Below are 144,179 nucleotides of genomic sequence, written 5' to 3'. Positions count from 1 at the left end.
GTGTGTGTCATGATGCGTCAGATCCCTGGTTCCCAGTGAGCCGGTGTAAACGCTGCCCCAGGGCTGACACACCTCCATCACCCAGCTCTGAATTACTGCCAGGCCTTGCGACAGCACAGCCCTGCACAGCTGTGTTCATTAGGCAGGGCCAGGACAAACACACACGCTATCACACACACACACACACACACACAAAATCAGACACACACAATGTACACACACACACACACACACACATGCACACACAGAGTTATGATAAGCCAAGGCCTCCATAGTGTTACCTCTGACCCTGAGGTTGTGTACAGTAAAATAAGAAGAATCCAATTAGAACTCTGAACTGGGCAGCCTAGAGAGAAGGGACTAAAGAACAGAGCGAAGGATTTCAATCTAACTGTCATGTCACATTTTGGGGATTAGAGGGAAGGATATAAAGGTGTAGAAAGTGTATGATATGGGTCTTTCCATGTAATTTCAGCAAGCCATGACTTCCACCTTCTCAGATTGTTCTGACCTCGTTTCTGTAGTTAGAAACAGATAAGATAAGCATTCCTGCCATTGAAATGCATTGATTCATATACAATTCAATAATTATAATACATAACATCAGATGTATACCAAACCTTTTTCTAACAATGAGTAAGATGAGGAATCCAAAGAAGTGGTCAAAAGCCATCCAAGGACCCTACACACCCCACGACAATCCCCTCCCAACAATGAGTATATAGTATCACTTCTCTATGTTTGACAAGTAGTAAAGAGATGCGGCTCGTATTATTGTTTCTTCATCCTATGTAATGTATTCTCAGTGAATTTGGTGATGTTTTTCCCCCCTGTTCAGATAAATTAGTCATCTAAGTTGTTGGGTTTGTGTCCCATCCTACATCCTGATCATAGTCTATGGACCAGGTATGACAGCAACCCATGATTTGGTTTTGTTAAGCTGGTCACTGTTTCAAATGCTAACTTCACATCCAACTCATCTATAAGTAACCTCATTGAGTTACACATAACTTTTTTAGATACATTAGGGTGATTTGGACATGAAGCGTGAAAATGCTAATATAGGTACCGTTGACTTAAACAAAACCAAAGAAGGTGCTACTGTCAAACCTGGTCCATAGACTGAAGAAAGAAAACCCATGTAATTTTGTAATTTGGGTGAACTATCCCTCTAACAATGGGGGGGGGGGGTCTTTAAAACAAGTATTACCTAATAGCAGGAACAGCACCATCTAGTGGTCAGAACCTGGTAATATCAGGATGTAGTGTGGGACGTGAAGCTGCTTACCCTGGATGGAAATATGTTGATGATACAAATGTTTTTGAAAGCAGGAAACTGCAGCAACTCCAATGACATGCTCCTCAATGAGAAGAAATGTGCAGTGATGCATGTCACCTTCTATAAAACCCACCCCCTGCTCCACCCCTATTCATCAACAGTGTCCCCCTGTCAGAGACATAAAAGGCTAGGGTGCTGGGTCTCACTGTCCAGCAAGACCTGCGTTGGAGCAACCAGGTTGACACCATGACCACACGCACCAGCAGGAGCCTGTTCCTCATCAAGCGCTTCTCTGTAATTAATTAAGTGTTTATTTTTACTCTTATTTTAACAGGTAAATTGACTGAGAACACATTCTCTAGTACACCTACGACCAGGGGAATAGTTACAGGGGAGAGGAGGGGGGATGAATGAGCCATTTGGAAGCTGGGGAGGATTAGGTGGCCATGAAGGTATAAGGGCCAGATTGGGAATTTAGCCAAGACACCGGGGCTAACAACCAACTCTTACGATATGTGCCATGGGATCTTTAGTGACCACCGTTTAACGTCCCATCCGAAAGACGGCACCCTACACAGGGCAATGTCCCCGATTACTGCCCTGGGGCATTGGGATATTTTTTTAGACCAGGGGTAAGAGTGCCTTCTACTGGCCCTCCAACACCACTTCCAGCAGCAGCTGGTTTTCCATCCAAGGACAGACCAGGACCAACCCTGCTTAGCTTCAGAGGCAAGCCAGCTAAAACCATTCCTCTGAGTTCCTGGGTGTTTTTAAAATGAACCCACGATGAACACCGGAACCAAATATTTGAGTACTCCCAGTTTGCAGACTGGCTCCCCCCCCCAACCAGATTGCATATTACTGGACGGGCAACCCACAACAGCCACACACTGAGCACTCCCATTACATGCACTGACCACTAATCAGAACTCTCCCATTCATCACTAAACTAATTAATGCACCCAACATATAGACCAGGGGCCTTAGAAATGCCTACCTAAGAACTCTAAAGATTAATTTTCTAAAGCTGCCACCCCAAACTTTGTCTTTGTAGTATTGCTGATACTACAAAGTATATATAGTATATATATTGAATATTTTAACCATGTATTATATTAAATGGGTTTTGCTAGTTTAGGATTTTGACTGCGAGAAACTAATAAGACCTACTACTACTAACCACTGGTCATATATGGACCAAGGTCTCTCAACGCAATATTTGCCAGTCTAGTATCTCGAACAACCAATAAACATTGAAGTGGGAGTGACCTGGCACAAATGCATATAAATCTGACATGGTTATTCATATTGTATAGAAACTTGCTATAGGCCTACATGTTTAAAACACTGTCAGGACTCAATTTATGCAAGCACATTCAGATTGACCACATAGTGGCGCAACAATGGGCACATAATCATCTCTCTTGATCTGTTTGATCTATAGTACTGGCCATTGAAAACAGTGGTAAGTTGAATTTTTTTTGGGGGGGGGGGGGGATTGTTTGTCCTCTGGGTTTTGCCTGCCATATCAGTTCTGTTATACTCACAGACATAATGTTAACAGTTTTAGAAACTTCAAAGTGTTTTCTATCCAAATCTACCAATTATATGCATATCCTAGCTTCTGGGCCTGAGAAACAGGCAGTTTACTTTGGGCACGCTTTTCATCCGGACGTGAACACACTGCCCCCTATACCAACGAAGTTTTAACCTTGCTCTGAACACCTTCAAAACAAATGTCATGTAGTTCGGTAAAGATAATTACCCCCCTCTATCTCTACAGACTCAATCATGGACACTCTTCCAGACACCTATGGCTGCTTCACGTGATGTATTGTTGTCTCTACCTTTTTGCCCTTCGTGATGTTGCCTGTGCCTAACAGTGTTTACATTGTTTGTGCTGCTGCCATGTTGTATTCCTACCGTGTTGTGTTGCTACCATGCTGTGTTGTTGTCTTATGTCTCTCTTTATGTAGTGTGGTGTCTCTTGTCGTGATGTGTGTTTTTATTTTTAATCCCAGCCCCCGTCCCGCAGGAGGCCCTTTGCCTCTTGGTAGGCCGTCATTGTAAATAAGAATTTGTTCTTAATTGACTTGCCTAAATAGGGACATCTATGATGGGACTCCAGCTCCTAATCACTCCACAGGTCCCTAAAGACTGTGACCGTTATGGGGCAGTTAGCCTGTATGTTCATTGACCAACGCATATTGTGAAGGACATTGACCAAATCAGTAAATATCTCATTGTTTACTGGCAGGCTGTATAAACAGCCTGATGAGTCATATGGCCAGATGACTTGGCATGGCTTCATAAACATAGATTGTTTTAATGAGTCAGTAAGTCATGTACAGTATAGTATCATAGCTTTAGCATACCTGTCTTTTTACAGCATGGCATAAACCTAATTGCTGCGAGAACAGCCATTCCATTCTAGTCATATTCTTAGAACAAAGCTATGTACTCCATAATGCAGTATTACTAGCAAACATAGGCCTACTATAACATTACAGACATACAAAATATATCTACTGTACTGGGTATACAGTGTTTTTCACAAAGCTGCTTTAATTTTCTCCTGTCTCAGCTCAACCCCCGAATCTAAATGCAGAGTGTGATTCTGTGTTCGATGGGAGTGTTAGCCATCCAAGCTAGAATCCATAGATCCTCATTCTGGACACAGTCACCACATAAACGGATCAATATATTAAATCAGACAATCAATCATAGCGATTACAGATTCAGTGGTCTGAAGAGCTGAAGAGACAGAGACTCACCCTCTCTTTTTCTCTCTCGCTCTCCCTCTCCCAGTCTCTCACGGGTGAGAGAGACAGACAGGTGTTCCCAAGCCAAGCAGAGGAACATAGTTGGCTAACCTTGTGCTAAGATGTCCTTCTGTTCTAGTCATGTTTTACATGTTTGTCCACTGTGCTTTTGTGGCACGCCTCCTAACGGTCACGCCTTCTCACTGCTATGAAGACGACACATAGCTGTACGTTTCGATGAAACATGGTAAAGCCCTATAAGGAAGTGGAACGCAGAAAATGTTTTACTTTTAAACTCACACAAAACAAAGATGCTAGGTCGATTTCCCAAAAATCTAAGAAATCTGCTGGATCTCGATGGTTGTACAGTCGTCTCAAATAAAACTTAGAAGGACCTTGGCGCTACTCTGGACCCTGATCTCTCTTTTGACAAACATATCAAGAATATTTCAAGAGCAGCCTTATTCCATCTTCGTAACATTGCAAAAATCCGAAACTTTTTGTAAAAACAATGATGCAGAAAAACTAATCCATGCTTTTGTCATTTCAAGATTAGACAACTGCAATGCTGCACTCTCCGGCTGCCCGGATAAGGCACTAAATAAACGTGACTAAATAGGGCTGCTAGAATCTTAACTAGAATCCCCCAAAATTATCATATTACTCCAATGCTAGCCCCTCTACACTGGCTTCCTGTTAAGGCTAGGGCTGATTTCAAGGTTTTACTGCTAATTTACAAAGCATTACATGGACTTGCTCCTACCTATCTCGCATATTTGGTCCTGCCGTACATACCTATAAGTACGCTACGGTCACAAGACGCAGGCCTCCTGGAGGCAGGGCTTTCTGCTATAGAGCTACATTTTTATGGAATGGTCTGCTGATCCATGTGACAGACGCAGACTCTGTCTCAACCTTAAAGTCTTTACTGAAGAGTCATTTCTTCAGTAGGTCTTATGAGTGAGTGTAGTCTGGCCCAGTGGTGTGAAGGGCAACGGCAAGGCACTGGAGTGATGAACCACCCTTGCCTCTGACGCTATTTTGGGGGCTGAGCAACTGGCTTGCTCACGCTCTCCCATGCAGTCCATGGGTGGGTTGCATCATGTTCGGCCAGGCTTTTTTTGCTATACTTAACATAAGTTGGTTGAGTCACTGACATGATCTTCCTTCCTGTCCTCGGGCGGTGGGGGAGATCTTCGTTGGCTATACTCAGCCTTGTCTCAGGGTAGTAAGTCAGTGGTCTGTTGATATCCCTTTGGTGGTGTCAAGGCTGTGCTTTTTTGCCAAAGTGGTGGGGTTATATCCTGTCTGGTTGGCCCTGTCCGGAGGTAACTTTGGACAGGGCTACAGTGTCCCCCGCCCCTCTGTCTCAGTCACCAGTATTTATGCTGCAATGTGCCAGGGATAGGGTCAGTCTGTATGGTGTAATTCTCTTGTCTTATTAGGTGTCCTGTGTGATCTTAGGTATGCCCCCTTTTAATTCTCCCACCTCTCCCCTCCCGGACCTGAGCCCTAGGATCATGCCTCAGGACTACCTGGCCTGACAACTCCTGGCTGTCCCAGTCTCCAGTCCACCTGGTCGTGCTGCTGATCCAGTTTCTGCTGTTCTGCCTGCGGCTATGGAATCCTAACCTGTTCACCGGACGTGTTACCTTGTTGTGCTGCTAATCCAGTTTCTGCTGTGTTGTCTGAGGCTATGGAATCCTAACCGGTTCACCGATCGTGCTACCTTGTCGTGCTGCGGATTCCGTTTCTGCTGTTCTGTCTGAGGCTATGGAATCCTAACCTGTTCACCGGTCGGGCTACCTTGTCGTTCTGCTGATCCAGTTTCTGCTGCTCTGTCTGAGGCTGTGTGCGGCCTCACACAGTTCCAGTGGTGGAAAAAGTACCCAATTGTCATACTTTAGTAAAAGTAAAGATACCTTAAAAGAAAATGACTCAAGTAAAAGTGAAATTCACCCAGTAAAATACTACTTGAGTAAAAGTCTAAAAGTATTTGGTTTTAAATGTACTTAAGTATCAAAAGTAAATGTAATAGCAAAACTATACTTAAGTATCATAATTAAAAGTATAAATCCTTTCAAATTCCTTATATTAAGCAACCCAGACTGCACGGTCTTCTTTTTTTTTAGGGGCACACTTCAATAGTCAGACATCATTTACAAACAATGGACTTGTGTTTAGTGAGTCTGCCAGATAAGTGCGTGAATTAGACAATGTTCCTCTCCTGCTAAGCATTCAAAATGTAACTAGTACTTTTGGGTGTCAGGGAAAATGTAAGGAGTAAAAAGTACATTGTTTTCTTTAGGAATGTAGTGAAGTAAAAGTAAAAGTAGTCAAAAATATAAATAGTAAAGTATTGATAGCCCAAAAAACTACTTAAGTAGTATTTGAAAGTATTTTTACTTAAGTACTTTACACCACTGTACAGTTCCAACTCCATCATCATGTTCACTGATGACACAACAGTAGTAGGCCTGATTACAAACGAAGACGACACCGCCTACTGGAAGGAGGTAGGCACTGACGGCGTGGTGGCCGACAGACTTTCTGGTGGAGTTCATTCAATAGGGGTTTCAGCACATTTATCTAAAGCTATCCCTTTAAATTTGGTGTACCTTTAATTCGAATTTTGATGAATTAAGATGGAGAGAAAAGCTCTGAATATTAGGGATCAATGAAAGAAAGCCATGTAAATATATACATATTTGTCTCCTTTTCAGCACCAATTGGTAGATAAAAAAACACTCTGATCTTATATATTATTTAGGGTTAGGAAAGTATTTATGTATAATAATTTTAAAAAGGTTGAGAACCTTTATACATGAAATATATTGGTGAATCAAATATACAGTGGTTTGATTCATCCTGAAAGTTGCCATATTCAATTGTTCAATCCATTAAATATTGAAAGGTGAAAAAAGTGTACAGTAGTCCTATAAAATCTACTATAATAATACTCACTAATCATGGAACTGTGATGGCAATTGTCCAGTCATCATGAACCGTGGCCTGGCTCCAGGTTTAAACTGCTACATTAGGTCTATGTTCCTTAATGATTCAAATAGACTACATGTTCCAAATTATGTAATATGTTAGCCTAATATTATCCACTATTGCTAGCGATCCTCAGGAACAACTGAGGCTCCCAAGTGGCGCAGCGGTCTAAGGCACCGCATCTCAGTGCTAGAGGCGTCACTACAGACCCTGGTTTGATTTGGGATTCCAGGCTGTATTACAACCGGCCGTGATTGGGAGTCCCATAGGGCAGTGTAAAATTGGACCAGTGTTGTCCGGGTTTGACCGTGGTAGGCCGTCATTGTAAATAAGAATTTGTTCTTAACTGACTTTTCTAGTTAAACAAAGGTTAAATTTAAAAAATTGCCTTGATGACAGCTTTGCACACTTTTGCCATTCTCTTAACCAGCTTCATGAGGTAGTCATTGTAGAATGATGGGTGCCACTGAGAGAGAGGAGAGAGAACATCGGGGGGGGGGGGGGGGGGGAGACCGTGCAGGGAGAGAAGATAAAGAGGGAGAGCGAGTTGAGGGGGTAGACACAGAAAGAGAGGTAGGTTTCACATGGCCTATGAATGCCTCTCCTCCCTTCTAGCTTTGTTGCCCTATCACACAGCAGGATCAATAAGTTCACTGTAAACAAGGCCTTGGTCAACAACAACCAGCCACCCTAAACTACCCCCAACACACACACACACTCTCCCTCACAGCCTACATCCCAGGCACACCACTCATCTCTCTCCAGTTAAACTACATGCACTACAAACCACACTGACACCACTCTGCTGCAAAAGCAATCCATAAATAGATAACAATCACTGTTCCGCAAAACAAGCGATATCTATATCAACCCCTGCACCAAGCTATTTTTCATCATTAGTCTCACTGGCAGGCCAAGAGAAGGCTGTGCCAATGCAGTGGGTCTGCTACAGTGTAGGATGGAAGGATAGAAAAAGGGATAGCGGTGTGTTTGCTACACTATCGCGATACTGAGGGAGCGAGGGATGCACTGAGGAAAAGAAGGAGGAGGGGGCTGTATTCCCTAAACACAAATGGCTGGCACAGACACACGAGGGAGGGCCCTGCATAAAAAAAAATGTGGCAAAGTGCCTCCCAGCCAACAGAGCAGAGAAGATTATTGATGGCTTTGACTGGGATCAGCTTTTCACTGAGGACTGATTTACTGGAGTCATCGTGGGAGCAGCAGGGCCTACTGTACAACTGCCACTGGGCTGCTGGTTGACAGAAAACATAATCCTACAGTAGGACATGTTTGTAGGGGGTTGACCAACCTTAGCTTGGCGATACGGTCTTTGTCCTCCCATCGTGGAAACAGAAGTATCATAAAATGTCCTTGTCCAGTTGCATGTCCATTTGAATGTATACGCCGCCATCTTGTCCATTTCAAGTCTTCGCTTATTGATCAAGACAGTTGTCTGTCATCATGACACACGGCACTTTGGGTTGGACCCAGCTGTCTCAATGAAAGAAGACTTGAAATAGACAAAATGGCGGTGTACACATTGTTTGATTAATTAATGGAGCAAGAAAATTATTTATTTTAATAATGGCTATTAATAATAATAATAGCATTTTCTAAATTCGAACGGACCCACTGCAACTGGATTACTCTTTATGTGACTTCTTTTTCCACAAATCCAGGACGAAGACAGTATCGCCATGATAAGGTTTGCTGAAAATTCTCTGTGCTACACCAAACAGTACCTAACCTGTAAGTCCCAGTATAATAGATACCAATTTTTTGGGGTTAAAACACATTATCTGGTGTTACAATCTGTAACTATTTTTAAGGGTAGGCCTAAGTTTATTTAGCCTACCTTGTAGGATGTTTTCTTCCTCTTTTCTATATATCCTACCAGCTAGTGGCGTAGGCAGGAATCCGTTGATGGCCGGGCCAGAAAAAATGTAGGTGGGCCAAAACTTAGGCACTCAAATCATTAAATGTTTATAAAACCTTACTGTGATCGATTACATACAATAAACCATCTAACATGCGATTTTGCCAATTACAGACTAAATAGTCTTGTAAGCCTACATAAAATCCATGACTAACATTTAACATGTGACTCATAGACCTAGATGTAGGATCTTAATTTGATTTGAAACCAAATGGAAAACTTGTAGTGTATTTGAGATTTTTTTAAAGGCTTCTGATGTCTAATTTCTACTTTGAATGTTCAGACTTAATTTTGCCTTCCAATTTTTTTATCAACCCCTACAAAAATGTCCATTAATTTAATTAATCCACATTTCCTGTTGCTGCAGGATTATTTCCTGCTGAAGAAAGCTGTCAATTAAGATCCTAAATCTGTTGACATGTCTGGAACTAACAGGTGTGCGCAGACGGCCTACTGTAGTTTTTTTCGTGGCGTTAACTGCAGTCCAACTTTATATTGCTAGAAGGCCTATTGCGAAACATCTTTCAAAACGTTTCACATTGATGACATTTCAACACCTCTGAACCATGGGCCTTGGTTTCATACCGTCTTGTTTACAGTTCCGTATCCATTCCAGGCGTGGATTTGTTGACCTGTCTGCTGTGATGAAGGCGCGCTTGGCGGTAGTTACGCCTGCTTGTCTGTCCAGTTCTGTGGGTTGTTGTATAAAGACTGGGGGTGATATCGGAGTCTTTCAGACACTGAAAGAGGAAACATAAGTGGCATGTTGCAGACAAAAGGTGTTCAACCCAGAGTCACATGGTTCCCATGGAAACCTCCTTCCCTCATTTTCTAGCAGCTATTTATGGGGCTATGATGTCTGTGACATGTTGGTTGTTGCAGCAGGAGGATAAATTAACATAGTAAGGACCGTCACCGCCATCAGTAAATCTAGAAAGCACCGTCTGTTAATGCAATTGTACACTGAATTAATAAACACAACATGTAAAGTGTTATTCCCGTTTCATGACCTAAAATAAAAGATCCTAGTAATTTTCCATACACACAGAAATCTTATTTCTCTCAAATTGTGCACAAATTTGTTTACATCCCTGTTAGTGAGCATTTCTCCTTTGCCAAGATAATCCATCCACCTGACAGGTGTGGCATAAGAAGCTGATTAAACAACATGATTATTACACAGGTGCACCTTATGCTGGGGGAAATAAAATGTCACACTAAAATGTGCAGTTTTGTCCCACAACACAATGCTACAGATGTCCCAATTTTGAGAGATCAAGCAATTGGCATGCTGACTGCAGGAATGTCCACCAGAGCTATTGACAGAAAATGTAATGTTAATTTCTGTACTATAAGCCACCTCAAACGTCATTTTAGAGAATTTGGCAGTCCGTCCAACCGGCCACACAACCGCAGACCACGTGTAACCACGGCATCCAGGACCTCCACATCCGGCTTCTTCATCTGCGGGATAGTCTGACCAGCCATGCAGACAGCTGACAAAACTCTGGGTTTGCACAACCAAAGAATTTCAGCACAAACTGTCAGAAACCGTCTCGGGGAGCTCATCTGCATGCTTGTCGTCCTCACCAGGGTCTTGACCTGACTGCAGTTCGGGTTCATAACATACTTCAGTGGGCAAATGCTCACCTTCGATGGCTACTGGCATGTTGGAGAAGTGTGCTCTTCATGGATGAATCCTGGTTTCAACTGTGGAAGAGCGGCCCCATGTCGCAACACAATTTCTGGAAGCTGAAAATGTCCCAGTTCTTCCATGGCCTGCATACTCACCAGACATGTCACCCATTGAGCATATTTGGGATGCTCTGAATCGACGTGACTGGTTTTCTGATCCATACCGCTACCCTTTTTTAAGGTATAGATTAGGGCCTAATGAATTTTTCAATTGATTGATTTCCTTGTATGAACCGTAACTCAGTAAAATCGTTGAAATTGTTGCATGTTGCTTTTATATTTTTGTTCAGTGTAAATAAGAAACATGATTGGTTTGCATGCACACACATCAAATGTTACAAGCTTACCTAAAGATATCGACGGACCCAATCTAATGCTATTTAAAGATCCAATGCAGCCATTTGTATCTCAATATTAAATCCTTTCTGGTTAACAATTAAGTACCTTACTGTGATTGTTTTCAATCAAAATGCAAAAAAAAAAAGATTTAAATTGATTCTTAGCAAAGAGCAATTTCTCAAGCAAGTATTTTGCTTGGACTCTGGGAATGGTCTGTGTGGGGAGGGGAAAACTGAAAACGAGCCGTTATTGGAAGAGGGGTTTGGAACTCTTTCTTAACTAATTACCACCAGGTGATGTCACCAAGCAGGACAAAACTCCATCACACCAAAATTTTACACTAAAATGGCATTATTATTTTCCCAATTTCATAGTATTATTCCAACCTCAGTGTGGAAAAATGTTTAAAACATAGGACAATTACGTTTTTGACTGCACTGGGCATTTAAAGATCAAAATATTTTGTACTTTTTGTAATTGTAATTGTAATTGTAATTGTAATCTTATGGCTATAAACTACAGTGCCTTGCAAAAGTCCCCCTTGGCGTTTTTTGAATTTGAATTTCATGTAATGGACATACACAAGATAATCCAAATTGGTGAAGTGAAATGAAAAAAATGAACTTGTTGAAAAAAATAAAAATACGGAAAATTGGTGCGTACATATGTATTCACCCCCTTTGCTATGACGCCACTAAATAAGATCTGGTGCAACCAATTACCTTCAGAAGTCACATCATTAGTTAAATAAAGTCCACCTGTGCGCAATCTAAGTGTCACATAATCTGTCACATGATCTCAGTATATATACACCTGTCCTGAAAGGCCCCAGAGTCTGCAACACCACCAAGCAAGCGGCACCACCAAAAAAGCGGCACCGTGAAGACCAAAGAGCTCTCCAAACAGGTCAGGGAGAAAGTTGTGGAGAAGTATAGATCAGGGTTGGGTTGTAAAAAAAATATCAGAAACTTTGAACATCCCACGGAGCACCATTAAATCCATTATTAAAAAAGAATATGGCATCACAACAATCCTGCCAAGAGAGGGCCGCACACCAAAACTCACGGACCAGGCAAGGAGGGCATTAATCAGAGAGGCAACAAAGAGACCAAAGATAATCCTGAAGGAGCTGCAAAGCTCCACAGCGGAGATTGGAGTATCTGTCCATAGGACCACTTTAAGCCGTACACTCTACAGAGCTGGGCGTTACGGAAGAGTGGCCAGAAGAAAAGCCATTGCTTAAAGTAAGAAATAAGCAAACACATTTGATGTTTGCCAAAAGGCATGTGGGAGACCTCCCAAACATACGGAAGAAGGTACTCTGGTCAGATGAGACTAAAATTGAGCTTTTTGTTATGTCTTGTGCAAACCCAACATCTCTCATCACCCCGAGAACACAGTGAAGCATGGTGGTGGCAGCATCACGCTGTGGGGATGTTTTTCATTGGCAGGGATTGGGAAACTGGTCAGAATTGAAGGAATGATGGATGGTGCTAAATACAGGGAAATTCTTGAGGGAAACCTGTTTCAGTCATCCAGAGATTTGAGACTGGGACGGAGGTTCACATTCCAGCAGGACAATGACCCTAAGCATATTGCTAAAGCAACACCCGAGTGGTTTAAGGGGAAACATTTAAATGTCTTGGAATGGCCTAGTCAAAGCCCAGACCTCAATCCAATTGAGAATCTGTGGTATGACTTAAAGATTCCTGTACACCAGCAGAACTCATCCAACTTGAAGGAGCTGGAGCAGTTTTGCCTTGAATGGGCAAAAATCCCAGTGGCTAGATGTGCCAAACGTATAGAGACATACCCCAAGAGACTTGCAGCTGTAATTGCTGCAGAAGGTGGCTCTACAAAGTATTGACTTTGTGGGGGTGAATTATTATGCATGTTTTTTGTCTTATTTCTTCTTTGTTTCACAATAAATAATATTTTGCATCTTCAGAGTGGTAGGCATGTTGTGTAAATCAAATGATACAAGCCCCCCAAAAATCTATTTTAATTCTAGGTTGTAAGGCAAAAAAATAGTAATAATGCCAAGGGGGGTGAAGACTTTTGCAAGCCACTGTACCTGACGTACAGGAACTGCAAACATGAGTCATGACCTAGTTTCTGTCTGTGTGTTTGTGGGAATTATGGGAAGACAGAGGTCTGTAGTGTAGCTTGTGACTGAAGCTCATCCAGAGACATTAATTCGATAGCAGTATAATAACCACAATACAACCATGTGTCTACATCAATGAAATTGACTCAACGTGTGCGCCCCCAATGGCACCATATTCCCAATACAGTGCACTACTCTTGACCAGAACCCTATGGGTCTATGGTTTTCTAGGAAGAGTTGCAAAGAAAAAGACAAATCTCAGACTGGCCAATAAAAAGAAAAGATTAAGATGGGCAAAAGAACACAGACACTGGACAGAGGCACTCTGCCTAGAAGGCCAGCTTGCCAGAGTCGCCTCTTTCCTGTTGACGTTGAGACTGGTGTTTTGTGGGTTCTATTTAAGGAAGCTGCCAGTTCAGGACTTGTGAGGCATCTCTTTCTCAAACTGGACATTATTTTGTACCTGTCCTATTGCTGGGTTGTGCACCTCCCACTCTTTTTTTCTATTCTGGTTAGAGCCAGTTTGCGCTTTTCTGTGAAAGGAGTAGTACACAACGTTGTACGAGATCTTCAGTTTATTGACAATTTCTCGCATGGAATAGCCTTAATTTCTCAAAACAAGAATAGACTGACGAGTTTCAGAAGAAAGTTCTTTGTTTCTGGCCATTTTGAGCATGTAATCGAACCCACAAATGCTGATGCTCCAGATACTCAACTAGTCTAAAGGACAGTTTTATTACTTCTTTAATCAGGACAACAGTTTACAGTTGTGCTAACATAATTGCAAAAGCCTTTTCCAATGATCAATTTGTCTTTTAAAATGTTAAACTTGGATTAGCTAACACAACGTGCTATTGGAACACAGGAGTGATGGTTGCTGATAATGGGCCTCTGTACATCTATGTAGCTATTCCATAAAAAATCTGCTGTTTCCAGCTACAATAGTCATTTACAACATTAACAATGTCTACACTGTATTTCTGATCAATTTGATGTTATTTTAATGGACAAAAAATGTCATTTTCTTTCAAAAACAAGGACATTTCTAAGTGACCCCAAACTTTTGAACAGTAGTGTACTTGCAAACAAGGATAAACACATTTCTACCCAGTCAAACAAAAAACACCTACAGAATAGAATTTGACAGTGAATGCAGAATTCAGATTCTGGGGGGAATTTGACTCTCCAAACAATGGAAAATGGAAACTGGCAGTAATAATAATATCCTGGCTCAATATAATACATTGACTCAGCTCCCTATAGATGTATTTCATCTAGTGGTGCGGGGGCTGTGCTTTGGCAAAGTGGGTGGGGTTATATCCTTCCTGTTTGGCCCTGTCCGGGGGTTTCTTCGGATGGGGCCACAGTGTCTCCTGACCGCTCCTGTCTCAGCCTCCAGTATTTATGCTGCAGTAGTTTATGTGTCGGGGGGCTAGGGTCAGTTGGTTATACCTGGAGTACTTCTCCTGTCTTATCCAGTGTCCTGTGTGAATTTAAGTATGCTCTCTCTAATTCTCTCGTTCTCTCTTTCTCTCTGAGAACCTGAGCCCTAGGACCATACGTCAGGACTACCGGGCATGCTGACACCTTGCTGTCCCCAGTCCGCCTGGCCTTGCTGCTATTCCAGTTTCAACTGTTCTGCCTGCGGTTACGAAACCCCTACCTGTTCCAGACCTGCTGTTTTCAACTCTTAATGATCGGCTATGAAAAGCCAACTGAGATTTATTCCTGATTATTATTTGACAATGCTTGTCATTTATGAACATTTTGAAAATCTTGGCTCTCTCTAATTTTCTCCTTCTCTCTTTCTTTCTCTCGGAGGACCTGAGCCCTAGGACCATACGTCGGGACTACCGGCCGTGGTGACTCCTTGCTGTCCCCAGTCCGCCTGGCCTTGCTGCTATTCCAGTTTCAACTGTTCTGCCTGCGGTTATGGAACCCCTACCTGTCCCAGACCTGCTGTTTTCAACTCTTAATGATCGGCTATGAAAAGCCAACTGAGATTTATTCCTGATTATTATTTGACCATGCTTGTCATGTATGAACATTTTGAAAATCTTGGCTCTCTCTAATTTTCTCCTTCTCTCTTTCTTTCTCTCGGAGGACCTGGGCCCTAGGACCATGCGTCGGGACTGCCGCCCGTGGTGACTCCTTGCTGTCCCCAGTCCGCCTGGCCTTGCTGCTATTCCAGTTTCAGCTGTTCTGCCTGCGGTTATGGAACCGCCACCTGTCCCAGACCTGTTGTTTTTCAACTCTTAATGATCAGCTATGAAAAGCCAACTGAAAATTATTCATGATTATTATTTGACCATGCTTGTCACTTATGAACATTTTTGAACATCTTGGCATAGTTCTGTTATAATCTCCACCCGGCACAGCCAGAAGAGGACTGGCCACCCCTCATAGCCTGGTTCCTCTCTAGGTTTCTTCCTAGGTTTTGGCCTTTCTAGGGAGTTTTTCCTAGCCACCGTGCTTCTACACCTCCATTACTAGCTGTTTGGGGTTTTAGGCTGGGTTTCTGTACAGCACTTCGAGATATTAGCTGATGTACGAAGGGCTATATAAAATAAAATTGATTGATTGAACTGTTGTTCTGACAGTATCTGTCCCACTAGAATAATGTTCAGTTCTAAATACATTTCTAACCGCCGACGGACAGTGCAGAGCAGACCCGTTGGCCCATCAGGACTGCATTTTTCCAGCGAATGAGAACAGAGCAGATCACCACCACTGATACAGAATTACAGTATTATAGTCGCACCAGTCAGTGCGATTGAATCTCAATGTTAAATGAAAGTCTCCACACCATCCTATCTAAGCCAATATGACACCAATGAAGATTAAACTTCTCTCGTCATGAGCCGTCCGGCTGTTACCGAGAACCACATTCCAGATTTTTAACAAGGTTGTTAGCATTAGGAAAAAATACTATTTCTTGCCCCGACCTAGCTCAATATCTAGGCATTGGATAAGAACGAGACTACAGCGTCCATAAGGTGACCATTAGACTTGCCATCTTTCAGACTGAATTAGTTTGTAGAGGCAACAGTTTTGATTACATTTATAATTTAATTGCTCTCACGTGCCAAAAGAGAACCAATGTTGTGCTAACCTTTTGTAGCATTTCTGATAATGCTAATATCTTTTTAGCCTAATCTCAGAGTTCTATAACCAGGACCAGCCACTTGGTACGTTGCACAACAGCAGGAGCTCGCTAGTAGCAGGCTAGCACCAGTAGCAAGTTTTCATATGGCTGAAGTCACTTGTGGAAACTAAATCAGAGCACAAACAAATAAGCTAGTGAACATCCTTGGATGCTATTATAGCCAGTTAGCTAGCCAACTACCCAGTAGCTACAAGCTAAAGAGACTGTAATATAGCTGTATAGATTGCAGACCACAATTCAATGTTGACAATATATCCTAGTCAGCTACAAATCAAATCAAATGTATTTATATAGCCCTTCTTACATCAGCTGATATCTCAAAGTGCTGTACAGAAACTCAGCCTAAAACCCCAAATAGCAAGCAATGCAGGTGTAGAAGCACGGTTGCTAGGAAAAACTCCCAAGAAAGGCCAAAACCTAGGATGAAACCTAGAGAGGAACCAGGCTATGAGGGGTGGCCAGTCCTCTTCTGGCTGTGCCAGGTGGAGATTATAACAGAAGCTACATTCTTCCATGAACCATAGCTAGCTAGCTAAGTTCATAGTCAGCACAATACTTGGGGAACTTTGGGAAACTGTCACACTGCTAAGTTATAGTACAAGCAATGGGCATTGCTCCTCTATCTATTCTGGCATGATACAGTCAAACTGGATAGCTAGCTAGGTGTGAAGCCAAATGCCAGTTTCAGGACAAACAACTGTTAGTTAGCCAACATTTCCTCAACTAAGACCAGCGTCTCACAACACAAACTGTAGCTGATGTTTCTTTTTCCCTATGTTGAATCCAAAACCAGGCCAATGCACTTCAACACACAAGACAGTCACGTTGCTGTTCAAGCATCCAGAACAAATTCCAGCCCTTAACTTATGATGCATTAGTTCAGTACCTTCCCTCCTGTCAATGCAACTTTCTTCATGTCATTTTAATCAAAATTAGCGTTGAAAATACGTATTTTCCAGACGTTGAAATCAGGTTCATTTTCGGTTCTGAATGAATGTTGAAAATACTTCCTGCACTCTGCTGTGCTCTAGTACAGTGGTTCGCTCTCTGCTCGGGGACCCCAGATGTTTCACTATTTGTACATTTTAGTCATTTAGCAGACTTCTAATCCAGAGCGAGTTACAGTTTGTGCATTCATTTTAAGATACTGTAGCTAGGTGAGATTCAAGAGCTTGAGAATGAGTTGACAAGTTGAATCAGGTGGGTTAGAACTGGAATAGATCAATTACATGGAACGGGGACCGGACCAAATCTAAACCAAACACTGACATCCATGTTTGGGCCAAATCAAGTATCAAATCTGAACCAAACAGACGTCTATGATTGGTTCAGATTTGGTTAGGACCGGACCAAAAATCAATATCCGTGGAGGAGATTCCCTAAAAACACACCACCTCAATACAGCTACACATTTTCCGTAGCAGGTTAGGATAATTAATGAAGCAGGTTAGCAGAATTAGGTTAAGGTTATGAAAAGGGTTAGCAAAAATGCTCTCCTAACCTGCTACGAAAAGTCACTTGTATTGAAGTGGCGTGTTTTTAGGGAGTCCAGTACGTGGAAGCTGAAATCAAGGCCGGTTTGTACCGCACAAAAAAAAGTCAGCCACGCGGTACCAAAAAAAGGTCCCCTTAGTGGGAAGAAGCCATCAGCAAGTACAAAACTGATCGGGGGTCTGGGGAAACTTCCCAAATGTTCACTCAGCCAACTTATTCAGTACTTTGAGAGTCACTTACAGGAACTGTAATGTGCTTAATGTAAAGCAGCTGTTGATATTCACCCCCATCCTCTCGTTAAAGGGAGAAACCAATGCTTTGTCTGAATGCAAATAGCCATGTTTATGAAATAATAGCCAGGGCCCGGTTGCCAGATTTGATGGAACTTAAGCTTACAAATGTTTTAATGATGTTTTAATGTGTTTTAATGATGCATTGTTTCTATAATGTTTCCCAAAACACCACGTAGGGAGAATTTTCGATAAGTGCATCTTTAGAGCATGTGTTGATACTGACACGATCGAAAGAAAGGCAGCGCTGCTCTCTGATTCGGCATTCTCCATTCAAATCTTACCTTAACTTTAAATACTGACGACAGATAAGCTCTTAGAGAGAAATGATCACCTATGGCTGCAAATATTGAGGCGGCTTATTCTAATGCTTAGGCTACACACTAAATCAAATATTTGGCACATCATTCCGCACATGTTCTTTGGTCTAAACATCATAAAATTGAAGCAAAACATTTGATAGTAGAATACAATTAGTGAAGAAAATTGGACAATAAACTACAGCATGTAAGACAAAACTGCTGTTTTTAAACATCATTTGAAGTGCAAATAACATTTTGCATGTGGAAATGTATAATTACTTTCCGGTGTAAGAACCATAGAAATTAAAAACAAAAAAACTGCATTAAGTGAGAAGTAGGGATTGATCTGAAGCCGAAAAAGAAAGGGAATTCACATGAGCACCACAATTCCTTCTCAAATCAAATCAAATTTCAAATCAAATTTTATTGGTCACATATACACGGTTAGCAGATGTTAATGCGAGTGTAGCGAAATGCTTGTGCTTCTAGTTCCGACCATGCAGTAATATCTAACAACCTTAATCCTTGATGATCTTTTTGGCCTGCCTGTGACATCGGGTGGTGTAGGTGTCCTGGAGGGCAGGTAGTTTGCCCCCGGTGATGCGTTGTGCAGATCTCACTACCCTCTGGAGATCCTTACGGTAGTGGGCGGAGCAGTTGCCGTACCAGGCCGTACAGCCCGACAGGATGCTCTCGATTGTGCATCTGTAAAAGTTTGTGAGTTTTTTTGGTGACAAGCCAAAATTCTTCAGCCTCCTGAGGTTGAAGAGGCGCTGTTGCGCCTTCTTCACCACGCTGTCTGTGTGGGTGGACCATTTCAGTTTGTCCGTGATGTGTACGCTGAGGAACTTAAAAGTTAAAACCATGCTCTACCAAAGTTTTCCAGCTCACAACTTTGACCTACTACAGTTGTACATCAAACAACGGGTAAGCAGGTTGCTTAAGATTCAAAACTTTCAAACAGCCATATTCATACTCTTCATAGGAATAATGGGCTTTGCAGTGTCCTGCGAATTAAAATAATATATATTCACACACACACACACATACGTAATCATTAGGATGTATGTATTTTTAGATTTAGGCCTTTTGTGAATGTGTATTATCGTAGCTTCACCATCTTCATTGCAAGAATAAATACAAATACACACAACTTTAGACTGCATATTCATTTGACAAAGGTAATGAACTGCCCATTGATCAGCACAGCAATTGATAAACCAGGACCATGTTTGCAAAACATGTGTTTCTGAGCTTATGTCAATATTGCACAGGTAAGCTAATGGTTACAGAAATCAGGAAAGTAGACAAGCTCTATTGACCTCTAGTGCATTCAGAAAGTATTCAGACATTCCCCTTTCCACATTTTGTTACGTTATAGCCTCTTTGGGCTAGGGAGCAGTATTTTCACTTCCGGATGAAAAGCATGCCCAAAGAAAACTGCCTGTTACTCAGGCCCAGAAGCTAGGATATTCATATGCATGGTAGTATTGGATAGAAAACACTCTAAAGTTTCTAAAACTGTTAAAATAATGTCTGAGTATAACAGAACTGATTTGGTAAGTGAAACCCCGAGCACAATCCATCCAGGGAAAATCTTTTTGGGTCATTGTGTTTTCCAATGCATTTATATGGGAAACCTGATTTATTAGGGCCCAGATCTCAGTTCCTATGGCTTCCACTAGATGTCAACGGTCTTTAGAGATTGTTCGATATTTTTCTTTTGAAAAATGAAGAAGTAGTCCTTTTCTTTCTAAGTGTCACTCAGGTGGACTCTAGTCTTTTGGTGCACGTGAACAGGAGCGCGATCCTCGTTGTTTTTCTCCAGTATTGGAAACAGTTTATTCCATCTTAAATTTGATCGATTATTTACATTTTAGGGTACCTGAGATTGGATTAGAAACATTGTTTGAAATGTTTGGACCAAGTTTACAGGTAACTTATTAGATACTTTGTTGTCATGTCGGACAAGTTGGAACCGGTGTACTTCTGAATCAAACGCGCCAAATAAATTGACATTTTGGGGATATAAAGAAGGAACAAAACGACCATTCATTGTGTCACTGAGACATTTGGGATTGCAAAAAGATGAAGATCTTCAAAAGTAAGGGATTTATTTTATTGCTATTTCTGACTTTCGTTATATATCTGTTTGGTTGGAAAACGGTTTTCATGTTTTTGTATGCGGGGCGCTGTCCTCAGATAATTGCATGGTGTGCTTTCGCCGTAAAGCCTTTTTGAAATCTGACACAGCGGATGGATTAACAAGAAGTTAAGCTTTATTTTGATGTATATCACTTGTATTTTCATGAAAGTGAAATATTTCAAATAATGTAATTTGAATTTCGCGCTCTGCAATTTCATTGGATGTTGTCAAATCTATCCCGTTAACAGGATTTGATCCCTAAAAACTGATTAAATGTAAGAAAAATCCTCAGCAATCTACACACTATACCCCATAATGACAAAGCAAAAACTGTTTTTTTGAAATGTTTGTAAATGTATTCGAATTTATAACCAGAAATACTTTATTTACATAAGTATTCAGACTCTTTGCTATGAGATTCACAGTTGATCTCAGGTGCATCCTGTTTCCATTGATCATCCTTGAGATATTTCCACAACTTGATTGGAGTCCACCTGTGGTAAATTAAATTGATTGGACATGATTTGGAAAGGCACACACACCTGTCTATATAAGGTCCCACAGTTGACAGTGTACAGTACCAGTCAAAAGTTTTTCCCCCTACTCATTAAAAGAAAGAAAACATATTTTTACTATTTTCTACAATGTAGAACAATAGTGAAGACATCAACACTATGAAATAACACATATGGAATCATGTAGTAACCAAAAAAGTGTTAAACAAATCAAAATATATTTTAGATTTTAGATTCTTCAAGGTAGCCACCCTTTGCCTTGATGACAGCTTTGCACACTCAGGTACAGGTTGATGTTGTAGATGATTGAGAACTCTCTAGAGAGGAGCTGGTGAAGACCCATACCACCTGTCCAGTCACAGCGCTTGGGCTCACTGGGGGGCAGAGAGAGAGAGAGAGATTAGGCTAGGATTGAGGACGCTTAGCTACTGTCAAACATTCATTGGCACATAAATGTATGTATTAAAATGTAGATAAATGTATGTAATGTCTCTGTCCGGAGCGGCTTTATAAATAAATTCAATCAAACAATGCAGCACACAGCAGAAAGACCTGTTTTTTCCAATTTAGCCCACACTTGGATGACACAGTAGCATTAATCCTATTTCTAAGGGTGTCACACAGGTGGACTGCATACCATATACCATAATGGAGCATGAAGTATTCCAGAATGGGCTGTTGAGGATTCCATAGTGATAGGTCAGGAATATTTTATTTTCATAATATGAGCCCCTGGCCTTCAATGTCATCCTCTTTCAAGTACAAGTTTAAGAGCATTGTGATGACACGATATCCTATTCAAAGATCACAACCATTTCCAGAGTAGGGCCAAGAACAGAATGTGTGGACAGTGTGTACTCACTGAGCATTGAGATGAAATATTCCCTAAGCCTGCTACATTAGCATTATGTGTCCCCATGCTACTAGCTACTGGGTGTCAGTAGTCTATATTTTATCCTAGACGTAGCCAAAATACTGTGTGTGTGTTGTTTATGGTCTCATATGTTTCTCTGGGCAGTTGAAAAGAGGGTCAACTGCCAAGTCAGGGACATCGGCCAATCAGTTAAGAGCCCTGAAGACAGGCACTGTCCAGCCAGTGATTTAAAAACATACAAGCTTTATTAATCACCTCCTTACAGACAACACAGAGAGAAAGAGGGAGGCAGAGGGAGAGGGGGGGGGGGGGGAGTAAGAGAGGGACAGAGAGACTGCTCTGGGGAGGGAAGGAAAGAGGGGGGAGAGGGGAGACGTTAAAGTTGAAACACTGATCTAGGTCTCCCTGGAGCATTTATCCCAGAGGAAATCTAACAGTGCCAACAAACACACCCACAGGTCGACGTATGCATACGTGCGCACACGCACAGCTGTCAGTGTGTGACATTAATCTAGCCGGTGGAGGTGATGGTGGAGGAGATAGGGTGTGAGTGTAAACGGTCTGTCAGCAGTAACGCACGCACGCACGCACGCGCGCACGCACACACACACACACACACACACACACACACACACACACACACACACACACACACACACACACACACACACACACACACACACACACACACACACACACACACACACACACACACACACACACACACACACACAGTTTAACCATAATCCAGATAGACAACTCTAGCACTGAAGGATGGGAGGGGATTACTAAGCAACACTGCTTCCAGACTATCCATCGCACAAAATTTAGGTACCGATAAGTGGTCGACTAGTGTGTCAATTCGTCCTTAGGCAAATGGAAGATGGTCCTACCCTCCTAGATAGCCTCCTTTTGGCGAGGAGGCACAAGTGTATCCTACCACGAAAGAGTTTTGATATCTGCCACACACCCTTTGAATCAGCTTTTGTATTGTAGGGGGAGAAAACCATGCACACATTTAAAAACAATAGGCTACTTATCGTTTTATCTATAAAATGTCTTCCACAACTAACTGAATTTGTTTTATAACTTTACACATTTATTTTGTGAGCCACCCCTGTAAACGTAATTTGCCTGATGACGCGTGAGTGGAGCAGGACCGTCTCATTTCAAACAAGAACATTTCTGTCCACGTTCCTTCTGCTCGCAGTCTCTCCCTGATTACCTTTCACCTTTTTTAAAGGGAGATGAGACGACGAAGGACAGCGGATGCAGGAGCAAATCCAATTGAGAAAAGGCCACAGAAACTTCATTGGAAGGATGTTCAAAATGCTTTTAACATTTGTATCAAAAACATTTTTGCAAAGATTATTATGAAAGTAGCCTATTTAGACATTTCTCAGTGGTTTCCGTGAGACTTAATTTGGCTTCAATACGCTATTGAGTCTAAACATAAGATTGAATGGTGTGACGTTGAGTCCGATGTACTCCTCGATGCGGAAAAAGCAGGCGGAATCGCGGATGTTGGTAATACATTTTTTATCAACTGTAAAACGTGGAATATTGCAGAATTTTCCATAATTTGGCTGAAATCGATAAAAAAATATATATAGTAGGCCTAATTATTGTAGTAACCTAAATGATTTCATGATTGTAAAATTACAGACGAGTAGGCCTAGAGAAAAATATTTCAGTTTTCGATTACGGTGTTTTGAGAGGGGGGGGGGGGCAGTAGTGTGTGCGTGGGACCCTTACGCCACCTCACAACTTGGCTGTCACTTTGAGAAACATGTTGAAGAGGCTGTCTGAGAAGGCCAAGTCATCAAAAAACGTATATTCGACCCTAACCCCTATATTCAAAGCAGAGCAATACCCAAAGGACTATTATGAGTCAGGTGATAAGCTGTTTTGCAAATTCTGTCAACATACTATTGATGGACCCGGAAAAATGTGTGATTACCACTTACAGTCTAAAGCCCATGTGATGAACAAGGAAAAGCACAGTGTTAGCCAGAGCATGCCTCTTCAAACGACCATTACTAGTGCAAGCGCATCAGCAGATTCATGACGAGAATTTATTCAAGACTTTGTGGCTGTGTACGCCGAGTCTGACATCCCCTTAGAAAAGCTAAGAAAGCTACGCCCGTTTCTAGTGAAGCATTGCAAACAGGGAGGAGCGTTGCCTGAAAATGAGAGCGGCCTCCGTCAAACGCACCTGCCCCGTGTGTTCGACCAACATATGACTGCCGTTCTACAGAAGATCCATGGGAAGAAGTTTGCGGTGGTTGTTGACAAGACAACAGCTGCAAGGGATTGCAGCGTTCTAAACATCGTCATTGGTGAGTTAACAGCCTATTAACCTGTCTAGGATGAGTGTGCCGCTAGCGGCACTCCCCCCCCACCCCCACTGAAAAACCAGTGCCGCGAAATTCAAAAAAAATATTTTTTTAAAATATTTAACTTTCACACATTAAAGTCCAATACAGCTAATGAAAGACACAAATCTTGTGAATCCAGTCAACATGTCCGATTTTTAAAATGTTTTACAGGGAAGACACAATATGTAAAGATGTACATCTATTACCTAAAAACACATTAGCATAATCCACCATCTTTTATTTGTCCACCAACACCAGTAGCTATCACCAATTCGGCTAAACTAAGATATTTATAGCCCCTAACCAAGAAAAAAACTCATTAGATGACAGTCTGATAACATATTTATGGTATGGGATAGGTTTTGTTAGAAAAAAGTGCATATTTCAGGTAGATGGCATAGGTTACAATTGCACCCACCGTCACAAATGGAATAGAAAAACTACTTAGAGCAACGTGTTTACCTACTTACTAATCATCAAACATTTCGTAAAAATACACAGCATACACAAATCGAAAGACACAGATCCTGTGAATACAGACAATATTTCAGATTTTCTAAGTGTCTTACAGCGAAAACACAATAAATCGTTATATTAGCATAGCACATAGCACATAGCAGCCCAGCATTGATTCTAGCCAAAGTGAGCGATAAAAGTCAACATCGCCAAAATATATTAATTTTTTCACTAACCTTCTCAGAATTCTTCAGATGACACTCCTGTAACATCATATTACACAATCCATATAGAGTTTGATCGAAAATGTTTATATTTAGCCACCAAAATCATGGTTAGACAATGTGAAATGTAGCTCAGCTGGTCAGAAAATGTCCTTGCGCCACTTAGACAGTGATCTACTCTTATATATAAATACTCATAAACGTGACTAAAAAATATAGGGTGGACAGGGATTGATAGACAATTTAATTCTTAATACAATTGCGGAATTACATTTTTTAATTTATCCTTACTTTTCAATACAGTTTGCGCCAAGCGAAGCTACGTCAAAAAACATGGCGTCCTAAGCCACTAAAATTTTTCGACAGAAACACGATTTATCATAATAAAAATGTCCTACTTTGAGCTGTTCTTCCATCAGTATCTTGGGCAAAGGATCCTTTCTTGGGAGTAATCGTCTTTTGGTGGAAAGCTGTCCTCTTGCCATGTGGAAATGCCAACTGCGTTCGGGATGAACTGAAAGGGTGCCCAGCTATTCACAGCGTTAAAGAAATAAATGTCCCAAAATCGCACTAAACGGATATAAATTGCTATAAAACGCTTTAAATTAACTACCTTATGATGTTTTTAACTCCTATAACGAGTAAAAACATGACCGGAAAAATATAACAGGCTAAACTAACGCTTGGAAAAATAGCAGGTCGATGTCCTCCACGCGCATTACGCAGCTGCAAAGGAGCTCCTACCTACAGGGTTTTTTTATTTATAGGGCCTGTGAACGCGCAATCGACCCCATTGAAATCGTCATCACGTAAAGGCATCCAGGGGAAGACGTAAGCAGTGTCCGTATAGTCATAGCAATAACAGTGCCCTTTTAACTGACTCCAGAACAGTGGCCAAAATTTCTGAAATCTGACTCCATGTCAGGGAAATTGCTGTAGAATGGGCTCTGTTCCACTTAGAGACAAAATTTCAACTCCTATAGAAACTATAGACTGTTTTCTATCCAATAATAATAATAATATGCATATTGTACGATCAAGGATTTTGTGGGAAGCCGTTTCAAAAATTACACGATTAGCATAAATAGTCTCAACAGCGCCCCCATCCTCAACAGGTTTTAATATACCGTTGCAATGGCCTTCATTTACATTCTGCAATGTAAAATGTACGTATGCAAATTGTGATATTCCAAACGACGAGTTATCATGGTGAAATATAGCGATGCATAATGTCAGCAGCTGTCTGCCTCTCCATCTAGCTAACTATCGCTGTATCTATGTGTTTACACTTGACATTTAAATAACTTTAATTTTGTCACAATATTATTTTAGGTTAAAACATAATTAAAGTTTTTCCTTATCTTTCATTGCAGGTGTTGAAAACCAGTACTTTCTGGTGGATGACATTTTCATGGACAGATGCAACTACTCAACGTTTTCCCAAGTAATACTAGCCTCCCTCCACAGCAACGATCTGAACCTGAATGATGCCTGGGCAGTGGTCACAGATAATGCCTCCAACTGCCTGAAGGTATACAAGGAGGTTCTAAAAGGAGTGATGCCCAACAGTGTCCATCTAACCTGTCTCTGCCATGTCATCAATCTGGTGGGTGAGACTTCTCTGAAGTTGCATCACTTGTGACATGGATGAGATGAGATAAGATGGGTGAGCTTCCTCATTATGACGGCGTTTGTGCAGGCCAAGGCTCCTCCTGAAGCAGTGAGCTCCAGATGGAATAGCTGGTTTGAGGCAGTGAAGTACCATGTTCATCTGTACAGAGAGTTTTTGTTTTTTTGCAGAAAGGTCATCATCCCAGGCAGTCACAAACATTCTCAGCCAGCTGGAAACAGAGAAGGTTGCTGCATTGTTGCCTAGATTCTTGCATTACTTTTTTTTCACTAATAATGAAACACTTAGTAGAACTCCGTATTGAGCACTTGCCTCGTTGTGTTGCATCATTACAAATGTAATGTTATCTTATTAAATTGTTGACTTTTTATTCATTCAGATTATTAGACACACTTTCTGATGATAAAATGAGCGGAAATCGTAAAACAGAATTCAGAAAAAATTCAAAAATGAATTTGGGAAAAAATGTAAAGGATTTGACAGGGCCCTAGTGATGGCTTTGTCCATTCATATACACAGTCATTGCCACCAGCAAAGCCTCTGCTTCCCAAATAAAACAACAGCAAAAACAAAGCAGAATCCTAATGGCCATAGCCTTCTCCCTGAGGTGGTCAGTCAGTAGCCCATTTGAAGCTCTCACAACATTTCTCATCTTGGTCACCTCTCTTGAATAATAAATCCCGCCAGGTATGGGTAAAAAAAAGCATGAGGGTCCAGAGTGTATATTTACATTTAACAAAAATATAAAATGCAACATGTAAAGTGTGGTCCCATGTTTCATGAGCGGAAATATAAGCTCCTAGAAATGTTCCATATGCACAAAAAGCTTATTTCTCATGCACAAATTATGCACAAATGTATGCACAAATTTGTTTACATCCCTATTAGTGAGCATTTCTCCTTTGCCAAGATAATCCATCCAACTGACATGTGTGGCATATCAAGAAGCTGATTAAACAGCATTACACAGGTGCATCTTGTGCTGGGGTGAATAAAAGGCCAATAAGATGTGCAGTTTTGTTACACAACACAATGCCACAACTGTCATGCTGACTGTAGGCATGTCCACCAGAGCTGTTGCCAGAGAATTTAATGTTAATTTCTTCCCCATTAGCCGCCTCCAATGTTGTTTTAAAGAATTTGGCAGTACGTCCAACCGGCTTCACAACCACAGATCACGTGTATGGCGTTGTGTGGCGAGCGGTTTGCTGATATCGACGTTGTGAATAGAGTGCCCCATGGTGGCGATGGGGTTATGGTATTGGCAGGCATAAACTACGGACAACAAACACAATTGAATTTTATTGATGGCAAATTGAATGCACGGAGATACCGTGACGAGATCCTGAGGCCCATAGTCATGCCATTCATCCGCCCTCTTCAAATCAAATGTTATTTGTCACATGCGCCGAATACAGGTTGTAGACCTTACAGTGAAATGCTTACTTACAAGACCTTAACCAACAATGCAGTTCTAAGAAAAGTGTTAAATAAAACATTTTAATAAAAAAAAAAATTAAAGAGCAGCATTAAAATAACAGTAGCGAGGCTGTATACAGGGGGTACCAGTACAGAGTCAACGTGCCAGGGCACCGGTTAGTCAAGGTAATTGAGGTAATATGTACATGTAGGTAGAGTTGAAGTGACTATGCATAGATAATAAACAGAGTATCAGCAACGTAAAAGAGGGGAAGGGGGCAATGCAAATGGTCTGGGTAGCCATTTGATTAGCTGTTCTGGATGCTCTGAATCAACATTTACGACAGCGTGTTCCAGTTCCCGCCAATATCCAGCCATTGAAGAGGAGTGGGACAACATTCCACAGGCTAATCAACAACCTGATAAACTCTATGCAAAGGAGATGTGTCGCATTGCATGAGGCAAATGGTGGTCACACTAGGCACTGACTGGTTCTGATCCACTTCCCTACCTATTTTGTAAGGTATGTGTGACCAACAGATGCATATATGTATTCCCAGTAATGTGAAATCCATAGATTAGGGCCTAATTTATTCATTTCAATTGACTGTTTGCCGTATACGAACTGTAACTCAGTAAAAAAATTGAAATTATTGCACATTTTTGTTCAGTATAGTATTTTAGGATCCCCATGAACTGCTAACACAGCAACTCCCTGGGTTCCACAATATAATATAATGTGTAGGTTTCAGTTGGTCTGGCAGGCAGGCAGCTCCTCCACACACACACACACATACATACACACACACACACACACACAGGTTTTAGATGGTCTGGTAGCTCCTCTACACGACCCACAGTAAATTTCTAATTGCATCTGCTGAACTAGGCCAGAAATCAATACTGCAATGGGGCTGAAAGGACAACACCACCATCACACACTAAAACAGATATTCTTTTCTTAGTCTTCCCGGTTTGTTGCATCTTGGCAGGGAAACAACTGTTGATGTTTTCTAAAACACATTTTCAAGAGTGTGCAAAACTGTCATCAAGGCATAGGGGGGCTACTTTCAAGAATCTAAAATACATTTAGATTTGTTTCACACTTTTTTTTGTTACTACATGTGTTTTTATTATTCTACAATGTAGAAAATAGTAAAAATAAAGAAAAAACCCTTGAATGAGTAGGTGTGTCCAAACTTTTGACTGATACTGTATGTATAGATAATGGACCTGTATGTATGTTTGTATGTATATTATACATACATGCATGCATACATGCATACATACATACATACACATACTTCCATGATCTATTCTATATACTTTATATCTGGTTTTAGTTGTATATATATATATATATTGTATTTGAGTATTTATTTTATTTAACGACTAAAACAAGATATAAAGTATGTAGATTAGATTAGATAATGGTTTAAATAAGATTATCTTTGAGAACTCACCCCCCATAAAACTAGACAGCAGGGGAGAATCTAAAATTCTAAAAATGTCATGGCATGGGGCCTCCATTGATTTTGTTATGATTGAGTCACAAACATGGCATAAACCACAGCAAAAGCTGTAGAATTGCTGAAAAATTGCTTTTAAACTATATATTTTCTCTCAGGTCCATGGCAAAATGTCTTGAATTTAAGGTTGTCCCAGACAAAAAAAAATCTTCGAACTGAAAGTCTGCTTTTTCAATCAAATTTTAAAATATATATTTTTCCATATAGACACACCCTATGTTTGAATAAAATGAACTATATGTAGGCTACTAAGCTTGTCTGATGCTTTTAAAAATTAAGAAACAAAAGGAGAGCCATTTGAACGTAACGTGTTTTTTAATTTTTAATTTTTGGGGGGCAGAGATGCCTTCTCAAACATGTGAACTTTCATGTGCATTAATAACATACTTGTATGCCATCTGTAAATACGAATACAATTGTTAAATTACGAGCCTAGTTGGTTAAGCCACAGCAAGTCAGCAACCTTCACGCTACCCATGATTGGCTGAGATAATGAGTGGGCTGGACATGCCGAGAGATGAGTTTGGATTGGTCTGCCATATAGCACGCTTCTGTCTATTTGAGCTGGTCAGGTTGTGTAGGTAATCAATCAATCAATCAATCAATTTTATATAGCCCTTCATACATCAGCTAATATCTCGAAGTGCTGTACAGAAACCCAGCCTAAAACCCCAAACAGCTAGTAATGCAGGTGTAGAAGCACGGTGGCTAGGAAAAACTCCCTAGAAAGGCCAAAACCTAGGAAGAAACCTAGAGAGGAACCAGGCTATGAGGGGTGGCCAGTCCTCTTCTGGCTGTGCCGGGTGGAGATTATAACAGAACTATGCCAAGATGTTCAAAAATGTTCATAAGTGACAAGCATGGTCAAATAATAATCATGAATAATTTTCAGTTGGCTTTTCATAGCTGATCATTAAGAGTTGAAAAACAACAGGTCTGGGACAGGTAGGGGTTCCATAACCGCAGGCAGAACAGTTGAAACTGGAATAGCAGCAAGGCCAGGCGGACTGGGGACAGCAAGGAGTCACCACGGCCGGTAGTCCCGACGCATGGCCCTAGGGCTCAGGTCCTCCGAGAGAAAGAAAGAGAGAAGGAGAAAATTAGAGAGAGCCAAGATTTTCAAAATGTTCATAAATGACAAGCATGGTCAAATAATAATCAGGCATAAATCTCAGTTGGCTTTTCATAGCCGATCATTAAGAGTTGAAAACAGCAGGTCTGGGACAGGTAGGGGTTTCGTAACCGCAGGCAGAACAGTTGAAACTGGAATAGCAGCAAGGCCAGGCGGACTGGGGACAGCAAGGTGTCAGCATGCCCGGTAGTCCTGACGTATGATCCTAGGGCTCAGGTTCTCAGAGAGAAAGAGAGAACGAGAGAATTAGAGAGAGCATACTTAAATTCACACAGGACACTGGATAAGACAGGAGAAGTACTCCAGGTATAACCAACTGACCCTAGCCCCCCGACACATAAACTACTGCAGCATAAATACTGGAGGCTGAGACAGGAGCGGTCAGTAATCCTGTTAGACAGTAATCCTGTCATGTGTTAGACAGTAATCCTGTCTAACATATTTTTTTTTAAATGTATCGCATAGTAAAACTTAACAAAAGACTTGACTATGTAAGTATCAAATCAAATTTTATTAGTCACATGCGTTGAATACAACAGGTGACCTTATGAAATGAAGTGAAATGCTTGCTTATGAGCCCCTAACCAACAATGCAATTAAAAAAAAAATACAGATAAGATACATACAGGGGGCTACCGGTACAGGGTCAATGTGCAGGGGCACCGTTTAGTTCAGATAATATGTACATGAAGGTAGAGTATTTAAAGTGAGGGGAGGGGCCATGTAAATTGTCTGGGTAGCCATTTGATTAGGTGTTCAGTGTTCAGGAGTCGTATGGCTTGGGGGTAGAAGCTGTTTGGAAGCCTCTTGGACCAAGACTTGGCACTCCGGTACCGCTTGCCGTGCGGTAGCAGAGAGAAAAGTCTATGACTAGGGTGGCTGGAGTCTTTAACAATTTTTAGGGCCTTCCTCTGACACCGCCTGGTATAGAGATCTTGGATGGCAGGAAGCTTGATGTACCGGCCCAGTGATGTACTGGGCCGTTCTCGCTACCCTCTGTAGTGCCTTGTGTCCGAGCAGTTTCCATACCAAGCAGTGACGCAACCAGTCAGGATGCTCTCGATGGTGCAGCTGTAGAACGTTCTGAGGACCCATGCCAAATCTTTTCAGTCTCCTGAGGCGGGATAGGTTTTGTCGTGCCCTCTTCACAGCGGTCTTGGTGTGCTTGGACCATGTTAGTTTGTTGGTGATGTGGACACCAAGGAACTTGAAGCTCTCAACCTGCTCCACTGCAGCCCTGTCGAAGAGAATGGGGGCGTGCTCGGTCGTCTTTTTCTTGTAGTCCACAATCATCTCCTTTGTCTTGATCACGTTGAGGGAGAGGTTGTTGTCCTGGCACCACATGGCCAGGTCTCCAACCTCCTACTTATAAGCGGGCTTGTCATTGTCGATGATGACCACTGTTGTTTCATCGGCAAACTTAATGATGGTGTTGGAGTCATGCCTGGCCGTGCAGTCATGGGTGAACAGGGAGTACTGGAGAGGACTGAGCACGCACCCCTGAGTGGCCCCTGTGTTGAAGATCAGCGTGGCAGATGTGTTGTTACCTACCCTTACCACCTGAGGGCGGTGCGTCAGGAAGTCCAGGATCCAGCTGCAGAGGGAGGGCACTATGGTGTTGAACAATGAGCTGTAGTCAACGAATAGCATTCTCACATAGGTGTTCCTTTTGTCCAGGTGGGAAAGGGCAGTGTGGAGTGGAATAGAGATTGCATCATCTGTGGATCTGTTGGGGCGGTATGCAAATTCGAGTGGGTCTAGGGTTTCTGGGACAATGGTGTTGATGTGAGACTTGATCAGCCTTTCAAAACACTTCATGGCTACAGACGTACAAGGGTCAGTAGTCATTTAGGCAGGTTACCTTCGTGTTCTTGGGCACAGGCACTATGGTGGTCTGCTTAAAACATGTTGGTATTACAGACTTGGACAGGGAGAGGTTAAAAATGTCAGTGAAGACACTTGCCAGTTGGTCAGCGCATGCTCGCAGTACATATCCTGGTTATCTGTCTGGCCCGCGGCCTTGTGAATGTTGACCTGTTTACAAGTCTTACCCACATCGGCTGCGGAGAGCATGATCACACAGTCTTCCGGAAGAGCTGATACTCTCATGTATGTTTCAGTGTTATTTGCATCGAAGCGAGCATAGAAGTAGTTTAGCTCGTCTGGTAGGCTTGTGTCACTGGGCAGCTCTCTGCTGTGCTTCCCTTTGTAGTCTGTAATGGTTTGCAAGCCTGGCACATCCGACGAGCATCAGAGCCGGTGTAGTACAATTCGATCTTAGTTCTGTATTGATGCTTGCCTGTTGGATGGTTCATTGGAGGACATAGCAGGATTTCTTATAAGCTTCCGAGGTAGTCTCGCTCCTTGAAAGAGGTAGCTCTAGCCTTTAGCTCAGTACGGATGTTGCCTGTAATCCATGGCTTCTGGTTGGGGTATGTACGTACGGGCACTGTCGGGATGACGTCATCAATGCACTCATTGATGAAGCCAATGACTGATGTGGCATACTCCTCAATGCCATCGGAGGAATCCCTGAACATATTCCAGTCTGTGCTAGTAAAACAGTCTTAGTCACTGGTGATTCCTGCTTTAGTTTTTGCTTGTAAGCAGGAATCAGGAGGATAGCATTATGGTCAGATTTGCCTAATGGAGGGCGAGGGAGAGCTTTGTATGAGTCTCTGTGTGTGGAGTAAAGGTGGTCCAGAGTTTTTTCCCCTCTCGTTGCACATTCAACATGCTGATAGAAATTTGGTAAAACGGATTTTAAGTTTCCCTGGATTAAAGTCCCCGGCCACTAGGATTGCCACCTCTAGGTGAGCGTTTTCTTGTTTGCTTATGGCGGAAAACAGCTCATTCAATGCTGTCTTAGTGCCAGCCTCTGACTGTGGTGGTATGTAAACAGCTACGAAAAATACAGATATAAACTCTATGTAGAAAGTGTGGTCTACAGCTACCTCAGGCGAGAAATAGCTCGAGACTTCCTTAGATATCGTGCACCAGCTGTTATTTACAAAAATACATAGTCCGCCACCCTTTGTCTTACCAGACGCCGCTGTTCTATCCTGCCGGTACAGCGTTTAACCAGCCAGCTGTAGGTTGATAGTGTCATCGTTCAGCCACGACTCCATGTAGCATAAGATATTACAGTTTTGAATGTCCAGTTGGTAGTTTAATCTTGCATGTAGGTCATCGATTTCATTCTCCAAAGATTGCACGTTTGCTAGCAGAATGGAATAGAACGTCACTGCAACAACTGTTTCAGAGCACTCTCGTCTGAGTGTGCGAGAACGCAGAATAACTGATGAATTTACCAACGCTCAACAACAGTTGAATATGGCTGTGTCAGTAAACGTTGTCAAAAAAACGTAATTCAATTGTTGCCAGGACCACAGTTACAGTCACTAATACTCTGGATAACATGATAACAACCTAACCAGCTCTGCTAGGGTGAGTAAAATGGTTAGAGATTGGGTGGGGTTTCAAGCTCAAGATGATTCTTATGGCATTGCACATGGTCAGTGTGAACCAAAGTGACTTGGTTAACTTTAGCTAGCTATGACAATCGGTTTGTATTGCTAGTACTCTATGGATTAGAATTATGGTTCATTTTTTAGCTAGCATGTCTAAACAAAAGACACCACTTCGCCAGATGATTACATTACCCATCAAGTTAGCCAGGTGTATCTGACGGTGATTACGGCTATCTATTGTATAATAATGCCAAAATATTTGTATCTGGAATTTGTCTTTAAGCATCAGTAGAACAAGCCTGACTCTCCTCCATCAGTTATACAAAGAGAATGGTCTAATGCCTCCCATCAAAAAGAGAGCTGGCCCAAGCAAGCACAGGTCACACCTGAAGCATGAGGACTTGCAGCGAGTTGTGAACTTCATCAACAACTACGCAGAGGATAATGCAATAGTATTACCAGGACGCCACCCAAGACACAAACACTTTGGTGGAAAGCTGCTTCCATCCCATGTGACAAAAGCAGCAGTGTGGCGTCTCTACAAGGAATCAATGACAACACTTGGTATGTAAAGCATAAACAACACATTTTAATTATTTAATTGACCTCCAACATGATTGGCACTACTTTTATTGATCTCACACTATTTCTATTTCTCACAGTATTTTCCAGAGGTACGTGTAGTCGGGCTGTGTGTTATCATTTTAACTTCCAGTTTCCAAGATGATGTTTCTGTATGCTGCTACACTGCACATTTGTAAGTAAGTGAAACTTACCTGATAATGATCCATTAAAAAATTATATTACGTTACATTTTCTTTTCATGAACTTATCTTAATGTTCTTTTGTTTTTTGCAGGTGCACTATCCTTCTGACCCAATGCAGCCAGGTCCCACCTACTTTTTAACTCCTCGCAAGTGTGGCTTGTTTGGTGTCTGCTGTGAAGGAATACCACAAGTCAACTACTTGATCGATGAAGGCATGTCATCTAGAAAAGGCAGCAGCGCAATCATCAACTACATGCATAATTTCTTTACCAACTACGGAGTTTGGGAAACACGTGTAGACTTGAATTGTGATGACTGCAGTGGACAAAACAAGAAACATTTTGTGCTCTGGTATTGTGCCTGGCGGACCATGCACAAGCTCCACCACAGTCTGGACCTTCCCTTCCTGATCACAGGCCAAACCAAGTTTGCCCCTCACTGGTGCTTAGGCCTCATCAAGCAGCACTTCAGAAATACCAGATTGAACACTTTTTCTGAGATTGCTGGTGTTGTGAAGGACAGCACAGTGACTGGGGGCAACATACAGCTGGTTTGACTGGAGGATGTTCCCGTGCTGGTGGAAAGTTACGGCTGGCAACAACACCCGACTCCGTACTTCAGGCCGCTGCCACAGTTCAAGCAATACCAGCACTTCAGGTGAATATCATTTTCATTGCATTGTATGAGGTCATTCTTCTTATCTAAACTTGGGAGGTGAATTGATGTTGTGAAAGGTTGTAATGTCTTCAATTTTTTTTTGTTATTCCCTGTTTTACAGCTTCGATGCTCTGAGCCTGGTGTTGTTGTCGCCAAGGAGCGTTCGGACTTAGCTGCTCAGGTTTCAGCTGCTGCGCGACGCTGACATCCTTCCTCCCATAGATGGTCTGTCTGTATAAGCACCACCTGGACTGGACACAGCTAGACAAACGTATATTTTTTTGAATGTCAGGGACTTTTGCGACGAAGAGGCTATGGACATCACATGCCCTGCACCAAAGTCAAGGGCAGGACAGAAACAGGTTCTCCAAATATAGATTCCCTTGATCATGCGTGGTTCGGACGGACCAGTCATCAGCCCTATCTGCAGTGCCTCAATTCAAACGACTCATAACACACACGCCATACGTTGCTGCTACTACTGCTGATCAGTCACCCTACCCCTGATTGTATGCATATCACTACCTCATCTATCACTGACATTTTTATTGATATTGTTCTTGTACATACTGTATATTTTATTTATATTGACACAATCTATTTCTGATATTGCTACTATGCAAGTAACCATTTGGCTGTACCATTTACACTTACTGTAGAGACCCATCCACTTAGCAAGTTGTATCAACTGTTAACTTGGTCCAGCCCAAAACGCATGCTAGCAAACTTGCAACATTGCATACAATATTCTGGGCCCTCAGAGTTTCCGGCACCTGCACCTGTGAGTTCCAGACAGACAGACACAGCTGTAGACTATTTCCGCAAGGGATAAGAAGTAATCAGGTAGGCCTATTTCATGACGTTTCCCCACCGGATCAGAGCATGACGTTTTTTCCCTCTTTCATGCTGATTGGTTATCGAAAGGGAGAAAGCTAGAAAGCTAGAATGATTTTTCAAATAGGCTATATTAAGGAACTACTGGATGTATAAACAGACTTAATTTACTTGGTGTTTGAGGCAAAGAAAAAAATACTTTGGTGAGAAGCTCCACAGTGATGGTGAGACAATCAGAACCCCAAATGGATACATTTATGGGCCTACATTTGCATGCAGGCCAGGAAGCATAGGCCTACTTCTATGCATAATCAGGTTTGTGTCCTTACTCAAGATTGACAGGAGGCTCCAAACAAAAGACAATTCATAAATTGACAACTCGTGAATGGAATGAAATAAACCAAAACTTTGTTTCTCACAAGGGTGTAGCCTAGGTTGTGCGCTCCGCAAACAACATGTCCACTCCTACAATGACAACGGTAAGACTGTAATAATAATAATATTGAATGCATTAACAGAAATGACCATAACCAAACAAACATTGTAGATTACAAATTATGAGAAGTAATTAATTGCCAGCAGCATATCACCCTGCATCCCACTGCTGGCTTGCTTCTAAAGCTAAGCAGGGTTGGTCCTGGTCAGTCCCTGGATGGGAGACCAGATGCTGCTGGAAGTGGTGCTATAGGTGGCACCCTTTCCTCTGTTCTAATATAAATATCTGAATTCCCTGGGGTAGTGTTTGGGGACATTGCCCTGTGTAGGGTGCTGTCTTTTGGATTGGATGTTAAACGGTGTCCTGACTCTCTGTGGTCACTAAAGATCCCATGGCACTTATTGTAAGAGTAGGGGTGTTAATCTTTGTGTCCTGGCAAAATTCCCATGCTGGCCTTCATACCATCATGAGCACCTAATCATCCCCAGCTTACAATTGGCTCATTCATCCCCTCTCCCCTGTAACTATTCCCCAGGTTGTTGCTGAGAAGGTGTTCTCAGTCAACTTACCTGGTTAAATAAAAATGGTAGGATAAATGTGACACTGGTGTGCCATCCCTGTGGCCTCCGCAATGGCTTAGTCCAGACAGACATGTGCCATAACAATATTTTATATAGCGTATTTGTCACAGCTGGATTAAAACAATCTCAATTGACTAAATGGGGTCAGACCTACTAGAATTGCAGAAAAGTGGCTTTAAAACAAACAGCAATAATCTGTCGGAGACCACGCCCACCACCTAAGCCCCATTTGATCCAGAAAAAAAACAGAGGGGTATACTACAAAGCAAGATCAATGACTTAGCCAGCTAATTTACCTGAATATTCTGAAATAACAATGTCTTTTTTAAGAAGATAAACGTGAAATGGGAAGGGTCTAATTGACTCAATAACCAAAAACACATATCTAAGTTCAGCTTTGTTAATGAACCAGAAAATCAATCGTTATTTCTGGTTGTTTATCAAGGCTAACGTGTTGATCCTGCTTTGTTTTATACCCCTCTGGAGTGTCAAATTACGTCTATTTGTAGAATTCTATGCATTCATAGTCATTTGGAGTTTTCCAATGAGGTTAATGCAGATGGGCAACCCGATGCTTCAGCCTATTAATTTAAAGCCGCTATGCTGCATCAGTTGGGCTCAAGGTACTAATACTTTTAAAGGGAAAATTATATTTCAGATTATTTTTTAATTCATTTTGGAGTAGAATGTCCTTTTAAAAAGTCCCCAGCAGTGACCTTCTGACAGTTGTTCCACAAAAAATATCTCACAGGGGTGCATTCACACACACACACACACACACACACACACACACACACACACACACACACACACACACACACACACACACACACACACACACACACACACACACACACACACACACACACACCATCATCAGCACAAGCAGTAGTAGGCTGGTAAGTCAGTCAGTTCTCTGGGCATCAATAGATCCTCTGGCTGTTCAATACAGCACAGACCCAGGTCAAGAGGTCAGATCATTATTACCATGAAACACTTTTTAGCGTCATGTTAGACCAATTTAATCCCATGGATACACACACAGAGTGCCATCAGTGTATTGACGTGGTGTTTAGTGCCCTGTGTATCAGTGATTAGAAGACACTACAATCATTATTTCCTCCTGTGACCTTTGCACTCTGGAAGTAATTGGCCCTGCACATTACAGCAATAGCACAATCCTACAGCTCTAATGACTCAAGGATCCCTAATAGGCACATAGGCTACCACTCAACATTCACAAGTAGTCTGCTCTGATGAAGAACTGCCCTAATGAAGGGTGACAAGAAGGGGTTAAAAAATAACAAAAAAGAGGACTATATTTGCAACATCGTTACTTCTCACCAATATAATAAAATGGCAAGAATATTTTTTACATTTGTGCTCTGGGAAACTAGCATAAAGAAAGTGTTTTGACACAAATAAGGAATGACAAACTTCCAATGGAATGATATGTAATTCAACAGCTACCCCTAGTGGACAAAATAAGGATAGATAAGATAAGAATATCCCAAAAGGAGAGCAATTGGTTGAGAGGGGTGTATCTTGGCTAAAAAAGATCTTTGTACTTTTCTGTTGTCACTTTCAATGGTTCATTAGAGATGGCGCATCATTGAAAGTCAAATACTATTGCAAAGCTCTTATTATTATTAAAGATGTAGTTTAAGTATAACTCTGACTGGTGTGTGAAGTTTGTAACTCTCCTCATTTGGTAATGCAGAAATATGCCACCACACGTGTACATTTTAGTTGTTCGATTGACCTGCTATAGTGCTATAATGAGTCCCACAGCAGGATTAAAAGCAAGTGTATGCTTGATCTGACAATGGGGACCGGAGGCTCTATACAAATGATGTGACACAATTGCAGAGCCTCCAGAGGTTTGTGGAGGCCGAATCGAGCTCTGTACTAGGGGTGTGCCGACATGGCCATACTCGTATTGACAGTTGATAGTCGGAACGGATTGGATGATACTCGTGATTGGAAAAAACAATTGTTTTAATATTCCTAAGTATATGTTGGCAAAATAACTCCCTGCATATACATTCACACTGCAGAAAAAGCTGCAGAGCAGGAGCAGCAGGTCGGAGGGGTGTGTGTCAGAATGCTCATCAGCAGTTCATATTTCTTCACTACCTTTGCCCCACTTGTTAGATATTATGCACATTGATAGCATGATAGCAAAGGTCCTCGCCATGCGATTTATCATAGTAGCAGGCAGCAGCAATCTAAATCATCAGACCAAACACATGCAAGGAAAACTGAACAAGTGAAATTATGAAGCGAGTGGACAGAGAATTACAGCTTCACGCTATCCAATCAGAGCAGTAGGATCAACGTACAGCCCGCCCTTCTTTTTACAGACAGCCAGTTGAGTTATTTAGACCACATAGAAACTCACATGTGACTGACTGGCATGAGAAAGATGTGTGCTGACACCCGAAAATTACTTTTTTTCTGATTGAATAATTTAAAAAAATAACCGTATCCAGAAAATTGCCCATATTCGTTACCATATTAATTTTGTCCAATTACTCGGCCCACCCCTACTCTGTACTGCATCGCTGTGCGCCTCCCAATTGTTGTAACAATGAGGAGGGCTCTGTATCGCTCCGCATTGACATGATTGGTAGGTGGGAGCGGTACATCTTGTATAAACCTAAGCTCACTTACTTGACAACAAACATTTTGATGCAGAGTCTTTGCCATACAAGATCAAGTTAGTTATCCCGTGAGAGCTTTTGTTCCAAAAATATGACAGTGTTTTAGGTGCCAAGCTTATAGTCTAGGAGATGCCTAGATGTGAGAAGTGTGCAGGAGGGCATGAGATGAAGGAATGTGTAGTATCGGTGGAGAAAGTTGTGTTTTGAAGCTGTGGGGGTGTCCATGGTGCTGGAGATCGGAGGTGTCAGGTGAGAGAAAGGCAGGTTAAGGTTGCCAGGGTCAGAGTAGTACAGGAAGTGTCATATGCTGAAGCAGTGAAGAGAGTGGTAGAGGAAGATGGGTACAGGTTGGGGGATCCTGAGAGGATTCCTGTGAGTAGGCAGAGATCAATAGGTTGGTTGTCAACTGTACTGCAAAAATGGAATGTTAGTCACAGAAAATAGAGGTTGTGGTGGCAGCTGCATAGAAGTACTTGGGATTGCAAGGCTTTACTGCAGAATATTTGCAGAGGGTGTTGTGTGTTGGGGTTCTGTCCTCCCAGACCGTTGGCCTAAATAGTGGAATGGGGTGGTGTTTTTTTATGAGGGCTAATAGTTTCCTTTTCCCCAATTTTGTAAGTGAATATAGGTAGGCCGTGACTGGCCTCACACTCCAGTACAGTACTGACAGCTAAAAAATTGGATGCCATCCTCCAACCAAATCCCAAAGAAGAAGAATAACTTTGACGAAAGGTTATAAGAAAAGTTCACAAATAAAAAACATTCGTATGATACCTCCAGTGGCGACCCATCATTCAGGGCAGGTTGGGCAGAGCCCCACTTTTTCTTTTGGGGTGCTTGCCTATTTTGCATGTGGCGTTAATACTTGTCACATATCAGTTAGCAAACTATGTAAAAAAATATATACACACTACCTTTCAAAAGTTTGGGGTCACTTGAAATGTCCTTGTTTTTGGAAGAAAAGCAGATTTTTTGTCCATTAAAATGACATCAACTTGATCACAAATACAGTGTAGACAATGTTAATGTCGTAAATGACTATTGTAGCTTGAAACAGCTGATTTTCAATGGAATATCTACATAGGCGTACAGAGGCCCATTATCAGCAACCATCACTCCAATGTTCCAATAGCACGTTGTGTTAGCTAATGCAAGTTTATAATTTTAAAACGATAATTGATCACTAGAAAACCCTTTTGCGATTATGTTAGCACAGCTGAAAACTGTTGTTATGATTAAAGAAGCCACGAAACTGGCTTTCTTTAGACTAGTTTACAACTACCTTATACACAGAAGTGTAAAGGAATGATTAAGAATATGTACATATAAATATATGGATGAGCGATGGCTGAACATCGCTCATCCATATATTTATATGTACATATTCTTGTGTGTATGAGGTAGTTGTTGTGAAATTGTTAGATTCCTTGTTAGATATTACTGCACGGTCGGAACTAGAAACACAAGCATTTCGCTACACTCGCATTCACATCAGCTAACCATGTGTATGTGACCAATAAAATTGGATTAGATTTCATATATTTTTAGTTAGGTATCTGGAGCATCAGCATTTGTGGGTTTGATTACAGGCTCAAAATGGCCAGAAACAAAGACTTTCTTCTGAAACTCATCAGTCTATTCTTGTTCTGAGAAATGAAGGCTATTCCATGTGAGAAATTGCCAAGAAACTGAAGATCTGGTACAACGCTGTGTACTACTCCCTTCACAAAACAGTCTAGAAGGCCAGCATCCCGGAGTTGCCTCTTCACTGTTGACGTCGAGACTGGTGTTTTGCGGGTGCTATTTAATGAAGCTGCCAGTTGAGGACTTGTGAGGCGTCTGTTTCTCAAACTAGATACTCTAATGTACTTGTCCTCTTGCTCAGTTGTGCACCGAGGCCTCCCACTGGAGAAATGGAAGTGGTCTGAATACTCTTTACCTACTGTATTTATTTATTAATTTATTTTGCTCCTTTGCACCCCATTATTTCTGTCTCTACTTTGCACTTTCTTCCAATGCAAACCAACCATTCCAGTGTTTTTTTTAGTTTTTATTTTACTTGCTGTGTTGTACTCACTTCGCCTCCATGGCCTTTTTATATTTTTATTTATTTATACATATATCTGTTTGCCTTCACCTCCCTTATCTCACCTCACTTGCTCACATTGTATATAGACTTATTTTTTTATTTTTTTCACTGTATTATTGACTATATGTTTGTTTTTACTCCATGTGTAACTATGTGTTGTTGTATGTGTCGAACTGCTTTGCTTTATCTTGGCCAGGTCGCAATTGTAAATGAGAACGTGTTCTCAATTTGCCTACCTGGTTAAATAAAGGTTAAATAAAATAAAAAAATAAAAAGAATGCACTGTCTCTCATCTCTTTCCTTTGGTGCTCAGGTTGTGGTCTGGTGTGCTCAGCAGAGTGGAAGAGCGACTTTTTGTTGTTGCAGTTACTTGTGACTATGGTGTCTAATGTAGATGAGTTCATTCGCATTCCATCAGAGGAACTGTTAGAATGATACACTAATGAACAACTGTTGAAGATCGCTGAACACTACCAAATTGAAATTAGTGATAAACGTAAAAAAATACTGATTTTGAAGGCCAATCTAATAGAGAGTGGTATACTCGTAGTTAACACTGGGGCAGTCTCTGCCGAAGACTTGCCACCCCCCAGCCATCTCCCCGTTTCTCTACAATGGCCACCACGTCTGTTAGCCCTAGTAGTCTTCCTTTTGAACAGCAGAAATAACTACTTCTATTATAGCTAGAGTATGATCATGTTAAGTATGAAAAGGAATTGGAATTTAAACAGGATTTGGAGCGCGCTAAAATCAAGTTGTATCCAGAGCGATTAGAATTGGTTCGGAATAGAAAGCTCTTGGGGGAAAGTTTGCTTTGGGAAGATGACCCTGATTCACCTAGGGGTTGCTCCTCTCTCGTTTGTGCCCCGGACACATGTGATATTGTTGGAAACTTACTGCTGTTGCAAAAATTTAATGATAAGGCTCCTGAGACGTTATTTTCGTTGTTTGAGCACGTTGCTGATACTAGGCCTGATTTAGATCACATTTTAATGTTGCAGTGTGTTTTGACTGGTAAAGTGCAGGCAGCATATTCAGCTCTTTGTGTAGCCAAAAGTGTCGGCTATGCTAAGGTTAAAATGGCTGTGTTACAGATTTACAAATTGGTTCCTGAGGCTTACCGCCAACGATTTAGAGCTTTAAGGGTTCTAAGACAGGGCTGATAAGGGCTGATAAGACAGTTTGCAGAATGGTGCAGAGCTGATCAGTCGCGTCTTTTTTAGCTCCGCTACAAATTTGAAATAAATTCCAAAATAAGTTCACCCTTAAGCTTAATGTACCAGGAAAGTCAGTAATAGTTTATTAGCTTCCGAAACCCACAATGCCGACAAAGAAAAGTCACACCGGAAAGCCAGACTTAACGAGTGAAAGTTTAGAGTCTAAGGACAAAGGCGCCATGCTAGTTTCATGTGCTAGTGGTGGAAGGAGGACTGAGGCGATAAACACGTGCAGTGGCGTTAGTTCCAAAGATATCCTCAAGGCCATCAAAGATATGAATGCAGAATTCTCTATCAGGAGAATGTATCACACTGTATCACAATTCAAAGAATGTGCTGGGCAAATCTCTCAGGCTGAGGTACGCATCTCTGGAACCGAAGACAACATTATAGCCCTGCAGGCAACGACCACCGCTCTTGAGGAAAGGTTGAATCGCTTACCTCTAAACTAGTTGATTTGGAGGGACGCAGCAGGAGATTGAAAGCTCATCATATTTCTGGTCCACGATCCGACCCCAACGCACCCCCGAGGGCTCTGATAATGACGTTCTGAAACTATAAAGATAACATGCGCTTGGTGAATGCAGCCAGGGCAAAAGGGAGAGTACTCTACAAGAATCGACAAGTTATGTTCCTCCCAGATCTCTCCATGGAAGTCCACAAGCAGCAGAAACGCTTTGACGGTGTCAAGCAGCGGCTACGGGCTAAGGCTATCCGGTATGGAATCATCTTTCCAGCACGCCTGAGGGTCTCCCACGGCGATCGTTCCTATATTTTTGAAACACCAGCAGAGGTAGAGCAGTTTCTTGAGAAGCTAGGCAGAGGTGTGGAAGCGGAGCAACGCTGAAGAGGCAAAAGCCACGTAAAGTTAAACTTTTTGGGAAATGTTTTAAACTGTTGCTTTAGGTTTTGTCTAAATAGGTATTTAAAGTTTGAGCCAGTTCACTGTGTTATAATGTATCCAGTAACGTAGTAGCACTGTCTATTGATGTAACGGCTTTCTTCGGTGGAAGAAGGAGAGGACCAAAGTGCAGCGTGGTTAGTGTTCATCTTATTTTACTAAATCCAAAACTGAACACTACAAATACAAAAACAACAAACGTGAAAACCGAAACAGTTCTATCTGGTGCAGACACACAAAGACTGAAGACAACCACCCACAACACACAATAGAACACAGGCTACCTAAATATGGTTCCCAATCAGAGACAATGACTAACACCTGCCTCTGATTGAGAACCATATCAGGCCAAACGAGAAACCCCACATAGAAACAGAAAACATAGATCATACCCACCCAACACACGCCCTGACCACACTAAAACAAAGAAAATACAAAAAAACTATGGTCAGAACATGACAGTACCCCCTCCCCCAAGGTGCGAACTCCGGCCGCAAAACCTGAACCTATAGGGGAGGGTGGGCATATGTGGGTGGGCATATGTCCGCGGTGGCGGCTCTGGCACTGGACGCGGACCCCAACCCACCATAGTTTTAGTCCGCTTCTGTGACCTCCTAGGAACGGCGACCCTCGCCGCCGACCCCGGCCTGGGAACCCTAACAAATGGGCCCACAGGACTGAAGAACGCCTCCGGACTGAGGGGCAGCTCTGGACTGAGGGGCAGCTCAGGACTGAGGGGTAGCTCAGGACGGAGGGGTAGCTCAGGACGGAGGGGTAGCTAATGACGGAGGGGTAGCTCATGACTGAGGGGCAGCTCCGGACTGAGGGGTAGCTCATGACTGAGGGGCAGCTCATGACTGAGGGGCAGCTAATGACTGAGGGGCAGCTCATGACTGAGGGGCAGCTCATGACTGAGGGGCAGCTCCGGACTGAGGGGCAGCTAATGACGGAGGGGTAGCCCATGACTGAGGGGCAGCTCATGACTGAGGGGCAGCTCATGACTGAGGGGCAGCTCCGGACTGAGGGGCAGCTCCGGACTGAAGGGCAACCCCGGACTGAAGGGCAGCTCCAGACTGGTGGGCGGCTCTGGCGGCTCCTGACTGGCGGCTCAGGACTGGCGGGCGGCTCAGGCTGCGCTGGACAGACGGGCGGCTTAGGCTGCGCTGGACAGACGGGCGGCTCAGGCTGCGCTGGACAGACGGGCGGCTCAGGCTGCGCTGGACAGACGGGCGGCTCAGGCTGCTCTGGACAGACGGGCGGCTCAGGCTGCGCTGGACAGACGGGCGGCTCAGGCTGCGCTGGACAGACGGGCGGCTCAGGCTGCGCTGGACAGACGGGCGACTCAGGCTGCGCTGGACAGACGGGCGACTCAGGCTGCGCTGGACAGACGGGCGGCTCAGGCTGCGCTGGACAGACGGGCGGCTCAGGCTGCGCTGGACAGACGGGCGGCTCAGGCTGCGCTGGACAGACGGGCGGCTCAGGCTGCGCTGGACAGACGGGCGGCTCAGGCTGCGCTGGACAGACGGGCGGCTCAGGCTGCGCTGGACAGACGGCGGCTCAGGCTGCGCTGGACAGACGGGCGGCTCAGGCTGCGCTGGACAGACGGGCGGCTCAGGCTGCGCTGGACAGACGGGCGGCTCAGGCTGCGCTGGACAGACGGGCGGCTCAGGCTGCGCTGGACAGACGGGCGGCTCAGGCTGCGCTGGACAGACGGGCGGCTCAGGCTGCGCTGGACAGACGGGCGGCTCAGGCTGCGCTGGACAGACGGGCGGCTCAGGCTGCGCTGGACAGACGGGCGGCTCAGGCTGCGCTGGACAGACGGGCGGCTCAGGCGGCGCTGGACAGACGGGCAGTCTCATAATGTCTCATAATCTCCCCTCCATTCACTCTCCTCCAATCTGTCCAATAACTACTCAACATTCTCAGACTCACACCACAACTTCGCCGACTGCTCCATCTCCCAGTATTCACGCTCTCCACGGTAAGCACGGGGAGTTGGCTCAGGTCTCCTACCTGGCTTAACACCACTCCCTGTGTGGCCCCCCCAAGAAATTGTTAGGGCTGCCTCTCGGGCTTCCAGCCGCTCTGCCGTGCTAGCTCCTCATCATGCCGCCTCTCTGCTTTTGCTGCCTCCAGCTCTGCTTTTGGGCGGCGATATTCCCCTGGCTCTGCCCAGGGTCCTTTGCCGTCCAACTCGTCCTCCCATGTCCATTCCTCCTTCTTGCGCTGCTCCTGCTGCCGCTGCCTGTTACCACGCTGCTTGGTCCTTTTTTGGTGGGTGGTTCTGTAACGGCTTTCTTCGGTGGATGAAGGAGTGGACCAAAGTGCAGCGTGGTTAGTGTTCATCTTATTTTAATAAATCCAAAACTGAACACTACAAATACAAAAACAACAAACGTGAATACCGAAACAGTTCTATCTGGTGCAGACACACAAAGACTGAAGACAACCACCCACAACACACAATAGAACACAGGTTACCTAAATATGGTTCCCAATCAGAGACAATGACTAACACCTGCCTCTGATTGAGAACCATATCAGGCCAAACGAGAAATCCCACATAGAAACAGAAAACATAGATCATACCCACCCAACTCATGCCCTGACCACACTAAAACAAAGAAAATACAAAAAACTATGGTCAGAACGTGACAATTGAACTATAATAACATGGCCAGTTTATAAGTAGGCTTAGCCTTATTATAATTTTATGTACCATGAAACTTTGCTTTTATGCATCGGAACATCCTGGTGCGGGTTTGTTTTATTTAGGCCTATTTGAGGGACGATCACAGGGGTCATATATTCTGGCTCACTCCTGGTATTCTGTTTGGTTATTTGTTAAATGGTGAACACAGTATAGTGTAATGACAAGTGGCTGGGCATAAGGTGTACAGATGGGGGAAAAATGCAGAGGCGACACACGTCTGTTCGAGACTTTGGGGTAAGAGGGTTAATCACACGTTCCTGGTTGATTGTTAGGCATGTGTTTTTGTACAATGATGTGCTTTAAAGCATCCTTTCTGTTTTTGTTTATGGTGGTAACAAAGGTCTATTGGTATATTAGGCTGATCCTCTGATGGGGCAATGTTTTAGTTCAAGTGTCCCTGGTAAATTCGATGACTCATAGTCTTAAGGTTAAATTTACATCCTGGAACTGTAGGGGATTAAATAAAATCGGCAAAATAAAACAGGTACATTTACATTTACATTTAAGTCATTTAGCAGACGCTCTTATCCAGAGCGACTTACAAATTGGTGCATTCACCTTATGATATCCAGTGGAACAACCACTTTATAATAGTGCATCTAAATCTTTTAAGGGGGGGGGGGGGGTTAGAAGGATTACTTTATCCTATCCTAGGTATTCCTTAAAGAGGTGGGGTTTCAGGTGTCTCCGGAAGGTGGTGATTGACTCCGCTGACCTGGCGTCGTGAGGGAGTTTGTTCCACCATTGGGGTGCCAGAGCAGCAAACAGTTTTGACTGGGCTGAGTGGGAACTGTACTTCCTCAGAGGTAGGGAGGCGAGCAGGCCAGAGGTGGATGAACGCAGTGCCCTTGTTTGGGTGTAGGGCCTGATCAGAGCTTGAAGGTACGGAGGTGCCGTTCCCCTCACAGCTCCGTAGGCAAGCACCATGGTCTTGTAGCGGATGCGAGCTTCAACTGGAAGCCAGTGGAGAGAGCGGAGGAGCGGGGTGACGTGAGAGAACTTGGGAAGGTTGAACACAAGACGGGCTGCGGCGTTCTGGATGAGTTGTAGGGGTTTAATGGCACAGGCAGGGAGCCCAGCCAACAGCGAGTTGCAGTAATCCAGACGGGAGATGACAAGTGCCTGGATTAGGACCTGCGCCGCTTCCTGTGTGAGGCAGGGTCGTACTCTGCGAATGTTGTAGAGCATGAACCTACAGGAACGGGTCACCGCCTTGATGTTAGTTGAGAACGACAGGGTGTTGTCCAGGATCACGCCAAGGTTCTTAGCACTCTGGGAGGAGGACACAATGGAGTTGTCAACCGTGATGGCGAGATCATGGAACGGGCAGTCCTTCCCCGGGAGTAAGAGCAGCTCCGTCTTGCCGAGGTTCAGCTTGAGATGGTGATCCGTCATCCACACTGATATGTCTGCCAGACATGCAGAGATGCGATTCGCCACCTGGTTATCAGAAGGGGAAAGGAGAAGATTAATTGTGTGTCGTCTGCATAGCAATGATAGGAGAGACCATGTGAGGATATGACAGAGCCAAGTGACTTGGTGTATAGCGAGAATAGGAGAGGGCCTAGAACAGAGCCCTGGGGGACACCAGTGGTGAGAGCACGTGGTGCGGAGACAGATTCTCGCCACGCCACCTGGTAGGAGCGACCTGACAGGTAGTACGCAATCCAAGCGTGGGCCGCGCCGGAGATGCCCAACTCGGAGAGGGTGGAGAGAAGGATCTGATGGTTCACAGTATCAAAGGCAGTCGATAGGTCTAGAAGGATGAGAGTAGGTAGTAAGTAGATTAGGTAGGTAGTAAGTAGATTAAAACAACTTCAGGCGAAGATCATATTTTTGCAAGAATCAAATCTATTATCTGGCGACATTCCTAAGATACGCAAGTGGTGGCCTGGGCAGGTAATTGCAGCCTCATTTAGTTCCCACGCAAAGGAGGTTATTATTCTTATCCATAAATCCATTCCATATCAGATATTGAAAACAATTTGTGAACCCGCCAGCAGATATATTATTATACGGGATACATTGCTGTCCGAGCAGTTCAATTTAATTAATGTGTATGGTCCCAACGAAGATGACTAACTTCTTTAACCGTTTGTTTTTAAACCTTTCCACACTTCCAGGTAATTATATTGTTGCAGGAGACTTTAATTGCACTTTAGATCCTGTTAAAGATCGCACCTCGGGTTCGAACTACTCCCACACCCAATCTAGGAAAACCATACAGCATTTTATGAAGGATTTAAACTTAGTAGAGATTTGGAGAGAAATGAAACCAGATGATGTGGAATACTCCTGTTACTCTAGCACTCACCAGACCTATTCCCGAATCGACTATTTTTTTTTATCTCAGCAGCATTACTCTCTAAAATTGAAGATTGCTTTTATGACAGTATTGTCATCTCTGACCATGCTCCAGCATTTCGTATATATTCCGATACTAATTTAGTAGGTGACCCACCTAAATGGCGCTTCCAACCTAAATGGCTGCAAGATACAAGTTTTACAGAATACATTGGACAGCAAATTGACATATACTTTTCAATTAATACAACACAGACTTCAGCTTATACTAGATGGGAAGCATTTAAAGCTTTCATAAGGGGTCAAATTATACATTTCACCAGCTCCAAGTAAAAGAATACTCATAAAAAAAAGGAAATTACTTGAAACCAAAATTAAAACTCTGGAGAGAGAAATTTTCCTCATTAATTCCACAGGTAAACACAAGGAGTTGCTCTTGCTCAGGGCTCAATATAACAGAATTTCTGCGGGTAGAGCTGCAGCAAGCTTATTGAAATTAAACCAATCATATTATGACCAGGGTGAGAAAGCTGTTGGCCTGGTGAATCAAACTGCAGCAAGCAGAGAGAGCAATCAATTCAATTCCGGATGCAGGGGGAGCTGTGACGGTAGACCCCCGGGAGATAAACAATACCTTTAAATTATTTTATAAAAAATCATATGCATTAGAGTATCCTCCTGAAACTGACACCCAGGCTAGCTTTTTAGATAGATTGGAGTTTCCCAATATCTCAGGATATTCTTCACGCTGAGCTGACTGTGGAGGAAATGTCCAATGCAATTGATATTATGAGGGCGGGTAGGTCATCTGGCCCAGATGGGCTGCCCACTGACATTTACTTCTTAGGGATAGGCGTCCCGCAAGTGTTGACCTGTTGACAAATTCCAGTGAAATTGAATGGCGCACAATTCAAATAAATACATCATAAAAATTATGGATATTAAACATCTATGTACATACAAGTGTCTTATATCGGTTAAAAACTTTAACTTCTTTTGGCTGCAGGGGCAGTATTGAGTAGCGTGGATGAAAGGTGCCCAGAGTAAACGGCCTGCTCCTCAGTCCCAGTTACTAATATATGCATATTATTATTAGTATTGGATAGAAAACACTCTAAAGTTTCTAAACCTGTTTGAATTATGTCTGTGAGATTAACAGAACTCATATGGCAGGCAAAAACCTGAGAAGTTCCACTTCCTGTTTGGATTTTTCTGGGGGTGCTATATTTTCAACCAAGCTCTCATTGAAAATACAGAGAGATATGGATGAGTTTTCACTTCCTACAGCTTCTACTAGATGTCAACAGTCAATAGAACTAAGTCTGATGACTCTAATGTGAATGGGGGGTCGACGCATGAGGTGCCGACGCATTGAACTGGCGCGTTCACGTGAGAGTGAGCTCCGTTACATTTCTCAATTGAAGTCGATGTAATTCTCCGGTTGGAACGTTATTCAAGATGTATGTTAACAACATTCTAAAGATTGATTCAGTACATCGTTTGACATGTTTCTACTGACTGTAACGGAACGTTTGGACATTTCGTCACGTTATAGTGGTCGCGCTTTGAGACTTTGGTTAGGGTGTTTGGTAAACAATTCGAAAGTAGCTAATTTGACATAAATAACGGACATTACCGAACAAATCAAGCATTTATTGTGGACCTGGGATTCCTAGGACTGCATTCTGATGAATTCATCAAAGATAAGGAAACATTTATCATGTATTTTCTGGTTTCTGTTGAGTCCAACATGGCGGCTAATTTGGCTATTTATCTGAGCTCCGTCTCAGATTATTGCATGGTTTATTTTTCCGTAAAGTTTTTTTGAAATCTGACACAGCGGTTGCATTAAGTAGAGGTATATCTATAATTCCATCTGTATAATATGCATATAATTTACAGATTAGGATAGAAAACACTCCAAAGTTTCCAAAACTGTCAAAATATTGTCTGTGAGTATAACAGTTTTATAACCAGGGTCTGTAGTGACGCCTCTAGCTCTGAGATGCAGTGCCTTAGCCTGTTTAGGATGAGGGTGCCGCTAGCGGCACTCCCCCCCCACCCCCACTGAAAAACCAGTGCCGCGAAATTCAAAAAAAATATTTTTTAAAAATATTTTACTTTCACACATTAAAGTCCAATACAGCTAATGAAAGACACAGATCTTGTGAATCCAGCCAACATGTCCGATTTTTAAAATGTTTTACAGGGAAGACACAATATGTAAAGATGTACATCTATTACCTAAAAACACATTAGCATAATCCACCATCTTTTATTTGTCCACCAACACCAGTAGCTATCACCAATTCGGCTAAACTAAGATATTTATAGCCCCTAACCAAGAAAAAAACTCATCAGATGACAGTCTGATAACATATTTATGGTATGGGATAGGTTTTGTTAGAAAAAAGTGCATATTTCAGGTAGATGGCATAGGTTACAATTGCACCCACCGTCACAAATGGACTAGAAAAACTACATTGAGCAACGTGTTTACCTACTTACTAATCATCAAACATTTCGTAAAAATACACAGCATACACTAATCGAAAGACACAGATCCTGTGAATACAGACAATATTTCAGATTTTCTAAGTGTCTTACAGCGAAAACACAATAAATCGTTATATTAGCATAGCACATAGCACATAGCAGCCCAGCATTGATTCTAGCCAAAGTGAGCGATAAAAGTCAACATCGCCAAAATATATTAATTTTTTCACTAACCTTCTCAGAATTCTTCAGATGACACTCCTGTAACATCATATTACACAATCCATATAGAGTTTGATCGAAAATGTTTATATTTAGCCACCAAAATCATGGTTAGACAATGTGAAATGTAGCCAAGCTGGTGAGAAAATGTCCGTGCGCCACTTAGACAGTGATCTACTCTTATACATAAATACTCATAAACGTGACTAAAAAACATAGGATGGACAGGGATTGATAGACAATTTAATTCTTAATACAATCGCGGAATTACATTTTTTAAATTATCCTTACTTTTCAATACAGTTTGCGCCTAGCGAAGCTACGTCAAAAAACATGGCGTCCTAAGCCACTAACATTTTTCGACAGAAACACGATTTATCATAATAAAAATGTCCTACTTTGAGCTGTTCTTCCATCAGTATCTTGGGCAAAGGATCCTTTCTTGGGTCCAATCGTCTTTTGGTGGAAAGCTGTCCTCTTGCCATGTGGAAATGCCAACTGCGTTCGGGATGAACTGGAAGCGTGCCCAGCAATTCAGAGCGTTTCAGAAATAAATGTCCCAAAATCGCACTAAACGGATATAAATTGCTATAAAACGCTTTAAATTAACTACCTTATGATGTTTTTAACTCCCATAACGAGTAGAAACATGACCCGAGTAATATTACTCCCTCCACTAATGCTTGGAACAGGCGCGGGTCGGTGTCCTCTAGGCGCATGACGCAGCTCCAAAAGAGTGACTAGCCTCAGGGTTTTTTCATTTGTAGTGCCTGTGAACGCGCAATCGACCCCATTCAAATCGTCATCACGTAAAGGCATCCAGGGGAAGACGTAAGCAGTTGTCCGTATACTCATAGCAATAACAGTGCCCTTTTAACTGACTCCAGATCAGGGGCCAAAATTTCTGAAATCTGACTCCATGTCAGGGAAATTGCTGTAGAATGGGCTCTGTTCCACTTAGAGACAAAATTTCAACTCCTATAGAAACTATAGACTGTTTTCTATCCAATAATAATAATAATATGCATATTGTACGATCAAGGATTTTGTGGGAAGCCGTTTCAAAAATTACACGATTAGCATAAATAGTCACAACAGCGCCCCCATCCTCAACAGGTTAGACCGCTGCACACTAGGGAGGTGTTCTTAATGTTCTGTATACTCAGTGTATATCCCATACAAGATTTAAGAATGGGACAAGAAGACAAAACAGACCCTGGTTATATAACTGTTATACTCACAGACAATATTTTGACAGTTTTGGAAACTTGAGTGTTTTCTATCCTAATCTGTAAATTATATGCATATTCTACGATCTGGACCTGAGAAATAGTCCGCTAACCTTGGGAACGTTATTTAAAAAACGCTAGGGGTCAGATTTTTTGTCTTTAAAATAACGTTCCCAACGTAAACGGACTATTTCTCAGGTCCATTTGAAAATCTGTGCTTCATTTCCAGTCTTTCTTCCATTTAAAGGGGTATCAACCAGAATCCTTTTCCAATGGCTTCCTCAGGCTGTAACCAGGCTTTAGGTATAGTCTCGCTCATTTTTATTTTGAAAAATGAGCGAGATTTTTCAAAACTAGTCAGGTGTCCTTTGATTAGTTCCTGCACGCGAGAGGGGTAGCTCTCCATTTTCTTTCTCTCTTTTATTGAATAGGTTACGGTCCGGTTGAAATATTATCGATTATATATGTTAAAAACAACCTGAGGATTGATTACAAAAAACATTTGACATGTTTCTACGAACATTACGGATACTTTTTGTAATTTTCGTCGAACGGAACGAGGCTGTAGTTTTCTGAACATAACGCGCAACCCAAATGGCGTTTTTTTGTTATTAAAGTAATATTTATCGAACAAAAATAAAATGTATTGTGTAACTGGGAGTCTCGTGAGTGCAAACATCCGAAGATTATCAAAGGTAAGCGATTCATTTTATTGCTTTTCTGACTTTCGTGACCATGCTAATTTGGGACTAGCTGTTCTAGCATTGATTAATACACTCACAAAAGCTTGGATTGCTTTCGCTGTAAAGCATATTTTCAAAATCTGACACGATAGGTGGATTACGAACAAATTCTAATTTTCAATGATAGCCTAGTAGGTTAACTGCCTTGTTCAGGGGTAGAACAACAGATTTGTACCTTGCCAGCTCAGGAATTCAAACTTGCAACCTTTCGGTTACTAGCCCAACGCTCTAACCACTAGGCTACCCTGCCGCCCCAGATAACGGGGTGGAGACTGGTTAAAGAAGGATTTTTAAGCCATGAGAAAATTGAGACGTGGATTGTGTATTGGTGCCATTCAGAGGATGAATGGGCAAGACAAAAGTGCCTTTGAATGAGGTATGGTAGTATGTGCCAGGCTCACTGGTTGGAAGAACTGTAACGCTGCTGGGTTTTTCACACTCAGCATTGAAGTACACATGGGCCAGCATCCCTGTGGAACGCTTTCGACCCCTTGTAGAGTCCATGACCAAATTAATTGTGTCTCTTCTGAGGGCAAAAGGGGGGGGGGGGGGGTGCAACTCAATATTAGGAAGGTGTTCCTAATGTTTGGTATACTCAGTGTATATTTTAGATGACACACCAGTATGATGCGTGATGTACATGATTAAAAATGTATTCACCCTGGACATGAAACTTGCATTTACTAAGTGTCTAAGTGTTGTCTTGATGTTTAAGTTACCGCAGAAGTTAGTAAAAGTTAGTGTGAAGACCAACATGCTATGAAAAAGTTATTGTTTTGTAATCTTAACAATACATTTTTTTGTTGTTTATACAAAACTTTGTTGCATTTGGTCATTCCCAAAATGTGGCCTTAGAAAGCCTTGATTTTTACATCCTTACGCAGGGAACTGTCTGCAGATAGCTGACAACAGGGTGGCAGATTTTTTTAATGTGCTACTCTAGAGTTCCGCAGCCCAGCAGACTCATCAGGTGATGGAGGGATGGACACATGTTAGTTTTGATGAAAGTCTGGGAGACTTTTACAGGGAGGAGAGAGCATGAGTTTTGGAGTGAGTACAATAAATCCAATCCCACCAGTGCCCCTGGATAATATGCTATGTTGTCACACAGGCAGACTGCCATAGTGAAGGAGGTTTAAATGATGCTTCAAGTATACTATTATGAGTGTAGCTTACTTCTCTGTGCTCTGGAGACATCGCAGGTATTTAGTCAGAAGGCTCTGGAGGTCCTTGGACAATTCTGTCTCTGTAGCACCTGGTGAGAGACGGATAGAGGTAGTGAGTGTGAAAGAGAGCGAGCCCTTACCCCTGACCTCCCACTGGTTCAGGCCTACTGCCTAGTATCATGCAATGTAAAGATTAAAGACAAATGGTGCCTGTATTTAGGATTCATGTATCAGTTTGTCTACATCACATTCATGTCTGTAAATGACAACAATAGAGTTGATTAAAAGTATGGCTACGACAAATTCCATGGTATCCATATACATTTATAGCTAGCTAAACTGTTATTTATATTATGGCCCCACATCTCATCTCACTAACAATTGCTAAGGCGAATAGCAAATTCCACTATTGTGGCTAAAAAAATTTTTTTGGTCTAGCTTAGTTCCTTCAGAAAAGAATCACACCCCCTTCACTTTTTCCACATGTTGTTGTATTGCAATGTGAGATTCAAATTGATTTAATTGTCATTTGTTTTGTCAATGATGTACACAAAATACTCTAATGTCATTTGTAAAATATTCATGAAAATTAAAACACTAATATATTTTGATTTGATAAGTATTCAACCCCCTGAGTCGATACATGTTAGAATCACCATTGACCATTGAGTATTTTGGAAATGTTTCTAAGAGCTTTCCACACCACCAAATACAAAGAAGGACAGACATTTTTCACAGCACAGGTAGGTTAAGGTAAGAGTTAAGTTTAGGGATAGGCTTAAAAAATATATATCAAAGACGACTTTCCATCACTGGATTCTAAATTACTTTTGGAATCAGAGGCAGATGCTTACGGTTTGGGATAGGCTTCCTTTTTTTCATCTCAAAAACAACTTTCTATCGCTGGATTTGAATTTACAGCCTTTGGAATCAGAGGCAGTCGCTTACGCCATCCGCCATCCCTGTTCACGACGCTTGAGCAAAACCGAAACCTACTTGAAGGTAACAGCGCTCATTTACCCCTAGTGGACGTTTTCCACATCACGTCCTGACGTCAGAAATGGATGGATGTTAAATACTGACTCCGGGCTGGTTAGGGTTTGTGTTCCCACACGGCCATATCTCCATGTTACATCACTTCTTTACGGAAAACAGAAGGAATAAAAGAGGTAACCACCTGTGCTAGCTATGGCAAGAGACAATAGTAACATTAGGTCATATATTCCACTGGCTGCACTACCAAGCAGTAACTGCTAATTTTGTCGAAAATGAACGAATGTCATTTTTGCTAAATGAAATACATGCTTAATCATGTGTACGAATATCTTGCCTCTATTGTATTGTGTTTTGGAGAAAACCGGGGTCATGTTAGCAATAACTGCATAAAGTTACTGTGAAACCAAGGTAAATAAAAGCCATTTTTCTCAGTTCCACATCATGAGCAGTTACTGTCTTTTTGCTTGGTATGGCAGTGGGGCTCTCGCAGTGTTAAAAATACATAACATGCAATAAACTACACTTTGTTACACTTTTGAGGCATTAGTACAATACAATGTCCATAATTCACATCAAACAACGTAACATGTAATACTTACTTCACTGTAATATGCAGTAGTAGTTTAGCCACCATGGCTAGCAGGAGAGCAGCTAGGGCGTAGATGGTCCACACTGTCAACACAGAAACACAATTGAAATCAGGCAGTTTAGAAGAAAAAATACCAGTTAAGAAGCCCCCTATGCACTTGAGTAGACTCTCAGACAGGCGTGGAGAAACCTGACCAGAAAGAGATAAAAGGGATCTATAAACTAAAAACAGTCTGGCACATCTACACCATATTTGTACAGTACTATACACTGAGTGTACAAAACTTAGGAACACCTTCCTAAAATTCAGTTGCACCCCCTTTTGACCTCAGAACAGCCTCAATTCGTGGGGGCATGGACTCTACAAGGTGTCAAGTCAACATGCTGGCCCATGTTGACTCTAATGCTTCCCACAGTTGTGTCAAGTTGGCTGGATGTCCTTTGAGTGGTTGACCATTCTTGATACACACGGGAAACTGTTGAGCGTGAAAAAAACAGCGGCATTGCAGTTCTTGACTCACTCAAACCGGTGCGCCTGGCACCTACTACCTTACCCCATTCAAAGGCACTTAAATCTTTTGTCTTTCCCATTCACCCTCTGAATGGCACACATACACAATCCATGTCTCAATTGTCTTAAAAATCCTTCTTTAACCTGTCTCATCCCCTTCATCTACAATAATTGAAGTGGATTTAACAAGTGGCATCAATAACGAATCATAGCTTTCACCTGGTCAGTCCATAACTAGATTTCCTTCCAATTGGCGACAAATTTTCATGCAAATATTCTAAAATCTGCATGAAGAAAAAATGCATTTTCCCACCAGTGGTGTTTCCACCAAACTGACTTGTTGTAGATAAAAATCCATGTGTGGTGACATAGTGCACACAAAATGTACTTTTTAATGCGTTTCCATTGAATTTTGAACTTAATGCGTGAAATAGTAAGTGTGCCTAGTCTAGTCTTGGCACATGCGCTTTAGCCAACAGCTCGCAGATACAGTGTGGGCTCTGCGGGCAGGTTAGTCTACGTGATGAGATTATTATGGATAACAGCTAGGAATATTTTTATTTGTCAAACGTCAGTCAAGCATCGATCATCATGTCACCAGAATAAGACCCTCAACATTTATTGGAAAGGATCATCAAGCTCATACCATGCACTTTCACCACCCTGTGACATCCATCATAATTTATTTCATATTTAGCATAAACTGCATGGTTTCCCAAGTCATACTGGGAGGAACACACACCACGTCATCACGTGACTGTCACGTTCATTATAATGAGTGGACCAAGATGCAGCGTGGTATGTTTCCATCCTCTTTATTTGGAAGAGAAACTCAAAGAAAAACAGTAAAGCGTAAAACGAAACGTGAAGCTCAAATGTAGTGCTCGCATGCAACTATACCTGGACAAGATCCCACAAAGCACAATGAGGAAATGGCTGCCTTAATATGATGCGTAATCAGAGACAACGATAAACAGCTGCCTCTGATTGGGAACCATACCAGGCCAACATAGATAATTAATCACCTAGATAACCCACTCTAGTCACTGTCACGCCCTAACCAAAACAGAGAATACACAGCTCTCTATGGTCAGGGCGTGACAGTGACTCCAAGTTTACTTAGATATGATGGTTATTTTATCAACATTTGGCATTTCTAAAATTGTACCGAAACTTCCGGTTTCCGTTACAGCTGTCGTGATTTTTTAAATATACGGTATGACTTTATTCACATAAAAACTGTGGATGTCCCCCACACATTCTGAAATAGCATCCCCCCCCCCCCCCCCCCCCCCAAGTTCTATCATTGAAATGTGATACAAAACGAGGCAACAATGTGCTTTAGGATCTTACTTTTTAACTCTGCATTGTTGGGAAAGGGCTCGTTAGTAAGTATTTCAAGTCTACACCTGTTGTATTCGGCACGTCACAACCAGAAAAATGTAATTTCAACCAGAAAAATCTATGTGAAGACGTTGTAACAACATCAACATTTTCAAAGTCATCAACATGAGGGCATTTCGTAATTTTTATTCTAAATCCAATGACATGGTGACTTTTGTTGTTGATTTCACGTTGAGTTCACATTAGTTCACAACTCAACCAAATGTAAATCAAAAGCTAGGCTTTGAACGGAAAGTCTATGACCGGTGGGTGGTTTGTCAAGACAGAATTCATCCCTTACAGGTGGGTAAGATATCCTAATATTTACAGACTATAAATTAATTAAGCAAATGTTTGGTCACGGAAAGTTTTAAAAACCTGTTTGTTTTCCAATACAGTGAACATACATACATATAGTATGGTCATCACCTGCACATATTTATCTGCTGTAACAACTCAAGGCTTACACTGTCTGTATTTTTTCTTTTGGTATTGGTGTGAATGTTCAAAATAAAAGAAACTAGTCCATTCAGAATAAAATAGCACTCCTATGGAGAAATTACATACAACTGACAATACCGGAATGGACCACATCTCTGGCCAAGAGAACCTGTGGTGTCTTTCTGTGGTTTGTACACACGGGGGCGAACTAACACTGAGACATGAGCCACAATACTTCACACACAGGATGGAAATAGGGGAGTTGTAAAAGGTTAAAATTGAGTAGAACCCACTCTAATTATTTTCCTCTAACGCATACAGGGACCAGGATCTCTTCTAGCATCTATTTTGTCCTGACTCTTGCATTATGGCAGCTGGCTGAAGACTCCATGAAAGCTAATTTCCAAGAAATCCCATTTGTGTAGTGTTGGCCACCAAAGCAGGTCATGATCTAGGTAACAGTGGCAGATGCCAGAAGCACCAGGCATATACTAGGCCATACCATGCCCTGCTGCCAGTCCCTCATAACAAGATGGGTATCTGCATTGACAATGTAGTACAGGTACTAGCTGTCCTATCAATATGAGCCCTCACATGTCGGTAAAAACAAGCCTATTTTCAAATGTTTGAAACTATATTGCAGGTTAGGGCGCACTCAGTTTGAAATACATTTTATACCACAATACTGAAATTCTCTCATCGCTGTCCAATCAGAGAGGGGTCTTTTTGTAACGGTGTACTGTACTGTTTACCAACCAGGTGGGGGTACCGTGGGCTGTATAGGAGCATGTGCAGACTAAAAGTATACAGTGTGTGATAATAAAACAAACAAACAATGCCACATTTTTTTTTGATACGCTGTAGTCCATTTAAAAATATTTAAAAATCATTGCATCCCACCATGAAGGGGCTGTCTGCCCCTCTGGGCACAGACGTCTATTCCACGTTGGTTAAATTTCCAATTGGTAATTTCATTGAAATGATGTGGAAACAACATTGATTCAACCAGTGCGTGTCCAGTGCTGCATTCATTTTTAGACTTATAAATGAATGATATGTACCCAATGACTCTTGAAGAATATAACTTATTAATGCCTTATGAGCTTAGTTCAACTGTTGTACCCCATCAGAACCCCAAATATAAGCTTGTTTTACTCAAATGTTTGCAAACAAAGTAAATGTAAACTAACAAACTATATAGCCTCAAAACATGGTTTAAGCTATAATTTTGATATCATGAATGGTCAGTCCTTGCATCCATATCTCTGTCTATGAATTTGAAAGTGGGTATACTTCTACAGCCCCATCTTTCAGCTTTTTACTGAAACAGGGGCGGGGAAAACTCTTTGTTAGTTTCAACTGCTGATTAAAAAAAAAAAAAACAAGAGCAGAGGGGCTCGCTCATATTCATTATGTGATGTCTCTGATGCGGATTGGATACACAGTAGCATTATGTTAATGATGGGCGGGCTGTGCAGAATGAGTAGGTGATGTCAGCTCCCAGTTAGCACAAAGGGAAATAAACATGGCGACAGACTGGAGTGTCTGGCAGGGATATACACCAACTTTAATAGTTTGCCTATGGTGGACGGCAGGCACAGGAGCCGACATGGGGGTCCCGGGTAGTCCCACCCGGATCTTCGGCATGCGGCTCGAGAGGAGTGACAAGCCGGCCACGACCACCAATGACGGGGTGATTCAGGTAACAGAAGAGAGCAACATCTTCCTGAGGTTCTACGGGCTACAGATTCTTCCTGACACCTCATCACAGATCAGATTCACCGACCATGAACATGAGGAAGGTGATGTTACCAGCAACAATGCTCCTTTTAACAGGACTTGTGCAGACTATAGCAAAGATATCGTTATCAGGGGTGGCATGAACGTGAGCCACCTCCGAACCTGGGGGGTTCTGAGTTTGAAAATCAAGCCTCTCCGGAAGAGCGAGCCCCAGAAGGAGTATGGGCTGTGCGTCCAGGAAAGCCAGGATGGCAAGTGGTACCTGTTGGGTGAGGATGACGGGAGGCTGCGGGTGGTGGAGGAGAAGAAGTCCATGCTTCCTATGTGGTTCCAGTGCATCCTCATCTGCTGCCTGCTGGTACTGTCAGGTATGTTCAGCGGGCTTAACCTGGGACTCATGGCCCTGGATCCTATGGAGCTCCGGATAGTCCAGAGCTGCGGTACCGAGAAGGAGAAGAGGTACGCCAGCAAGATCGATCCCATTCGGAGGAAAGGGAACTATCTGCTATGCTCGTTGCTTCTGGGTAATGTGCTTGTCAACACAACGCTCACTATACTTCTGGATGACTTGATAGGGTCAGGCCTGGGTGCTGTGGTCGCCTCCACTATTAGTATTGTCATATTCGGGGAGATTGTGCCCCAGGCTCTGTGCTCTCGCCACGGTTTGGCTGTAGGAGCCAACACAATCATGGTGACCAAGTTCTTCATGTTGGTCACCTTCCCCCTGTCATGGCCCATCAGTAAACTCCTGGACTGTGTCCTGGGCCAGGAGATTGGTACTGTGTACAACCGGGAGAAGCTAGTGGAGATGTTGAGAGTGACGGAACCATACAATGACCTGGTCAAAGAGGAGCTAAACATGATCCAAGGTGCGCTCGAGCTCAGGACCAAAACCGTTCAAGATGTCATGACACCGATCATTAACTCCTTCATGATCCACAGCGACGCTGTGCTAGACTTCAACACCATGTCAGAGATCATGGAGAGCGGGTACACGCGCATACCAGTGTTCGAGCACGAGCGGTCAAACATTGTGGATATCATGTTTGTCAAGGACCTGGCTTTCGTTGACCCGGATGACTGTACGACGCTAAAGACTATCACCAAGTTCTACAACCACACGGTCCACTTCGTGTTCCATGACACCAAGCTGGATTCCATGTTGGAGGAGTTCAAGAAAGGTTTGTTTGGATACGGGTCTGAATCCCAAATGGCACCCTATTCCCTATGCACTACTTTTGACCAGGGCCCATAGGGCTCATTTGGGACACAGTCAGGGTCACAGGGAGGGAAAGTAGTGAGGGTGATGTGATGAAGGTGGTTTTGTTCACATTGATTTGTTTGTTTACCTTGTCAGTAAACAAGTTATTTACAACATGCTGATGGGGGCTCTTACCATGGAAGTGTATGTGTGAGGTGAGGTGATAGGATTCAACTCCTCTCTGTGTGTGTGTGTGTGTGTGTGTGTGTGTGTGTGTGTGTGTGTGTGTGTGTGTGTGTGTGTGTGTGTGTGTGTGTGTGTGTGTGTGTGTGTGTGTGTGTGTGTGTGTGTGTGTGTGTGTGTGTGTGAGAGAGAGAGAGAGAGAGAGCAAGAGAGAGAGAGACATGTCACTGTGGCACACCTCACCCTCACCTGACAAATGATGATCTGACAAATGATCACTTGACAAATGACAGAGACACTTGTGCACAAATACAAACATGTTTTCTCTCACTCAGTTTCAGCCACGTTTAAGTGGTTGTTGGAGAGCAGCTGTAGTTATTGATTCTTTCTGTGGGCTTGTTTTATGTTTTCAGTATCTCTTGTCGGGAGTATGCTTCCTGCTATGTTCCTGGTTTACCCCATCCGATCTCTCACACTGTCCAAACGTATCATATACATTATCTATGTTTATGTTTCCATTCATTTAGAATTAGAACCCCAGCAGCCTTGTAATGCTCATTCTACTCTCATCATCTCACTCAACCTTGAACAACATAGTTCAACCTTGAACAACAAGGGCTGGCAGATTCAAATCAAATCAAATGTTATGTCACATGCGCCGAATACAACAGGTAACCTTACAGTGAAATGCTTACTTACAAGCCCTTAACCAACAATGCTTTAAAATTTTTTAATAAAAAAAAAAAAAAAAAAGTAAAAAAAAAAAAAAAAAAGTAACAAATAATTAAACAGCAGCAGTAAAATAACAACAGCGAGGCTATATACAGGGGGTACCGGTACAGAGTCAATGTGCGGGGGCACTGGTTAGTAAAGGTAACTCAGGTAATATGTACAGTTATGTACAGTGGAGTTAAAGTGACTATGCATAGATAATAAACAGAGCGTAGCAGCAGCTTAAAAGAGGGGTCTGGGTAGCCTTTTGATAAGTTGTTCAGGAGTCTTATGGCTGGGGGTAGAAGCTGTTAAGAAGCCTTTTGGACATAGACTTGGCGCTCCGGTAGTGCTTGCCATGCAGTAGCAGAGAGAACAGTCCATGACTAGGGTGGCTGGAGACTGACCATTTTTAGGGCCTTCCTCTGACACCGCCTGGTAAGGAGGTCCTGGATGACAGGAAGCTTGGCCCCAGTGATGTACTGGGCTATATGCACTACCCTCTGTTGTGCCTTGCGGTTGGAGGCCGAGCAGTTGCCATACCAGGCAGTGATGCAACCAGTCAGGATGCTCTCGGTGGTGCAGCTGTATAACCTTTTGAGGATCTGAGGACCCATGCCAAATATTTTCAGTCTCCTGAGGGGGAATAGGCTTTGCCGTGCAGTCTTCATGACTATCTTAGTTTGTTTGGACAATGATAGTTTGTTGGTGATGTGGACAGCAAGGAACTTGAAGCTCTCAACCTGCTCCACTGCAGCCCCGTCTAAGAGAATGGGGGTGTGCTCGGTCCTCTTTTCCTGTAGTTCACAATCATCTCCTTTGTCTTGATCACGTTGAAGGAGAGGTTGTTGTCTTGGCACCACACGGCCAGGTCTCTGACCTCCTCCCTAGAGGCTGTCTCATCATTGATGGTGATCATACCTACGACTATTGTGTCATCGGCAAACTTAATGATGGTGTTGGAGTTGTGCATGGCCATGCAGTCATGAGTGAACAGGGTGTACAGGAGTGCTCTGAGCACGTACCCCTGAGGGGCCCCCATGTTGAGGATCAGCGTGGCGGACGTGTTGTTACCTACCCTTACCACCTGGGGGCGGCCGGTCAGGAAGTCCAGGATCCAGTTGTAGAGGGAGGTGTTTCGTCCCAGGGTCCTTAGCTTAATGATGAACTTTGAGGACACTGTGGCGTTGTCACGATCGTCTAATGAAATAACGGAACAAGGCGCAGCGTACGTAGAGTTCCACATGATTAATCACATGAAACTCACAAAAACAACAAAGAAGAACAAACGATACGTGAAGCTCAAGCAGTGCTCACAGGCAACTACACAGAAACAAGATCCTACAAAAACCAGTGGGGAAATGGCTGCCTAAATATGATCCCCAATCAGAGACAACGATAAACAGCTGCCTCTGATTGGGAACCATACCAAGCCAACATAGAAATAATAAACCTAGATAGGAACACCCTCCCTAGTCACACCCCGACCTAACCAAAATAGAGAATAACAAGGCTCTCTATGGTCAGGGGTATGTGCGCCAACAACATATACGTTGTTGGCTAGAGCTCAAGTATAGCATACATTAAGAGATTATTATGGACAAAAATACAAAATTATTTTTATTTGTCAAACAGCAGCCAAGCGTCGATGATCATTTCACAAAAATAAGACTCTAGACATTTATTGGAAAGGAGCCTCATCATCTTGCAATTTCACCACCCTGTGAAGTTCATAACTTATATCATCTGTAGCCTAATAAACTGCACGCCTTCCCAAGGAGTTTTAGTGGGAGGACCACACAGCATGTCATCGCGTGACTCCAAGTTTACTTCGATATGATTGTTATTATAGACACGTGTGTATATAAGCCTTTCCACGGACATTTCTCACATATTTCATTTTACTGACACAAAATAATCCCACCTGGTCTAGTGTATTTTGTTTTGTAGACATTTGGAAAGTTTACCGGAAACATTTTCTGTTTCCATCAGGCCTGTCGTGACATTTTTTTATCCGACCTCCACTTTACTCGCATTAAAGGGTTGGATGGAAACCTGTTTAGTGATGAAGTTCTTACAAAATGATTGCCTGATGATCTTCTGAACTTCCCAATACCTTCCTGATGCATTTCAGTCACTTCAAACCATACTTCCTTCAGATTTAAGTAGTCAGACTGATTTGTAATAGATTGTCATAGCCCCAATTAAAAAAGTGTACATTGGCCGTTGATTACATCCGGTTTTTACATGGTGGCGTCGCAAAAAAAAAAAGATTTCAAAATGGGGTCGAGGACCAAAAAAGTTTGGGAACCCATGATGTACAGTAAATGGTTCTGGGTAAAATACTTACTTAGAAAAAAAAGGTGCTATCTAGAACTATTTTTTCTAAGAGTGTAGGCCTACATGAATCACTGAAAATGTCTTGTCAGTGGTCAATGTCCAGGTTATAGACTAGCTTCCTGTTGTAATGGCATGAATAAACAACATGTTTATCCTTTGTGCTCTGTAATGCAGTACAACATTACTCACCGATTTCTCATGAAGTGTGTGTATTCCTCATCCTAAAGGATACTCCATGGTGTGTATGCATCATCATCATTTCCTCGTCATAGAGGGATAATAACACAAACCTTTTATTTATCCAGGCTGCATCACATGATTGTGATTGGGAGTCCTATAGGGCGGCGCCTAGTGTCGTCCGGGTTTAGCCGGCGTAGACTGTCATTGTAAATAAGAATTTGTTCTTATCTGACTTGCCTAGTTAAATAAAGTAAAAAATAATAATACATATATGGCTAAAGTCTCTATTATTCCTCAATGTATCAGTCACTGATTAATATACATTTATATTTAGTAATTTAACAGGCACTCTTATCCAGAACAATTTACAAGAGTAAATAAGGTTAAGTGCCTTGCTCAAAGGCACATCAACAGATCTTTCACCTAGTCAGTTCAGGGATTAGAACCAGTGATCTTTCAGATACTGGCCAAACATTCTTAACCATTAGGCTACCTGTAGCTTCATTACATCATTAAATATATCCCTTGTCTCTTCCCACAGCTGCTGTGTCTCCACGCCAGTTGTCAACTGTCTATAGATTGTCATTGTGATCCTGGGCCTTGTCTATCTGTGCTGGCAGATATATGCCCACCCTACCCTGTGCTTGGGCAGTTGTTAGAGACCGTGTATATGCGTGCATGCGTGACAGTTCAATGACATTGCTTCATGATAACTCAGCCCAATGTTTTTCATTGTCTATGAAGTTTAGCCTTACGCTTTAGACATTATGTCTGGTCCTTGAGTCGATGTCCATGCCTGTGCAAACATCTAATTAGCATAATACAAAATGCCCGTTAAAATCCTTCTGTTTAAAGGTCCAATGCAGCTGTAACGTTCGTCTGGTGGTGTAATAATGGACCAAGGCGCAGCGGGTGATGAATACATACTGACTTTGTTACAAACAGACGAAACACTGACAAAACACTAGAACAAACTACAAAACAATAAACGAAGGCAACAGACCTGAAACAAACGAACTTACATATAGACGAAGGACGCAAGAACAGGAACAGACTACCTTAAACGAACGGACAAACGAAACAGTCCCATGTGGAATACACTGACACAGGAACAATCACCCACAAACAAACAGTGAGAACAACCTACCTTAATATGACTCTCAATCAGAGGAAATGAAAACCACCTGCCTCTAATTGAGATCCATACCCAACATATAAAACACATAACATAGACTACCCACCCAAACTCACGCCCTGACCAATTAAACACATACCAAACAGAAAACAGGTCAGGAATGTGACAGCAGCTGTTTTTTTTATCTCAATATCAAAATAATTTCAGGGTAACAAGTAAGTACCTTACTGTGATTGTTTCCAATTAAAATAGTCAAAAAGAAACTAAAATAACTTCTTAGAAAATAGCTTTTCTTAAGCAATCATTTTGCCCGGACTGTCTAGGAGTGGTCTGAGTGGGGAGTGGAAAACTGAAAACTATTTGTTAGAAAAAAAGGTGCTATCCAGAACCCTTTTTTCTAAAGAGTGTAGGCCTACATGAATCACTGAAAAAGTCTGGTCAGTGGTCAATATCCAGGTTATAGACTAGCTTCCTGTCCTGCTCTGTTGTAATTGCATGGAAAACAGCATGTTTATCATTTATGCTATTTCTTTTTGGTCTATTAACTAATGTACCACCTGGTGATGTCACATCGTTGGAAAGCTGTGGAGGTTGTTGTGAAGAAATCTGTTGACTGTTAAGCCTATGGTTTAAGGAAGTTGTTGCGCGGGTGTGACTCATCTGCTTTCTCAGAGCCTCTCTTTATTTCCTTCCTTTTCACTATTTCTCTTTCTTCCATTCTCTCTTTTATCTTACCCCTCACTCTATCTCTATCCTTCTCTCTTTCTCCTCTCTCTCTCATTCTCTTCCCTTCCCTCTCTCTTCCTCGTCTCTTATCTTAAACAGTTGGCTCATTGTTTCATATTTCTTCATAGTCAATCATCGCCCTCTGAACCTTGTACCCAGCAACATTCTCCACCTGTACAAGGCACTCCCTCCGACACATAGGGCTGAGTTCGGGACACACCGCTCTGGGGTGGAAGACTGTAAATTGACCTTTGGCACATATATCTAGGAACAGGAGTATGACCTTAGATCAGTATCTAAGCAACTTCATACTACTTCAGGTGAACAAGAGATGCACACACACCACACATACGTACACACACATAAACACACACACACACACCTTTATGACTACTGTCAGATGTTGCCTAATCCTCGTGCTGACAAGACCCGTCACGAGACAGTCAGACATGAGTGATTCTCTGTCTACTCCTCCTTTGTGTTTTAGACAACGCCAGGTGAGGGTGTTTCCCTTTCTGTTTCTCTCTCTATCGCTCTCACTCTCTTCCCCTCGATTAAACAGCTGGGAAGAGGACAGGCCTAGGTGTTGCTTCCTCTCCTCGCTCCTCACTGTAGCTACTGGCTGCTACTGAGGTTTTCATTGGTCGGTGTGAAGCACGTGTGAGGCCAGTGTGATGTGTTCTATTTTAACAAGACTGACCCCCAAGTGTTCTGCTGCCGAGTCACTGAGGGAGTCTTTGAATATCTCGTGCACACACACACATACACACACAGAACAGGTCAAGCCTAAGAATTTACCAACACTTTACCAATACATTGAGGCACTGTGGTCATAGGATTTAATTAGGTCAGAGATGGAGAAACACAACCTGAGAAATGTGATATGAACGTAGCCTTCCTGAAGTACAAATTCATTGCAGCTTTCACACAAAATCTATCCAGGCCTATTGAACTGTCAGTTAAATCAATTTTACCTCAAGATCTGATTTTGCTAAAAGCATAGACAGGGCAACAAAGTGTCCAATACTCCTTATGGCATCATGAAAGTGACAAATTAGGATTTAGTGGCCATCTTAATATCCCTCATTCTCTCTCTCAGCCTCAGAACATCTTTTGTTTTAGGTACAACAGCAAAGTCTTTGTCTTGAAATACCACACAGGGATTTCACCAGCATAGGCATTAGGCATCCGTTTACTCCAAGCGGAAAAAGTTTTGCAACAAAAACAAGAGTTTCTATTGGACAAATTCAGGTAGGCCCCTCCCCTTTTGTTTCAGTTTGGTTTCTATCATAAAAGGTAAACGGTAACCGTTGCAAAATGTTTTGCAACAGGCCGAACATTCTGCAAAGGAATTTGACTAATGACTACACCCCAGAAGTCTTGACCCTAAACCTAGACCACTTCCTCAACCACACCGTTTGCTCATGTTGGGTGAGAAGGGGTGAATTGTGTAAGGTTGTCTGTTACAACCACAACCACAACCAACCAACCACACACACACACACACACACACACACACACACACACACACACACACACACACACACACACACACACACACACACACACACACACACACACACACACACACACACACACACACACACACACACACACACACACACACACACACACACACACACACACACACCTCACTGACCATGCCTGCGGGACTGTCATTCCTCTTTGCTATGGTTTGAGAACAGAAATACTGGGGTGGTTGTTGTTACTGCATATCATTGGATATCCTGCAATAATTGGCTGTTGAGACTTCTGCAGGGTTTTTTTATTCATGGAAATTCACTAAAAAGCTATTCAGAAAATATTCACATTTTCCACATTTTTTTATTCACATTTTCCACATTTTGTTGTGTTACATCCTGAATTTAAAATAGATTAAATTGATATTTTGTGTCACTGATCTAAACACAATACCCCATAATGTCAAAGTGGATTTTTTGTTGTTGAATGTTTTAGAACTGTATTAAAAAGGAAAAGCTGAATTGTCTCTAGTCAAATGTGCTTATCAAGTCACATAATACGTTTCTTGGACTCACCCTGTGCGCAATAACAGTAGTAATAATACCCCATGATTTTTGAATGACTACTGCATCTCTGTACTCCACACATGCAATTATCTGTATGGTCCCTCAGTCGAGAAGTTGATTTCAAGCACAGATTCAACCACAAAGACCAGGAAGATTTTCCAATGCCTCATAAAGAAAGACACCTTTTGGTAGATGGGTGAAAATAAAAACAGCAGACACGGAATATCCCTTTGAGCATGGTATCAATTACGCTTTGGATGGTATATCAACACACCCATACACTACAAAGATGCAGGTTTCCTTCCTAACTCAGTTGCCGGAGAGGAAGGAAACTGCTCAGGGATTTCACCATGAGGCAAATGGTGATCTAAAACTGTAACAGAATTTAACGGCTGTGATAGGAGAAAACTGAGGATGGATTAACAACATTGCAGTAAAGCCACCATACTGACCTAAAGAACAGAGTGATAAGAAAGAAGCCTGTACAGAATACACATTTTCCAAAACATGCATTCTGTTTGCACTAAAGTAATATTGCAAAACATGTGGCAAAGAAATTAACGTTTTGTCCTGAATCCAACAAGACATCACTGAGTACCACTCTTCATATTTTCAAGCATGGTGGTGGCTGCATCATGTTATGGATATGCTTGTTATCGGCAAGGACTAGGGAGTTTTTTTTAGGATAAAAATAAACTAAATAGAGCTAAGCACAGGTAAAATACTAGAGGAAAACCTGGTTCAGTCTGCTTTCAAACAGACACTGGGAGATGAATTTACCTTTCAGCAGGACAATAACCTGAAACACAAGGCCAAGGCCTTGTATACGACATTGAATGTTCCTGAGTGGCCTAGTTATAGTTTTGACTTAAAACGTCTTGAAAATAATAATGTATTAAAGAATAATGGGCAAATATTGTACAATCCAGGTATGCAAAGCTCTTCGAGACTTACCCCAAAATCACTCACAGCTGTAATTGATGCCAAAGGTGATTCTAATATGTGTCGACTCAAGTGGATGAAGTAAAGATATATTAGTGTTCTATTTTTCATAAAAAATATATAAATTGTATAATTTAAATCAATTTTAATCCCACCTTGTAACATAACACATGTGTAAAAAGTCAAGGGGTGTGAATACTTTCTGAATGCCCTGTACATATTGTATACACTTTTATTTCTGGGAATTAAATAGGCTGATAGAGAAATAGAGAAGCCTGTCATTCTGTCCTAATTCTTGATCATACTAATAGTACACTGTATATATTTTCTTCTGCTTTTCATTGCAGAAAGAGTCATTAAAAAGACACTAACAGGTTAAAGTGGCTATACAACTAGAAAAGTTGCATATAGCCTAGTTTGAATTCAATGGAGAAATTAAGAAAAAAAGAGCTTGTCCTTAAATGCTCCTCTGTCTCTTGTAACTGCACATATCAACAGCCACTTTAGGATAATTAACACAGGGCCTCTCCTCTACTGTTTTCAAATCAAATACATTTTTGTTGGTCGCATACACATATTTCGTAGATGTTATTGCGGGTGTAGCGAAATTCTTATGTTCCTAGCTCCAACAGCGCAGTAATATCTAACAATACACAGCAATACACACAAATCTAAAAGTACGAGAATAGAATTAAGAAATATAGAACTATTAGGACGAGCAACGTCAGAGTCCAGAGTATGTATGTGTGTGTGTGTTTCTATATATCCAGTGCCTTTGGAAAATATTCAGACCCCTTGACTGTTTCCACAATTTGTCACAGCCTTTTTTTAAAGTGGATAAAATAAAATAAAATCCTCAGCAATCTACACACAATACCCCATAATAACAAAACGAAAACAGGTTTCTAGAAATGTATGCAAATTTGGCAGCGTTTACAGCACCACATCACTTTTACATAATGAAGCACCTTTGACAGCGATTTCATCCTCAATTCTTCTTGGGTATGATGCCACAAGCTTGGCACACCTGTATTTGGAGAGTTTCTCCCATTCTTCTCTGCAGATCCTCTCAAGCTGTCACGTTCCTGACCTTGTTTTCCTTTTGTATAGTTGTGTTTAGTGGGTCAGGACGTGAGCTGGGTGGGCAGTCTGTGTTGTTTGTTCTATGTTAAGTGTCAGTGTTAATTGACCTTGTATGGCTCTCAATCAGAGGCAGGTGGTTTACGTTTTCCTCTGATTGAGAACCATATATAGGTAGGTTGTTTCACATTGTTTGTTGTGGGTGGTTGTCTTCCGTGTCTGTATGTCTACCACACAGGACTGTTTCGTTTGTCGTTTCGTATATGTAGTCTGTTCCTGTTCGTGCATTCTTCGTAGTTTGTAAGTTCTCACGTCAGGTCTGTCTACATCGTTTATTTGTTTTGTAGTCTGTTAAAGTGTTTCGTGTTTCGTTTTACTTTAATAAACTTCAGTATGTCATACAACAACGCTGCGCTTTGGTCCAATCCCTACTCCTCCTCTTCGGACGAAGAGGAGGAGAACAACCGTTACACAAGCTTTGTCAGGTTAGAGGGGAACGTTGCTGTATAGCTATATTCAGGTCTCTCCAGACCTGGTCGATCGGGTTCAAGTCTGGGCTCTGGCTGGGCCAATCAAGGACATTCAGAGACTTGTCCCAAAGCCACTCCTGCGTTGTCTTGGCTGTGTGCTTAGGGTCGTTGTCCTGTTGGAAGGTGAACCTTCGCCCCAGTCTAAGGTTCTGAGTGCTCTGGAGCAGGTTTTCATCAAGGATCTCTCTGTACTTTGCTCTGTTCATCTTCGCCTCCATCCTGACTAGTCTTTCAGTCCCTGCTGCTGAAAACTTCCCCACAGCATGATGCTGCCACCCCCATGATTCACTGTAGGGATAGTGCTAGGTTCAGTCCAGACATGACGCTTGGCATTCAGGCCAAAGAGTTAAATCTTGGTTTCATCAGACCAGAGAATCTTGTTTCTCATGGTCTGAGAGTCTTTAGGTGCCTTTTGGAAAACTCCTAGTGGGCTGTCATGTGCCTTTTACTGAGGAGTGGCTTCCGTCTGGCCACTCTACCATAAAGGCCTGATTGGTGAAGTGCTGCAGAGGTGGTTGTCCTTCTGGAAGGTTCTCCCATCTCCACAGAGGAACTCTAGAGCTCTATCAGAGTGACTATGGTGTTCTTGGTCACCTCCTTGACCAAAGCCCTTCTCACCCGATTGCTCAGTTTGGCCGGGCGGCCAGGTCTAAGAAGAGTCTTGGTTGATCCAAACTTCTTCCAATTAAGAAGGATGGAGGCCAATATGTTCATGGGGACCTTCAATGCTGCAAAAATGTTTTGGTACCGTTCCCTATATCTGGGCCGCGACACAATCCTGTCTCGGAACTCTACGGACAATTCCTTTGACCTCATGGCCTGTTTTTGCTCTGACATGCACGATCAACTGTCGGACCATATAGACAGGTGTGTGCCTTTCCAAATCATGTCCAATCAATTGAATTTTTTCACAGGTGGACTCTAATCAAGTTGTAGAATCATTTCAAGGATAATCCATGGAAACAGGATGTACCTGAGCTCAATTTTGAGTATAATAGCAAAGGGTTTGAATACTTGAGTAAATAAGGTATTTCAGTTTTTCTTTTATACATTTGTAAAAATGTCTAATAACCTGTCTTCACTTTGTCATTTTGGAGTATTGTGTGTAGATTGCTGAGGATTTTTTTATTTTTATTTAATCCATTTTAGAATAAGTCTGTACCAGTCTAAAAGTTTGGACACACTTACTCTATGACTCAATAACTCAAGATTTAACCCAGATGCAGACATGGGAGGCGGATGGTACAGTTCTTAGATAATTTATTCGAAACACGGGACAGGCAAAGGGCAGGTCGAGGGCTGGCAGAGGTTCATGATCAGGTCAGAGTCACGCAGGTACAGGACGGCAGGCAGTCTCGTGGTCAGGGCAGGCAGAATGGTCACAACCGGGAAAACAGGAACTAGAAAAAGACAGGATCAAGGGGAAAAACGTTGGTAGACTTGACGAACTAAACGAACTGGCAACAGACAAACAGAGAACACAGGTATAAATAGACTGGGGATAACGTGGACGATGGGCGACACCTGGAGGGGTGAAACCGATCAGGGTGTGTCAATATATGTGTGTGTGTGGGGATGGGATGTAGACATTATGGACTGTATGTGGATAGAATATGTAGTATATCTGAGAGAGAGAGAGAGAGAGAGAGAGATTGATTGATTGATTGATATTACAGGCCAAAGTTAATGTCCATGGAATGTTAGAGCCATACATGACATTGTCACTGCCTCCAGGACAGACTTTTAGTCACCAATATCATTGTTAGCCTACGTTAATGCTAAGTTAATGCTAAAGGGCCAGGATGACTGCATTAAAACAACTACCCACCCAAGCCCAATTTTACCATTCACTCCTCTGCTTGCCCTGCTTTGATCGCTGACAAGATGTTGATGTGTATCCGTATCTGTCATTAAGACTGTCTGTAGCTTGACTTTGGCCACGGTCACTCTGTTACAGTACAGCAAACACATCCTAACACAGTGGTATTCAAAGTCGGGGTCCCGACAGCTAGTGGGGTCGCAGGGGAACTGCAGTAGGGTCACCAAAATGTTTTAGGAACAAAAAATGTACAGTACAGATTATTGTATGGGTAAAAGAACCTGATATTTTGGAGAAAGATCATTTGAAAGATAGTTTCATTGAGTAAATGTATTTATTGGTATCTTTTCATTTTGATATTTCATTTTCATTTCCATTAAAATGGGCAAAACGTTTTTTTTTTTTTGCAAAAAAACCTACTTCTCAAGCAATAATTTTGTTAGGACTGTCTGGGAATGGTCTGAGTTCGGAGGGGAAAACTGAAACTGAGCTGTTATTGGCAGAGAGGTTCGTCACTCTCTTTGTTATTGGTCTATTAGCAAATTTACCACATGGTGATATCACCATGGAAAACAGAAAAACTCCAGCCCATGCAAACCTGCTAATTAGAAGGTCCTGTGTAGATTGTATTTTCAACCAGCAACTACACTACATGACCAAAAGTATGTGGACACTTGCTCGTCGAACATCTCATTCCAAAATCAATGGCATTAATATGGTGTTGGTCCCCCTTTTGTTGCTATAATAGCCTTTACTCTTCTGGGAAGGCTTTCCATGAGATGTTGGAACATTGCAGAGACTTCCTTCCATTCAACCACAAGAGCATTAGTGAGGTCGGGCACTGATGTTGGGCGATTAGGCCTGGCTCGCAGTCGGAGTTTCAATTCATCCCAAAGGTGTTCGATGGGGTTGAGGTCAAGGCTCTGTGCAGGCCAGTCAAGTTCTTCCACACTGATCTCGAAAAAAATAATTCTGTATGGACCTCACTTTGTGCACAGGGACATTGTCATGCTACAACAGGAAAGCCCTTCCCCAAACTATTGCCACAAAGTTGGAAGCACAGAGTCATCTAGAATGTCATTGTATGCTGTAGCGTTAAGATTTCCCTTCACTGGAACTAAGGGGCCTAGCCTGAACCATGAAAAACAGCCCCAGACCATTATTCCTCCTCCATCAAACGTTACAGTTGGCACTATGCAACTATGCAATGGTAGCGTTCTCCTGGTTTCCGCCAAACCCAGATTTGTCCGTCGGACTGCCAGATGGTGAAGCGTGGTTCAACATGCCAGGGAACGCGTTTCCACTGCTCCAGAGTCCAATGGCGACGAGCTTTACACCACTCCAGCCAACGCTTGGCATTGTGCATGGTGATCTTAGGCTTGTTTGCAGGTGCTAGGCTATGGAAACCCATTTAATGAAGCTCCCAACAAACAGTTCTTGTGCTGACGTTGCTTCCAGAGGCAGTTTGGAACATGGAAGTGAGTGTTGCAACCGAGGACAGACGATTTTTACGCGCTACGGGCTTCAGCACTCGGCGGTCCCGTTCTGTGAGCATGTGTGGCCTACCACTTTGCGGCTGAGCCATTGTTGCTCCTAGACATTTCCACTTCACAATAACAGCCCTTACAGTTTACCGGGGCAGCTCTAGCAGGACAGACATTTGACAAACTGACTTGTTGGAAAGGTGGCATCCTATGACAGTGCCAAGTCCACATACTTTTGTCACTCTTCAGTAAGGACATTCTACTGCCAATGTTTGTCTATGCATGGTTGTGTGCTCGATTTTATACATCTGCCAGCCACACGTGTGGCTGAAATTGCCAAATCCACTCATTTCAAGGGGTGTCCACATACTTTTGTATATATAGTGTTTCAGGAAATAAATCAGCTGGTGTACAATATGATTAAAAACACACAGGAAAAACATAATTCTGACTGCACTTGGCCTTTAACTCATCAATATGATTCTTAAAAGACAGCTTATCGTCTATCCAAAGGCCCAGATATTTGTAAGCAGGGACATGATTATTTGGCCACACAAAAGACAGACATAAGTCTCTCTATCTCTCTCTTTCTCTCTCTCTCTCTCTAGGTAAGTCCCACCTGGCCATTGTTCAGAAGGTGAATGACGAGGGCGAGGGGGATCCGTTCTACGAGGTGCTGGGATTGGTCACCCTGGAAGACGTCATCGAGGAGATCATCAAATCAGAGATCTTGGATGAGTCTGACCTCTACAGTGAGTCTATAAAATGTAACACACTCATAACACGTTTGTTACATCTTCGCTTTTATGTCATGTGAGCCTGTAACACATGTATTACTTGCACTGAAATAATAGATACAAGCTATACCATTTTCACACTACTGAGCCAAACAAAGCTGAGCTGTACTTTGCTCACCTGCTTATGCATCCACCATGCTGGAATGGACAATGTGAATTGTCACCACAGTATGGTTCAGTAAGGTTCGGGATGGATAGTGTGAAAAGGGTATTAGAAAAGGCTGTTATTGGTTTTAAATAAGACATAAGGATGTATCTCTGATTCTGACCTGTCCTTTATGTTGTCTCTCTCCCTCCCAGCTGACAACAGCAGAAACAGGAAAAAGGTGGCACCCAATAAGAACAAGAGGAACTTCTCTGCCTTCAAACAGAGTGAGAGCGAATCCAAAGTCAAGATATCCCCTCAACTGCTATTGGCCGCTCACCGCTTCCTGACTACAGGTTAGAACATGTGACCCTGCCCACCAACCAAAATAATGACATGTTGGGACAATCAACCTCCCAACCACACCATACAAAGCAAAACACTCACATGCACTATAGAATCACCATATAGTATGTGTTTCTCAGTTGGTAAGATACGGTTACAACTTAAGGTCATAGTTTCAATTCCTGCAGGTATTAAACGTTCATTGTAAAAATTAAACATTCTCAAACCTGTTTGAACGTAATTACATAAATGATTCACTTGTAGTAATCTATGTAACACAAAGTGTTACCAGCACCACTAGTCATGTGGTCTGTTGTAGCATGCTGTCAGCTAGAGCGAGAATGCCGTTGCAGTTACCTCTTTCTCTAAAATAACAGACAGAGCAGTGTTACAGCATGCCTGTCTGTGTCTGCATCTACAAGTCTCGTTGTCTTTTCTTTTTGTCACTACTGGGATTGTTTCAGTGTCTATATCAGTCTATCTCACCACTTTCTGATGCTGTCATCCTCCTGTCTCCTCTCTTTCTGTCGCTTCTCTCTCTCTCTGTCTTTATGTCTCTGTGATGTTGCTGACATCATGTCATCACCACTAAAGACACGCAGCATATTGTTGGACTACTTTATCATTGGATCATTTCAATTCAATATATAGCTGTGATAAACCACAGCCTTATATATGTCTGTGTCTCTAATATATGTCTAATATACTGCATGTCTCTCTCCCATCCAGAGGTTAATTAGCCCATTCCAGATCTCATACATGCATATACGTATCTTACATGTTGTATGTACAATATATTTATCTCCCTGACTCATCCAGAGGTGACGTTGTTCAGCCCGTCCCAGATCTCAGACAAGGTTCTGTTGAGGATTCTAAGACACCCAGACGTGATCCAGGAGATCAAGTTTAATGACAGTGACAAACGCTGTCCTCAACACTATGTCTACCAGAGAGGGAAGGCAGTTGACTTCTTCATACTCATATTGCAGGTAAGGCCTCTCAATGGTCGATTGTTCTTTCTGTCTCTCTTTTTCTCCCTCAACTCTTTTATAACCTCTACAAACGAGTATAACAAACAACTAACAGGTTAATTCTGTTCCAAAATGGTTTCTGTGCACCAACCAAATCACATGCTACATCAAATTCCCACATGAAAGGTTCCTCCTTTGTTAGTTCACTAGTCATTGCTTACTCTATTCATACTGGACTATATAGGCCAGAGCAACACGCTCTAACATCCCTGCTACATGTCACAAATGGCAGCTCCCCGTCCTGTCTTGACTAGGGTCACAAAAGGGTCCACAAAGCATTTTTAATCCCAATCATTATTCTACAATGAACTGTGTTGATTGTGGCAAGCTTTTTGTGTAACAACACTAACCCAGAGTTGGAGCCTATACATTTTGGGGCGGCAGGTAGCCTAGTGGTTAGAGCGTTGGGCCAGTAACCGAACAGTTGCTCGATGAGATCCCTGAGCTGACAAGGTAAAAATCTGTCATTCTGCCACCTGAACATTGCAGTTAACCTATTGTTCCTAGGCTGTCATTTTAAATAAGAATTTGCCTAGTTAAATAAAAGGTTAAAAATAATCAATCAACCACACAGCCAGATTAACCATCCTATTTAAGGACTGTTGAGAATGCCGGCTTTGGATTCACACCTACACTCTCTTCGACATATTGCGCTCCCAAGCCTGTATATTCATCTCCGTGCAGATAAAGCAGAGGAGAAGAGACGAGGAGGCCACTTTAGACTATTGAGATGCTGGGCAGGGTAGAGGGTATAGTCAGGGGGTAGCGTTAGTGCAGCTGGTACTGCAGCAGGAGGTTAGAGGCTGCAAGGGATGGAGCGGAAGGTACTGGGGGCTCCTGGAGAGGGCATGGTGTGTGGTGAACAGTGGGCGAGAGAGGGGAGGGTGGAGCGAGAGAGTGGAAGTGCAGAGGAAGGAAGGGATGGGGGGAGAAAGAGACAGACATATTTGGGTCCAGAGGGGCCTGGCCTTCAGTAATTGATCCCTCTTATGTAAGGGAGAAAGAGAGATGGAAATGGGGGGGAGGAGAAGATAACTGCTATCAGTTATCTGTGTATCAAAACACCATTTTTTATTTTTTTTATTTATGTTTTAACTTGATTTAATCAGGGAGTCATACTGAGACCAAGGTCTCTTTTACGGATGAGCCCTGAATGACATAAATTGCAGAAAATACACACGTAATATATATAAACATATATATAGGTTGGACACACCTACTCATTCAAGGGTTTTTCTATATTTTGACTATTTTCTACATTGTAGAATAATAGCGAAGACATCAACACTATGAAATAACACATATGGAATCATGCAGTAACCAAAAAAGTTTTAGCCACCCTTTGCCTTGATGACAGCCCTGCACACTCTTGGTATTCTCTCAACCAGCTTCATGAGGTAGTCACCTGGAATGCATTTCAATTAACAGGTGTGCCTTGTTAAAAGTTCATTTGTGGAATTTCTTTCCTTCATAATGCACTAGAGCCAATCAGTTGTGTTGTGACAAGGTATGTGTCATGGATCCCTCTGGAACTTTCATTGCGCACACCTGGCCCCTATTCCCACTGATTGTATTTGTATGTACGTGCCCTTTGTTCACCATGGTGCTGTCGATTATTGTTGCAATGTCCGTTAGTGCGTGTGTGTTTTGGCTTTCGTGCCATTGTGGATTGCGCAGATGATTGCGGGTCTCGTTCCGTTTACCACATTGTGCGCGTGTATTGTTTATTCGAGGTACTCCTCGCTCTTTTGTTTTGGGTTTCTACCCTGTGTTTTGTTGCGTTCTTGTTTGGTCTTCATCCCCGTACCTTTACACGGCACGCCATAATTTGGGCTTAATAAAAACAACTATTACGCATTCCTGCGCCTGTCTCCCAAATCTCTTCATACCAACGTCACAGTAGGGGTGGTATACAGAAGATAGCCCTGTTTTGTAAAATACCAAGTCCATACTATAGAAAGAACAGCTCAAATAAACAAAAAGAAACAACAGTCCATCATTACTTTAAGACATGAAGGTCAGTTGTGAGAGAAAAATTGCAAGATTATGGGTTAAAGGTTCTTATAACTCTATTGTGTCTGTGTGAACTGAAAGGGGGAGATTTAACACTGACCGGAGATTTACGATGTCTTTGGGTGATACCGCATTCCAGAGCATGAGTTAATGTTTCTGTACAGGGTACCACAGGGAGATGGCTCCAGTATGGAGTTGTGAGGCCAGACGCTGGTCTCTACACAATAAGGACAGTTTTTACAGCAGATACTATCTGATGTGAATTATAAGTATATTTCATAGACATTTTAACCTTGTGACCCATTCCATACATCTGTTGTTTGTCATGTAGATTGAAGGAGGATGGACTTTGCTATAAAATGCTGTGGCTCAAACCAGCTCGTTGAGTTCTCATTGATCACCTCCAGGGGTGATTACCGACAAGCTCCATTACTGCAGTAGTTAAATAATAACGTTTGATTGTTTTCAAGAAATCTAAAAGTCTTTCCTTTTGATTACAATAATTCCACCACACAGTCAATCCAGAACATTTCAAAACTTTTAAAGTTTCTTCAAGTGCAGTCGCAAAAACCATCAAGCGCTATGATGAAACTGGCTCCCATAAGGACCGCCACAAGAAAGGACGATCCTGAGTTTCCTCTGCTGAAGAGGCCAAATAAAAGCTTCACAGAGTTCAGGTAACAGACACATCTCAAAATCAACTGTTCAAAGCAGACTGCGTGAATCAGACCTTCATGATTGAATTGCTGCAAATAAACCACTACTAAAGGACACCAATAATAAGAAGAGACTTGCTTAGGCCAAAAAACACGAGCGATGGACATTAGAACAGCGGAAATCTGTCCTTTGTTTTGATGAGTCCAAATGTGAGATTTTTGGTTCCAACCACTGTGTCTTTGTGAGACACAGAGTAGGTGAATGGATTATCTCTGCATGTGTAGTTCCCACCATGAAGCATGGAGGAGGAGGTGTGATGGTGTGGGGGTGCTTTGCTGGTGACACTGTCAGTGATTTATTTAGAATTCAAGGCACACTTAACCAGCAGGGCTACCACAGCATTCTGCAGCGATACGCCATCCCATCTGGTTTGAGCTTAGTGGGACTATCATTTGTTTTTCAGCAGGACTTTGTCCATTTAAGAATGTGTTCATGGGGACCTTCAATGCTACAATTTTTTTTGTTGACCTTTCCCCAGATCTGTACCTCGACACAATCCTGTCTCAGAGCTCTGTGGACAATTCCTTCGACTTCATGGCTTGGTTTTGCTCTGACATGCACCGTCAACTGAGGGACCTTAAATTGGCAGGGGGGTGCCTTTCCAAATCATGTCCATTCAAATGAATTTACCACAGGTGGACTCCAATCAAGTTGTAGAAACATCTCAAGGATGATCAATGGAAACAGGATGCACCTCAAATTCGAGTCTCATAAGCAAAGAGTCTGAATACTTGTAAATGTAAATAAGGTATTTCTGTTTTGCATTTTTTACAAATTAGCAAAAAATATCAAACCTGTTATCACTTTGTCATTATGGGGTATTGTGTGTTTCTTGAGAATATTTTTCAAATCCATTTCATAATAAGGCTGTAACGTAACAAAATGTGGAAAAGGGAAGGTGTATGAATTCTTTCCGAATACAGTGTAAGTAAGTAGGATAATATAACACAATAGATCTGGTAAAAGATAATACAAAGAAAAAAACATTTATAAAATTTTTGAAATGCCCTAATGTAGTATTCCAGCCCAGGTGCAAATTAGATTTTGGCCACTAGATGGCAACAGTGTATGTGCAATATTTTAGACTGATCCAATGAACCATTGTATTTCTGTTCAAATTTTTGTATCAAGACTGCCCAAATGTGCCTCATTTGTTTATTAATAACTATTCATGTTCAAAACTGTGCACTCTCCTCAAACAATAACATGGTATTCTTTCACTGTAATAGCTACTGTAAATTGGACAGTGCAGTTAGATTAACACGAATATAAGCTTTCTGACAATATCAGATATGTCTATGTCCTCGGAAATTTTCTTCTTACTTACAACCTCATGTTAAACCTGTTAAGGCTAGGGGGTGCTGTTGTCACTATTTATGGAAATCGTGTAATTTTTGAAACGGCTTCCTACAAAATTCTTGATCGTACAATATGCATATTATTATTATTATTGGATAGAAAACAGTCTATAGTTTCTATAGGCGTTGAAATGTTGTCTCTAAGTGGAACAGAACTCATTCTACAGCAATTTCCCTGACATGGAGTCAGATTTCACACATTTTGGCCCCTGTTCTGGAGTCAGTTTTAAGGCCACTGTTATTCCTATGAGTATACGGACACTGCTTACGTCTTCCCCTGGATGCCTTTACGTGATGACGCTTTGAATGGTATCGATTGCCCAATCACAGCCACTATAAATGAAAAAATCCTGTAGGTAGGAACTCTTTTCTTGGTGCGTCATGCGCGCGGAGGATACCGACCTACTGTTTTTCCAAGCATTAGTGTAGCCAGTTATATTTCTCCGGTCATATTTTTACTCGTTATAGGAGTTAAAAACATCATAAGGTACTTAATTTAAAGCGTTTTCTAGCAATTTATATCCGTTTAGTGCGATTTTGGGACATTTATTTCTGAGCCACTGTGAATCTCTGGGCACCGTTCCAGTTCATGCCGAACGCAATGTGCATTTCTGCATGGCAAGAGGACAGCTTTCGACCAAAAGACGATTAGACCCAAGAAAGGATTCTTTGACCAAGATTCTGATGGAAGAACAGCTCAAAGTAGGAACAATTTATTATGATAAATCGTGTTTCTGTCGAAAAATGTTAGTGGCTTAGGACGCCATTTTTTTTGACTTAGCTTCGCTTGGCGCAAACTGTATTGAAAAGTAAGGATAATTTAAAAAATGTAATTCCGCGATTGTATTAAGAATTAAATTGTCTATCAATCGCTGTCCACCCTATATTTTTTAGTCACGTTTATGAGTATTTATGTATACGACTAGATCACTGTCTAATATGGCGCACGACATTTTCTGACCAGCTGGGCTACTTTTCTCATTGTCTAACCATGATTTTGGTGGCTAAATATGCACATTTTCGAACAAACTGTATATGTATGTTGTAATGTGATGTTACAGGAGTGTCATCTGAAGAATTCTGAGAAGGTTAGTGAAAGAATTTATATATTTTGGCGATGTTTACGTTATCGCTCTCTTTGGCTAGAATCAATGCTGGGGTAATGTTTGCACATGTGCTATGCTAATATAACGATTTATTGTGTTTTCGCTGTAAGACACTTAGAAAATCTGAAACATTGTCTGTATTCACAGGATATGTGTCTTTCGATTCGTGTATGCTGTGTATTTTTACGAAATGTTTGATGATTAGTAGTTCGGTAAACACATTGCTCATTGTAATTATTCTAGTCCATTTGTGACGGTGGGTGCAATTGTAAACTATGACATCTACCTGAAATATGCACATTTTTCTAACAAAACCTATCCTATACCATAAATATGTTATCAGACTGTCATCTGAGGAGGTTTTTTCTTGGTTGGTGGCTATCAATATCTTAGTTTAGCCGAATTGGTGATAGCTACTGGTGTTGTTGGAGAAAGAAAAAATTGTGGATTATGCTAATGTGTTTAGCTAATAGATTTACATCTTTACATATTGTGTCTTCCCTGTAAAACATTTTAAAAATCGGACATGTTGGCTGGATTCACAAGATCTGTGTCTTTCATTAGCTGTATTGGACTTTAATGTGTGAAAGTTAAATATTAAAAAAAAAAAGAATAATTGAATTTCGCGGCTCTGCCTTTTCAGTGGGGGTGGGGAGGGTGTGCCGCTAGCGGCACCCCGGGGCTAGACAGGTTAATCGCATAACCTACATTAGCTCAACCGTCCCGTTTCCACCGATCCCGAAGAAGTTTTAACGGTTCAGCAGTCTTATGGCCTATGATAGGTCCTTAGTGATGTGGACACCAAGGAATTTGAAGAAGCTGTTAAGCTGTTGAGGTTTTTTTCCCAGACTTGGCGCTCCAGTACCGTTTGCCATGCGGTAGCAGAAAGAACCATCTTGGACTTGGGTGGCCGGAGTCTTTGACAATTTTTAGGGCCTTCCTCTGTCCTGGATGGCAGATAGCTTGGCCCCAGTGATGTACTGGGCCATACACACTACCCTCTGTAGCACATTGAGGATGGATGCCGAGCAGTTGCCATACCAAACTGTGATGCAACCAGTCAGGATGCTTTTGATAATGCAGCTTTAGAACTTTTTGAGGCTCTGAGGTCCCATGCCAAATCTTTTCAGCCTCCTGAAAAGGCGTTGTCGTGCCCTCTTCATGACTGCTTTGGTGTGTTTGGACAATGATAGGTCCTTAGTGATGTGGACACCAATTTGAAGCTCTTAACCAGCTTCATTACAGCCCCTCTTTTTTCTGTAGTCCACGATCTGCTCCTTTGTCTTGCTCACGTTGAGGGAAAGGTTGTTGTCTTGGCACCACACTGCCAGGTTTCTGACCACCTCCCTACATGCTGTCCCATCATCCTCGGTGATCGGGCCTACCACCGTCTGTCATTGGCAAACTTAATGGTGGTGTTGGAGTCGTGCTTGGCCACATAGTCGTGGGTGAACAGGGAGTACAGGAGGGGACTAAGCACCCACCAATGAGGGACCCCTGTGTTGAGGGTCAGCGTGTGGAATGTGTTGTTGCCTATCCCCACCACTTGGGCCTGTCCTGGGGATGAGAGTAAGGAAGTTAACCAAAACTAGCCTGGGGGGGGGGAATGAGGAGGAGGGTGGTGTGGACGGCAGTGTGGCTGCAGACGCTCCAAACTCTCAGCATATGAGGGCTGATGATGTGAATGATACATGGTGTGGGCTGCATCATGTGGTGCACTACCCTCGACAGTGTTTTGATAGACCCTAGGGTAGTGGTCAGTGCTGTGTAGAGCTGGGTTGAGTTGAGGTGGGCCTGATCTGGTAGAACTGTGCTGTAATGTGTCGGGTCTGGTTGAGCTGTGCTGTGATGGGCCGGGTCTGGTTTAGCTGTGCTGTGATGGACCGGGGTCTAGTTAAGCTGTGCTGTGATGGGCCGGGTCTTGTAGAGCTGTGCTAAGGCGAAAAATACCAACCCCCTCTAACCCCCCAGCCAGCCTCTGCCCCACTTTGTGTACACACACTAGAAACACACACCCAACCCCCCACCCCATAGTTTTTCACATAAGTCATTTAGGGTCCCCAAATAGTCATTATCCAGGGCCAGTAATCCAGTTATCGTTAAGCAACTTGTTCGCCTCCCCACCCCTCACTTATGATGATGGTATACACCCAGTGGGGGACATAGTAGACCCCACAGGTGGAATAATCCATAGAGCTATGTTTAAGGGTGGGAGAGCAACACTGTCAACATGCAAAGCCATGTTGCCAACAATAGAATGTTAGGAGATGGAATGGGAATTTCCACTCATTGTTTATTGTTGCTCTTGCAAATAATGTTATACTCCTACAGGGGGATTGGACTGCCTGTAAAAGAAAGAGGGGAACAGAGAGGAGATGGAAAGAGGAGATATTTGGTTAATTTTGTGTAATCATATGTTTGTACACATCATGGGGTGCCTATAGTAACTGTGTTTGTAGTATTAGGACCTGTGTGGTCACGAATTAATGAATTGGTTGTTCTCGGAAATGTACTGTGTGTGTGTGTGTGTGTGTGTGTGTGTGTGTGTGTGTGTGTGTGTGTGTGTGTGTGTGTGTGTGTGTGTGTGTGTGTGTGTGTGTGTGTGTGTGTGTGTGTGTGTGTGTGTGTGTGTGTGTGTGTGTGTGTGTGTGTGTGTGTGTGTGGGCTGCTAGTCTCAACAGCCAATTATTGCAGGATATCCAATGATATGCAGTAACAACAACCACCAGTATTTCTGTTCTCAAACCATAGCAAAGAGGAACGACAGTCCTGCAGGCATGGTCAGTGAGTCAGTGCTGTGTGTGGGTGTGGGTGGGTGGGTGGGTGGGCGGGCGTGTGTGTGTGCATCTATCCTGGTACTAACCATTACGTATGTCTATAAACATTTCTGGTTGTTTGTTTTTCAGTTTGTGTGTGTGTAGCCTATGTTAACTAGTCTCACACAAGCTTACTGAAGCTTACTCAAGCTTACTCACAATGGTACATTTTGGATCCAAATGAAGTAATAAAGCATGTGTGTGCTTTCGTCTGTGCCTCCCTGCCTCCCTGCCTGCCTGCGATTGTGTGTGTGTGTTGTTATTGATGCTCTCTCTGCATGGTTTCTCAGCAGTGTGTGTGTGTGTGTGTGTGTCAGACCGTTCCGCAGGCTGCGGTCACACACACACTCAGGACCCCCCAGAGGTGAATCTGACATTGATGTTGACTCAAAATGGCTACTTAATGTTTCCCAGGAAATGTATTTTTGCTAGGTCTGAGGTGCCTGTGTGGCAATTGAAAACTGATTGGAGAGGGGAGAGCAAAACACACACGCACATGCATGCTCCTGACCCCCCAGTGAAGGGGTCATAACTGGCTGACGGAGAGCTCTGACCCCTACAAGGGCTTAGCACACACACACCTCGGAAACTCTCTCCAATCAGGGGGGGCAGTCAGACTAGCAGGTTACAGCGTTTGGCCAGTAACAAAAAGGTTGCTAATTTGAATCACTGAGCCGACAATATGAAAAAGCTGAGCACTATCTCACAAATAATAAAGGAATCATGGTCTCAAGATCTCAATCTCCTGGTTTCTGTTCACATTGCTTGAAAACAGGAAGCATCAAATGCAAGAGACATAGGGGTCAGTTAGCGCCTCTTCAACCTCAGGAGGCTGAAGAAATTCGGCTTGTCACCAAAAGCACTCACAAACTTCTACAGATGCACAATCGAGAGCATCCTCATCTCCGAATGTGTGGTTCCCACAATTAAGCATGGGGGAGGAGGTGTGCTGGTGTGTGGGGTGCTTTGCTGGTGACACTGTCTGTGATTTATTTAGAATTCAAGGCACACTTAACCAGCATGGCTACCACAGCATTCTGCAGCGATACGCCATCCCATCTGGTTTGAGCTTAGTGGGACTATCATTTGTTTTTCAACAGGACAATGATCCAAAACACACCTCCAGGCTGTGTAAGAGCCATTTGACCAAGAAGGAGAGTGATGGAGTGCTGCATTAGATGACCTGACCTCCACAATCATACGACCAATTGAGAAAGCAGCCAATAAGTGCTCAGCATATGTGGGAACTCCTTCCAGACTGATGGAAAAGCATTCCAGGTGAAGCTGGTTGAGAGAATACCAAGAGTGTGCAAAGCTGTTATCAAGGCAAAGGGTGGATACTTTGAAGAATCTAAAATCTAAAATATATTTTGATTTGTTTAACACTTCTTTGGTTACTACATGATTCCATATGTTTTATTTCATAGTTTTGATGTCTTCACTATTATTATACAATGTAGAAAATAGTAAAAATAAAGGAAAACCCTTGAATGAGTATATGTGTCCAAAAGTTTGACTGGTACTGTATATATAATATATATATATATTTTTCAATATATTTTACTTCATTATTTTCCTATAACCCTACCACTGTTCCCATAATTGGAGTAAACTAATGAACAACAACACTTAGGGTTCCACTTCCAGTTTATACACACTAAACTCAGCAAAAAAAGAAATGTCCCTTTTTCAGGACCCTGTCTTTCAAAGATAATTCGTAAAAATCCAAATAACTTCACAGATCTTCATTGTAAAGCGTTTAAACACTGTTTCCCATGCTTGTTCAATGAACCATAAACAATTAATGAACACGCACCTGTGGTACGGTCGTTAAGACACTAACAGCTTACAGACGGTAGGCAATTGTCCAAGATGGCATAGCAGTCAGACGTCTTTTTGTCCTCGTCTTTTCGTGTCCTGTATATATATATATTTACACCTTTCTTCGCATATCTTTTATATATTTTATTTTCCAAAAACTCAACTTCAAAACACTTTCCTGCAACCCGCCTCACCAATTAAAAAAAAAGAAGTATTATTTACCTCAAATCTGAAATCCACAATAGAAGCTAGCCAGAAGCTAACCAGAAGCTAGCCAGAAGCTAGCCAGAAGCTAGCCAGAAGCTAACCAGAAGCTACCCAGAAGCTAGCCAGAAGCTAGCCAGTTTACTGGCTAACGTTAGTATTTCAGCTAACCACGGTTTGTGGTCAACAGCTATTCCGTTAGCTCGAAAATCTATCGCCACTTTTGTACAACGCGACTCAGACCAGAACATACCGGACCTATTTTTCTCCATTCTCCATTTCTCCATATCCCTGGATTTCAACCGCAAGCTCTGGACATTTACACCTGTATTTCGCAGCTAGCTAGCTGCTACCCGTTTGTCTATTGGCTTACGTCGATCCCGGAGCAATCATCAATTATTCCGGACTAGCCAGCTGAAGAGTTCCATCAGCCACTCCTGGGCTACAATCACCTATCCGGTCCCGTTTTACTGCCAATGTGGAGCCCCACCGGGCCTTCACGACTGGACTACCGACGTAATCTGCCCGAGGGAGTTGTCCAACTGGCACCTCCGTCGCGACGTTACCTGAACGCCCATCTGCGGCCCGCGTTAGCTGTCTTATTGGCTGCTATCTGAATAAGTCTATCGGACAATTTTTTCTTGGGTCACTATAACTATATCTATTTTGCCAATTGGATTGATCCCCTCTACCACACGGAACCCCACTAATCTACCGACGGAAATGCATGAGGTGGCTAAAAACAGACCTCCATCCTATGCTAGCTTGCTACCGATGGCCCGGCTAGCTGTCTGAATCGCCGTGTCCTCAACCAACCTCTACTCACTGGACCCTTATGATCTCTCGAATAAGCATGCCTCTCCTTAATGTCAATATGCCTTGTCCATTGCTGTACTGGTTAGTGTTTATTGGCTTATTTCACTGTAGATCCTCTAGCCCTGCTCACTATACCTTATCCAACCTTTCAGTTCCACCACCCACACATGCGATGACATCACCTGGTTTCGATGATGTTTCTGGAGACAATATCTCTCTCATCATCACCCAATACCTAGGTTTACCTCCACTGTATTCACATCCTACCATACCTTTGTCTGTATATTATACCTTGAAACTATTTTATCGACCCCAGAAACTTCCTTTTACTCTCTGTTCTAGACGTTCTAGACGACCAATTCTCATAGCTTTTAGCCGTACCCTTATCCTACTCCTCCTCTGTTCCTCTGGTGATGTAGAGGTGAATCCGGGCCCTGCAGTGCTAGCTCCACTCCTATTCCCCAGGCGCTCTCTTTTGATGACTTCTGTAACCGTAATAGCCTTGGTTTCATGCATGTTAACATTAGAAGCCTCCTCCCTAAGTTTGTTTAATTCACTGCTTTAGCACACTCTGCCAACCCGGATGTTCTAGCCGTGTCTGAATCCTGGCTTAGGAAGACCACCAAAAATTCTGAAATTTTCATCCCTAACTACAACATTTTCAGACAAAATAGAACGGCCAAAGGGGGCGGTGTTGCAATCTACTGCAAAGATAGTCTGCGGAGTTCTGTCCTACTATCCATGTCTGTACCCAAACTATTTGAACTTCTACTTTTAAAAATCCACCTCTCTAAAAACAAGTCTCTCACCGTTGCCGCCTGCTATAGACCACCCTCTGCCCCCAGCTGTGCTCTGGACACCATATGTGAACTGATTGCCCCTCATCTATCTTCAGAGCTCGTGCTGCTAGGCGACCTAAACTGGAACATGCTTAACACCCCAGTCATCCTACAATCTAAGCTTGATGCCCTAAATCTCACACAAATTATCAATTCACCTACCAGGTACCACCCCAAAGCCGTAAACACGGGCACCCTCATAGATATCATCCTAACCAACTTGCCCTTGTAAATACACCTCTGCTGTTTTCAACCAGATCTCAGCGATCACTGCCTCATTGACTGCATCCGTAATGGGTCAGCGTTCAAACGACCTCCACTCATCACTGTCAAACGCTCCCTGAAACACTTCAGCGAGCAGGCCTTTCTAATCGACCTGGCCGGGCTATCCTGGAAGGATATTGACCTCATTCTGTCAGTAGAGGATGCCTGGTTATATTTTAAGAATACCTTCCACACCATCTTAAATAAGCATGCCCCATTTAAGAAATTTAGAACCAGGAACAGATACAGCCTGTCACGTTCCTGACCTGTTTTCCTTTTTTCTTGTATTTATTTAGTTGGTCAGGGCGTGAGTTGGGTGGGTTGGTCTATGTGTGTTTTTCTATGTTGGGGTTTTTGTGTTCGGCCTGGTATGATTCTCAGTCAGAGGCAGCTGTAGATCGTTTGTCCCTGATTGAGAATCATACTAAGGCAGCCGGGGTTTCACGTGTGTTTTGTGGGTGGTTGTATCTCGTGTCAGTGTTCGTGCCACACGGGACTGTTTTCGGTTTTGTCACGTTTTGTTGTTTTTTGTATGTTAAGTGTTCAGTTCGATTCATTAAAACATCATGGACACGAATCACTCTGCTTATTGGTCCGACCCGTCTCGCCTCTCCTCGTCCGAGGAGGAGGAAGAATATTACGATCGTTACATAGCCCTTGGTCGAATATTACGATCGTTACATAGCCCTTGGTTCTCTCCAGACGTGACTGCCCTTAACCAACACAAAAACATCCTATGGCATTCTGCATTAGCATCGAACAGCCCCCGTGATATGCAACTTTTCAGGGAAGCTAGAAACCAATATACACAGGCAGTTAGAAAAGCCAAGGCTAGCTTTTTCAAGCAGAAATTTGCTTCCTGCAACACAAATTCAAAAAAGTTCTGGGACACTGTAAAGTCCATGGAGAATAAGAACACCTCCTCCCAGCTGCCCACTGCATTGAAGATAGGAAACACTGTCACCACCGATAAATCCACTAAAATTGAGAATTTCAATAAGCATTTTTCTACAGCTGGCCATGCTTTCCACCTGGCTACCCCTTCCCCGGTCAACAGCACTGCACCCCCCACAGCTACTCGCCCAAGCCTTCCCCATTTCTCCTTCTCCCAAATCCAGTCAGCTGATGTTCTGAAAGAGCTGCAAAATCTGGACCCCTACAAATCAGCCGGGCTAGATATTACGGACCCTTTCTTTCAAAAATTATCTGCTGAAATTGTTGCCATCCCTATTACTAGCCTGTTCAACCTCTCTTTCGTGTCGTCTGAGATTCCCAAAGATTGGAAAGCAGCTGCGGTCATCTCCCTCTTCAAAGGGGGGGACACTCTTGACCCAAACTGCTACAGACCTATATCCATTCTACCCTGCCTTTCTAAGGTCATTAAAAGCCAAGTCAACAAACAGATTACCGACCATTTCGAATCCCACCATACCTTCTCCGCTATGCAATCTGGTTTCAGAGCTGGTCATGAGTGCACCTCAGCCACGCTCAAGGTCCTAAATGATATCTTAACCGCCATCGATAAGAAACAATACTGTGCAGCCGTATTCATTGACCTGGCCAAGGCTTTCGACTCTGTCAATCACCACATCCTCATCGGCGGACTCGACAGCCTTGGTTTCTCAAATGATTGCCTTGCCTGGTTCACCAACTACTTCTCAGACAGAGTTCAGTGTGTCAAATTGGAGGGCCTGTTGTCCGGACCTCTGGCAGTCTCTATGGGGGTGCCACAGGTTTCACTTCTCAGGACCGACTCTCTTCTCTGTATACATCAATGATGTCGTTCTTGCTGCTGGTGAGTCTCTGATCCACCTCAACGCAGACGACACCATTCTGTATACTTCTGGCCCTTCTTTGGACACTGTGTTAACAACCGTCCAGGCGAGCTTCAATGCCATACAACTCTCCTTCCGTGGCCTCCAATTGCTCTTAAATGCAAGTAAAACTAAATGCATACTCTTCAACCGATCGCTGCCTGCACCTGCCCGCCTGTCCAACATCACTACTCTGGACGGCTCTGACTTAGAATACGTGGACAACTACAAATACCTAGGTGTCTGGTTAGACTGTAAACTCTCCTTCCAGACTCACATCAAACATCTCCAATCCAAAGTTAAATCTAGAATTGGCGTCCTATTCCCCAACAAAGCATCCTTCACTCATGCTGCCAAACATACCCTTGTAAAACTGACCTTCCTACCAATCCTCGACTTCAATGATGTCATTTACAAAATAGCCTCCAATACCCTACTCAATAAATTGGATGCACTCTATCACAGTGCTATCCGTTTTGTCACCAAAGCCCCATATACTACCCACCACTGCGACCTGTACGCTCTCGTTGGCTGGCCCTCGCTTCATACACGTCGCCAAACCCACTGGCTCCAGGTCATCTACAAGACCCTGCTAGGTAAAGTCCCCCCTTATCTCAGCTCGCTGGTGACCATGGCAGTACCCACCTGTAGCACGCGCTCCAGCAGGTATATCTCTCTGGCCACCCCCAAAACCAATTCTTCCTTTGGCCGCCACTCTTTCCAGTTCTCTGCTGCCAATGACTGGAACAAACTACAAAAATCTCTGAAACTGGAAACACTTATCTCCCTCACTAGCTTTAAGCACCAGCTGTCAGAGCAGCTCACAGATTACTGCACCTGTACATAGCCCATCTATAATTTAGCCCAAACAACTACCTCTTTCCCTACTGTATTCATTTATTTATTTTGCTCCTTTGCACCCCATTATTTATATCTCTACTTTGCACATTCCTCCACTGCATTCCTCCTCCACTTCGCCACCATGGCCTTTTTTTTGCCTTCACCTCCCTTATCTCACCTCACTTGCTCACATTGTATATAGACAAATTTTTCTACTGTATTATTAACTGTATGTTTGTTTTACTCCATGTGTAACTCGGTGTTGTTGTATGTGTCGAACTGCTTTGCTTCATCTTGGCCAGGTCGCAATTGTAAATGAGAACTTGTTCTCAACTGGCCTACCTGGTTAAATAAAGGTGAAAAAAAAGAAAAGAAATGAGGGTCACAGTTATGAAAACTTAGGACACTAAAGAGGCCTTTTGACTGACTCTGAAAAACACCAAAAGAAAGATGCCCAGGGTCCCTGCTTATCTGCGTGAAAGTGCCTTAGGCATGCTGCAAGAAGGCATGAGGACAACAGATGTGGCCAGGGCAATGAAATGCAATTTCCGTACTGTGAGACGCCTATGACAGCGCTACAGGGAGACAGAAGGGACAGCTGATCATCTTCGAAGTGGCAAACCACGTGTAACAACACCTGCACAGGTTCAGTACATCCGAACATCACATGAGCGGAACTTGTACAGGATGGCAACCACAACTGCCCGAGTTACACCAGGAACGCAAAATCCCTCCATCGGTGCTCAGACTGTTCGCAATAGGCTGAGAGAGGCTGGACTGAGGGCTTGTAGGCCTATTGTAAGGCAGGTCCTCACCAAACATCACCGGCAACAACATCGTCTATGGGCACAAACCCACAATCGCTGGACCAGACAGGACTGGCAAAAAATGCTCTTCACTGACGAGTCGCGGTTTTGTCTCACCAGGGGTGATGATCGGATTCGGGTTTATCGTCGAAGGAATGAGCGTTACACCGAGGCCTGTACTCTGGAGCAGGATCGATTTGGAGGTGGAGGGTCCGTCATGGTCTGGGACGGTGTGTCACAGCGTCATCGGACTGAGCTTGTTGTCATTGCAGGCAATCTCAACACTGTGCGTTACAGGGAAGACATCCTCCTCCCTCATGTGGTACCCTTCCTGCAGGCTCATCCTGACATGACCCTCCAGCATGACAATGCCACCAGCTATACTGCTCATTCTGTGCATGATTTCCTGCAAGACAGGAATGTCAGTGTTCTGCCATGGCCAGCGAAGAGCCCGGATCTCAGTCCCATTGAGCACGTCTGGAGCCTGTTTGATCGGAGGGTGAGGGCTAGGGCCATTCACCCCAGAAATGTCTGGGAACATGCAGGTACCTTGGTGGAAAAGGGGGGTAACATCTCACAGCAAGAACTGGCAAATCTGGTGCAGTCCATGAGGAGACTGCACTCCAGTATTTAATGCAGCTGGTGGCCACACCAGGTACTGACTGTTACTTTTGATTTTGACCCCCCCTTTGTTCAGGGACACATTATTCCATTTCTGTTAGTCACATGTCTGTAGAATTTGTTCAGTTTATGTCTCAGTTGTTGAATCTTTTTATGTTCATGCAAATATTTATACATGTTAAGTTTGCTGAAAATCAACACAGTTGACAGGGAGAGGACGTTTCTTTTTTTGCAGAGTTTATACAAATGTTACGGACACAGTATGATTTACTGTGTTACTTTTGTTTGTTACTTCTGTTTATTTTTAGTCCCATCCTTCAGCTACCCTCAACCCCTCCCATCTATCTCTGAAGACCATCCAGTTTTGATTTGTATCTGCCACATATTTTTCAACTGTACTGTGATGTTTCAGGAAAGTTCTGAACCTTTCTATTCTCATAGTTTCTAACGATTGTGAATTAAAGATAACATTTTTTGCTAAGAGTATTATTATATAATTGATCGATTGACTATGACTGTTTAAATCACCCAGCAGTTCTATTTATGGAGTTAGCTCCATGTAAATCTCAATTTTTTTGGTCCTTAAATTAAACTGGTATCATTTGTAATTTATCACTATTTTCTTTAATCGATTTTGGTCTTTAATGCAGGGCCAACAGACGAGTTCCTTACTTTCTTCCCCTTCAACTTGCCTCTTCCATTTTTGCAGTAATGCTGCAATTAGAGAGTTGTAATTTTGAGTAGAGCAGACATTTCCATATATTTTTGTTAGCTGCATGTGTGACATAACTCCACCAGTCCTATTTATGATATAATTTACAAAGATTATACTGTAAGATTAAAACAATCCCTGGTAGAAGAAAATACAAAGATTTTTATTTTTATTTTTTTAAGTCGATCAAGTGAAGATTGGCGTGCATTGGCGTGCAATGAAGGCGTCGCTCTCTGACCAAATTTGGTGTCCTATAGGATATACTACACCCCTAAGGATAAAGTGGAGTCTGGCTATGTTCTAGGATCTCTGAGGAATACATACGGACGTGAGTTGACTGCCTGAAACAACATTTAGGGTTCGATTTTCACAGATTCCTTTCTTTGCTAATTGAACGAGTGGAAATACAAAATCGATTGTGCATGCAATATGGACCTTTTTAGGATATGAAAAAGGATTTTATCTAACAAAACGACACTCCATGTTATCGCTGGGACCCTTTGGATGATAAATCAGAGCAAGATTTCAGAATGTAAGTACACATTTCACCTTCAGAGGGGAATTGATCAAACATATCAGTGTGAAAAAAGTGTTTTGTTGTTAGGAGCTCTCCTCAAACAATAGCACGGCATTTTTTCGCAGTAATAGGTACTGTAAATTGGACAGTGCAGTTATATTAACAAGAACTTAAGCTTTCAGCCGATATAAGACACTTATATGTATCGACATTTGTTATTTCTCTCAAATCTGCAATCTTGACATAAGGCGATGCATGATTTACAACTGTCCCGCTGACGGGACGCCGATCCCTAAATTTAACCATAATATTTGATGTAATATTTGTTCTGTCTTTTCTGGTGGATTAAACTGACGTTACAACTAACTTTCTATGGCTTGTTTTAAAAATAGCGATATTTTGGAGATAATTTCATTTTCAAATAATCGAAAATTAGAGGTTTTAATCTAAATAAATCGGAAAAGGCCATTCTTGAACATGAGGTGAGACATTCTTTCTAATCTGCTAAACAACCAGTTCGGATTTAAGTACAACTTTTGTATTACTGAAGCCTTTACTGAGAGATCTAATGCTTTAATCATTTCTGCTCTCCGAATTCATATTCATTATATAAATAGGCAAATTTAATTTTGTTTGCCTTGCTGTTCCAAATAAAATGTTATATTTTTTGCTCATATAACTTAAAAACAAGTCGCAAGGTGTACGCAAAGGCCAAAAGAAAACAGGTAAACTGGGATATGACTAAAGAGTTAATCAGGGTGATTTTTACATTTTCCTTTCCATGGTAGCAAGTTCTTAACTACTTCTGCTAACTTTCTATTAAAATGCATTGCAGTGATATAATTTTTTGGGGGGAGGGATATGAATACTGAGTATGTCCACTTCACCGCCAGAACATTTTATTGGTAAACTACACGGTAATATAAAAGTTAGATTTTTTTGTGATCCAAAATGTAATATAGTACACTTATCCTAATTTGGTTGTAATCCAGAGATATTAGAACAATTATCTAGATCCTCTATGAGGCTGTGGAGGTATCCAGATTGTGGATTTAAAAGAAAACAACATGTATCAGCTTACAATGGTTGGTTGTTTAACCTCTCTTGGGTATGTGGGACGTTAACGTCCCATCTCTTCAACAGCCAGTGAAACTGCTGGGCGCCAAATTCAAATACAAAAATACTCATTATAAAAATTCAGAAAACAAAACATATTTTACATAGGTTTAAAGATGAACGTCTTGTAAATCCAACCACGGTGTCAGATTTCAAAAATGCTTTACGGCGAAAGCATATCTTACGATTATTTGAGAACATAGCCCACTAGACAATTCATTACAAACAGTAACCAGCCAAGTAGAACAGAGTCAGAGTCAGAAATAGAGATAAAATGAATCCCTTACCTTTGATGATATTCATATGGTTGCACTCAGCAGACATTCATTTACTCAATACATTTTTATTTTGTTCAATAAAGTCTCTTTATATACAAAAACCTCTGTTTTGTTCGCACATTTTCTTCAGTAATCCACAGGCTCAAACGCAGTCAAAACAGGAAGACAAAAAAATCCAAATTGTATCTGTAAAGTTCATAGAAACATGCCAAACGATGTTTATATTCAATCCTCAGCTTGTTTTTAGCCTAAATAATCGAGAATATTTCAACCGGACAATAACGTTGTCAATTTAAAAGGTAAACAAGAATTGCTCTCTCTCTGTCGAGCGCATGAAAAAGCTCTGCGACACTTTAGCGTCCAGTCATTCCGAATGCTCTTATTCCCTAATTTTTCAGAATACAAGCCTGAAACTATTTCTAAAGACTGTTGACTAATGGAAGGCATAGAAACTGCAGTTTGAGTCCTAAGTCAATGGATACTGTTATGGCATTGAATAGAAAACTACAAAACCAAAAATAAAACACTTCCTGAATGGATTTTTCTCATGTTTTCGCCTGCCAAATCAGTTCTGTTATACTCACAGACACTATTTTAACAGTTTTGGAAACTTTAGAGTGTTTTCTATCCAAATCTACCAGTTATATGTATATCATATCTTCTGTGCCCGAGAAGCAGGCAGTTTAAATTGGACATGCATTTCATCCAAAATTCCAAATGCTGCCCCCTACCCTAGTGAAGTTAAGCCCTGAGTTTCTAGCCACTTGATATTATTGTTGGATCTGATTTGAATAGCTAATATTTCGATGGCCATAATAAATAGATATGCTGATAGTGGGCAACCTTGTTTTACTCCTCTTGACAATTTTCACCAAAATATAAATAATCCAGGCATTTATATATAAGTCTCTAAGATCTATTCACACCTGGATTGTACAATATTTGCACATTGTACAATCCAAACTCTGTCAAGTTGATTGTTGATCATTGCTAGACAGCCATTTTCAAGTCTTGCCATAGATTTCCAAACCTATTTAAGTCTAAACTATAACTAGGCCACTCAGGAACATTCAATGTCATCTTGGTAAGCAAGTCCAGTGTATAGTTGGCCTTGTGTTTTAGGTTGTTGTCCTGCTGAAAGGTAAATTTGTCTCCCAGTGTCAGTTGGAAGCAGGTTTTTTTTAAATTTTGCCTGTGCTTAGCTATATTCCATTTATTCTTATCCTAAAAAACTCCCTAGTCCTTGCCAATGACACGCATACCCATAACATAATGCAGCCACCACCATGCTTGAAAATATGAAGAGTGATACTCAGTGATGTCTTGTTGGATTTGCCTCAAACTTAACTTTGTTATTCAGGACATAAAGTCCATTTCTTTGCCTCTTGTTTTGCAGTTTTACTTTAGTGCCTTACTGAAAACAGAATGCATGTTTTGGAATATGTGTATTCTGTACAGGCTTCCTTCTTTTCACTCAGTCATTTAGGTTAGTATTGTGGAGTAACTACAATGTTGTTGATCCATTCTCAGTTTTCTCCTATCACAGCCATTAAACTCTGTAACTGTTTTAAAGTCACCATTGGCCTCATGGTGAAGTCCCTGAGCGGTTTCCTTCCTTTCCATCAACTGAGTTAGGAAGAACGCCTGTATCTTTTGTAGTGACTGGGTGTATTGATATACCAACCAAAGTTTAATTAATAACTTCACCATACTCAAAGGGACATTCGATGTCTGTCTTTTTTTTACCCATCTACCAATGGGTGCCCTTCTTTACGAGGCATTGAAAAACCTCCCTGGTCTTTTGGTTGAATCTGTGTTTGAAATTCACTGCTTGACTGAGGGACCTTACAGATAATGGTAAGTGTGAGGTACTGCACAGAGATGAGGTAGTCATTCAAAAATCATACTAAACACTATTATTGCATACAGAGTGAGTCCATGCAAGTTATTATGTGACTTGTTTTGGCTTGCCATTGACTCAAGACATGTCACTTATCATTTTTTATTAATTTGTACAAATTTCTACAAACATAATTCCACTTTGACATTATGGAGTACTGTGTGTAGGCCAGTGACACAACATCTCATTTGAATCAATTTTAAATACAGGCTGTAACATAACAAAATGTGTAAAAATGTGTAAAAGGTCAAGGGATGTGAATACTTTCTGAAGACACTATCTATCTCTCTGTCTGTCTGTCCACCTAACTATATCTTTGTCTGTCTGTCTGTCCATCTATCGCTGTCTGTCTGTCTGTCTGTCTGTCTGTCTGTCTGTCTGTCTGTCTGTCTGTCTGTCTGTCTGTCCATCCACCTACTATTCTTCCCCCATTTTTCCTATTTTGTTGCATTACAACCTATAATTTAAATTGATTTTTATTTGGATTTCATGTAATGGACATACACAAAATAGTCCAAACTGGTGAAGTGAAATGAAAAAAATTACTTGTTGAAATGTTTTTTTGTTGTTTTTTTTTTCACGGAAAATTGGTGCGTGCATATGAATTCACCCCCTTTGCTATGAATCCTCTAAATAGGATCTGGTCCAACCAATTACCTTCAGAAGTGACGTAATTAGTTAAATAAAGTCCACCTGTGTGCAATTTAAGTGTCACATGATCTCAGTATATATACACCTGTTCTGAAAGGCCCCAGAGTCTGCAATACTACTAAGCAAGCGTCACCACCAAGCAAGCGTCACCATGAAGATCAAGGACCTCTCCAAACAGGTCAGGGACAAAGTTGTGGAGAAGTACAGATCAGGGTCGGGTTATAAAAAAATATCAGAAACTTTGAACACCCCACAGAGCACCATTAAATCCATTATTAAAAAATGTAAAGAATATGGCATCACAACAAACCTGCCAAGACCAGGCAAGGAGGGAATTAATCAGAGGCAACAAAGAGACCAAAGATAACCCTGAAGGAGCTGCAAAGCTCCACAGCGGAGATTGGAGTATCTGTCCATAGGACCACTTTAAGCCGTACACTCCACAGAGCTGGACTTTACGGAAGAGTAGTCAGAAAAAAAGCCATTGCTTAAAGTAAGAAATAAGCAAACACGTTTGGTGTTCGCCAAAAGGCATGTGGGAGACTCCCCAAACATATGGAAGAAGGTACCCTGCTACCTCCGATCAGATGAGACAAATTTACAAACTTACAAACTTGCCTAGTTAAATAAAGTTTCAATTTAAAAAATAGTACTTACAAGTATTTTTACTTATGTACTTTACACCAGTAGCAGTTGACAACCAACTTTAATGTGCATTACCACTACCAACTGGACTGGAGTGTGGACCCCAGTTCATCTTTCAATCACCCACGTGGGTATATGCTCCTAAAAACAAATGAGGAGATGGGAGAGGCAGTGTGGGTGCCGTGATTGAATAACATTCATATGTACATTTATTTTGTAACGCTCGCGCTCACGCACACGACGAGAGCGGTGTGGTAAGCATGTAAGCCATCTCTTTTCAAAGGAAGTGTAAACCTAGTCCTCATGTTCAGTTGTTGAGCCCAACATTTACAGTTTTACAAAAACCTCAAATACAACTTGTTGGATATTATTCCACCAATCTCTTAGCACTGGACATGAACAGAGTATATGTGTAATAGAAGCATCAACACCTTTACATCTCCAACATCTGTCGTCTGGTATGAATTTAAGCTTATATAATCTTTGTTGAGTTCAGTGCCATCTATATTTTATTTTCAACTGAATAAATTAATTTCCCATTTCTTTATACTGTACATGGTATTCAAATTAAGATTTCCACTCCTCATGGGATACATCTCGAGGAAATTATTTTGCCCATTATTCTTTAACCTAATTTAAAGGATCAGACAATTGCTCCTATAGCAGATTATAAATTATTGGAGCCACTCCTGTATGGGTTAATGGCTTGGATAGTATTTATTTAATTGGACTGGCTATGGGATAGGTACAGGGGCTTCCCAATCATTTTGACAAAGAACTTCGTAGCTCGAGGTGTCTCCAATATTGATTCTGTGGCAGCTTATACTTCTCGGTAATTTGGGCAAAATGATTGCTCATCAAATAGATCCAAAAGATAATTGATTCCTACTTTTTGCCACGGTACCCAAAACATTGTTTTACCTCCAATTAGGATACGCTTATTGTGCCACAGAGGGGTGTGAAGTGATTTATAAAGGTCAGAGCGTCCAGCTCTATGTATCTTACTCTACAAGGTTCTGGTGTTTGTAACAGTATGGTGATCCTTCAGTTGTGGTCTCACTGTGCCAAACATTCAAAGCCAGGGCGAAACTCCCCCGTCAGGCCTCAGACTCTATCTGGAACCAGCCTGGTTTAGACCCTCCCTTCCAGCATGGCAACCAAATACTGATATGTTTGACATTGATAGCCCAGTAGTAACACCTGAAGCTAGGGAAACCAAATCCACCTTTTGGGGGGGGGAGATGGAAGTTTTTTTTATACCTAAAAGGTGCTGAGAGTTACCCCAAAGAAAATCTAGGACATGCCTGTCAATATCTTTAAAGTAAAGATATTATCATTAACAGCAACATTAACAGCGCCCCACATCAAAATACTTTTTCACCTTTTTGGGGGGGAGATGTAAGTTTTTTTTATACATAAAAGGTGCTGAGAGTTACCCCAAAGACAATCTAGGACATGCCTGTCAATATCTTTAAAGTAAGATTCCTGGATATAAAGATCATGTATTACAGGTGCCAGCATCATTATACCCCATAATGAAAGATATATTTTTGACCTTCTAGCAAAATGATTTGTTCTTTTTTAGAAGTAAGGGTTTCATATTCTCTCCAACAATATCCCTGTGGCTGGGAGGTATTAGAATGCCAAGGTATTTGATACCCTTACGGGACCATCTCCATGTCCATTGGTTAATGTTTGGGAGCATGAACCGCTAGCGGGACACCTACGACAACATCCGGTGAAACTGCAGAGCGCGAAATTCAAAATACAAAAACTTAATATTAAACCTTCATGAAAATACAAGTGTCATACATCATTTAAAAGCTTAACTTCTTGTTAAACCAAACGCGTTGTCAGATTTCAAAAAGGCTTTACGGCAAAAGCATACCATGCAATTATCTGAGGACAGCGCCTGTTATAGAATTTTGTAATCAATGTTCATAAATTTCAATTATCTTAATCTGTCTGCAACCCAGAGGTTTTAAAGTTCTGGTTTTATATGAAACAGACAGAATTCCTAGCTCACAATTGATCAAATCCAAGTTTATTTGTGCATATACAATGATGTTCCCTTTATAACATTCTCTTAACATACACACATACATACACACTAACATTAGGAGAGTTTTCTTGGTCTCTACAATTCTCACCACAGTTGATCACTACCCAGCTGACAGTTCCAGTCCCCCCCAGATAAGGGAAACCTGGAGGGTCTCTCCCCATCCTATCTTATCTCCCCAGAGTTATAGCCGGGTCGGTTAAAACATAGGTTAAGGCTCCTCTTTGTTTTGGACTTGGACTTATGTTTATCAGCTTTAATAAATCCTTGTCCATGCTACATAACCTCTAATCCCTAATGGTTAAATTTCCAGGTAGAATTATTTAATCATTTATCTTAAACCTTGATAAAATCTTTTAACAGCGCCCCACATCAAAATACTTTTTCAACCTGCACAGGCGTCACAAAATCACAAATAGCGATTAAATAAATCACTTACCTTTGAAGATCTTCCTCTGTTTGCAATCCCAAGGGTCCCAGCTACACAATGAATAGTCGTTTTGTTTGATAAAGTCCTTTTTTATATCCAAAAAAGTCAGTTTAGTTGGCGCCAATGATCTCAGTGATCCACTTGTTCAACATGCATACAAACGAATCCAAAAAGTTAACAGTAAAGTTCGTCCAAACAAGTCAAACAATGTTTCTAATTAATCCCCAGGTACTCTAATATCTCAAATGATTATATTTAAGATGGAGAATAGTATGTTCAATATGGAAGATAAATAACGAAGAGCGCGCACCTCATTCACATGCCAACAAGACACATTTTCTAATGAGAGACACCTTGGAAAAACTACAACTACTTGCTAATTTTTCAAAAACAAGCCTGAAACCCATTTCTAAAGATTGTTGACATCTAGTGGAACTGCAATCTGGGTCCTATCTATTTTTATATCCCATAGGCTAGCATTGAAATGGCGTGTGACCTCAAAAAAGAAAATTCCAGGTGGATTTTTCTTGGGTTTATGCCTGTTATATCAGTTATGTTATACCCACAGACACAATTTGTAGCATTGGATAGTGTTTTCTATCCAATGCTACCAATTATATGCATGTCCTAGCTTCTGGGCCTGAGTAACATGCAGTTTACTTTGGGCACCTGAGTCATACGAAATTCCGAACAATAATCAGTATGCTAACGATGTTAAAGAGAGTGGATAAAGATAAAGGAAGAGCCTCATATTTATGCCAGGTAATATGATAAACAGATAATAATGTAAATCCGTCAACAGTTTGTAGTAAGTAGGGACAGATATCTCATGTTGAGACAAGAAGAGTAACATGCCCTCTGCATAAAGCATAAGCTTATGCTGAATATTGCCCGCTATAACTCCATGAATAAGCGGGTGACCTCTCAGTTTCTGGGCCAGGGGTTCCAAAGCTAGCACAAATAGACCGGAGCATAAAGGCCATCCTTGTCTTGTATTTCTATTTAACTGGAAAGGGTTGGATATGAGACCATTCGTTAAAACACAGGCATAAGGAGTGTCATACAACGTTTTAAATGCCAAATCGTGTAAGTGGGGGATAAAGCCAGTCTGATCCAGGTTGATCACGCTACCAATGAAGGACAATCTGTTTGAAAGCACTTTTGCTAAGATCTTTTCATCATTATTAATAAGAGAAATAGGCCGATATCCTATCGGATCAAGTGGATCTTTCCCTTTTTAGTGGATAAGAGAGATAATTGCTGTATGCATGGAAGAGGGAAAAGATCCAACTTTATATGCATCATTATTTACCTCTAGCAAAACTGGAGTAATAATTGTCTCAAACTTTTTATAGAAGTCAGAAGGGAGGCTTGTTAGAAGGCATATTCTTGATAACCTAAGAGATCTCTTCAACCCTAAGTTACAAGGCTATGCTAGGTAAAGTGCCGCCTTATCTCAGTTCACTGGTCACGATGGCTACACCCACCCGTAGCACGCGCTCCAGCAGGTGTATCTCACTGATCATCACTAAAGCCAAAACCTCATTTGGACGCCTTTCCTTCCAGTTCTCTGCTGCCTGCGACTGGAACGAATTGCAAAAATCTCTGAAGTTGGAGACTTTTATCTCCCTCAACAACTTTAAAAATCTGCTATCCGAGCAGCTAACCGATCGCTGCAGCTGTACATAGCCCATCTGTAAACTACCCACCCAATTTACCTACCTCACCCCCATACTGCTTTTATTTATTTACTTTTCTGCTCTTTTGCACACCAGTATCTCTTCTTGCACATGATCATCTGATGATTTATCACTCCAGTGTTAATCTGCTAAATTGTAATTATTCGATTTATTGCCTACCTCATGCCTTTTGCACACATTGTATTTAGATTCTCTTTTTTCTACCATGTTATTGACTTGTTTAATGTTTACTCCATGTGTAACTCTGTGTTGTTGTCTGTTCACACTGCTATGCTTTATCTTGGCCAGGTCGCAGTTGCAAATGAGAACTTGTTCTCAACTAGCCTACCTGGTTAAATAAAGGTGAAATAAAAAAATGCATAAAAATAAAGTGGTGCACCTAAGTAATCTCTATTCTTATCTGAGAGTTGTGGTAAATTCAGGTGTGCAACAAAGCTATCCAACTTTTGTTTGTCCAGTACACCCTGTGATGTATAAAGGGTGTTGTAGAAGCCTCTAAACTCCTAATTTATCTGCTTTGAAGAGGTAGAAATTGCACAATCTTGCAACCGTATGCCAGCTATATGGTTCCTACTGTTTTGCAGCTTTAGTCTGTATGTCAGCAAGCGGCCAGGTTTTTCACCCATCTCCCAGTAAGATTGGTTATTAAACTACTTATGGCTGCAAGCCCTAAGTCGGGATCAATATGACAACAGCCACTTCAAGTGCAGGGCGTGAAATTCAAAAGATTTTTTTTTTTAAATATTTAACTTTCACACATTAACAAATCCAATACAGCAAATGAAAGGTACACATCTTGTAATCCAGCCAACATGTCCGATTTGTTTAATGTTTTACAGCAAAAACAGCATGTATATTTATGTTAGCTCACCACCAAATACAAAAAAGGACAGACATTTTTCACAGCACAGGTAGCATGCACAAAGCCAACCTGACTAACCAAGAACCAACCAAACTAACCAACAAACAACTTCATCAGATGACAGTCTTATAACATGTTATTCAATAAGTCTATGTTTTGTTCGAAAAATGTGCATATTTCAGGTATAAATCACAGTTTACATTGCAGCTACAATCAGAAATTGCACCGAAAGCAGCCAGAATAATTACAGACACCAACGTCAAATACCTAATTACTCATCATAAAACATTTCTGAAAAATACATAGTGTACAGGAAATGAAAGACAGGCATCTTGTGATTCCAGCCAATATTTCCGATTTATTAAGTGTTTTACAGCGAAAACACAATATAGCGTTATATTAGCTTACCACAATTGCCAGAAACACATGCCATTTCCCAGTAGCAAAAGGTTAGCGACCGTAACAAACCAGTAAAAGATATATAATTTTTGACTAACCTTGATATTCTTCATCAGATGACAGTCCTATAACATCAGGTTATCCTGTTTAGTATGGGAGTTCCGCTAGCTCCCACATTCCACTGAAAAGACAGAGCGCAAAATTCAAAAAAGATTTTTTAGAAATATTTAACTTTCACACATTAACAAGTCCAATACAGCAAATGAAAGATAAACATCTTGTGAATTCCGTCAACATGTCCGATTTTTTAAATGTATTACAGCAAAAACACCACGTATATTTATGTTAGCTCACCACCAAATACAAAAGAGGACAGACATTTTTCACAGCACCGGTAGCATGCAGGTAGCATGCACAAAGCCAACCTAACTAACCTAGAACCAACCTAACTAACCTAGAAACAACTCCCTCAGATGACAGTCCTATAACATGTTACACAGTAAATCTATGTTTTGTTCAAAAAATGTGCATATTTGAGTTATAAATCAGTTTTACATTACTGCTACCATCATAGCTACAGTCAAATATAGCACGGGAGTAGCCAGAGTAAATACAGACACCAACGTCAACTACCTAATTACACATCATAAAACATTTCAGAAAAATATATGGTGGATAGCAAATGAAAGACAAAGATCTTGTGAATATAGCTAATATTTCTGATTTTTAAAATGTTTTACGGCAAAAACACCAGGTATATTTATGTTAGCTCACCACCAAATACAAAAGACAGACAGACATTTTTCACAGCACCGGTAGCATGCAGGTAGCATGTACAAAGCCAACCTAACTAACCTAGAACCAACCTAACTAACCTAGAAACAACTCCCTCAGATGACAGTCCAATAACATGTTACACAATAAATCTATGTTTTGTTCAAAAAATGTGCATATTTGAGCTATAAATCAGTTTTACATTACTGCTACCATCATAGCTACCATCATAGCTACAGTCAAATATAGCACGGGAGTAGCCAGAGTAAATACAGACACCAACGTCAACTACCTAATTACTCATCATAAAACATTTCAGAAAAATATATGGTGTATAGCAAAATGAAAGACAAAGATCTTGTGAATACAGACAATATTTCCGATTTTCTAAGTGTTTTACAGCGAAAACACAATATATCGTTATATTAGCTTACTGCAATGGCTAACACACAATAACATTGATTCCAAGTAATCGGTAGCGATAGCACAGCTCGACAGATATATGAAATAGCATCCCAAATTGGGTCCTTATCTTTGTTGATCTTCCATCAGAATGTTGTAAAGGGGTCCATTGTCCAGAACCTTCTTTGTCTGAATCCAGAACGAACTATTTTCCTCTTGAATTAGCAAGCACACTGGCCGTGCGGCGCTAACCTCTCCATCTCCATCTCCATCTTGAAAAAATTCTTCCAACGCATCACGTCTAAAGTCCCGAATAAATTTCAATAATATAATTAAACTATATTGAAAAAACATACTTTAGGATGATATTGTGACATGTATCAAGTCAAATCGAAGCCGGAGATTATATTCACGTATAACGACAGTTTTCCAGGAGGCAATACAAAGTCCAACTTCGCGCCATGGAGAAAAAAAATTATGGCGGTCCTCTCACTCCAAGAGGCTGTATTCAATCCCTGAACGAGATATTCAAGTGCTTTCTGCTCTCACTTCCGCATGACACCCAGGGGAAGGTGTATGACGTGTTTCTACAGTCATAAGTGACATGCCCTTTTATAGACAAGCTCTTGAAGAGAGACCTCGCTTTTGGAAATCTCACTTCCGGATAGGAAATGGGCTGTAAAAAGAGTTCTGTTTCACTTAGAGAAATAATTAGAACGGTTTCAGAAACTAGAGAGTGTTTTCTATCCAATATTAATAATTAATATGTATATTGTAAGAGCAAGAATTGAGTACGAGGCCGTTTAAATTTTGAACGATTTTCCCCAAAAGTGTAAACTCCACCCCTAATCCTAAAGAGGTTTTAAACATACACTTATGTTTTGTTCGAAAATGTGCATATTTAGAGCTGAAATCAGTGGTTATACATGTTGCTATATTAGCTACTTTTTCCACAACGTCTAAACAGCAACGATATTTTTCTGACACTTTTTATGACACACAATTCTGACCAAATAGCTATTCATAAACATAACTAAAAAATACATGTTGTATAGGAAATTATAGATCCATTAGTTCTTAATGAAATCGCAGTGTTAGAATTCAAAAAAATAACTTCATTACAACATCCAGCTTCGGTATAGCTAGAGTACCCAAACGTTGGGCGCCGATGACTAGTTCACATGCATGACAGATATATGAAATAGCATCATAAAATGTTTCTTACTTTTGCTGATCTTCCATCAGAATGTTGGACAAGGGGTCCTTTGTCCAGAACAGTCGTTGTTTGGATTTAGAACGGCCACTTTCCCTCTCGATTTAGCAAGCGCACTAGCCAAGTGGCACGAATCGCTCCATCGTCAACAAAGTCAGAGAACGGAACACGGCAAAACTCCAGAAAAAATGTAAATAATCTGATTAAACTATATTGAAAAAACATACTTTTTACGATGATATGGTCACATGTATCAAATAAAATCAAAGCCGGAGATAGTAGTCGCCTATAACGGCAGCTAAACAGAAGGCAAATCCAGGTACCGCCTCGCGCTCTCCAGAAAACCGGAAATGGGGGACACGCCATACAAAGAGCTTGTATTCCACTTCAGACCAAGATAAACACTACATTTCTTCTCTCACCACCTCTTGACATCCAGGGGAAGGTGTATGACGTGCATGTATACTCATATGTATCATGCCCATTTATAGGCAGGAAGTAGAACAGAGCATCGATTTCAGACTTTCCACTTCCTGGTCAGGAAGTTTGTGCCAAATGAGTTCTGTTTGACTCACAGATATAATTAAAACGGTTTTAGAAACTAGAGAGTATTTTCTATCCAATAGTAATAATAATATGCATATTGTACTAGCAAGAATTGAGTACGAGGCCGTTTGAAATGGGCACCTTTTATCTGGCTACTCAATACTGCCCCTGCAGCCCAAACAGGTTTTAACAAAAGGCTAAGCTGTGTTTTGCAATATTGCACTTGTGATTTCATGAAATTATATTTTATGATTACCCTCTGGCGCTAGGCTACGCTATGCTAGTCAGGGTTTTTAATGACAGAAATCCCGGATCCGGGATGGGGATTTCAGAAAGGCTAAAGCACCTTTGGCAACGATTACAGCCTTGAGTCTTCTTCGGTATGACGCTACAAGCTAGGCACACCTGTATTTGGCAAATTTCTCCCATTCTTCTCTGCAGATCCTCTCAAGCTCTGTCAGGTTGGATGGGGAGCGTCGCTGCACAGCTATTTTCAGATTCGATCAGGTTCAAGTCCGGGCTCTGGCTGGGCCACTCAAGGTCATTCAGAGACTTGTCCCGAAGCCACTCCTGCGTTGTCTTGGCGGTGTACTTAGGGTCATTGTCCTGTTGGAAGGTGAAGATTCGCCCCAGTCTGAGGTCCTGAGTGCTCTGGAGCAGGTTTTCATCAAGGTCATGGGGTCTGAATACTTTCCGAATGCACTGTATTTGGTAGTGACTGGAAACGCGAAGCGATTGCTTCACATTTATACATCCTGTGAAATGTCTGTCTCATTGTTATATCTGTGGCTATAGTTCTTTGTCACCACCTACTGGATAATCATAGCTTTGCATTGAATTCACATTTAATCTTTAAATAGAGCTAATCTGAAAGCCCTTAAAAATAGATCTATTTCTTTGTTGTTGAGAAAAACATTAAATAAAAATAGCCTACTGGTAAGAAACAGTCCAGGCAAATCCAGCCCTAGGGCTGAGTCTAATTATACTAATGCAATTTCTAAGGCATTTATCAGACAGACCTTGATAGTCCTGCATCCAATAGAATTCTGGGTTCAATGGTCCTCTCTGGCAGATCTTCTCTGGATGAGGCTGAGGCTTCGTCTGGTGAGTCAAACTTGTGCTTTGCTACATTGAGTTTGATCTCAGTTTTTACCTATTTGAATGCCATCCTCCGGTCATTAACTCATTTAGAATAGTCTGGGAAGAACATAATTGTTCTCTCTTCTCTCTCGCTGCTCTGAGAATATCCTCCTTCACCTGATAATGTAGAAATAACAAAGAAATTTGTCTTGGCCCCTAAGACCCTCAGAAACTTTTACAGATGCACAATTGAAAGCATCCTGTTGGTCTGTATCACCGCCTGGTACGGCAATTGCACTGCCCACAACCGCAGGGCTCTCCAGAAGGTGGTACGGTCTGCCCAACGCATCACCGGTGGGCACTCTGCCTGCCCTCCAGGACACCTACAGCAACCGATTTCATAGGAAGGCCAAAAAGATCACAAAGGACATCAACCACCCAAGCCACAGCCTGTCCACCCTGCTATCATCCAGAAGGCGAGGTCAGTACAGGTGCATCAACGCTGAGACCGAGAGACTGAAAAAGATCTCAAGGCCAACAGACTGTTAAATAGCCATCATTAGCCGGCTACCACCTGGCTACTCAACCCTTTCACCCTAGAGGCTGATGCCCTATATACATAGACATGGAATCACTGGCCACTTTAATAATGTTTACATACTGCTTTTCTTATCTCATATGTATATACTGTATGCTATTCTACTGTATTTTAGTCAATGCCACTACGACATTGCTCGTCCTAATATTTATACATTTCTTAAATCCATTATTTTACTTTTAGATGTATGTATTGTTGTGAATTGTTAGATACTACTGCACTGTTGGAGCTACGAACACAAGCATTTTGCTACACCCTCAATAACATCTTCTAAATATGTGTATGTGACCAATAAAATTTTATTTGATGGGCCGCGGCCGGCCTCCCTCTTTCTGCTCTCTTCTGGGTGGGCCTGTGGGGACTGTATCTCAAGTGGCCTCTCAAACTGGCATTCCAATTTATTGGGGATTTCCTCTATAGGGACTGTATCATGTCTTTGTTTTCTGTCATCTCAGGAACGCCCAAGATTTTAATATTACAGTGACAACCTCTGTTGTTGCTTTTCCCTGAGCCATTGTCTGTGTTTCTCTGTGTCTCTCAGGGGCGAGTGGAAGTGGAGGCCGGGAACGAAAACATGAAGTTTGAGACAGGACCATTCTCCTTCTACGGTGTCATGGCCCTCAGTGCTCCCACTTTAGGCGAGTCCTCTCTCTCTTCCATTATATGCTCTGTCTGTTTCTCTCTCCCCTCTCTCTCTCTCTCTCTCTCTCTCTCTCTCTCTCTCTCTCTCTCTCAAAGCACACCTTTTTCTCTCTGCTTCCTCTCTCTCTCTCTCGATCTTTCTCTCTCTCCTCTCAATTCAATTCAATTCAAGGGGCTTTATTGTCATGGGAAACATGTTTACATTGCCAAAGCAAGTGAACTAGATAATAAACAAAAGTGAAATAAACAATCAGAAATAAACAGTAAACATTACACTCACAAAGGTTCAAAAGGAATAGAGACATTTCATATTATGGCTATATACAGTGTTGTAACGATGTGCAAATAGATAAGTACAAAAGGGAAATAAATCAACATAAATGTGGGTTGTATTTACAATGGTGTTTGTTCTTCACTTGTTGCCCTTTTCTTGTGGCAACAGGTCACAATCTTTCTGCTGTGATAGCACACTGGTATTTCAACCAATAGATATGAGAGTTTATCAAAATTGGATTTGTTTTCAAATTCTATGTGGGTCTGTGTAATCTGAGGAAAACATGGGACAAGATCAAATTGGTCCTATAGTAAAACTGATATGTTTTTATTTATGACATTTTTTGTTGTTGCCAATTTTGGTCTTTAATAAAGGGCCAACAAACACTTTTCCTACCATCTACCCCTTCCACTTGCCTCCTCCATGTTTTGTGGTAATGCTGCAATCAGTTGGATGTCATAAAGGATAGAGCAAACATTTCCATATATAGTTCCATAACTCCACATTTCCTATTCATAATATCATTAACAAAGAGAATTCCTTTTTTTTTCATAATATATTTTTTAAATCAATTTGTATATTTTGTCGTACTATTTATTCTGTCTATTCTGGAGGATGGAACTGGAATTGCAACCAGCTTTGTGTATGGCTTGTGTTTTGAAAGGGAGATATTTTGAGAGGTTGTAATCTGGATAAAGGGAAAAATTCAATTTTTGAACAAGTGAGGAGGTTGGGGGGATAAAATAATTCAATATTACAGAATTAAACCTTTCACTAAAAGCATCAGTCATATGAAAGTTATACTTAAACCTGAAATGGTTCTCCAGTTAAATAAATATGCACGTTTACACAATTATTGCTGAATGAGCTTCCTTGATGTTTTCCTAAACTTCCCAATACCTTTCTGATGCATTTCATTCACTTCAAACCATACTTACAAATCAGTCTGACAGTATTTTTGACACATTTTTGTCATAGTATCAATTACAAAAGTAAACATTGGCCGGATCGTGAAAAGAATTTGATCTCAAAATGGGGTCACAGGCCAAAATTTTGCGAACTCCTGGTTTTAGGACTTGTTATTATTATGGCACTGTCATGGAGGGCTCACATACAGTTTTCCAATTTATTGGTTAGGAGTGCTTTGTGATTGTTCCTTCAGCAAATTATATTTTACTTCGTCCCGCACGAGCGGAAACCAGGGGTTTCCAAACTTTTTCACTCAGGCTCCCCTTCCAGCATTGGGAAACATCCCTGCGCGCACACACCACGTCTATATCTATAGGTACAAGCACTGTTCATGACATAAACTGGTCACACGCACACGCTGTTCACACATCAGTTTCGTAATTCTGACTGTCCAAACAGCAAGTTAGAGTGTCTTGAAATATCAGATTCCATGTGCTTTTTGGCTGATAAGACAGCTAAGATGATTTATAAATCCATGTGGCTCCGCTTCACTGAGGCACTGGCATGTATGTTAATCGATGGTAGCCTAACATTGCGAATTGCGACATCTGGTGGTATCAGTGTGAAATTAACAGATGTCTAGTTTGTAACGTGTGTGTGTGTGTGTGTGTGTGTGTGTGTGTGTGTGTGTGTGTGTGTGTGTGTGTGTGTGTGTGTGTGTGTGTGTGTGTGTGTGTGTGTGTGTGTGTGTGTGTGTCTGTGTGTGTGTAACACTTCTGACTTTTAACATAAAGTGGGTGTGTGTTTGTTTGTATGTGTGTGTGTTTGCTTTGAGAAGTAATGTCTCGTGCATTAACTGTATTTTATGTCTCTAGAATGCACATTCGCCTGGTTTGACAGTGGCGTTCACATTATTCACATTTAGCCTACCAGTTCATTGCAATTTTACCTGTGTTAGAGCGTGTATGCATTTTTTGTGTGCCATCGCCATATCCTTGTGTGCATGCGTCTGCACATGTGAGTGTGTGTGTTTTTTTGCTGACTCTAACACTACATTTTATGTGTGTGTGTTTCAGAGTTCCGCTGTCCGTCACACATCAGTGGTTTGAACAGGACAGCATCTCTGAGCGCAGAAGATAGTACAGAGTCTCTGTCTGTCAGCGGCAGCAATAGCCAGCTCAATAATCAGTTCACTATCCCCTTACCAACATACACCCCCGACTTTTACGTACGAGCTCTCACAGACCTGCAATTTGTCAAGGTAAGGAGGACCATCCGTCCATTGGAGAAATCTAACACAACAAGGTAGCTAAGGTGCAGAAAGTTAAGAAACTGATCTCTCCACATAATTATATCAAAGCAAACACCAAGCTTTAGAAATACAATACATTTGAAAGCATTCCCAGCCATAACCTACAATGATCATTGTTCCTCTTCCTCTTTTCTGTCTTTCTCTCTCTCTCTCTCTCTCCATCCCTTTCTCCTTCCTTCTCCCTCCATCTCTCCCTCCCTTCCTCTCAGATCTCGCAGGCCCAGTACCAGAACGGTGTGATGTCGTCTCGTCTGGACTCCATCCCCCAGTCACCTGACTTCGGCCAGCCTCGACTGGAGGGTACCACGTCCCCCGTTTTGACCACCACTCCCGGCAAACTGTCCTCCGGCACTCCCAACCCAACTCCCACCCCGGAGACCACCTCCCCTTTGGCCGACGAGACCACCTCACTCCTCAACGAGGAGGACTGTCTGCACCACAACCTGTCAGAGAGCAGCATATGACACACACACACAACAGTACACATACCTATATATGTGCGTATACACACAACCAAGGACTGAGGAGACTGAGTGTGGGCGAGAAAATCCATACACACACACACACCCTGATGTTGAACAGCAGGGTCCAGAGAGACAGAGCAGGCCACACACATTCTGTACAAGTAACTGAAACAGTAATGAAACACTTGAGTAAATGGGATATATAGGTGTAGATCCTGAGTTAAATAAGCAATTAAAATCCCATCAAGCTTAGGGTCATGTATAAAAATGCTGGGCAGGCCATTATTTTGTCTACCATGACTATGGTAGGTGACAATCCCCCATCCACAGGGCACGAGTTGTCACTGAATTATTTGCTTAGCATGAAAACGATGTAAACCATATGCCATGGCCGTCTCAGTCACCAGATCTTAACCCAATTGAACACTTTTGTGAAATTCTGAAGCGATGCCTGAGACTGCGTTTTCCACTACCATCAATGCTAAATGATGGGATTTCTTGTAGAAGAATGGTCTCGCATCCCACCAACAGAGTTCCAGACACATGTAGACTCTAAGTGGTTCTGGCTCGTGGTGGCCAAACGCCCTATTAAGCCACTTTGTTAGGGTTTCCTTTACTTTGGCAGTTACGTTTATGTACATATGCAAAAACACACAGACATATACACACCCTAACTGGAAAAAAATTGAGTTGTTTCAACTAATTATAATTAAGAAACTGGTTCCACACTTTTTTTGTTTACTCAACTATTCGATCAAAGTGTTACCTGAACTTACAATTTTTAGTTGAACCAAACTTGGCTTCAACTTGAGAACTTTCAGTCAACTTAAAATGTTGTGGAACTAGTTACACACAGACAGTGCTTTTGACATTCAATAATTTCAACGTACATGTACACATAGTACATGATAATTCAATAATTTCAACGTACACATAGTACATGATCATTTATACAGTAATTATTATTCAACATGTCCTCACAACCTCTTGGTTCAAGGCATACTGAGCTTCCTGCTGCACCACCATGTCTGTGTCAATGACTGATTTCAGCTGTATTGCTACACTTTGCACTTCAAAGTAAATATCAGATCTGTTAAAAGTATAGTTGGATTAACTGATAATGGATACAGACATGGTGGCATAGCAGAACGATCGGCATGCCGTGAACCAAAAGGTGAGGATATGTTGCATAATCACTGTATAAATGACCATGCACAAAGTAATAATGTACACTGAGTGTACAAACATTAGGAACACCTTCCTAATATTGAGTTTTACCCCCTTTTGACCTCAGAAAAGCCTCAATTTGTCAGGGCATGGACTCTACAAGGTGTTTGTATTTGTATTTATTATGGATCCCCATTAGCTGCTGCCAAGGCAAAATTAAGGCAGTTATACAATTTTGTATAAAAATACATTCATTATAGAATTCACAACACACTCAGTATGTGCCCTCAGGCCCATACTCCACTGTCATATATCTACAATGCAAAATCCATGTGTACGTGTTTGTATAGTGCGTATGTTATCATGTGTTTGTATGCATGTATCTGTGCCTATGTTCGTGTTACTTCACAGTCCCCGCTGTTCCATAATGTGTATTTTTACCTGCTTTTTAAATCTGATTCTACTGCTTGCATCAGTTACCTTATGTGGAATAGAGTTCCATGTAGTACTGTGCGCCTCCCATAGTCTGTTCTGGACTTGGGGACTATGAAGAGACCTCTGGTGGCATGTCTTGTGGGGTATGCATGTGTGTCCGAGCTGTGTGCTAGTATTTTAAACAGATAGCTCGGTACCTTCAGCTTGTCAACACCTCCTACAAAAACAAGTAATGAGGAAGTCAATCTCTCTTCCACTTTAAGCTGTGAGAGATTGACATGCATGTCATTAATGTTAGCTCTCCGTACACTTTTAAGGGCCAGCCGTGCTGCCCTGTTCTGAGCCAACTGAAATCCCTTTTTGTGGCACCTGACCACACGACTGAACAGTAGTCCAGGTGTGACAAAACCAGGGCCTGTAGGACCTGCCTTGTTGATAGTGTTGTTGAGAAGGCAGAGCAGTGCTTTATCATGGACAGACTTCTCCCCATTTTAGCTACTGTTGTATCAATATGTTTTGACCATGACAGTTTACAATACAGGGTAACTCCAAGCAGTTTAGTCGCCTGAACTTGCTCAATTTCCACATTATTCATTACGAGATGTAGTTGAGGTTAAGGGTTTAGTGAATGATTTGTCCCAAATAGAATGCTTTTAGTTTAAGAAATATTTAGGACTGACTTATTCCCTGCTAGCCATGCCGAAAATAACTGCAGCTTTTTGTTAAGTGTTTCAGTCTTTTCAGTTGCTGTAGTAGCTGACGTATATAGTGTTGAGTCATCCGCATACATAGACACACTGGCCTTACTCAAAGCCAGTGGCATGTCGTTAGTAAAGATTGAAAAAAGCAAGGGGCCTAAACAGCTACCCTGGGGAATTCCTGCTTTTACCTGGACTATGTTTGAGAGGCTTCCATTAAAGAACACCCTGTGTGTTCTATTAGACAAGTAACTCTTTATCCACATTTTAGCAGGGTGTGTGAAGCCCTAACACAAGTTTGCCCAGCATCAGACTATCATCGATAATGTCAAAAGCTGCACTGAAGTCTAACAAGACAGCCCCCACAATCATCAATTTCTTTCAGCCAATCATCAGTCAAGAGACTGATTGGTCGGCTACTTAAGCCAGTAAAGGGGGCTTTGCTATTCTTGGGTAGCAGAATGACTTTAGCTTCCCTCCAGGCCTGAGGGCACACACTTTCTTGTAGGCTTAAATTGAAGATGTGGAAAATAGGAGTGGCAATACTTGACCCGATTCAAGAAACTAGGCATATGTCGCAAGTCACGACTTCATTGGAAAGCCGTTTGAATGTAAAAATAAGATAGTTTAGCGTCATATTTTCATATATTATAAATGTCTAATTTTGACAAAGTGGTTTTAATTCAAGCTAAAGTGTACTGTTAGCTAGCTAGCTGACGTTAGCTGGCTGGCTCCCTAGCTGACGTCATTATTTGTTTCCCAGAGCGTTTGCTTTTCTAGTTAGTCTAATGTTAGCTAGCTAACATTGGACCTGGTTGGTTAGTTCCCAGCACTGTGTCTAGGCTGAACAATAGAACGAGTCAAAATTCACCCAAGGCTGAAAAATGGCAAAAGAACGTTGGTTAAGCTGGAACACTAGTGCAAACCCATAGAAAATTAATGGAATCGAACATTCACAGAGCCTGTTTTGACTAGAATTACATTTAGCCTAAATGGCACCAAAAAATGTATCCCTTTTTATTTGACCACTACAATCTGTTCTTAGGACGAAACTAAAAAATAAATTGTGTAGAAAGTAAACATCCGAACCTCGATGATGCCAAGTGTGCTTATGTCTGCATAATGAGAAAGTAGGAAAAAAATGGCAACTTCTGACTATTTCTGTTCTAGTGTTTGATGGCAACGGAATACGTGTCCGACTTGAAAAAAATCTAAATATACACATTGCGAGATATTTGGCAAAATATACCAGCGTGCTTCTCTATAGGCAAACAATGGGGGGAGCTCAGCATTCCAAGGGCAGAAGGTATTTAGTGGCCTTTGATGACAACAGAATGTCATGTGTCCAGCCTACTGAGGCAATGTTGCCACTTTGCTTATTGTTGTTTAGCTAGCTAACTGTAATGACCTGACAAGATCATAAAGGAACAATTGTCCAGACAGAGGGTTGAGTTTACGAATTGATGGTTTATTAACCCATCTTTACACAGGCTACTGTTTGGCCGTAGCCCACGCCAAATAAACAAAATAAACAAGCCAACCGTGACCTTCTCTTGTGAAGTCCAGACGTAAGAGAGAGAACAATGGCTAAACCTGGTCTTAACTTCCAATGCTCCATCCCCCTGCCCAACCCCCCTCCACGCCACTCCGCCAAACACCAGGATGCCCGGCATCAGAACATTCCAGGCATCCCCGTGATTGGCAGATAGCAGGTTGATTGACATGTCGGACCCCGCGAACACTGGTAAGTTCAACACAACCCACTAATAGCCTACCACATAACACACCGCTGTCTGTGAGGGTCGCTATATAACGTTAGCTGGCTGGCTCATTAGCTAACGCTATGTGACATGTGTGATCTTAAACGTTGTTTACCTAGCTAGGTTCATTGTTTACCTAGATAGCTAGCTATATGTCTTAAGCTAAAGTATACTGTTAGCTGGCTGGCTCCCTAGCGGACGTTATTATTCATTTCCCAGAACTGTTTGCTTTTCTAGTTAGAGCCTAATGTTTCCTGTCTCAGCCTCGTGCATTAACTGTATTTTATGTCTCTAGAATGCACATTCGCCTGGTTTGACAGTGGCGTTCACATTATTCACATTTAGCCTACCAGTTCATTGCAATTTTACCTGTGTTAGAGCGTGTATGCATTTTTTGTGTGCCATCGCCATATCCTTGTGTGCATGCGTCTGCACATGTGAGTGTGTGTGTTTTTTTGCTGACTCTAACACTACATTTTATGTGTGTGTGTTTCAGAGTTCCGCTGTCCGTCACACATCAGTGGTTTGAACAGGACAGCATCTCTGAGCGCAGAAGATAGTACAGAGTCTCTGTCTGTCAGCGGCAGCAATAGCCAGCTCAATAATCAGTTCACTATCCCCTTACCAACATACACCCCCGACTTTTACGTACGAGCTCTCACAGACCTGCAATTTGTCAAGGTAAGGAGGACCATCCGTCCATTGGAGAAATCTAACACAACAAGGTAGCTAAGGTGCAGAAAGTTAAGAAACTGATCTCTCCACATAATTATATCAAAGCAAACACCAAGCTTTAGAAATACAATACATTTGAAAGCATTCCCAGCCATAACCTACAATGATCATTGTTCCTCTTCCTCTTTTCTGTCTTTCTCTCTCTCTCTCTCTCTCCATCCCTTTCTCCTTCCTTCTCCCTCCATCTCTCCCTCCCTTCCTCTCAGATCTCGCAGGCCCAGTACCAGAACGGTGTGATGTCGTCTCGTCTGGACTCCATCCCCCAGTCACCTGACTTCGGCCAGCCTCGACTGGAGGGTACCACGTCCCCCGTTTTGACCACCACTCCCGGCAAACTGTCCTCCGGCACTCCCAACCCAACTCCCACCCCGGAGACCACCTCCCCTTTGGCCGACGAGACCACCTCACTCCTCAACGAGGAGGACTGTCTGCACCACAACCTGTCAGAGAGCAGCATATGACACACACACACAACAGTACACATACCTATATATGTGCGTATACACACAACCAAGGACTGAGGAGACTGAGTGTGGGCGAGAAAATCCATACACACACACACACCCTGATGTTGAACAGCAGGGTCCAGAGAGACAGAGCAGGCCACACACATTCTGTACAAGTAACTGAAACAGTAATGAAACACTTGAGTAAATGGGATATATAGGTGTAGATCCTGAGTTAAATAAGCAATTAAAATCCCATCAAGCTTAGGGTCATGTATAAAAATGCTGGGCAGGCCATTATTTTGTCTACCATGACTATGGTAGGTGACAATCCCCCATCCACAGGGCACGAGTTGTCACTGAATTATTTGCTTAGCATGAAAACGATGTAAACCATATGCCATGGCCGTCTCAGTCACCAGATCTTAACCCAATTGAACACTTTTGTGAAATTCTGAAGCGATGCCTGAGACTGCGTTTTCCACTACCATCAATGCTAAATGATGGGATTTCTTGTAGAAGAATGGTCTCGCATCCCACCAACAGAGTTCCAGACACATGTAGACTCTAAGTGGTTCTGGCTCGTGGTGGCCAAACGCCCTATTAAGCCACTTTGTTAGGGTTTCCTTTACTTTGGCAGTTACGTTTATGTACATATGCAAAAACACACAGACATATACACACCCTAACTGGAAAAAAATTGAGTTGTTTCAACTAATTATAATTAAGAAACTGGTTCCACACTTTTTTTGTTTACTCAACTATTCGATCAAAGTGTTACCTGAACTTACAATTTTTGGCAGTGTTGGCACTTTGTTCATTGTTGTTCAACAAGCTAATATTAGCTGGCTGGCTCGTTAGCTAACATTACGTGACGTGTGTACATCCCCCGTTGAATATGTCCGGTGTCAGTAAACGTCTGCAAAAAAGTGTAATGAAATTGTTGCCAGCAGAGCTGGTTAGGCTGTTTTTAATGTTATCCAGAGGTAAACAAATCATCGGCCAGATCGTGAAGTCTGCGCTCTGAGAGCGAAACGAGACGGGTGGGGCTAAAGCTTAAGTAAAGCTGAACGATGCTGAACGGGTGTTGACAAATAAGAGCTTTTCACTAGATACCAAAACATTCAAAGGCGATTTTCTCAAAAGCAGAATTACTTTCCCATTATTCCTCAAATGCAGTGTATGACATACAATTTTGTAGCCCTGAGTCTGTACTTTTATCCAATGTAAAAAACACAATTTCGCAACATAAAGCCAAATCCAGGTGGTGAGTCACATATCGTCCTATATTATCCTCAGTAATTTTCCATCCAGATTGTCAGACGCCAGTGGCTTGTCATTGTTGATAGACAACAATATTTTTTTCTCCTCTTCCACACTGACTTTACAGAATTCAAAAGTACAATTCTTGTCTTTCATAATTTGGTCAGATATACTTGGATGTGTAGTGTCAGTGTTTGTTGCTGGCATATCATCCCTAAGTTTGTTTGTCTTGCCAATGAAAAACTCAAAGTAGTTGGCAATATCAGTGGGTTTTGTGATAAATGTGCTATCTGATTCAATGAATGATTGAGCTGAGTTGGCTTTTCCCCCCAAAATGTAATTTAAGGTGCTCCAAAGCTTTTTACTATCATTATTTATATAATTTATCTTTTTCATAGTAGTAGTTCATTTTTATTTAGCTCAATCAAGTGATTTCTTAATTTGTAGTACATTTGCCAATCAGTTGGGCTGCCAGACTTATTTGCCACACCTTTAGCCTAATCCCTCTCAACCATACAATTTTTTTTCAACTGTTCCACAAAGATGCTAGCCCATGTTGAAAGGTACTTCAATCTTTTGTCTTACCCATTCACCATCTGAATGGCATGCATACACAATCCATGTCAAGTCCCTACACTGGCTTCCTGTTAAGGCAAGGGCTGATTTCAAGGTTTTACTGCTAACCTACAAAGCATTACATGGGCTTGCTCCTACCTATCTTTACGATTTGGTCCTGCCGTACATACCTACAAGTACGCTACGGTCACAAGACGCAGAGCTCCATTTTTATGGAATGGTCTGCCTACCCATGTCTCAACTTTTAAGTCTTTACTGAAGACTCATCTCTTCAGTGGGTCATATGATTGAGTGTTTATTTATTTATTTTTATTTCACCTTTATTTAACCAGGTAGGCAAATTGAGAACACGTTCTCATTTACAATTGCGACCTGGCCAAGATAAAGCAAAGCAGTTCGACACATACAACAACACATAGTTACACATGGAGTAAAACAAACATACAGTCAATAATACAGTGAAAAATAAGTCTATATACAATGTGAGCAAGTGAGGTGAGATAAGGGAGGTGAAGGCAAACAAAATATATATATAAATAAATAAAAATATAAAAAGGCCATGGTGGCGAAGTAAATACAATATAGCAAGTAAAAAACACTGGAATGGTTGGTTTGCAGTGGAAGAAAGTGCAAAGTAGAGATAGAAATAATGGGATGCAAAGGAGCAAAATAAATAAATAAATACAGTAGGTAAAGAGGTAGTTGTTTGGGCTGAATTATAGATGGGCTATGTACAGGTGCAGTAATCTATATAGTCTGGCCCAGGAGTGTGAAGGTGAACGGAAAGGCTCTGGAGCAACGAACCACCCTTGCTGTCTCTGCCTGGCCGGTTCCCCTCTCTCCACTGGGCTTCTCTGCCTCTAACCCTATTACAAGGGCTGAGTCACTGACTTACTGGTGCTCTTTCATGCCGTCCCTAGGAGGGGTGCGTCACTTGAGTGGGTTGAGTCACTGACGTGATCTTCCTGTCTGGGTTGGCGCCCCCCCTTGGGTTGTGCCGTGGCAGAGATCTTTGTGGGCTATACTCGGCCTTGTCTCAGGATGGTAAGTTGTTGGTTGAAGATATCCCTCTAGTGGTGTGGGGCTGTGCTTTGGCAAAGTGGGTGGGGTTATATCCTTCCTATTTGGCCCTGTCTGGGGGTATCATTGGATGGGGCCACAGTGTCTCCTGACCCCTCCTGTCTCAGCCTCCAGTATTTATGCTGCAGTAGTTTATGTATCAGGGGAATAGGGTCAGTTTGTTATATCTGGAGTACTTCTGCTGTCTTATCCGGTGTCCTGTGTGAATTTAAGTATGCTCTCTCGAATTCTCTCTTTCTCTCTTTCTTTCTCTCTCTCGGAGGACCTGAGCCCTAGGACCATGCATTAGGACTACCTGGCATGATGACTCCATGCTGTCCCCAGTCCACATGGCCGTGCTGCTGCTCCAGTTTCAACTGTTCTGCCTGCGGCTATGGAACCCTGACCTGTTCACCGGACGTGCTATCATTAAGAGATACTCTTAATGATCGGCTATGAAAAGCCAACTGACATTTACTCCTGAGGTGCTGACTTGCTGCACCCTCGACAACTACTGTGATTATTATTATTTGACCATGCTGGTCATTTATGAACATTTGAACATCTTGGCCATGTTATGTTATAATCTCCACCCGGCACAGCCAGAAGAGGACTGGTCACCCCTCATTGCCTAGTTCCTCTCTAGGTTTCTTCCTAGGTTTTGGCCTTTCTAGGGAGTTTTTCCTAGCCACCGTGCTTCTACACCTGTGGCTGGTAGTGAGGGACATCGTCAGCTAGCCCCCAACCCCTAACCGTCTTCTCCAGCATGGCAATTTCCCCCCAAAATATGAATATTACTAACAGATTAATCTAATTTTGGCCAAGGGATCCATGGAATAATTTTCGAGGGTGTAATACAATACAATGTAATATTATTAATCTACAATATATGTTCTTAACACTGGGCAACATGGGCCTTGGAGCCTCACAGGGATAATGGTATCCAAAGTACTCCTTTTCGTAATCCCCAAAAATATTTCTGGGAACAAATGCACTGTAACAAAGTTCTCTGCCACATGACAAAATGTGTAGAATTGCAGGAATTGAACTCATACTGAAAAACTCTCCAATGCCAAGAGGCGGGCCTTTAAAATGTTCCTTCCCAGGGGCCGAGACATGGTTCGTCCGGCGATGCACTGCCGAAGTCCTAGTAAATGTCCTTGTATGCAATTTTTTGCAAGTTGTTTTCTAATTATAAGGGGTTCCCTGATGAATTAACTATCACAAAAGGGCTCCCCTTTCCCAAAAATGTGTACTACGCCCCCTTTTTTATACACGATGGGACTAAGCTAAAGACTAAGCTAAACATAACAGGTTATTTTGCATCAAGAAGTGGAGCATGGGAATCAGACAATATCAGATTTCACAAACAAATATCAATAGGTTTATACGTTTCATTCAAATACTCAAACAGACAATGGATAATGTGCTGCAACACTCACGGAGGGCGTGCCCAGGGAGAAGGAGAGCAGGTCTAGGTGGTATGGGCTACCAGCTCTCACAGTCTCACGTCATAATTAGATGTTCATCCATGTTGCTTACACGTCATATTTTTCAGTTGGTACCAACGTCATTTCAAAGTGTGTAAGGTTCATTTTAGGCATTAATTGCACATTTTTAACGTTAGTCATTAACTCAGAATGGTTCAGGTGGGTTGGTGTAGGCTTAAAACAAAAAAATGAAAAACAACTTTCTATCACTGAATTTGAACGTGCAACCTTTAGAATCAGATGCAGATGCTTACGTCCATCCACGTCCACAGAGAAGTAGATGATTACACCTGTAAAAACAGCCAGCTCATCTCCTTTCCGAGACCCCAACTTTCTTTTGGTTTTCCTGTTGGAATAAGGTCACGCCAATCATCATAATTTTATTACTTAGCAGCCTTTTTTCCCCGAGACTTAGCATGATACCCGACCAGGCAGGGCCTCAGGCAGTCTGTAGTTTCCATTCTGATGACCAGCCTGTTTTATTTATTCTAGGAGAAATTGCTTTTCTTTCTGATGTTTATTGTACGCGCAGCTAAATGTAAGTGCCAAAATCCTGATGTCTTGTTGTTTGGAGCTAAATAGTGTCTGTTGTAAATACAGTGCCTTCGGAAAGTATTCAGACCCCTTGACTGTTTACACATTTTGTTATGTTTTAGCCTCATTCTAAAATGTATTAAATAAATAACAAATCCTCAGCAATCTAAACACTATACCCCATAATGACAGGTTTTGAAAATAGGTTTTTAGAAATGTTTGCTAATTTATTAAATATCAAAAACAGAAATACCTTTTTACATAAGTATTCAGACCCTTCGCTATGAGACTCAAAATTTTGTTCAGGTGTATCCTGTTTCCATGTATCATCCTTGAGATGTTTATACAACTTGGTTGAAGTCCACCTGTGGTAAATTTAATTGTTTGAACAAGATTTGGAAAGGCACACACCTGTCTATATAAGGTCCCACAGTTGTCAGGGCAAAAACCAAGCCATGAAGTCAAAGGAATTGTCCGTAGAGGTCCGAGACAGGATTGTGTCAAGGCAGAGATCTGGGGAAGGGTACCAATGAACACAGTGGCCTCCATCATTCTTAAATGGAAGAAGTTTGGAACCACCAAGACTCTTCCTAGAGCTGGCCTCCCGGCCAAACTGAGCAATCTGGGGAGAAGGGCCTTGGTCTGGGAGGTGACCAAGAACCGCATGGCCACTCTGACAGAGCTCTAGAGTTCCTCTGTGGATATGGGAGAACCTTCTAGAAGGACAACCATCTCTGCCGCACTTCACCAATCAGGCCTTTATGTTCGAGGGGCCAGACGGAAGCCAGTCATTAGTAATCAGGCACAGGACGGGATACGTTATCAGAGTCGGTACAGCCACCCGGTTTCTTCATGCATCGCGCCGACCGAAACAAACATCTCTCTGGAAAGAAGAAGGGTGGGGGTGTATGCCTTATGATTAATGAGTCGTGGTGTGATCATAACAACATACAGAAACTCAAGTAAATTTGTTCACCTGACCTAGAATTCCTAACAATCAAATGCCGACCGCATTATCTACCAAGAGAATTTTCTTTGTTTATAATCACAGCCATGTTTATCCCCCCCAAGCAGACACCTCGACGGCCCTGAAATAACTTCATTGGACTCTATGTAAACTGCAAACCACATATCCTGAGACTGCATTTATTGTAGCTGGGGATTTTAACAAGGCTCATCTGAAAACAAGGCTCCCTAAATTTTATCAGCATATCGAATGCGCGACCCGGGCTTGCAAAATTCTGGATCATTGCTACTCTAACTTGCACGACGCATACAAAGCCCTCCCTCGACCTCCTTTCGGCAAATCTGACAACAACTCCATTATGTTGCTTCCTGCCTATAAACAGGAAACGCCCGTGCTCAGGTCAGTTCAACGCTGGTCCGACCAATCTGATTCCACTTTTCAAGATTGATTTGATCACGTGGACTGGGATATGTTCCGGATTACCTCAGACAACAACATAAGCTGATTCGGTGAGCGAGTTTATTAGCAAGTGCATCGGTGATGTTGTACCCACGGTGACAATTAAAACGTTTGCATTAACATCTGCTAACCATGTGTATGTGACCAATAAACTTTGATTTGATTTGATTTGACAGCCCGCTTGTAGTTTGCCAAAAGGCACCTAAAGACTCTCAGACCATGAGAAAGAAGATTCTCTGGTCTGATGAAATCAAGATTGAACTCTTTGGCCTGAATGCCAAGCGTCACATCTGGAGGAAACCTGGCACCATCCCTACGGTGAAGCAAGGTGGTGGCAGCATCATGCTGTGGGGATGTTTTTTATCGTCAAGGACTGGGAGACTAGTCAGGATCGAGGCAAAGATGAACGGAGCAAAGTACAGAGAGACCCTTGATGAAAACCTGCTACAAAGCACCCAGACGTGGGCGAAGGTTAACCTTCCAACAGGACAACAACCCTAAGCACACAGCCAAGACAACGCAGGAGTAGCTAAGGGACAAATCTCTGAATGAGGCCGGGCTTGAACCCATTAGCTGTGCAGCAACGCCTCCCCATCCAACCTGACAGAGCTTGAGAGGATCTTCAGAGAGGAATGGGAGAAACTCCCCAAATACAGGTGTGTCAAGCTTGTAGCGTCATACGCAAGAAGACTCGAGGCTGTAATCGCTGCCAAAGGTGCTTCAACAAAGTACTGAGTAAAGGGTCTGAATACTTACGTAAATGTAATAGTTCCGTTTTGTTTATACATTTGTAAAAATAAAAAAAATAAAAAGTTTTTGCTTTGTCATTATGGGGTATGGTGTAGATCAGGGGTGTCAAACTCATTCCACGGAGGGCCTTGTGTCTGCAGGTTTTTGGTCTTTCCTTTCAATAAAGCCCTAGACAACCAGGTGTGGGGAGTTCCTAACTAATTAGTGATGTTAATTCATCAATCAAGTACAAGGGTGGAGCGAAAACCCGCAGACACTCGGCCCTCCATGGAATGAGTTTGACACCTGTGGTGTAGATTGATGAGGGGGGTAAAGAATTTGATCAATTTTAGAATAAGGCTGTAATGTAACAAAATGTAGAAAAGGGGAAGGGGTCTGAATACTTCCCGAATGCACTGTATGTACCATTTGTGTTAAACTTGCTAGCTAGCTAGCGCTTGTTCTCCCGTTAGCATTAGCATTAACATTAGCATTGTCATCCAGAATGCATTACTTTTTAGTATGCTTATTAGCATTTGGTAGCATTTGTCTGTGGTGCCAGGCAATTTTTGGTTGTAGATCGCTCATGCTCATGATAATTTATCATGTGTATATATTTCTACATTGCTCTATTGTTTCTTTGTGCATCTAACATGTGTTTGGGTCCACATAGCCTGTTTAGTTTGTTGACATGCAAATAGTTATATTTTTCCCATACCCTAAGTTCTCCTATATTCTTTACAGAACCACAATTATTATAAGAGAGAGTGGTGGTGTATGTGTGTGTGTGGATCTTCATTAAACCCTTGAACTGAAACTACTGCTTCCTCATGTTCTGAACGGACACCCTGTTGTGGTTGCTACCAGCCTATAATCCAGCACCTACGTTTTTATCCCTTCTTATTGGTCCTTCGAATTCCTAAACAACCCATTCGAGCCGGATGCAGTAACAAGTTGTGGTCAACCGTCAGACTCGCCCCCCACATCGTCTGGTCGACTATGAGGTAAGCTACGAGATAAGGCAGACACCACACACAACAACACACCACTACAACGAGGGACAACAAGAACAGCAGCAGCTACCCTCCTGTACAAGATGAGAGAGAAACCAGTTCTTCTTCCAGAACAGTCTTAACGTGCCTGAAGCTGATAGAAGAGGAAACTGAGAAGTTGACACTGGAGATCCTGGAGCTATTGGAAGAGCTAAAGTCATCCGCTTCAATGGGTCCCCAACCGTTCAAGTCATTACCCAGGCTGACCTGCAACAGTGGAGATGGAGCATCACCTTCATCGGTTGCCAACTCACCAGCCCTCCATAGCAGGCGCACCTCAACTAGAGATTGTCATCATCAAAGTCAGCCTGAGCGGGCACAGCCGGTGACAACCAGAGAAGGTAAACTGCAGTCACAAAGGCAGCGCGATAAGTTAGAGCAGCTCATTGAAAACCTTGGGATCAGAGGGCTCTCCTTCTCAGACCAGTCATCATCATCGTCATCATCTACTCAGTCAACCCCTCGCCGTTGTGAGCCAACGCACCAGCGAGACCGGTCGTCTTCTCATTGCAGAAATTATAGCCCAATAGCGCCACCTAGAGGGCTGAATTCACAATGTCAGTCAAAACCTAACCATTGTGGTCAGCCTACACCTGATCGTCATCGTCAGCCTAAAACTGACCGTCGCCGCCGTGACTACTCACTGGACCGCTACGGTCAGCCTACACCTCATCGCCACCATCAGCTCACACCTGACTGTAGCCGCCGCGACTACTGACCTGACCGACGCCGCTGGGACTACTCACATGAGGAGTACGGTCAGCCTACGCCTGATTACCATTGTAAACCCTCAACTGATTGCCATTGTCAGCCCACGCCTGACTGTTGCTGCTATGATTACTAGCGTGACTGTTGTCTTCAGCCCTCACCTGACCGTTGCCACTGCGACTATTTGCCTGACCATCGCCGCTGGGCCTACTCACCTGGTCGTCATTGGCACTCACCTGTCCCCTACCGCACACCTTCTCCACCCAGCCGGGAGCGCGCCTACCATGGACCAACTCCTAACATCCCCAACTTCATCAATGAAGACCCAAGAGAGTTTACAAGACTGAACGTGGCCCTCGACAATGTGCTGCCGGTAAATGCAACAGAGTGTTTCAGATATTGGTGGCAAGAGCTTGTACGAACAACTCTTTGAGAGATCTACCTTGGGAGCTACACTGCTTGGAGTCCTTCTCCAATTCCGGAACTCTTTGGCCATCAGCAGTGACATAAAGGGGATGTTCCATCAAGTCTGCCTGCTACCCGAAGATCAGCCTCTTCTCCGGTTTCTGTGGCGAGACCTAATCCGTGATGATTTCCCTGACGGCTATGAGTGGCAGGTTCTTCACTTTGGGACAACATGTAGCTCCTGCCGCGCCTCGTTTGCCCTTCAGAAGCATGTGTTCGACCACAGCAACCAAGAAGAAGATGTGCGATTCTGTGTAGAACGCTGTTTCTATGTAGACAACTGTATACATAGACAACTTATTCTTTTTATAGTAACGTGGGTCCCTGAAGCCTCGTTGTGTTTGTGTGGGTCTTTACAAAGCCTCCCTTCTGTGGATGAGAGTCTTGGTCGGAGAGCAGTGAGCTGTTGTTTACCCAGGATGGTGTGGAACCCCAAGAGAGCGCCCTTGGATTACGATGGCAATGTCTGTCTGATTCCAGAAAATGATGTCATGGCTTTAGAAGATTCTGATAGGCTAATTGACATCATTTGAGTCAACTGGAGGTGTACCTGTGGATGTATTTCAAGGCCGACCTTCAAACTCAGTGCCTCTTTGCTTGACATCATGGGAAAATCAAAAGAAATCTGCCAAGACCTCAGAAAGAAAATTGTAGACCTCCACAAGTCTGGTTCATCCTTGGGAGCAATTTCCAAATGCCTGAAGGTACCACGTTCATCTGTACAAACAATAGTACGCAAGTATAAACAGCATGGGACCACGCAGGCATCATACCACTCAGGAAGGAGACGCGTTCTGTCTCCTAGAGATTAATGTACTTTGGTGCAATAAGTGCAAATCAATCCCAGAACAAGAGCAAAGGACCCTGTGAAGATGCTGGAGGAAACAGGTACAAAAGTGGTCCCGTGTGGCTCTGTTGGTAGAGCATGGCGCTTGCAACGCCAGGGTTGTGGGTTCGATTCCCACGGGGGGCCAGTACAAAAAAAAGTATGAATGTATGTACTTGTAAGTCGCTCTGGATAAGAGCGTCTGCTAAAATGACTTAAATGTAAATGTAAAAGTATCTATATCCACAGTAAAACGAGTCCTATCTCGACATAACCTGAAAGGCCGCTCAGCAAGGAAGAAGCTACTGCTCCAAAACTGTCATAAAAAGCCAGACTACGCTTTGCAACTGCACATGGGGACAAAGATCGTACTTTTTGGAGAAATGTCCTCTGGTCTGATGAAACAAAAATAGAACTGTTTGGCCATAATGACCATCGTTATGTTTGGAGGAAAAAGGGGGAGGCTTGCAAGCTGAAGAACACCATCCCAACCGTGAAGCACGGGGGTGGCAGCATCATGTTGTGCGGGTGCTTTGCTCCAGGAGGGACTGGTGCACTTCACAAAATAGATGGCATCATGAGGGAGGAAAATTATATGGAGATATTGAAGCAACATCTCAAGACATCAGTCAGGTAGTTAAAGCTTAGTTGCAAATGGGTCTTCCAAATGGACAATGACCCCAAGCATACTTCCACAGTTGTGGCAAAATGGCTTAAGGACAACCAAGTCAAGGTATTGGAGTGGCCATCACAAAGTCCTGACCTCAATCCTATAGAAAATGTGTGGGCAGAACTGAAAAAGTGTGTGCGAGCAAGGAGGCCTACAAACCTGACTCAGTTACACCAGCTCTGTCAGGAGGAATGGGCCAAAATTCACCCAACTTATTGTGGGAAGCTTGTGGAAGGCTACCCAAAACGTGTTTAAACAATTTAAAGGCAATGCTGCCAAATACACTCAATTAGTATGTAAACTTCTGACCCACTGGGAATGTGATGAAAGAAATAAAATCTGAAATAAATCATTCTCTCTACTATTATTCTGACATTTCACATTCTTAAAATAAAGTGGTGATCCTAACTGGCCTAAAACGGGGAATTTTTTACAAGGATTAAATGTCAGGAATTGTGAAAAACTAAGTTTAAATGTATTTGGCTAAGGTGTATGTACACTTCCGACTTCAACTGTATTTAAGCCAGTCAAATAAAAAATACATTCTATTTTATTTCAAACATGAATGAGGTGGCATTGTGTGACAATAAATTGTGATATTTTAGTTTTTGTGGTCAGAAATGGCGTAGGCCTAAACCTATACCATGAGTGTGGATCTGGAAGTGAATTTCAAAGATTTTAAAAGCAGAAGTGGGGGGTGTCAAATATCATCTTGAGAAATCCTCGACAGCTTTCTAAACATGTTGAGTCACTGGGAAATCCGTTGGTAAACCGGTTTTGTGAGATCCATAACCACAAAGACACAGTCTGTGTCTGGAAAGTAACCCAATTCTCTATATAGTTCACTACTTTAGACCAGGGTCCATATTTTACTTATCTGGTCAAAAGTAGTCTACTATATAGGGAATAGGGAGCAATTTCAGACACATGCCAGATAGTTATACCTTGGTAGGTTTCCGTGAATTAGTCAACATTCCAAGCCCATAGGTTTCATACAGCCTACAGGGGTGATAAGGATCGATATACTGTTACACAACTTTCTTCGTTATGTTCAACGGTTATTCTATACAGGTGAAACGTTAGTGACCCAAACACAATACATTAGAAGAATACTCGTTTTGTGGCATATTAGTGAACCTATTGACCAGATTGAGCAAGTTTCCATAGGGAGTTCAGATATTATACAAAAAATCCTGATATTTTAGTGAATTTGGGAGATTCACCCAATGGGTTCTAACAATGACTGGCAAAGATAGGCTAATATGGTAGTAGGTAGCTGGACACAGTCCAAGATTTTGTCTGTCTGTTGTCCTGGCAGATTGTGGTCTATGTTCTAACCTCTCGTGACAATTACAGTACTTCAGGAAGTGGGGAAATAGTAGAGGAAGTCCCTTGTTACTTCACAATGTGATGAGCCGGGATTGAGGAATTTACTCACATCTGAAAATTCATTAAATTTAAGCATGCCTGACATAATCAGAAATGACAAGATTAGGAAATTATAGAATAGAACAAAAACGTATATTATTTCACATGAGGGAACCACAGGATTACTCTCCATTTATTTTTATGACCTCAGACAACTTTGGAAATGCTTGAAGTTTAGTTTCCTAGGCCTTTAGGAAGATGTATTTAAACATACAGTAAATATTGTATTCGTATTTACATATACAATACATTTTTTGTCATTTAGCAGAGGCTTCTATCCAGAGCTACATGTATTTACAGTCAGTCAGTGCATGTAACTAAATTGAGTAGGGAAAAACAACATATGATACCACAGTCATTTCAACTATAGACCATTCTTTGCACTTTAACCGTAATGTATGAAAAGTATTTTACAAGTAAAATTATAATGTAAGGTAGTATTATAATACGTTTTATTATAAAGTCAGGTGTAAAGTTGCTTAATCTGACTCATCTTACTTAGTGTTGACATGAACAATGTTTTATCTTCTATTCATTTAGTTATATTGAGATTTGAAGTCATGAAAACACACAAATGTCTTTAATAAAGTACATTGGCACTATTACAATGCACTTACTCTATCAACCAGGTTAGTCCCGTTAAGCTAAAAAACTTATTTCTTTGAGAGACCTGGAGCAAGACAGCAGCCTCAACACATCAGTATCAGACAAACAGGCACATGACATCAACCAGAAGAAGATAAATCAATACAATAAGTGGCACGTCAGTAATGAGCATGTACACAAGCCAGAATTAAACATTTGAGTGCAATACTGTACGTCAGACTGTTGCGAGTCCAGTATTTCATCACCAACATCATTAAAGGGGCAATCTGCCACTCTCTGAATTTGAGAGTGGTTACATTTCTCCAGCCCCATCCCTCAGCTTTTTACTGAAACAGGGGCGGGAAAACGCATTGTTTATTGTTTGAACTGCGGATTGTCCCTTTAAAGAATACAATGTGCTAGTTGGTCTGGTAAAACCATCCCACTTCCTCCTGTGTGTAGAGGGAAATTCCTAGTGTGTGCTCAGGGTGTATTATATAAGACATACAGCTCACAACATGTAGTCAGAAAACATTGGTTCAGAGAACAACTTAGGATTCACAAGAACTAAGGACTGAATACACGACACTGCTACCTACCTACAACTACAAACAACTCATCAAGGTAAATTAACTTTATATTCTGTCTTTACTCATGTTTGCAATAATACTTCTACTGTATTGATGTCCAAGTATTATATTGCTAATTGTGATAGCATTATTTATTGCTATGTAGTGTTAGTAATAACACATATTGAAAAGGTTTATTTAGACTGAACTGTATATGTATTTACTGTTTACATCAGATCTGAATGAGCTTTCAACTCTTCAGCATCTTTAAGCAACTCACTAAGCATGATGCCAATCTATTAGACAGGACAGAGCTTTACAAACTGATGCTTTTATTTTCCAGATCTAACAACACAGACATGGAATTTGAGTCAAACTACAGTTTAATAAAGGTGAGTCCCCAGCTCCTACAAGGACAAGACATACCCACAACAGTTGGACATAAAACATTCAAATGTAATTATACAGGAACTGTTAAACAACATATAATGTAATATTTCCTCCCCTGTGTGTGTCCTGGGCAGAACACCTCTGAAAGTGCAGCATGGAGCTCCAAGCTGCCTCAGGGTCTGGATCTGGAGGTATCCCATCACCCCATCACCATGCGCAACATTGCCAACCTCATCATCGCCATGGAGAGGTTAAAGGGTGGCGAGGGGGTTACCATGGGAACCGAGTTCAAAGACAAGGACCTGCTCAACTTCTTGCTGGAGAGTGCTGTGGAAGGTAGGGAGCAAGGTCAAAGACAATGGACTGGATTGGAGGAGCACCCTAAGGGGATAGCCTGATCCCAGATCTGTTTGTACTGTTTGGTATGACGATGACCATAGGAGTTGGCAAGACAGCACAAACAGATCTGGGACCAGGCTACCCCTAAGGGGATTTCCAATGTGTACCACTACAATACCATTAGCTATCACCACTGGGCTATGTTCCAAAGTTCACACTATAGAATACCATTTAAAATGCATGCCCAACACATTGCTTCATTAAAAGTGGTATGCTACTGTAGTGTGGATATCTTAACAGAGCCCATAGACCAGTAGGGATGGAATTAAATTATCATTTTTTACATTTAACCTTTATTTAACTAGGCAAGTCAGTTTAGAACAAATTGTTATTTACAATGACGGCCTACACTGGCCAAACCTGGACGACGCTGGGCCAATTGTGCGCCGCACTATGGGACTCCCAATCCCGGCCGGTTGAGATGCAGCCTGGAATCGAACCAGGGTGTCTGTAGTGACGCCTCTAGCACTGCGATGCAGTGCCCTAGACCGCTGCGCAACTCGGGAGCTCAATTGGGTGTATTCATACAACCATTCACTCATCTCCTACATCCTTTTCTCTCTTCTCACCAGAACATATAGTGTTGGAGTTGGAGTCGGCGCCCCCAGCGAGCAGGAGGGGAGCAGGGTTCAGCAGTAAATCACAGTATGAGTGTAGCGTCACTGACTCTGAGAACAAGTGCTGGGTCCTGATGAATGAGGCTATGGAGCTGCACGCCATGATGCTCCAGGGAGGCAGCAGCTACCACAAAGGTATGTTAACAACTGAGGCGCAGTCCCAAATTTCAAGGATTTGATGTAATATATCACAAGACATCTAGTGGCCCATTTGGGTACTTCAGATTATCGCAGCTGTCTGTAATCATTTTTGGCCCTCTGTGTGGCCTTATCACATGCAAAATATATGAACTAATTAAATAAGATGATTTTAATTCACAGTTGAGTTCTGATGAATGATGCTGACTGACTCTCTTCTCCTCTGTCCCAGTGCATTTGAACCTGTCAACATACGTCAAGCCCGTCCCCATTGAGACTGAAGCCAGACCTGTAGCCCTAGGCATAAAGGGATCCAATCTCTACCTGTCCTGCTCCAAATCGGGAGGCAGGCCCACCCTGCACCTAGAGGTAAATACCACAACTACCAAATGAATACTACTATTGAATGAAAACTACTACTGATCTAATAATACTAGAACTGAATAATAATAATGCATAATACTACTACTGAATAATGCTATGACTGGATAAATACTACTGAGTTAATACTACTACTTCTGAATAAACAGAACTACATTTTGGGGAAAAGTGCCTGCAAAAATAGACTGTTCAGCCTTATAAATGGCACCCCATACTACTACATGTGGAATGTAGGAAACAGTTGCATTGTAGTTATTAAATAAGACTCGATAGCTAGGCCAGGTGTGGCCAGCCCTGGTACTGGGGAGCCACAGTGTGGACAGTTTTTTGTTCCAACAGCCACATCCTCAAACCAATAGACAGAGAAACATTTATATTCACTCCTGGTGGTGACCTTTAATATTGAGTTTAACCCCTGATCCTCTCTCTCTCCTCAGGAGGTTACGGACAAGGAGCAGCTGAAGTCCATCAGCCAGGAGAGCGACATGGTGCGTTTCCTTTTCTACAGACGGAACACCGGGGTTGACATCAGTACCCTGGAGTCTGCCGGGTTCAGGAACTGGTTCATCAGCACGGACATGCAGCAGGACACCAAACCGGTGGACATGTGTCAGAAGGCAGCCCCCAACCGCCTCACCACCTTCACCATCCAGCGCCACAACTAAGATGGCCGCAAACACTGTGACACAACACCAATCAGGCCAAGGCCTCCAATAGAGATCCTCTACAATTCATGTGATTCTATTGGGCCTCTGTGATCAGGACTGGGTTGCCACTGTGGGTGCACGCACATGAACAGATATAAGTGTATTGCTTGTAAGACAAGAACTTCATGAGGTTTAGAGTATGTACTGAGTACAGCAAATATGCTTCAAACTAAGTCATTATTGTTCTACTATTTATTAATATATCTCTAATTCAGTAATTTATACTTATTTATCCATGTATTTATTTGTCTCTGTTGATGTTGCACATACTCATTGATACATGCAAACATAAAAAATTCTTATGTGCTCTTTTTAATAAACAAATAGAAATATATATATTCACTCTCATGGTACTGTAATAACATGGTCATTGGGAGACCAAATACCAGAACCACAACACACCAATAAAAAAAGATGACAAATGTACATAAATCATAGTAGTGATAAACTATGTTAATGAATTTTCTATAAATTCATAACTTTAGTAGGAGTACCCAGAGCCATATATTTAGAAAATGTTATATATGGCTCTGGGCATACCCATAGATATAGAACCATACTTATGGCTGCATTCCACAGCAAAGGAGATGTGACACAATAACCAATGAATAGTTGAGTGCTACATCATCGACTGACAGATTGCTATAATATCCAATCAAAACAAGTTGCAACTGGGAAATCTACGACTTCTGACTTCAGTGAATTCCAGACAATTGGCAACTCTGAAAAAAATAAGCTCCAACTGGGATAAACTCGGAATTCCAAGTTGGAAACTGTCATCTTTCTAGAGCGCCAACATTCCGACCTGAAGAGCACGGATGTCATGATTTGACCTTGTTTTTTCTCCAGATTTCCCAGTTGTCTTGAAAGCACCATAACATATGTGGTCAGAGCCATATATTTAGAACTATGGTGCTTTCTAGACACCTGGGAACTCTGAAAAATACAAGGTCAAATCATGACATCAGTGATCTTCAAGACAGAAAGTAATTGAATTCAGAGCCTCTCTAATATCTTCAATTGACACAGGTGAATCACAAACTGAGTGGAAATCATCCTCAATTACAGGGACATCATTTTGAATGTGGAAAATGTAGATTTCACAACCATCTTCCTGAAATTGAGAGCAGTAAAGGTTTCACAAAAGGAATTGACAAATGATATTGTTATGGGATCTTTGCATAAAACATTAATGTTTAGTGCAGTTATAGATTTTTTTTTGTAGTTTCTCTTTTCAAGTGCAAAAAAGTAACTAGTGTTTTTCCCCCTCTTCAATCCATTTTGCTCTTGACCTTACAAAGGCACCCTTTGCCAGATCCATGTAAATCTGTTCTAGTTGTAAAGACTTGAATACAGACTCCTCTTCTTCAGACAGATTTCTTTAGAGAACTGTCAAGCTTGCTCATCATCTCTTTTTCTTTAAGGTTCTTTAATTTCATCAGCTCTTTGGCACGTTTAATGGCTACCACTCTGACTTTATATTTGAAAAATTCCCATCTACTTCCATGACCCAAGTCTTTTCTTGCAAAAATATCTTTAGCTAACGATTTAATGTTTTCAATGAGAGTAGTATATTTAAGAAGTGTGTTGTTTAATTTCCAGTATCCTCGAGTACCTTTTGATTTTTTAGTAGCTTGTAAATTGAGGGAAATCAAGTGATGATCAGAAAAGGGAGCCAACTGATGATCTACATCTATAACAAATTGTAACAAAAAAGGGGAAATTAGGAATAAATCTATTCTAGATTTACGTGACATAGTTTTGTTGGTCCAGGTATAACCCTTAGCATCCGGATTGAAATACCGCCAGGCATCCTCAACACAGAGATCCTTGCATAATGACATGATAATATTGCTATTTTGAGGGCTTTGACTCGTTCTAGGAGGGAAACGATCAGCAGATGCATGAGGTGTTTCATTCAAATCCCCTGAAAAAATTAGAAAAGCCTCTGAGTATTTGTTGCTTAACTGGTCAATTGGGTAAAAAGGGTCTTATTAGGAGCATGTGAGTTATGTCCATATACATTACAAATGATGAAAATAGCATTGTCAAGTTTAACAGTTGCTATGACCTATCTCCCGTCTTGTGAAGATGTGGATTCTAGAACGTCACCTTTAAACTTGTGGATAAGTATCAAAACACCAGCAGAATGATTTGATCCATAACTGAAATAGGCCATATCTCCCCATTGTGCTTTCCAAAATTTCAAATCACTTCACCCGAATGAGTTTCCTGAAGGACAAAATCTGCGTTACTGCGTTTCCAATATAAAAATAAAGCTTTCCTTTTTGTAAGATTTCTCAAACCCCTAGCATTCAGACTAACGATATTGAGTGAATTGAAAATGAACTCCTGCATAAAAAAAAGAAAGAACACAAATTAGATAACAAGTATTAATGTGAACAATAAAACAAACAGTGAACCTTGAGAGGATTACTCCGACGGAAAACTACGCTCGGCTGAGGTAGCGGTGGTTAACAGATAACAAATCTATTTACTTCCTTTTTTTTTTGGCAAGTGTTCATTAGTTGTAGTTCGAACGGTACATTTATTCGTGGTAGTACCTTAACTGTACTCTTGGTAGTACTCATGTAACGGATGTGAAATGGCTAGCTAGTTAGCGGTGGTGCGAGCTAGCAGCCTTTCAGTAGGTTACGTCACTTGCTCTGAAACCTAGAAGTAGTGGTTCCCCTTGCTCTGCAAGGGCCGTGGCTTTTGTGTAGCGATGGGTAACGACGCTTCGTGGGTGACTGTTGTTGATGTGTGCAGAGGGTCCCTGGTTCGCGCCCGTGTTGGGGCGATGGGACGGTCTAAAGTTATACTGTTACACTCACAGTTCCAATTTGGTTAATGTCAACCGAGTTACCCAGTATCATTCTTCCTTCGATAAATGCGTGTGGGCCCTTGAACCCAGCCTTCTTTCCATCTTGTCGTGTCGTCTGTATAAGCGGCCAGTTTCTCTCTGGCAGCCTGATCCTGCGGTATCAGAGCTTCTTTGATGCGGAGCTTCTTCTCGTCCAGATACTTGTTCCCCTTGGCCATTTTCCAGATGATGTATCCTGTAATGGTGTGACAGGTAGTTTAGTAGTTAAGCGCAAGATGATATTGCGATACTTCAAATGATGATACTTCAAATACCTAGCTATTCAGGCGTTGTAGATCTGTCAGGCGTCAGCAGGGTCTAATGCTGCGTTCAAATCAATTGAAAACTAGGAAATCTCTGAATACAGTGCGTTCAAGACAACTGGGAACTCGGAAAAACATACTCCTACGTGGAAAAATCGTTTTGAACGGTCATCCAACTCGGAAGCCAGCTAATAGCGAACAGTAACTTTTGTTCCATTAAAATAGCAAGTAATTTACACTAATAAAACTTTTCTCAAGTGACTAGAGTTCGTACAAACAGCAATGGAGGCGGAAGAAATGGTGACTAAAATCAACAGAAAAGGTAAGGTGTACTGTTAGTTAAATGAAAACGTAGCTCAACGGAGAGTAGTGTACGTGAATGTGGTTTTTGGTAGTTAGTTAACGTTAGCTAGTTAGTAGAGTTTGAGAATAGCAATCATCCTGCAACAACAATGTTGAGGGGCACATTGACGTTACCGAGGAAAAAATGTGTTTTATACTGGATATTCGGTCAATAGTTATTGATCCAATCATGCCATGACTATGAAGATGGTATATTCTGAATCAGAGGTGGATGGAGAAAAATCCACAGCTTTTTTTCATTTTTGTTCTTGCTTCAATAGTTCTTTCACAGTGTGCCATAATTATGGAAGTTATATATTCTGAATCGGGGGAGGATGGACAAGAATTCACGGCTTAATTTGTCGTTGAAATGTTTTTATTTATTTTGCCTTAAATCTTCAAAAGCTGTGGATTTGTGTCCATCTTCCCCCGATTCACAATATATCATGTTCATAGTCTTGGCACACTTTGTGTAAGAGCTATTGAAGATTGAATGCTTTAAAAAATAAAATAAACAAACATGTATTTTTATCAATTGACGTTGCTTCTTTCTTTTACAAAATTGCGCAAGCAGAATTTGATGGAGTACTTAGCAGTCAAGGGAAGACTGAAGCCCCCCAACCCAAAGTAATACATCTGGCTGTCACGGCCTGACCTTAGAGATCCTGTTTATGTCTCTATTTTGGTTTGGTCAGGGTGTGAGTTGGGGTGGGTATTCTATATTCTATTATTTGTATTTCTATGTTTTGGCCGGGTAAGGTTCTCAATCAGGGACAGCTGTCTATCGTTGTCTCTGATTGAGAACCATACTTAGGTAGCCCTTTTTTCCACCTGTCTCTGTGGGAAGTTGACTTTGATAATGGCACATAGCCTTTAGCTTCACGATTTGTTTTGTAGTGTTTATTGTTTTGTTTGGTGTTTTTTTCTTCTAATAAATAGAAAATGTACGCTCACGACGCAGCACCTTGGTCCAGTTCTTCATTCAACAGCCGTGACATTGCCTGGCTAGACAGCTACAGTATCTATGGCCAGTATAAAGTAACTAACTGACATTAATCGCAAAATTTCAGTCTGACATGTCTTATCCATAGACTTGTGTAAATAATGTCTTATCACACATTACGTATTTCAGACCTTATCTTCGAGGTGACATTAAAGCAGAGAGTACCAGCATGTCTACAGTGAAAGATGACGTAAGTAATTCTCCCTTTTCTCTCCTCCTTGACACGCTCTCAAAGCAAGCTTGGCAGTTTGCGCACTATCAATTATAATTTATTGATGTTGAGAAGTAGGGCCCACTGTTTAGTATTTAACTAGGAAAGTCAGTTAAGAACTAATTCTAATTTACAATGACGCCCTACCGGGAAACAGTTGCAGAACAACAGATTTTTATCTTGTCAGCTCGGGGATTCGATCCAGCAACCACTGTTGATTCAAAGCAGAAACGTTGCTAAGCTAGCTATATTAACTGATGTTTTGTTATTACACATATATAGAAATAGTCGCAAACTATACATAAGCTGCCAGTGATTTATTGGGTAAACCACCAATTTTTCGGCATCATTGTGCTACCTTCAAGGTAATATCATGAATGCGTGAACCAGGTTATGTAGACAATTAGTCCAACCAATGACAATAGTGAGGGGTCTGTCATAGTAACCTGGTTCAAGCATTCATGATATTACATTGAAGAAGGCACAGTAATGCCGAAACGTTGGTGGTTTACCCAAGAAATTACTGGCAGCTTATACACTGAGTGTAAAAAACCTTTATAATATTAAGTTGCACCCCCTTTTGCCCTCAGAACAGCCTCAGTACGTTGGGGCATGGACTCTACAAGGTGTTGAAAGCGTTCCACAGGGATGCTGGCCCATGTTTAACTACAATGCTTCCCACAGTTGTGTCAAGTTGGCTGGATGTCCTTTGGGTGGTGGACCATTCTTGATACACATGGGAAACTGTTAATTGTGAAAAACACAGCAGCATTGCAGTTCTTGACACTCAAACCGGTGCGCCTGGCACCTACTACCATACCCTGTTCAAAGGCACTTCAATATTTTGTCTTGCCCATTCACCCTCTGAATGGCACACATGCACAATGTCTCAAGGCTTACAAATCCTTCTTTAACCTGTCTTCTCTCCTTCATCTACACTGATTGAAGTGGATTTAACAGGTTACATCAATTAGGGATCATAGCTTTCATCTGGATGCACCTAGTCAGTCTATGTCATGGAAAGAACAGGTGTTCCTAATGTTTTGTACACTCAGTGTGCAACTCTTTATTTTTATAGACTACAGTTTACTCGCCGTTATTCAGCACCTCTACCAACTTTTTTTGTGTATGCCCCAGCTCATGCTTTTCACTTGTTATTACAGCTGGCCAATGGGAAACAGAACCAGGGTCCAAACGCCCTCAAGATGAAAACGGAAGCCGTAAAGGTTCAATATCTGACGGCCAAAGCATTTTCCCAAACCACCGGTACATTGCACAGTACCACCAACAAACAGAGTTTCACCAGCAGCAGCAGCACTCTGCGTCCCCTGTCTGCAGCATCGATTACTACAAGTCTCAACGCGAACAAAGGTGCAATAAAGCCTTCTGCAGTTGCCCTAAGTCACCCTGCCCACCTGAAAATAGTGCCAACCAGACCACACTCCATTCTCCCTACAAAAACATGCCCAGGCACTACCAACCACCCCAGAACTGAGCCCAAGCTAGCAATACATGCCCTAACTTTGCCAAACTGCTGGCCAACACTGGTAAGACATATTCTGCCAACACAACCAGACCACTGCCAAACACTACTGGGAAACACACCAACACACACCCCAATACAGCGAGCACACACTCCAAAACAGCCAGCACCCACCCCAGCATATCTAGCAGTGTGAGAATGAGTCTTAGTACAGTGGCTAAAACCAAGACAGGCCTCATGTCTGCTCAGGTGCAGCCTAGAAACACACACCCCAGAGCCACCATCCCTGCCCCTGATGCAACAACCACCACCTTTGTCTTGAACAGAGTTTGCCCAAGCACAATCCCAATGGCTCAGAGGCCAGTTACTACTCAGAGGAGAACGAGTCGAGTCACTACCGTGAGTAAAACTAACCAGAGGACCGGTGCCTCGGCTGTGGACAATGGACAAAGGAGGAGCCAAGTTCTCAGCAGAATTGACTCTAAACCACTTCCAGAGGGAACCAGTAAACCAGCAGGGCTGAGGATTTGTTTTGTTTAGTTTATTAAAATCATAAAATCATCAAAAATCATCGAGGATAACACACAATAAAGTCTGGGACTTATTTCCATTGTGGTCCTTGAGACAAGATGGCTAGACAAGATCGAACACCGTATGGCAGTGAAATAATAAAACAAAAACAGAGAAGAAGAACATCTATCTCATCATTCCAGTTACATCATTGGGGTTATTCATATGGGCACAGAGGACATCAAACATATTTTTACTTTATTTTTAAAGCTGTCCAGAGGAGACATTGTTTTTATATGCAGAGGCAACTCATTCCATTCTGAGGCTCCAGTATACAAGAAAGTACCTTTCCCAGCATTACTCCTGAACCTGTATAAGCACACATCAGGAACACCTGATCTGGTGCTGTGATTGTGTGCATCCCTAACACGAGGAAAGTAATCACTTAAATATCTGGGCGCAAGACCATAAATACTCCTGTAAACCAAACCTAGTCTAATCTGGGACACCCTAGTCTCAACAGGCAGCCAGTTTAGTTCCTGAAAGCAGCTCCTGCCTATGTGAGTACATGGACTCACCTTCAAAACTACCATGTTCCCCGTCACTCGGCTCTGGTTGCCTCCGCTCCTCTGTGGAACCCCCCTCCTCCGGTGCACTCTCCACCCTCGGTAAGTCCTCTGGTCCCACTCCACCTTCAGTGCTCACACACCCTGTGGGTAGAGCACACCGACAGCAAGGGTAAGCTTCATTGAACCCATGTCCAAAGCTAGAGTCGCTGCATTTTAAATGAATCCACTGCGCGCATTCCAAACAATCCAAAGCTTTGCTGTTACTCTTTATCCACCGTTCGCAAGAGGAGCATGGGTGCATAGGCTGTTTGATGGGGTTCGTGATAAAGTGAGGTCCAGGGCATTGATGGATATCACCCGATAAGAGAAGGCATAGAGTTATTATAAGATCTCCACCATTAAGTTGCGATTTCAGACTGGATTTCGATGATCGTTTTGGTTTGTGCCAAGGTGCTATGAAAGTTTGGTATATAACATTCCTTCCAAATCCGAAGTGCTGGATGCCATCAAACGTGTTTGCATGACTGAAGTTCCTGAGAATTTACTATTCTTTCATCTAAATAGCAGATGCAATTATTTCCAGTAACATTTAAAACAAACACATCAAGTAAAAGTGCTGCCACCATGACGAACTTGCCGGTCGCCATCTTGTTCCTTCTGTAACCTGTCACTGGGCCTAAACCGACCATCCAAAGCCCTACTGGTCTACCTGGATCCAAGACTGCAGCTATGAAGCCAAGGGAGAAAGGGAAAAACGCAGCCAGAGTTTCGATCCAAGTGGTTGAGCCTTGAAGAGGGCTCCACCAAAGCACAGGACCGAGGTTAGAGGAGTAGGAGGGGCCACCACTCGGACATGTAAGCCTTGCTCTTAAGCCTCCACCGGGATAACAGGGAACCAAAGGCAGGCCAAGGCTCTGAGTAGGGCATTGCATGCAGCTGTGGCTAAGATGGGAAAGACTGCGACTGTCACAAATTCTCCTTCACCGTCCATAAAGCTCCTACACCTGCGTGTTGGCCTAACAGGAGCACAGTGAATGGTGTGTGGATCCCCCAGACGGTTCCTTGCTCTGCCAGAGAATCCAGCCACGACCAGGTGGAGGTTGGGTGGGCGGCTGGTGTTGGCCTGAAGACACCCAGAGACCAGGCCAGGATCATGCCCCAGACAGAGGGCAGGAGGATGACCGCTGCTCAGGAGGAAAGGATGTGAGTTTTTGTTTTTTATTGTATATTAGATAAGAAGTAGAGAGAATCTCTTCTAAACTGAAAAAATATATAAACACAACATGGAAAGTGTTAGTCCCATGTTTCATGAGCTGAAATAAAATATCCCAGAAATGTTCTATATACACAAATGTGTTTACTTCCCTGTTAGTGAGCATTTCTCCTTTGCCAAGATAATCCATCCACCTAACAAGTGTGGTATATCAAGAAGCTGATTAAACGCCATGATTATTACTAGGACTGTCCCCGACGACAGAAAATCTTGGTCGACCGAAAGTCGTCTGTTCTTTCGATCAAGCGATTGGTTGACATTTTTAGATGTGTATTTTTCCATAATATAGACACACACCCTATGTGTTTTAAAATCAACTATATGCATTGAGCTTGTCTGATGCTTTAAGCATACTGTTTGATGAAATAAGACACAAGTGACTCAAGACAGAGCCAGAGATCTAGAGAACCAGAAGAAAAAAAACTGAACAATTCTCCTCCTGCTCCTGCTGGCTTTAGCAGATTCTGTCATTACTCTCCCGAATTTGCTGGTAATAGGCTACACGAGGAGTCCGCAACTTTTCTCATGTGCAATGCCAATTTATATTACCATTTCTAACGATCGGCGTGCCAGTTGTAGTTATTATATGCACATTTTCGTGGAACAGGTTTTTCATTTATAATAACATCTTCATATCTCAATCATTGTCATGTGGTTAATCAGAATTATATCTAAATGAAAATGATACAAACCTAAAAAGTAACTTCTATTGCCAACTAATGTAAAAAATAACCTACATAAAGCCAACAAACAAAAACATTGCAGCCTTCAGGTAGAAAATAGCCTGATTAAAAAAAAATGGTGTGTGTGTAGGTAATATATACTGTATATATATCACACACACACACTACCGTTCAAAAGTTTGGGGTCACTTAGAAATGCCCTCGTATTTTAAAGAAAATCAATTTTTTTTGTCCATATAAAATTGATCAGAAATACAGTGTAGACATTGTTAATGTTGTAAATGACTTTATACATTTTATTTGAAATCTACATAAGCGTACAGAGGCCCATTATCAGCAACCATCACTCCTGTGTTCCAATGGCACGTTGTGTTAGCTAATCCAAGTTTATAATTTTAAAAAGCTAATTGATCATTAGAAAAACATTTTGCAATTACAGTTGAAGTCGGAAGTTTACATACACATTAGCCAAATACATTTAAACTCAGTTTTTTACAATTCCTGATGTTTAATCTTAGTAAAAGTTCCCTGTCTTAGGTCAGTTAGGATCACCACTTTATTTTAAGAATGTGAAATGTCAGAATAATAGTAGAGAGAATAATTTATTTCAGCTTGTATTTCTTTCATCAAATTCCCAGTGGGTCAGAAGTTTACATACACTCAAGTAGTATTTGGTAGCATTGCCTTTTTAATTGTTTAACTTGGGTCAAACGTTTCAGGTAGCCTTCCACAAGCTTCCCACAATAAGTTG

At 42.0% G+C, this 144,179-nt stretch overlaps 2 protein-coding genes and 1 pseudogene across 2 annotated transcripts; all 3 read left to right on the top strand.

Annotated features, from left to right (window-relative positions):
- The first annotated feature begins 60,605 nt into the window (after positions 1-60,605).
- Positions 60,606-112,975, top strand: LOC129852887 (metal transporter CNNM4-like). The gene is made up of 7 exons (XM_055918499.1): positions 60,606-62,001; positions 75,808-75,951; positions 76,297-76,437; positions 77,246-77,415; positions 109,916-110,012; positions 112,276-112,460; positions 112,721-112,975. The coding sequence occupies exons 1-7, from the start codon at positions 60,606-60,608 to the stop codon at positions 112,973-112,975; spliced, it is 2,388 nt and encodes a 795-aa protein (XP_055774474.1).
- Positions 112,976-131,543: 18,568 nt separating this feature from the next.
- Positions 131,544-134,522, top strand: LOC129853911 (interleukin-1 beta). The gene is made up of 6 exons (XM_055920415.1): positions 131,544-131,651; positions 131,940-131,988; positions 132,121-132,322; positions 132,958-133,137; positions 133,373-133,509; positions 133,959-134,522. Exons 2-6 carry the CDS (start codon positions 131,956-131,958, stop codon positions 134,184-134,186), a joined length of 780 nt encoding a protein of 259 aa, XP_055776390.1. The 5' UTR covers positions 131,544-131,651; positions 131,940-131,955; the 3' UTR covers positions 134,187-134,522.
- A 664-nt stretch (positions 134,523-135,186) lies between these two features.
- On the top strand, positions 135,187-142,679 carry LOC129852886 (uncharacterized; annotated as a pseudogene).
- Positions 142,680-144,179: the final 1,500 nt, after the last annotated feature.

Source organism: Salvelinus fontinalis, chromosome 4 (assembly GCF_029448725.1).
Source record: "Salvelinus fontinalis isolate EN_2023a chromosome 4, ASM2944872v1, whole genome shotgun sequence".
NCBI lineage: Eukaryota > Metazoa > Chordata > Actinopteri > Salmoniformes > Salmonidae > Salvelinus > Salvelinus fontinalis.
Note: the sequence above shows the minus strand (reverse complement) of the source record. Positions and strands in the feature narration are given on the sequence as shown.

Excerpts from the sequence above, each read along its gene's own strand:
- LOC129852887 (XM_055918499.1), top strand. The coding sequence starts at position 60,606 with ATGGCGACAGACTGGAGTGTCTGGCAGGGATATACACCAACTTTAATA. Across the intron at positions 76,438-77,245 it reads TCACCGCTTCCTGACTACAG|AGGTGACGTTGTTCAGCCCG; the intron begins GTTAGAACATGT and ends TGACTCATCCAG. Across the intron at positions 110,013-112,275 it reads CCTCAGTGCTCCCACTTTAG|AGTTCCGCTGTCCGTCACAC; the intron begins GCGAGTCCTCTC and ends TGTGTGTTTCAG.
- LOC129853911 (XM_055920415.1), top strand. The coding sequence starts at position 131,956 with ATGGAATTTGAGTCAAACTACAGTTTAATAAAG. Across the intron at positions 131,989-132,120 it reads CAAACTACAGTTTAATAAAG|AACACCTCTGAAAGTGCAGC; the intron begins GTGAGTCCCCAG and ends TGTCCTGGGCAG. Across the intron at positions 133,510-133,958 it reads GGCCCACCCTGCACCTAGAG|GAGGTTACGGACAAGGAGCA; the intron begins GTAAATACCACA and ends CTCTCTCCTCAG.